The sequence below is a fragment of the Polypterus senegalus genome, chromosome 10 (assembly GCF_016835505.1).
Source record: "Polypterus senegalus isolate Bchr_013 chromosome 10, ASM1683550v1, whole genome shotgun sequence".
NCBI classification, from domain to species: domain Eukaryota; kingdom Metazoa; phylum Chordata; class Cladistia; order Polypteriformes; family Polypteridae; genus Polypterus; species Polypterus senegalus.
In genome coordinates this window covers 42,134,703-42,278,881 of record NC_053163.1, presented here as the reverse complement: position 1 = coordinate 42,278,881, position 144,179 = coordinate 42,134,703, and the positions used below count along the sequence as shown (strand labels likewise).

General features: G+C 38.2%; 1 protein-coding gene across 1 annotated transcript; it reads right to left on the bottom strand.

Annotated features, from left to right (window-relative positions):
• Window positions 1-26,008: 26,008 nt before the first annotated feature.
• On the bottom strand, window positions 26,009-142,792 carry tmlhe (trimethyllysine hydroxylase, epsilon). Its single transcript, XM_039765767.1, has 8 exons — window positions 142,531-142,792; window positions 110,453-110,585; window positions 88,633-88,809; window positions 84,491-84,770; window positions 60,719-60,838; window positions 51,130-51,366; window positions 40,801-40,939; window positions 26,009-27,025 (listed from the first exon to the last, which is right to left on the bottom strand). The coding sequence occupies exons 2-8, from the start codon at window positions 110,577-110,579 to the stop codon at window positions 26,894-26,896; spliced, it is 1,212 nt and encodes a 403-aa protein (XP_039621701.1). The 5' UTR covers window positions 110,580-110,585; window positions 142,531-142,792; the 3' UTR covers window positions 26,009-26,893.
• Window positions 142,793-144,179: the final 1,387 nt, after the last annotated feature.

The following is a 144,179-nucleotide window of genomic DNA, read 5'->3' as shown; positions in this document are numbered from 1 at the left end:
TGCCTTTCAAGGCAAAAAAAGTGGAATATTCTTCAAAGGCCAAGTTAATCAACTGACTTCAACCCACTCAAGACATGCATTTCACTTGCTGAAGACAAAACTGAAGGCAGAAAGTCCAACGACCAAGCACCAGCCCAACAAATGTTCAGAAGCAATGTATCTATGACCAAACAATAAACTTTGTGAGATGGAATGTCAAAGGTCTAAATCATGAACTAAAGAGCAAGAAAGTATTCTTTAACTAACAGGTCTAAATGCCAAGACAGTGCTATTACAGTAGACCCACTTATTAAGGAAGGATCAATTTCGGTTGCAAAGAGACTGGACTGGCCAAACATTCCACGGCAGCTATACAAAGAAAACTAGAGGTGTGGGAATCTTAATTCACAGAACAATTTCATTTGTGGTATCAGATGTAGTATCTGATCCTGAAGGGTGATATGTGATGATTATGGGTAATTTTATTTAATTGTAATGTGATTTTGATACATATCTACGCACCCAACGTGAATGATAGAGATTTCATCAAAAATGTATTTGCATCCATTCCCAACTTGAGCACTCATAAAATTATAATGGCCGGAGACTTTAATTGTATTTTACATGTGGCAACAGGGGTGACAACATCTGCAAAAATAATTACACAGTTTTTAATTGATCATAACTTATCAGACCCATTGAGATTTCTAAATCTATACTTAAGAGCATATTCCTTCTTCTCACCAGTACATCATTATTACTCAAGAACTGATTATAGCATTAAAGACATCAATTTCTTGCCCACAATCAAATTTAGCAAATATGATGCTATTGTTGTCTCTCACCATGCCCCTCTGATCATGGAGTTCACATCACCATTCCCAACATACTCATCTCACAGGTGGCATCATAACACCCTGTCATTAGCTGACGAGAACTGTACAGAATTTATATCCAAGCAAATTGATTTTTTTAGAGACAAATGCATCCTCTGAGGTTTCTGCAGGAATACTCTGGGGAAACCCTAAAGGCTTTTGCAAGAGGACAGATTATCTCATATCTTTCCCACAAAAATAAATTGGAAACCATGAAGGCATCAGCGTTAATTAATAAAATTACCAGAACAGAACAAGAACATGCCAGATCTCCAAGTGAGGCACTAATTAGGAAAAGACAGTCTTTGCAATCAGAACTCAGCCTCTTGACAACAAAAGAAACAGAACAACTAATTTTTAAATCGTGACAACATTACTATGAACATGGAGAGAAGGCAAACAAGATCTTAGCACAACAAATCTACGAAGTTCACAATGCAATTTCAGTAATCACCAAAACAGACAGACATATAATCTTTGGCCATGAAAATATAATGTACACATTTAGAGACTACTATAACGTCCTATATTATGTTCATTTTAAAGAACACACGATGCGATCTAATGCATATTTTGATATATTATGGATAGCACAGCTAGATATTCTAAGGGCAGAGGAATTGGATAAACCTCTGACATTATCAGAATTACTAGATGCTATAAACTCAGTTCAGAGTGGGAAAGCAGCATGTCCTGATGGCTACTGTGCTGAATTTTATAAAAAAAATTAATTTAAGATAGCTCCCCTCTTATTAGCAACATTCACAGATACTAAGGACAAACAAATTCTACCTCAAACTTTTTGCCAAGCAGTAATTACCATTTTTTCCTAAGAAAAATAAGGACTTATTACAATGTGCATCATACAGACCAATTTCACTTCTGAATAATGATGTTAAGATACTCTCCAAAGCCCTAATTAGAAGGATTGAGAAAGTGCTCCCCTCATAACAAGACCAAACCGGATTTATTAAAGAAACATTTAGCTTCCAATCTTCAACACCTATTTAATGTAATATATTCACCCACGAAGTCTAACCCTCCAGAGATCATGTTATCTTTGGGTGCAGAAAAAGCATTTGATATGGTTAAATACTAGTTCACCACTTTGCATAAATTTGGGTTTGGCCCAAACACATGTGCATGGATCAAATTACTGTATACCAGTCCAGAAGCTTCAGTTTGTATTAACATTATTTCAGACTAGTTCAAACTAGAACATCCTAGACAAGGATGCCCCTTCTCAACACTGCTATTTGCAATCACCATTGAGCCATTAGCTGTTTGCTTTTGAAAAGCATCAGAGATAAAGGGGATTTTCAGAGAAGGACTTGAACAGAAAATTTCATTATAGACAGATGATATGGTACTGTATATATTAGACCCACAAAAATCTGTGCCTACAGCCCTAACTGAATTTCAAAAGATATCTGGACTTAAAATTACAGTGGAACCTCGGTTTGTGAGTAACTTGGTTTACGAGTGTTTTGCAAGACAAGCTAAATTTTTTAATAAATTTTGACTTGATAAACGAGCGATGTCTTGCAATACGAGTAGTATGGATACACTTTGTCTGCTGAGCGTTATGTGATCACAACTGAGCAGATTGTTCTTCTCTCTCGTGCCAGCGTCTCTCTCTCTTTCTCTCTCTCCTTATCTCTCTCGTTCGCTGCGCACATCTCTCTCTCTCTCTCTCGGGCAATCATCTCCTATTCTCTGTCTGAGTCTGTGTGCCTCACTCTTATAGTCAATAGCCATACGAGCGTATACTCTTTACTACAGCATTGTGACTGTGTGTGTGTGTGCTGTGAAGTGCGAGTCCCCATCTTGCACCCCAAAACACGAAGCTGAGTGTTATTACTTTAACAACACCAGCTTTATTCAGCTTGAAACAGCAACAGAGCGGTTATTTATTGTAGCGGGATCTTTATAATGTTCCTTGTATCACCCATCGACGACAGGCGCTCACAGCATGTCTGCGATCTTTTTGGATACGCTTATACGGCGAACTGCTACAGTGCTGGGAGACTGCGATTGCTTTGGGACACTCTTCCGGTGTCGTTCCATTGGGTGGAATCCCACAAGAGTATAGAAACTCACTCACACCAGCCATGATTCTTTTTAAAGGTAAAGTGCAGGTTAATTTCCTTTATGTATTTTTACTTTATCTTTTGTATTAATCATTTTTATATGAATAGTTTTGGGTCGTGGAACGAATCATCTGAGTTTCCATTATTTCTTATGGGGAAATTCACTTTGATATGCAAGTGCTTTGGACTGCAAACACATTTCCTGAACGAATTATGCTCGCAAACCGAGGTTCCACTGTAATTTGAACAAATGTGTGCTCTTTCCAGTGAATTCTCTAGAAAACAACATTAGATTGTACACCTTCCCTTTTATCATTGCAGATCAGTTAAATACCTAGGGGTCACTATTAGGGAATCCATTCCCGGACGGGTTTACCCATTCCCTGGAATTCGGGAATCCCGCATGTCATTGCCGGGCTTCCCAGGATCACACAGTGCACGGGCATCTCACATGTGAACGGTTTTAGAACAACCAACAATTATTTTTAATAATACTACTGCAGTATGTTGACACCAATAAAAGACTAACCTTATCTACAAGCAGTTCATGCTATCATATAATTTTATATATAACAGGATTTTTTTTTCTCACAATGTCACAATCGAAGTGTGTTTGTCTGATCTGTCAATCTATCATTGCTATTCCAAAGAAGGAAAATGTGGAAAGGCACTTTCGAACTGTTCATAAAAACTACAAAACTGACTTCCTTCTGAAAAGCGATCTGAGAAAGAGAAAAGAGAGGGAACTAAAATCACAGTTAATGGGACAGCCGTCATTTTTCACTCGGCTGAATTCAAATGCTCTTTGACTGCATTATTCAGCTCTACTTATCTATGCGAGTCTTTTCCCACATGAAGATTATTAAATCCAAATACTGTAGTGACCATAAATGTATTTAATTGTTATTGTGCCATAAAGGTTATTCAGTTATGCAAGGTACGACAACATATATTTTATGTATAAAGTATACTCGTTGTGTGTATATATATATATGTATATATAGATGTATTTATATATGTATGTATATGTATATTTATATGTGTGTATAATTTTACTGTCAAATAATGCAGAGTATGCGACATGTGTTTCGCCCTAATTCTGGGCTCATCAGACGTACACACTCACTGCACCCCCTCTCGGGAATTGAACCTCGGACGTCAGCACTAGAGGCGAATATATATACTTTTTAATGAAGGCCTAGGTAGATCATTTCGACCTGGTTATTTTAAAAGTAGCTTGCAAGCCGAAAAACCGTGGCCACCCCTGATTTAGTTAGTTGCGGTAATAACAGCATAGAAAGCATAACTTGTCCAGCATGCGGTCGTCCAGGCGACAGCGTATGAGTACTTCGTGCAGAGTACACCAGCTGCTGAGAAAGCACGCTTTGCCTCCACTGAAGTAGGCAGCACAGTCATCAGATACAGATACAGATACACTTGTTCTAAACAGCGCCCGTGCTTGCCGTTACTGTGAAACACCGCCATTTCAGCTGTTACTGATGCATCCAGTTCCTTGTCATTATTCTGTGATGGCGAGTTTCTTGGCACAGATAATGCGGATGCAACAGACTGACGCATTGCAATTTCAAGTTGCTGTTCAAAGCTGTTGTCTGACAGACGTCATTGAAGTCTTTAGTTTTCAACTATAACTCTGTTATTTCTTGATTGATTTTTACACTTTTACACACTATATATGCGAAATTGGCCGTTTCCGGTTTCCCTAGTCAACATCACAAGTAAATAAACTCTTTTTCAACAAATTTTTGACATTTGCATGGATAAAATTAAACAAAATGTGCATAGATGGTCTACCCTCCATCTTACTTTAGAAAGAAAAATTAACATTGTGAAGATGAATATTTCCCTAAGCTTCGGTTCCTATTTCAAAACATCCCCATATACATTAACAAATCTTTTTTTAAGAAATTAGATTCAATCATAACCTCATTTATTTGGAATTCGAAAAATCCACGCATTCAAAACGTGACCCTACAATGACCTAAATCAGAAGGTTGCATGGCTTTAGCTAATTTTCAGATTTATTACTGGGTAGCAAACATACAAGCTATAAAAACCTGTACATTGCCACAAATAGATGAACACACACTAGCTTGGTCTGCAACAGAAATAAAATCCTGCTATTCTTTGCTTTGTACACCAGTAAATACAAGGTATCATCAATATACTGTACTAACAACCTAATTGTCCTTCATTCACTCAGAATATGGAACCAATGTAGGAAGCACTTTAAGCTGCACCTCCACATGATAACCACCTTTTTCCACCCTCTCGAACTTACACAGTTTTAAATGTTTGGAATACATATGGGATTAAATAATTTAGAGATTTCTATATAAATCTTTGCATGAACAATTATACTCCAAACTTAATCTCCTAGCAACACAATGTTTCCACTATCTTCAAATTAGAAACTTTGCTAAATGGAATCTGTCCAGTTTTCCTCACCTCCCACCTATTTCTGTCCCAGAAGAGATATTGATCAGTCTTGGGGACTCAGACAGCATTTCTATAATACATAAACAAATTTTAAAGTCCCTTCCTTTTAAAGATCCCAGAGTACAGTGGGAAAAGAATCTCTTACTCAACATTTCAGAAAAAGAGTGGAAGGCAGCCACACACAGAATTCACTCTTGCTCCATATGTGCAAAACATTCAATTCTTCTTCTTCTTTCAGCTGCTCCTGTTAGGGTTGCCACAGCAGATCATCTTGTTCCATATCTTCTTGTTCTGTCCTCTATTAAAATGTGTTCATAGGGGACCTCTAGTGGCTAAATTAGGTATTGTTTTATACTGCTATTAAGACTATTTTGAAGCAAGCAGCACATGGAGAAGCAGGTGGCAGACATCCATTTCCATCCGCTGTTTATTTGCCTATGTAAAGGCATAATCTGTAGGAATTTTGTTTCTTTATTAGTATATACATTGTTTTGAGTTTTAGTTGTTCCTTTTACTATTTTGCAAATGTTTAGTGTGTACGTAAATGTATACAGTTATGTATATGATTGTTCAAGCCTACTTTTATGCATTTGAATATGAAGTGGCAGGATGTCTTTAAACTAAAGAATCTGTTTTGTAATATTTATGCCATTTCATAAGGAAATAATAACAAAGTAGTTTGTATTAAGTTTGAAGGTATTTTTAAGGAAAAATGTATATTTTGAATTTCCCCTTAAAATTAATAAAGTATATATCTATATTAAATTCACATATTCTGATAGATATTTCTTTTTACTTTACAGTTTCACACCATTTTCATTAAATGCCTGAATATCATCAGTGCCTTGGGTGTTTGTTGAAAGAGTGTTTAGCTCGCTGCATAACTACGTAGGCAAACGCATGGTGAGGGCAGAAGACTTCCTGTCCTATACATCTTGTTCTGTCACACCCATCACCTGCATGTCTTCTCTCACCACATCGATAAACCTTCTCTTAGGCATTCCTCTTTTCCTCTTGCCTGGCAGCTCTTTTCTTAGCATCTTTTCCCCAATGTGCCCAGCATCTCTCCTCTGCACTTGTCTAAACCAAACCAATCTCGCCTCTCTGACTTTATCTCCCAACCTTCCAACCTGAGCTGACAAAACATATAACAAAACTGGTCTCACTACCTCCCTGTTGACCTTTCCTTTCACTCTTGCTGATAACCGTCTGTTACAAATTACTCCTGACACTCTTCTCCACCCATTCCACCCTGTCTGCACTCTTTGTTTACCTCTTTAGCACAATCCCCATTACTCTGTACTGTTGATCCCAGTATTTAAACTAATCCATCTTTGCCAGCTCTACTCCCTGCATCCTCACCATTCCACTGACTTACCTCTCATTTACACAATGTATTCTGTCTTGTTCCTACTGACCTTAATTCCTCTCCTCTCTGGAGCATATTTCCACCTCTCCAGGATCTCCTCAACCTGCTCCCTACTCTCACTACAGATCACAATGTCATCAGCAAACATCATAGTCCACGGGGACTCCTGTCTAATCTCATCTGTCATCCTGCCCATCACCATTGCAAATAAGAAAGAGCTAAGAGCCTAACCCTGATGTAATCCCACCTCTATCTTGAATGCATCCGTCACTCCTACCGCTGACCTCGCCATGGTCACACTTCCCTCGTACATATTCATAACTCTTATGTACTTCTCTGCCACTCCCGACTTCCTCATACAATACAACAGCTCCTCTCAAGGCACCCTGTCATATGCTTTCTCCAGGTCCACAAAGACACAATGGATCTATACTTCTACATGAACACCCTCAGAGCAAAAATTGTATCTGTGGTGCACTTTCTTGGCATGAAACCATACTGCTGCTCACTAATCATCACCTCACTTCTTAACATAGCTTCCAGTACTCTTTCCCATAATTTTATGCTTTGGCTCATAAATTTTATCCCCCTGTATTTACTACAGCTCTGCACATCCCTATTCTTTTCTCCACTCCTCTTGCATCCTCTCATTTTCTAAGATTCAATTAAACAATCTGGTTAAAAATCCCACTGCCATTTCTTCTAAACACCTCCATGCTTCCACAGGTATGTCATCTGAAGCACTTCCCCATTCCACCACCAGGTTTCTTTTTCCTCCTTTCTCTGTCCACCACACCCATCTTGCTGTCACCCTTACTTCATCTGCTGTAGTTTCTCAGCTGTCTGGTAATTCTTCACTGCCACCCACTGCCTGTCTTACCTCATCGCTAAACTCAACCTTACAGTTTTCCTTTTTCAACTTTCACCATTTGATCCTTGGCTCTGCCCTCACTCTCCTCCTCTTCTTCTTGATCTCCAAGGTCATTTCTACAGACCACCATCCTATGCTGCTTAACTACACTTTCCTCTTCCCCCACTTTGCAGTCTTCAATCTCCTTCAGATTGACTCTTCTACATAGGATGTAATCTACCTGTGTGCATCTTCCTCCACTCTTGTGCGTAACCCTATGTTCCTTCCTCTTCTTAAAATACGTATTCACCACAGCCATGTCCATCCTTTTGGCAAAATTCACTATCCTCTGACCTTCTTCATTCTTTTCCTTGACACCATACCTACCCATCAGCTCCTCAGTTCCCTTCACCAAAATGTCCATTGAAATATGCTCTAATCAGGATTTTCTGTCCCTTGTGTACACTGTCCATCACTTCATCCAACTCACTCCAAAAATCTTCTTTCTCATCCATTGCACACCCAACTTGCGGTGCATATACACTAATAACATTCATCATCACACCTCCAATGTCCAGCTTCATAATCATTACTCTGTCTGACATTCTTTTCACTTCCAAAACTCTCTTGACATACTGTTCCTTCAGAATAACCCCAACTCCATTTCTCCTATGGGATAGATGCGCCACACCATGATAGAACAATTTGAATCCATCTCCGATCCACCTGGCCTTACTCCCCTTCCATTTAGTCTCTTGCACGCACAATATATAAACCTTCCTTCTCTCCATTATATCGGCTAACTCTCTCCCCTTACCAGTCATACTGCCAACATTCAAAGTTCCTACCCTCAGTTCCACTTTCTCTACCTTCCTCCTCTCCATTTTCCTCCGGACACGTGTCCCCCCTCTTCTTCTCCTTCAGCCAACAGTAGCCCAATTTCCGCCACCAGTACTGGTGGTGGCCGTTGTTAATCCGGGGCTCAACCAATCTGGTATGGAAATCTGTATTGTTGTCCGCATGTTGATGTGGCAAAATTTTACACGGGATGTCCTTCCTGACTTAAGCCTCTCCATTTATCTGGGCTTGGAACTAGCATGAAGAAACAAACTGGTTTGTGCATCCCCTGTGGCTGGGTTGTGCAAACATTCAATTATTCAACTTAAAATCTTTTACCAAGCACATCTGTGTCATTTGAAATTGTCCAAGATGTTTCCAGGGCACGATCCAACTTGCAAATGTTGCAATCGAGCCCCAGCTTCACTGGGCCACATGTTTTGGGTGAATACCAAATTAACATTATTCTAGATTAAAATGTTTAAATGCCTCTCAGACAGCCTTGGCGTCACAGTCCCTCCTAATCCACTAACAGCTGTGTTTGGTGTTCCTCCAGATGGGCTTAAAGTGGAGAGGACAAGCAAACTGTAATTGTCTTTACTTCACTATTGGCATGTAGACTTATCTTACTCAACTAGAAGTATCCTAACCCACCTCTTAAGTCCATGGGTAACTGATGTTATATACAATTTGACATTGAAAGAAATCAAGAGGATCTGTTCAAAACCTTTTTAAAACTTAGCAGGACCTAATCAATAACATTTTAGAATAAGCATTTATATTGGGAGAAAATACTCCTTTCTCTCTTTACTAATCTTAACACAGTTTTGCTCTTGTTGTTGGCCTTCCTTTCTTTCTTATGGGGTGTATATTTGATTTCAGTTTTATTAAGTTTGATTTTATTGTATGGAGTGTTATATGCTTTTAGTAATTTTTTTTTTAAATTTTATTAATTTTATTGCAATCATTTCATACATATACAAATCAATCAATTTTTACAAAAAGCAGGATTGAGAACAAGTCGACCCCCACCCCTGAGAGAGAGAGCAAGGCCCACGGAGTAAAACTTAAGGATTGTAAACATACCTAAATTGATAAGTTTGATAAGCCAATAGAGATGAATGGAGAAGAAAAAGAAATGTGGAAATAATTGCTTCCTAGGTGCTTTAAGAGCTTATTCTAAAATATTATTGATTAGGATGTTTTGAAAAAAATCTGTACAGATCCTCTAACTGAGTATTTGATTTTTTCCAATTTCAAATAGTATAAAAGAGGAGAGTTAGGATTCTTCCAGCTTAGCAAAATAAGTGTGCATGCCAAAAGTGTAGTGAATGCAATCACAGTTTGTTTGTCCTTCTCCACTTTAAACCCATCTGGAAGAATACCAAACACAGCTGTTAGTGGATTAGGAGGGATTGTGAGACCAATGCTGTCTGAAAGGTAATTACAAATTTTCATCTAGAATGATGTTAATTTGGTACACACCCAAAAAACCCAACAAATTTTGGTCCAGAATGATGTTAATTTGGTGCAGGCCCAAAACACGTGAACCAGTGAGGCTGGGACTTGATTGCAGCGTTCGCAGGTTGGATCTTGCCCTGGAAACATTTTGGAGAGTTTTAGTCGAGACAGATGTGCTCGATATATAATTTTGAGTTGAATAATTGCATGCTTTGCACATATGGAGCTCGAGTGAATTCTCTGCATTGCTATTTTCCACTCCTTTTCTGATATATTAATTGAGAGATCTTTTTCCCAGTGTCCTCTTGGATTTTTGAAAGGGAGGTACTGTAAAATAATTTTATACATTGCAGAGATGGTGTCTGAGTCCTGAGTCAACTTGTATAAGAAAAAGGAAAAACAAGGACTCTTTATAAAATAAAGGATTTATTCTCACAAAAAATGCTCAGTAGCACACAAAGCTCTGAGGAGCACAAAAGACCCAGATTGAGTTGTCTTCCAAAATGATCAATCCAAAGGTAAACAATTCCCAAAAATACAAACCCAAAGACAGAGATCAAAACAGCATAGAGGTCAAAAATCCAGTGATACAATGAAAAGTACAGCAAAAATTGAAGAGGACTCACCAACACCCAGTGCATGCAATGTACCGCAAGGAACTGATTGTTTCTCAGCCTTTAGAGGGTCAACACTCACAAAATGTAAGGAACACAGAAGAAGGATTGACACACAGAAATTAACCAATACACAAAAAGGATACAGAATAATGCAAATAATATACATACAGTACATACCTTTTATATTAATATTTAACACAAAAGAATAAAAATCAAGAATAAAAAAAGAATCTGAACACAAGTCAGCAAATGAACCATGACAGTTTCTTTCTCTAAGATTAGATTGTAAATGTGGTGAAACCCACTGCCCTTGCGTTTCAAATCCCTGATGCCAGTATGAACTCCTCTCCCCTGTTAAGTTTTCCCAGTTTGCGTTCATGTTGCCTGTCATCTGGATGCTTTCGGGAAGCAGGATATTTCCTGCACTCTACACTCTTTGTGCTGCTAAACTGAGTCTAGAATCAACTTTTAAAGCACTTCTGACACCATGTTTCAGATTAATATGATGACAATTAAATGTGTGTAACTTGGAAGACATATTGTTTAAAATGGCCTAAAAAGACAGGTTGACAGGACAATCTTAACTGGTAAACTAGAACAATTACCAGACTTATCACACTAACTTGTTTAAGGATATGTCCAACCTTTCAGGACATGTCCTATTCTGACAGACTCAGCAAATTAAACTTGTTAAGTGCCATGCAGAAGAGATTGCATGTGGAGGTAAGTCTTGAAAATTCTCAAAGGAATCAATAAAGTAGAACCTGCTGAACTCTTTTCACTAAATTGTGAACTCAAGAATGCCAGTGGAAATTACGGGGAAGTACATTTCAGGCTGAAGCCAGAGAACACTTCTTTACTCAAAGAGATTTGGGAACCTAGAACAATCTAAACTACAGAATTGTCTCTTCTCGTTTGTCAAGTCTGTTATACTTATCTTGTGGCCATCCATTATATTCCACCCTCCAAACATCTGCATGGTACATCAGCCCAAGAAAGACATAACAGCCCTCACCACTGAGATCACCTCAGTTGTCCACTGTGTTCATCTCTGTCAATTTTTACCAAAGGTCTCCTGGCCAAGGCTAAATGTGGATTTGTATGCTTGAATACAATGTAAGTGTATAATTATAATTTGTGTCGTGATTGGTGTTTGTTGTTGTTGTGGGCATTTTTTCCATCACTGTGGCTTTGAAGTGATACTGTTAAGTACAGCAACATTTCCATGGTGTTATTCTCAACATTAAACAAGGTACATTGGTGGAGCTAACGCTCCCTGCTGGACACAATGTCACACTCCTGTTCCTCATCTGGTGCCTGTGTCCAGTCTGAATGTTTATAATCGTCTGATTCATCACTGTGCCATACATCCAGTGTGTAGTGTGCATTTAATTGTCTCACTTGGGACCAGTTTGCTTTGGGAAGAACTACCAGGAACTTGTGCTCCTGACAACACCACGATAATGTCGGTGATTCACTGAAAAGAGTTGTTCAAAAAGAGTCAGCTGTTCATGTGACTATAAAATGTAATGCTGCACCATCTGAAATGTAGTGGAGTAGAAAATCAAAATATTTGCTGTAAAATGTAGTGGTATAAAAGTCCAAAGTTATACACAGCTTAGTGTGCTTAAGATAGACATAGGAATAATGTACTTACAGTAAATATAATAACAAAGTAATTGTACTTCATCACTTTCCACCCCGGCTGTAAAGCAGACAGTGAGTGTGAGTAGGAGAGGAACATACAAAAACATTCAAAGGGTCAAAACTGGAGAGATTAGAAAAAGCTGTGTGACAAGCCAAAACGAACGACTATCTCAAAAACGTCAAAAAGTGATAGCCAAAGTTGGAACACAAGAAGCTTAAAATGTACAAAGAATCTTCTGTAGTATGATTTGAAAGGGATTTTATCCACAGCTTGGATCGAATAGGATCGCCCTACCCTGGAAGACCTTCTATGGCATCATGGCAAAATCAGGGTCATGGCCTTCAAAGACACGCCTATGAAAACTATGTACATTCTAACGATGGGTGCCCAGAATGAGGGCAAACATATGTGACCGTAAATAATTGTCAAAATGGACCAAAAATATTAAACTATTGCACATATCAACATAAAATGTCTGAACATTTACCAGAAGTAATGTAAGAAACTCCTAACAGTGTATTTATGCCATTTAATTGTTTTCCTTGTGGGAGAAATCCAAAGAGGCCTTTTAATGCTGAAGTGTACTGTATGTATGTCTCTCAGAAGTTCATTGACAGATTTATGAGTCTCATTATCTGTGAGTGTGGTTGCTGGATTTTTTCTGGTAATAGAATTTCCTGCTTTGGTCTTTATGGCATCTGATTACAGATTGATTTTATTAGACGTGGGTTGTCTATTTTATCCCTTTTCGCCTATTTGTTCTCCCTGCTTGTGAGACTGATCATTGAGGTCCTGGCTGGGGTTTTGTATTTTGACGTCTGTTCACCCTGTTTTTGCCATTTTGTTTGCTGCTGTATCAGAAACTCATAAATTTGTGGAAGAGTCTATAGCTGCTGCCCAGTATCCCTTTCTCCTAGTCAACCTCCTTCTTGTGTTTTTAAGTATTTGTTATCCAGACCCGATATACTCTATCAGTGTACTTGGTGTCTCTCTCAAAGTCTTAATATTTAATTTAAATTTAACTTAATCTGAAGGAGCCATTTGTTAGTTAGCAAGGTTATGTTAAACTGATAGAAGTATATTCTTAGTTATGTTTGTCTAAAAATATCAAATCATAGACAATAGGATGTTCTATTATAACCTCCACAAGCTAAACTATAAACGGAATATTCTAATTATTCTGACTACAGATTAGTCCCACTTTATGATCTGCCTTGCAGTTGGTAAGACATGGGGGGCGAACAGTTTCAATGTGAATTTCCTCTTGGGATTAAAAAAGTAAGTATCTATCTATCTATCTATCTATCTATCTATCTATCTATCTATCTATATCGTACTGAATGTATTAAGTAAAGCATATGTAAGTTTGCCCTATATAAATAATGCAACCATTAAGTATGGAAAGTAACTGAAGTTTAACAAGAAAAAGCTAACTCTGTACAAGAAATTATGTTTTCCTTATTTGCCTTTTATTCTGTGTGTGTAATAACTTTTTTTCTGAATTTTTGTGATTTGTTTCTTTTTTAAAATTTCACTAAACTTTTAAAACATACTATATTGGACTGAGAAGTTTCATTTGTTATGTACTTGACTCATGCTGGATCCTACCTTGCCAATGCGGTAGCTGCTCGATTTTGGGAACCTGGAACAGATGCAGCCATAATTTAAATAAAATTTTCTTTGTCAGTATCTTTTATGACCTGCCAAACATTTCAAACATTTTTAATTTATTTAACTCTATGAATTTGCTTCACGGTACAAAATCATTTGAAGGACACTACAAATTTTGTAAAAAACAACTATTACAATTAAAAAAAAAAATTAATCCATGCTATCTGCCTATGGAAACCCAGCCACAGGGGATGCACAAATCAGTGTGTTCCTTCATGCCGGTCCCTAGCCAAGATAAATGGGGAGGGTTATGTCAGGAAGGGCATCCAGTGTAAAATTTTGCCAAATCAATATATCAATATTTCCATACCAGATCGGTCGAGCCCCGGGTTAACAACGAACGCCACCAGTACTGTTAGCCAACAGGGTGCTGGCGGAAATTGGGCTACTGTTGGCCAAAGAAGAAGAAGGAGAAGAAGAGGGTGGAGACGTGTCTGGAGGCAGGAGGAGAGGAGGAAAGTAAAGAGAGTGGAACTGAGTGTAGGAACTTTGAATGTTGACATTATGACTGGTAAGGGGAGAGAGTTAGCAGATATGATGGAGAGAAGGAAAGTTGATATATTGTGTGTGCAAGAGACTAAATGGAAGGGGATTAAGGCCAGGTGGATTCAAATTGTTCTATCATGGTGTGGATAGGAGGAGAAATGGAGTAGGGGTTATTCTGAAGGAACAGTACGTCAAGAGTGTTTTGAAGGTGAAAAGTATGTCAGAGTAATGATTATGAAGCTGGAAATTGGTGGTGTGATGATGAATGTTGTTAGTGCATATGCACCACAAGTTGGGTGTGCAATGGGTGAGAAAGAAGATTTTTGGAGTGAGTTGGATGAAGTGATGAACAGTGTACCCAAGGGACAGAAAGTGGTGTTTGGAGCGGATTTCAATGGACATTAATAATGAAGGGAACAGAAGAGATGAGGAGGTGATGGGTAGGTATGGTGTCAAGGAGAGGAATGAAGAAGGTCAGAGGATAGTGGATTTTGCCAAAGGATCAACATGGCTGTGGTGAATACGTATTTTAAGAAAAGGGAGGAACATAGGGATACGTACAAGAGTGGAGGAAGATGCACACAGGTAGATTACATCCCATGCAAAGAGTTGATCTGAAGGAGATTGAAGACTGCAAAGTGGTGGCAGGGGAAAGTGTAGTTAAGCAGCATAGGATGGTGGTCTTTAGGATGATGTTGGAGATCAAGAAGAGGAAGAGAGTGAGGGCACAGCCAAGGATCAAATGGTGGAAGCTGAAAAAGGAAGACTGCAAGGTTGAGTTTAGGGAGGAGGTGAGACAGGCAGTGGGTGGTAGTGAAGAATTACCAGACAGTTGGGAAACTACAGCAGATGTAGTAAGGGTGACAGCAAGAAGGGTGCTTGGTGTGACATCTGGACAGAGGAAGGAGGAAAAGGAAACCTGGTGGTGGAATGGGGAAGTACAGGAGAGTATACGGAGGAAGAGAATGTCAAAGAAGAAGTGGGATAGTCAGAGAGATGAAGAAAGTAGACAAGAGTACAAGGAGATAAGGCACAAGATGAAGAGAGAGGTGGCGAAAACTAAAGAAAAGGCGTATGATGAGTTGTATGAGAGGCTGGACACTAAGGAGGGAGAAAAGGACCTGTACTGATTGGCTAGACAGAGGGACCAAGTTGGGAAAGATGTGCAGCAGGTTAGGGTGATAAAGGATAAAGATGTAAACGTACTCACAAGCGAAGAGAGTGTGTTGAGCAGATGGAAAGAGTACTTTGAGAGGCTGATGAATGAAGAGAACAAGAAAGCGAAGAGGTTGGATGATGTGGAGATAGTGAATCAGGAAGTGCAACGGATCAGCAAGGAGTAAAAACAGCTATGAGGAGGATGAAGAATGGAAAAGCCGTTGGTCCAGATGACATACCTGTGGAAGCATGGAGGTGTTTAGGAGAGATGGCAGTGGAGTTTTTAACCAGATTGTTTAATGGAATCTTGGAAAGTGAGAGGATGCCTGAGGAGTGGAGAAGAAGTGTACTGGTGCCGATATTTAAGAATAAGGGGGATGTGCAGGACTGTAGTAACTACAGGGGAATAAAATTGATGAGCCACAGCATGAAGTTATGGGAGATAGTAGTGGAAGCTCGGTTAAGAAGTGAGATGATGATTAGTGAGCAGCAGTATGGTTTCATGCCAAGTAGAGCCCCACAAATGCAATGTTTGCTCTGAGAATGTTGATGGAGAAGTACAGAGAAGGCCAGAAGGAGTTGCATTGCATCTTTGTGGACCTGGAGAAAGTATATGACAGGGTGCCTCGAGAGGAGTTGTGGTATTGTATGAGGAAGTCGGGAGTGGCAGAGAAGTATGTAAGAATTGTACAGGATATGTACGAGGGAAGTGTGACTGTGGTGAGGTCTGCAGTAGGAGTGACGGATGCATTCAAGGTGGAGATGGATTACATCAGGGATTGGCTCTAAGCCCTTTCTTATTTGCAATGGTGATGGACAGGATGACAGATGAGATTAGACAGGAGTCCCCGTAGAGTATGATGTTTGCTGATGACATTGTGATCTGTAGCAGGTTGAGGAGACCCTGGAGAGGTGGAGATATGCTCTAGACAGGAGAAGAATGAAGGTCAGTAGGAACAAGGCAAAATGCATGCGTGTGAATGAGAGGGAGGTCAGTGGAATGGTGAGGATGCAAGTAGCAGAATTGGTGAAGGTGGATGAGTTTAAATACTTGGGATCAACAGAACAGAGTAATGAGGATTGTGGAAGAGAGGTGAAAAAGAGAGTGCAGGCAGGGTGGAATGGGTGAAGAAGAGTGTCAGGAGTGATTTGTGACAGACGGATATCAGCAAGAGTGAAAGGGAAGGTCTACAGGACGGTAGTGAGACCAGCTATGTTATATGGGTTGGAGACGGTGGCACTGACCAGAAAGCAGGAGACAGAGCGGGAGGTGGCAGAGTTAAAGATGTTAAGATTTGCATTAAGTGTGACGAGGATGGACAGGATTAGAAATGAGGACATTAGAGGGTCAGCTCAAGTTGGACGGTTGGGAGACAAAGTCAGAGAGGCAAGATTGCGTTGGTTTGGACATGTGCAGAGGAGAGATGCTGGGTATATTGGGAGAAGGATGCTAAGGATAGAGCTGCCAGGCAAGAGAAAAAGAGGAAGGCCTAAGTGAAGGCTTATGAATGTGGTGAGAGAGGACATGGAGGTGATGGGTGTAACAGAACAAGATTCAGAGGACAGAAAGATATGGAAGAAGATGATCCGCTGTGGCAACCCCAAACGGGAGCAGCCAAAAGAAGAAGAAGAAGAAGCAGCAGCTATCTGCTTAAGTATATACAGTACATGTAATTTTCAGTATATCATCCTGATTAATGTTGGCGAGTGTTGCGCTGACCTCTGTTGTGGATACAAGTGTGATTTAGTGGCTCCTAGTGCGGTTTGTTCTTTTACCTGATTATTCTCTATTAATCCCCATTAAATAATAAAGTTTGACTTGTTAAATACTATAAACAATCACCCCACAATTGAAAGATCTCATCTTCCTCTCGGGGAGTGCAGCATGAATCCTCCAGCCTGGCAATGAAATTTCCATGCTCAGAGCATGATGCGTTTATAAAAGTTGGAGCAGGAGTCCTTCTTTAAAAACATAAAGTCCTTCATTACTGAGCAATTTGATGTAATTTGGGAGTTACTTCAACTGAGTTTTAATTAGGACTTGGCTCTACTTCATGGAGACTTGGCAATGGTGAAGGGTGACCACACCAAACTCTCACACAAACTTGGTAAGCTGATGAATTCCTTGGGCTAACAAAGGAAGAAGATCTAATCTTTAGAAGGCCATATTTCAAAATTAAACACAAAACTATTTGAACTGAAAGACAGAAACAGCCACAATAATGCAACTATTATCAAGATCAAAGGAAATATGAAGGGCAGCAGTACATCTGAACTTTTGAAAAGCTATGGTCAACAGTATTTCACCACACTGGTATTTTTCCATTATTGTTGCCCACATTTCAGGGGCCTTGGACTGCTGCCTTGCTATACAAGTTGTCTACTTGCATTAAATAGTATACACAGTCTGCTACACTACACAATAGCAAAACTCACAATATAAAAACAGAGAAGCCATCAACATCTATTTAATATAAGCAGAAGGTGGAAGACAGAATTGCTAAGCAAATTTAAGCAATCAAATATGAATAAAGAACCATAAAAAAGCAGTGCTTAGAGAATTTGTCGGGCTCAAAAAAATCAACAAAGACAAATTTAGAAATAGAAGTGTACAAGAAAAAAAAACTAGATTTTTGATAGATAGATACTTTATTAATCTCAAGGGGAAATTCACATAATCCAGCAGTAGTATACTGATATAAAAAAACAATATTAAATTAAATAGTAATAAAAATGCATGTAAAAGCAGACAATAACTTTGAGTAATGTTAGCATTTACTCCCCGGGGTGGAATTAAAGAGTCGCATAGCGTGGGGGAGGAACAATCTCCTCAGTCTGTCAGTGGAGCAGGACAGTGACAAAAGTCTGTCTCTGAAGTTACACCTCTGCCTGGAGATGACACTGTTAACACTAGAATTACCAGAGCCTACGAAAAAACTCGTAATTCCGTCCCACCTTAAACTGCTTCTTAAATCCCTTCACACCTCTCCGCCAGCGCCCTTTGTCTTCTAAATGTGCTGATAAAGAGGAAGCTCGGAGCAGCCGGCTATTCCATCCCCCCACCAATTTAGAACGTGCACGAACTTCTCTCAGCTCATGCCTTGATTGAGTATCTGGGAGTGAAGTGGAGTTTTAGAGTGGAAATAATAGATCGTTGTTTGGAACACACGCATTTCATGTCTGTTCCGTTTCTACAGTAATCTGTGTCAACACATTGTTAAAACAGAAACGTTTTTTTATATTCTAGTAGTAGATGACAAAATGTAGGCATAAACTATATAATGTATGAAGCCTGAAGTCCAAATAGCAAAGAAACATTTTCACAAGAATAACACAATTGCGCTTTTATTCAAAAATATAACTGCAGAAACAAAAAGCCGCCTTAACATGCGACATTGACACCAGTTTACTGTAACTACCTCCGTGGTTCAATAGACTCATCCCCGCTTGGGAATCAAGAGGTCACGAGTTCGATCCTGTGCCCCTCCGTTTTGAGAAGTAAACTGCTCTTAGTCTTACTGTTTTAGAATAAAAGCATACATTTGATTTCAGTCTGTAACAGCCGGTGCAATTTATGATCCTTGTAAAGGTTAGCTTTTTTTTATTCACTTTTCATTCTCTCAGTCGTTCAGAATCAATCCATACAACCCCATCTGACACGGCTGTTTTCACTAAAGACGCGCTATAGCTCTGCAGTGTACCACGATGCATACTAACGCCAACTGACCCACCAACCAGGTTCTGACACACAAACGCTAGCGAAGCTGCCTTCTTCGATCTCACCGTCACTTGCTTTTCTTTTATTCAGTTTTATTGAGTGTTCCTGCCAGTCCCCGCATGTTGCTGTATGCTGTTTCTTTTGTACTCCAGGACATGCAGAGGAAAGAATGGTAAAGACCAGTAACTTCGGCGCTATATGCAATCATCAGACACTCCCCATCTGCCCGTGTCGCTCAAACACAGGAACATATATTGGTGTAAAAGTATAACAAAAGTGCACTTTTATTCAAGTGCACTTTTTCCATCGCCTTTTCCTGTAAGAAGCAATGTCTCTCTATGCTGTGGTTTCTATTACACACCTGAAAGAAAGAGACAATATATGTGAAAATATAATCGCACTAATGCAATATTATTTGAAAACGAACAGCGTCAGATCGGGTGTGAATTTATGCAGGAACTGGAAATTCTCTGATGGGACCTTCCCCCAGGGAAGAAAGTACAGTGTCAGGTGCTCATTCAGTGTAATAGAAACCATAGCACAGAGAGGTGTGTACACGGCAACAAGTACACGTGTCGTAAATGTAGGAAGGACGGTCCTTGGGTGTGTGGGAACTGTTAATATTTGAATGTGATGATTTTATATAGCACGGAATGAAAATCTGCACTTCTTAGCATTGCACCATGCAAGCTGTCGTATCAATCGCCTACTGTAACTTGCTTTCTTTTTTCTTCGGTTATACAGGTAGTTTTGAATAAAAGTGCACTTGTTTTGTTTGCGAAATGAAGTGTCTGCGTGCACTTTTCGTGGCATTACACGTGTATTTTTTGAGCATGCCCGTTTGAGCAGTATAAAAGTATTGAAAAGTATAACAAAACAACGGGCAGATGGGGAGTGTCTGATGATTGCATATAGCGCCGAACTTACTGCTCTTTACTATTCTCTCCTCTGCGTGCCCTGGAGTACAAAAGAAACAGAATACAGCGCTATAGCTCTGTGCTGTACCACGATGCATACTAACGCCCCCACCCGGTTCTGACACACAGGCGCTGGCGAAGCTGCCTTCTTCAGTATCTCACCGTCACTTGATTTTCTTTTATTCAGTTTTATTGAGTGTTCCTGCCAGTCCCGCATGTTGCTGTATGCTGGATATGTTCACATGTATTGTCTCTTTCTTTCAGGTGTGTAATAGAAACCACAGCACAGAGAAGTACATTGCTTCTTACAGGAAAAGGTGATGGAAAAAGTGCACTTGAATAAAAGTGCACTTTTGTTATACTTTTACACCAATATATGTTCCTGTGTTTGAACGACACGGGCAGATGGGGAGTGTCTGATGATTGCATATAGCGCCGAAGTTACTGGTCTTTACCATTCTTTCCTCTGCATGTCCTGGAGTACAAAAGAAAAAGCATACAGCAACATGCGGGACTGGCAGGAACACTCAATAAAACTGAATAAAAAGAAAAGCAAGTGACGGTGAGATACGAAGAAGGCAGCTTCGCCAGCGCTTGGGGGTTCTTGGGGGCGTTAGTATGCATCGTGGTACACTGCAGAGCTATAGCGTCTTTAGTGAAAACAGCCGTATCAGATGGGGTTGTATGGATTGATTCTGAACTCGACTGAGAGAATGAAAAGTGAATAAAAAAAAAGCTAACCTTTACAAGGATCATAAATTGCACCAGCTGTTACAGACTGAAATCAAATGTATGCTTTTATTCTAAAACAGTAATAATAAGAGCAGTTTACTTCTCAAAACGGAAAGGCGCAGGACCGAACTCGTGACCTCTTGATTCCCAAGCGGGGGATGAGTCTATTGAACCACGGAGGCAGTCACAATAAACTAGTGTCAATGTCGCATGTTAAGGCGGCTTTTGTTTCTGCAGTTATATTTTTGAATAAAAGCGCAACTGTGTTATTCTTGTGAAAATGTTTCTTTGCTATTTGGACTTCAGGCTTCATACATTATATAGTTTATGCCTACATTTTGTCATCTACTAGTAGAATATAAAAAAACGTTTCTGTTTTAACAATGTGTTGACACAGATTACTGTAGAAACGGAACAGACATGAAATGCGTGTGTTCCAAACAACGATCTATTATTTCCACTCTAAAACTCCACTTCACTCCCAGATACTCAATCAAGGCATGAGCTGAGAGAAGTTCGTGCACGTTCTAAATTGGTGGGGGGATGGAATAGCCGGCTGCTCCGAGCTTCCTCTTTATCAGCACATTTAGAAGACAAAGGGTGCTGGCGGAGAGGTGTGAAGGGATTTAAGAAGCAGTTTAAGGTGGGACGGAATTACGAGTTTTTTCGTAGGCTCTGGTAATTCTAGTGCTAAGTGGATGCAGTGGATTCTTCATGATTGACAGGAGTTTGCTTAGTGCCCGTTGCTCTGCCACAGATGTTAAACTGTCCAACTTTACTCCTACAATAGAGCCTGCCTTCCTAACAAGTTTGTCCAGGCATGAGGCGTCCTTCATCTTTATGCTGCCTCCCCAGCACACCACCACATAGAAGAGGGCACTCGCCACAACCGCCTGGTAGAACATCTGCAGCATATTATTGCAGATGTTGAAGGATGCCAACCTTCTAAGAAAGTACAGTCGGCTCTGTCCTTTCTTATACAGAGCATCAGTATTGGCAGTCCAGTCCAATTTGTCATCCAGCTGCACTCCCAGATATTTATAGGTCTGCACCCTCTGCACACAGTCACCTCTAATGATCACGGGGTCCATGAGGGGCCTGGGCCTCCTAAAATCCACCACCGGTTCCTTTGTCTTACTGGTGTTCAGGTGTAAGTGGTCTGAGTCGCACCATTTAACAAAGTCCTTGATTAGCTTCCTGTACTCCTCCTTCCCACACCTGATGCAGCCCACAATAGCAGTGTCATCAGTGAACTTTTGCACATGGCAGGACTCCGAGTCGTATTGGAAGTCTGATTTATATAGGCTGAACAGGACTGGAGAAAGTACAGGCCCCTGTGGCGCTCCTGTGTTGCTGATCACAATGTCAGACCTACAGTTCCCAAGATGCACATATTGAGGTCTGTCTGTAAGATAGTCCACAATCCATGCCACCAGGTGTGAGTCTACTCCCATCTCAGTCAGCTTGTCACAAAGGAGCAGAGGTTGGATGGTGTTGAAGGCGCTAGAGAAGTCCAAAAACATAATTCTTACAGCACCACTGCCTCTGTCCAGGTGGGAGAGGGATCGGTGTAGCATATAGATAATGGCATCCTCCGCTCCCACCTTCTCCTGGTATGCGAACTGCAGAGGGTCGAGGGCGTGGCGGACCTGTGGCCTCAGGTGGTGAAGCAGCAGGCGCTCCATGGTCTTCATCACATGTGACGTCAAAGCAACAGGCCAGAAGTCATTCAGCTCACTAGGACTTGATATCTTTGGGACTGGGGTGATACAAGATGTTTTCCAAAGCCTCGGGACTCTCCCCTGTTCCAGGCTTAGGTTGAAGATGCGCTGTAGAGGACTCCCCAGTTCCAATGCACAGGCCTTCAGCAGTTGTGGCAATACACCATCTGGACCTGCTGCTTTGCTGGCACGAAGTCTCCTCAGCTCTCTGCTCACCTGTTCTGCTGTAATTGTGGGTGGGTATGTCTCACCTATGCTGGTATCAGCAGAAGGATGGTTGGAGGATGCAGTACTCCGAGTTGAGAGTGAGTTAGGGTGGTCAAACCTATTAAAGAAGTTGTTAATTTGGTTTGCTCTCTCCACGTCTGTCTCGATGGTGGGACCCCGCTTTGAGCTGCAGCCAGTGATAATCTTCATCCCATCCCACACTTCCTTCATGCTGTTATTCTGCAACTTTTGCTCCAGCTTTCTCCTGTACTGCTCCTTTGCGCCCTGAGCTGGACTTGGAGTTCCTTCTGCACGCGCTTGAGCTCATGCTGATCACCACCTTTAAAAGCCCTTTTCTTCTGGTTCAAAAGGCCCTTGATGTCACTTGTAACCCATGGCTTGTTGTTAGCATAGCAGCGTACTGTTCTTACTGGAACTACAATGTCCATACAGAAGTTGATGTAATCAGTTGTGCAGTCAACTGCCTCTTCAATATTCTCACTATGTGACCCCAGCAGGATATCCCAGTCTTTAGTTCCCAAGCAGTCTCTCAGAGCCTGCTCTGCCTCAGGGGACCACTTCCTGAATGATTGTGTAGGTAGCGCCCTCACTCTTGGTTTGTATTGAGGCTGAAGCAGAACCAGGTTATGATCTGCTTTCCCAAGCGCAGGCAGCGAGGTGGCGCTGTATGCGTCTTTAATGTTTGCATACAGTAGGTCGATAGTCCTGTTTCCCTGGATGTTACAGTCCACATACTGGGAGAAGGCAGGTAATGTTTTATCCAGTGTTACATGGTTAAAGTCTCCAGCGATTAGCACAAGTGCCTCAGGGTGCTGCGTTTGTAACTTAGCAACTGTGAAATGGATGATGTCACTCGCTATCTCTGCGTTCGCTTGAGGGGGGATGTAAACAATAACAACAATCACGTGTCCAAACTCTCTGGGCAAGTAATAGGGACGCAGACTTACGGCCAACAGTTCTATGTCCTTGCAGCAAGTGGAGATTTTAACGTTTACATGTCCTGAGTTGTACCACCTTGTATTGACATAGAGAGCGAGTCCTCCTCCTTTCTTCTTCCCGTATTTGCATTTGCAGGTATTTGCATTTCTGTCCACTCTAACTGTGCTAAACCCAGGTAGCCCCACGTTAGCATCTGGGATGGTAGTTGTTAAACACGTTTCACTAAAACACAGCATTCTGCATTCTCTGTAGGTTCTGACATTTTTCACCAGCACAGCCAGTTCGTCGATCTTATCTGGTAGTGAGTTCACATTTCCCAGGATCACAGAAGGAACCGAATGTTTATATCTCCAATTTCTCTCAAGCCGCTTGGCTTTTATCTTTAAGCCGGCTTGGCTGCCCCGATATCGTCTTCTTACCTTGTCAGGTAAATAGGGAACCACACCGGTGTGGGCATTTCTTCTTAGTGCTTTAAGTTGACTATTTGAATAGGCGAGTCTCGGCTTGTAAAAATCTATGTCAAGTAGTAAAAATAGTAAAAAGTGTGCAGGGAGCGATTCCAGATAAAAGAAAGTGATAGAAGTTATCAGTGAAATAGAGAAAAATAGAAAAAAAAGGTAAAAGGATAAAGTCATACACGGAGCTGTTGGAATGGCTGCCACTCGCGGCAGCGCCGGAAATAATCTTTATTAATTAATTAATTCTACTTTATTTGTCCCATGGGGAAAATGTAGTTTTTTTTTTTTTACAGAAGCTCAATAAATAAACAATACAATGAAACAACAGCCCCCTCTGATACACACTAGAATTACTAAAAAGAAATAAAGCCTTTTGACTTGGCTGTCACACTCTCAAGCATATTGCTGTTGGTATAAAGGAGCCCCCATATTGTTTCTTGAAACATGTCTGCTGAATAATCCATTGCCTAAAAGTCCTCAGAGTTAGTGTGTCAGAGAAAGGAGGTGCAGCATTGTTCATAATGGCACTCAGTTTTGTTTTCATTCTGTCTTTCACTAGTACTTGTGAGAGCAGCACGCAAATTATAATTGTAATTGATTAACTTGGTCTGTGAGTGTTTTGCAAGACAAGCAAAATATTTAATAAATTTTGACTTGATGAACGAGCGAGGTCTTGCAATATGAGTAGCATGCATATGCTTCATCTGCCAAGCCTCATGTGATCACAACTTCTCTCTCTCACTCACTGCGGGATTGTGGCTAACTCATATAAGCAACATCCGTGCTAGCTTGTACTGTTAGGGTGTATGCAAAAATGGCCCCCATGAAGAAAAAGGTTGAAAAGGAAGGTGGTCAGAAGAATGAGATAATTACAGTGGAAGTTAAGAAGGAAATCATTGAGAAGCACAAACGAGGTATGTGAGTGGCCAACATTGCAAGATTTTTATAACAAGTCTACATCGACGATTTGCACAATATTAATGAAGAGAGAAGAAATAAGAGGGCTAGATGCAGCAAAAGGAGTCATGAGAGTATTAAAGCAACAGCCATGTATTCTGGAAGATGTAGAAAAGTTGTTTCTCGTGTGATTTCAGGAGTTGTAGTGAAAGTCATCCTACACAATAATTTTCCTCCTTTCCCCCTCACACCAGCCACGATTCTTTTCAAAGGTAAAGTGCAGGTTATTTTATTTGATGTATTTTTACTTCATATTTTGAATTAATCATTTTTATATAAATATTTGTGGGTTGTGAAATGAATTAACTGAGTTTTGATTATTTCTTATGAGGAAATTCGTTTTAATATATGAGTGCTTTGGATTACAAGCACGTTTCCGGAAAGAATTATGCTCGCAATCCAAGGTTCCACTGTATATATAATATGCTTGTCTGGGGCGACTAGAAATTCTAAACCGCATCTACATGACTGTAAAAGTGAATGGGCCCTGTAAGGAATCTGGGTATGGCATCCATACTGAACAGAATTACATGACCTGGAAACTGTCCCAGTAAACTCTGCAAGTTACAGTATGCCTTTAGCCACTGCAACTTCATTCATTACAATTGTTTAAACTTCAGTTGCACAGAATATTTTTAGAGTTTCAGTGCATTACCAATACAATACACTGCCTATTGAAAAAGACCTGCAGAATAATACACACTCCAAAAATACATGGAATTCTAACAGGTTACAGGAGCTTTAACTTCTATGAAACTCTTTGTCAACAGGTCAAAATTTCAAAGCCTGACAAAAAAAAATCGAAGAAATTCTTGTACAGGTGAAGAGAAACAGTCCGGACAAATTTCAGTAAAATTTAATGGCCATCTTTCATTTGCTCTTATTGAAGAAATTAAACCATACATAATTAAACATATTAATCTTTTTCACACAATTTTATCATCCGTTAAATTTGTGCAGGCTTTCTTCTTCTTTCGACTGCTCCCGTTAGGGGTTGCCACAGTGGAATCCATTACATTTTTGCAGGATAAATAACTAAATTCATAAGGCTTTAAATGGATGCATTCTGAAAATAGTCAGCTTCACTAATACTTCACATAGCACACAAACAGCTGGCTTCACAGCCTGTCATTTAAAATGCTTAAGGAAGAATAATACATGATCAAAGAATACACTGTTGATAATTTTTAATTTGTTACTTAAGATGTGTAACATTAAAGTTCAACAGATAAAGCCAGCTTTAGAGTATAAAATCCATACTTCACATGCAAACGACTTTAAAGAAGACTGCATTAATAGAATCAGAGTACATAATGTGTGATACAAGGTGAGCTACAAGAACTCCAGCATTTCAATGACAACCTGCTAATGAAGCACTTGCTTTCAATCTCTGCCATTAAAATCAATATTATCCTGTAATACAAAACTTTAGATATATATGATCAAACAAAGTACTCCATTTTTACATGTAGGACATTTATTTGTGCCCTACCCATACTTAAGTATATACTGTTCATCTGACTTTTTCATCAGTACCAAGTTACTACAAAGTTATTATTAAGTATATCATTGTCACTAATCTATAAAAACTAAAAGGATTAAATCACATTTCTCTTTCTGTTTAAAATTTACATGTTAAAATATAATTTGTTTTCTTCATAATAGAAATGTATTCACACAATTTAGTTTCATTCAGGTAATACATAAAAGCACATTGTGTGTATTTCAGGCCTTCAACCCAAGAAATCTTGCTGTGTTTAGTACATCATCCCTAGTAAGGTAACAGCCACAAAGCTGGCGAAGCCCAGTAAATGACTCTCGTCCATGAAGCACTCTCCAGTTGTCAATGAACAGTACCTGTATACAAAAAAAAAAAAAATGCAGTACAAAACTGTTAAGAATCAGATTTGTTATAGGAAGATGTACCAAACTGTTATTAGGGTTAGTGTTAGGGAGTACTGTAGATACCCAGCTGGTGAAGAGTAAACAGAATCTGTACAGACTGGAATTTGGTTTTTACATACTCAGTTGCTATCTTGGGTCATTTGCACTGAAAGGGGGAGTCCTTGTGGTGTCTTAACCCCCCAATATAATGATAAGAAGTTCAGATATGAAAAATAACACATTTACCTCTTTAAACACACAAAAGAGAGAAAAGAAAGTTTTAAAGTTAGAGCAAAGACAAAATCTGCAGTCCCTGAACCTCGCTGCATGGACAGATAAATGTGCGCCCAACACTTTTCATATTGATAAACATTAATCAATATGTATTAATAAACAATAATGGTATTAATAAACAATTAAATTTCAGGTAACAGGTTAAAGTCCTTTGACTAATGTCTTAACTCGGGAGGTACACATAGTCTCTGACCCTAAAAACGATTCCAAAATTTGACACTCGCTGGTTTAAAGCCTTTTCATTCTGAGGCATTACTGAGTTGATAATATTAAGAAAAAATTGGGGTGAAGTTACACTGGCAGAGGGTAGAGGACATGATTGTAGGAAAGCAAGTGACCTGGGAAGTGAGAAAGAAGTGCTTTTGTGTAATAATTAATCCAAACTATCGATTTACATAAAGTGTTAGCATCAGCATTAGTAAAAAGCAGCAAGGATACTTGGCCTATAGTTTTAGAAAAAATGTGGACATGAGCATCAGTAGGCTTTGCGCCCTGGGAACCACGTTATCCAAGCTATTCTATAACATTTCAGTAATTATTTACCACTCTGCTCAAGCTGCTGCCCCCACGACCCGATCTTGGATAAGCGGAAGAGAATGGATGGATGGATGGATTTACCACTCCGATGCTGGTCTTTCCGATCATAAAATAGGTCATTACGATAGTAAATGACAAGAAGAATTCATAATTAATTGCAGAATTACAGTATTTGGGGGTTCCTCTAGAGTGTCTCTTTCTCTTGCACGATTTGGCTCAAAAACTAATCAGCACATTGTCAGCTCATAACAGACTTAAGAACTGTGACACACAGCCATCATCAAGATATTGATGTTTTCGGGATCAGGGGACCCTAAAACGTTGACATCCATCGAAAACCGGAGATCAAAATTTTTGACAAATCGACTGTAAAGCTTTCACTCCTCCCCCACAGATGACAAGTTAGGGTGGGGTAGGGTGCAAAGCAGAAAGTGCTTGGCTGACAGGAAAGAAAAGAAATGGCAATGATCCTGATGTCTGCATTGTTTTATCATTGATTTTAATTGACTATTTACTGCTGATATTAACCCACAAAGAACACTGAATTTTATTTAGATTATTTATTTATTAAGAAAGACTGAACTTTGTTTGAAATAAAAGCACATTTGCATTTTGCACCTTACTCTAGCTGATTGTGTGTCCTTATTGTCCTGGCTCATGTAGGTACATGACTATCGATAGTTATGGGTTGACAACAAGAGTGACAAGGATACTCCAGCCAACCCAGACCATCAACAGTATTGTTGTGCTGGGTTTTCTGTTTTTTTAATTAGCTTTCACTCTTTATTAAGGAATCTGATTGCTGGAGTGTGATTTGGACTTTGTTTGGTACCTAATGCATTTTATTCAAATCATTTTGTGCTATTTATGTTGTTTTGAGCCTTTCTGTATGTTTTTTTGCTAATAAATCATTCATTTATAAAGATACTTTGTTTGCCCTTTACATACAAATCAAAGGTTAACAATCTTTCATTTCCTTATGAGGCTTTCGCTTATTTTTGAGACTATTATAGTTGTTTTCGCCAGCATGACATTTTTGGGGCTGTGCCAGCTAAAGCTACCAGGTAACTTGACTGGACTGGCTAAAGTCACGGTTGCCTATGTTGGGTAGACCAGGTAGGTTTCTGGCTTTCTCACTGGCTTCTTTTGGAGGCATCACCTACTTTGCTCTAAAGGAAACTCCATTCATAAAATTATATTAGGATGCTGGAATACAAAGTAATTCAAATGCCTATATCTTTAAAATTTCTACTTTCTGCTTCACAAATAACACACATTAGCTGTGCTCAGAGGTGGACTTAGCCATTAGGCAAGTGCCTAGGGCCCCATGGAAAAATACATTTAGAATTTTTTCTTTTAATTTATACCAAAACTTGAAACACACCAAACTTGCTACTATAGCTGTTATTTATAATGGCCTTTTATTAACATTGGCTCCATATTCAGTCGAGGCTATAATGGACTATTCCATATACAGTCATTGCCGAAATTATCGGCACCCCTGGAATTTTCCCAGAAAATGAACCATTTCTCCCAGAAAATTGTTGCAATTACAAATGTTTTGGTATCCATCCATTTTTCAACCTGTTGAATCTGAACACAGGATCACGGGGGTCTGCTGGAGCCAATCCCAGCCAACACAGGGCACAAGGCAGGAACCAATCCTAGGCAGGGTGCCAACCAACTGCAGGACACACACACCCACACACCAAGCACATACTAGAGACAATTTAGAATCACCAGTCCACCTAACCAGCATGTCTTTGGACTGTGGGAGGAAACCCACACAGACACAGGGAGAACATGCAAACTCCATACAGGGAGGACCCGGGAAGCAAACCCTGGTCTCCTAACTGCGAGGCAGCAGCGCTACCACTGCGCCACCGTGCCACCCATGTGCATTGGAACAACCCAAAAAAATAGAGACAAAAAAGCCAAATCTGACATCATTTCACACAAATCTCAAAAACCGGGCTGGACAAAAATTATTGGCACCCTCATCTTAATATTTGGTTGCAGGTCCTTTGGAAAAAATAACTGAAATAAAGCGCTTCCTATAACCATCAAAAAGCTTGTTACACCTCGCAACTGGAATTTCCGACCACTCTTCTTTTGCAAACTGCTCAAGGTCTCTGAGATTTGAAGGGCGCCTTGTCCCAAATAGCAATTTTGAGATCTCTCCATAAGTGTTCAATCGGATTTAGATCCGGACTCATTGCTGGCCACTTCACAACTCTCCAGTGCTCTGTCTTCAACTATTTCTGGGTGCTTTTAGAGGTATGTTTGGGGTCATTGTCCTGCTGGAACACCCATGACCTCTGACGCAGACCCAGCTTTCTGACACTGGGCCCTACATTGTGCCCCAATATCTTCTGGTAGTCTTCTGATTTCATGATGCTTTGCACACAGTCAAGGCATCCACTGCCAGAGGCAGCAAAACATCCCCAAAACATCTTCGAACCTCCACCATGTTTGACTTTAGGTACTCTGTTCTTTTCTTCTTAGGCCTCATTCCATTTTCTGTAAACAGTAGAATGATGAGCTTTACCAAAAAGCTTTACCTTGGTCTCATCTGTCCACAAGACGTTTGCCCAGAAGGATTTTGGCTTTCTCAAGTACATTTTGGCAAACTCCAGTCTGGCTTTTTTATGTTTCTGTGTCAGCAGTGGGGTCCTCCTGGCTCTCCTGCCATAGTTTTTAATTTCGTTCAGATGTCGACGGATAGTTCGAGCTGACACTGTTGCACCCTGAGTCTGCAGAACAGCTTGAATATGTTTTGAAGTTGATTGGGGCTGTTTATCCACCATTCGGACTATCCTTCGTTGCAGTCTTTTATCAATTTTTCTCATCCGTCCAAGTCCAGAGAGAGTAGCTACAGTGCCATGTGTTGTGAACTTCTTGATTATGTTGCGCACAGTGGACAAAGAAACATGAAGATCTCTGGAGATGGACTTGTAGCCTTGAGATTGTTGATATTTTTCCACAAGTTTTGTTCTCAAGTCCTCAGACAATTCTCTGCTCTTACTTTTGTTCTCCATGCTTAGTGTGGCACACTCAGACACACAAAAGAAAGGTTGAGTCAACTTTTCTCCATTTTAACTGGCTTCAGGTGTGACTGCTATATTTCTTGTCAGAGGTGAGTTCAAATGAGCATCATATGCTTGAAATGAAATGATTTACCCACAATTTTGAAAAGGTGACAATAATTTTGTCTGGTCCATTTTTGGAGTTCTGTGTGACATGATGTCAGATTTGACTTTTTTTCTCTGTTTTTTTGTGTTGTTCCAATGCACATAAAGGAAATAAACATGTGTATACCAAAACATTTGGAATTGCAACAATTGTTTGGGAGAAATGGTGCATTTTCTGGGAAAATTCCAGGGGTGCCGATAATTTCAGCCATGACTGTAACTGCCACACTACTGTGTAGTTGGAAGTGAAGCCTCAAAGAGTATTGCAAAATGGCTAAGAAAAGAAGCCCAGTAGCACAGTAGGGTCAATTATGTACCAGTATCTACTACAAAACACAAGTTAATGACTAAAAAATGAAACAAACTTACCCAAAAGGGGGCAGAAAAACAAAAAGTAAGAAAGAAAAAAGTTTGTTGCAAAGCTCCCAAAAGTAATTTATTTTTTCTTGAAATATCCTACAGCTTGATAATAAGTAATTTCTTTAGAGTCCTTTGTAAAATTTTGCAATAAACACAACAGCCAAACAGAATAAATGTTCTGTCACTGTCAGAGTATTAAACACCCAACACCACGTCATACACTTGTCATGCTAATGATGAAAGCACCATCAATTATAATCAGGGGTGGGCAAATTATGGCCTGTGGCACAGGTGCAAACATCATGTGGGCTACTTGTAGAAGTATCTTAATATTTATCCCTCATGAGGTGCTCTTAATAAAATGATGATGCAGTTTGTGGAGTAAAAATCCAAAGAAACCGAGATTTTACCACAGGAACAGGGATAGTCTGCATAAGGATAATTGTCTTTGATTTTTAGCTGGTTGCTTGTCTTTGTCTTATATGCTTATTTTTAAATATTATGAGTTTGCACATAGATTTTCTTGGCAGCAGCATCCTCAGGCGTCACTCCGGCTCTGTGCATAAAGCAGCACAAAGAGTGGTGTTTACAAATGTGAAAGATGTAGGTTAAAAGCGAATCTATAAAAATGGATTATTTCTGTACTTGCCAGAGAGCTCATATTGGCATCCATTACCATGAATTTGAATTTCAGATTTTGAGTGCTGCAAGAAAATGTTTTCAATTTTGCTATTAATGTGAACAATGTGACAGACATTTTACAGCTGGAAGTAACTGCACCCTGGAACACAGAGCAAATTCAAAATAAATTTACCAAATTTCCTTTCATGATTTCTACAGCGTGCACATTGCTTAGGTTTTTCCAAACCTATGCAAATCTACGCACATGGAATTATTATGTGGCATCAACTTCAACAATAAGCAGGCCTTTTAAGAAATGAAATTACTAAAAGCATACAGTGCATCCGGAAAGTATTCACATCGCATCACTTTTTCCACATTTTGTTATGTTACAGCCTAATTCCAAAATGGCTTAAATTCATTTTTTTCCTCAGAATTCTACACACAACACCCCATAATGACAACATGAAAAAAGTTTACTTGAGGTTTTTGCAAATTTATTAAAAATAAAAAAACTGAGAAATCACATTTAAATAAGTATTCACAGCCTTTGCTAAATACTTTGTCGATGCACCTTTGGCAGCAACTACAGCCTCAAGTCTTTTTGAATATGATGCTACAAGCTTGGCACACCTATCCTTGGCCAGTTTCGCCCATTCCTCTTTGCAGCACCTCTCAAGCTCCATCAGGTTGGATGGGAAGCGTCGGTGCACAGCCATTTTAAGATCTCTCTAGAGATGTCCAATCAGATTCAAGTCTGGGCTCTGGCTGGGCCACTCAAGGACATTCACAGAGTTGTCCTGAAGCCACTCTTTTGATATCTTGGCTGTGTGCTTAGGGTCGTTGTCCTGCTGAAAGATGAACCATCACCCCAGTCTGAGGTCAAGAGCGCTCTGGAGCAGGTTTTCATCCAGGATGTCTCTGTACATTGCTGCAGTCATCTTTCCCTTTATCCTGACTAGTCTCCCAGTTCCTGTCGCTGAAAAACATCCCCACAGCATGATGATGCCACCACCATGCTTCACTGTAGGGATGGTATTGGCCTGGAGATGAGCTGTGCCTGGTTTTCTCCAAACGTGACATCTGGCTTTCACACCAAAGAGTTCAATCTTTGTGTCATCAGGCCAGAGAATTTTGTTTCTCATGGTCTGAGAGTCCTTCAGGTACCTTTTGGCAAACTCCAGGTGGGCTGCCATGTGCCTTTTACTAAGGAGTGGCTTCCGTCTGGCCACTCTACCATACAGGCCTGATTGGTGGGTTGCTGCAGAGATGGCTGTCCTTCTGGAAGGTTCTCCTCTGTCCACAGAGGACCTCTGGAGCTCTGACAGAGTGACCATCGGGTTCTTGGTCACCTCCCTGACTAAGGCCCTACTCCCCTGATCGCTCAGTTTAGGTGGCCGGCCAGCTCTAGGAAGAGTCCTGGTGGTTTCAAACTTCTTCCACTTATGGATGATGGAGGCCACTGTGCTCATTGGGACCTTCAAAGCAGCAGAAATTTTTCTGTAACTTTCCCCAGATTTGTGCCTCAAGACAATCCTGTCTCGGAGGTCTACAGACAATTCCTTTGACTTCATGCTTGGTTTGTGCTCTGACATGAACTGTCAACTATGGGACCTTATATAGACAGGTGTATGCCTTTCCAAATCAAGTCCAATCAACTGAATTTACCACAGGTGGACTCCAATTAAGCTGCAGAAACATCTCAAGGATTATCGGGGGAAACAGGATGCACCTGAGCTCAATTTTGAGCTTCATGGCAAAGGCTGTGAATACTTATGTACATGTGCTTTTGTCAATTTTTTTTATTTTTAATAAATTTGCAAAAACCTCAAGTAAACTTTTTTTACGTTGTCATTATGGGGTGTTGTGTGTAGAGTTCTGAGTAAAAAAATGAATTTAATCCATTGTGGAATAAGGCTGTAACAAAAAGTGATTGTGACGATGCGGGTTCGGCTCCACGCTCCCATCTGCTATTCGGGGGCCCTTGAACCCAACACCGTCGGTAATGTCACCGATTAGCTAGACAGTTGAGGCAATAAACAATTGAGCAAGGAGGTGGTTTAAAAAGTGCAAAAGAGCTTTTATTTAAAGCCCAACAAATCAAAGACAGTGTTTAATAAATAGTGCTGTGCAGTTCCAAAGTTCAATAAATAATCCATAAAAGAAAACGTGGAGGTTAAAAATAGCAAAAAAACAATCCTTTTAAAACGAGGTTAAAATGTTCATTCAGGAAGCAGTCTTTAAAATCATGCCAAGCCCAGTGCTTCTTTTTAACTAATGTTAGCGTCTCACCTGCTTCTCCCATACGGGCCCTTCAACAGGCGAGACGCTCTCTCTGCAGCTGCCCCTTTTCCCATTCACTAACTCAGGTCTGGAGACCTCCCGATCCTGGCTTCGGTCTGGCATTCATCCCAGACCAGAGACTTGGACTCCTTGGTCTCCAGGACGCCCATACCAAGGACTGCAGCTCCAAGCCTCGCGACTCCCGCTGCCTTTCCGGCCTTCCGCGGCCAGTCGCCTTTCCCTGGTCACTCCCGCTACCTGCTCACTCAGCGGGAGCACCTTCCAACTCCAACGCCTGGTGTCGGCCTAACATCCAGATTCCTTGCAACTGCCCACGAGCACTCGTTCGCTTGCCCACACGCTCTGCGTTTCTGTCTCTCTCTTGCACCGACCTGCTTCCGCTCTCACTCTCTGTCACCTCTGTCCTTTTCATTTCGATTTTCATTTTCATCGATCTGTTTGTCCTCCCCTCCCAACCGACTCACACTTCTTTTAAACAGCGAGGGGCCATAGCAGCTGCAGCACATTAGCCACGGGAACAATCACGGATGTGGGCAGTCCCTCACCTGTGCACTCGGTGAGAAACGCCCACACCGCAGATCGTCCCGTGGCTTGCTATGGACACCACGCCCCCACATGAAGCCGTAAGTGCGGTATTATTTATTTAAAAAACGGCCTTTGCTCAACGAGCTGTGGACCCATAACACCACAGTGATGCGCTGTGAATACTTTCCGGATGCACTGTATATAGAAGCATACTAACAGATACCCATCTTTGCAATAAATAAATTTGATAGTAACCATTTATGCAGAAGCTATTCGCTTCATGTTCACCACTAGAACCATGGCATAAAATTATTGGTACTGATTAGAGTTTGAGCACTGTTTGTGATTGGTTTTGTAACATCTATTTTAGTTACTGTTTGAGTTTAACACATATGCTAATTTGTCCGAGTTTAGGCACACCTTGATTTTATACAATCCACTGAATAAGTCATTATTGATAACTTGGCCTGCTTCCAAACAATTTTGCCCACCCCTGGCTTTAGACTAAGAAGTATTGAAAAGGGTGATTAGTGGGATTTATGTGTACCCCATTCCTATTTTTGTCTTAGGCCCACACATCACTAAATCTTCTCCTGTTGTGTTGTGTCTTTTTATTTTCTATCTGTACAATTTATTACACAGTCACAGGGTCAAGGGTATCAGCTACCATGTAAAACTAAACTTTGGACAAGATGTCAGTTTATTACAGAACACACACACACCTGAAGTCAATTTAGCATACCAGTTAGCCTACCATTACTGTGTATAGGGCATGGAAAGAGATCACTATAATGAATAACAGCACAAAAACTAAAAAAAAAAAAACCAAAACAATAATTATTAAAGGGCTGCAATCAGTAAACAGATGGAATAGCTTGTAAGCTTTAATAAATGTTAAGAGGTTTTTTTTTACTGTAGCTGTGTATTCCTGGTTATGTTACTCATAGAAAACTGGCTTAAAAAGAAGCAATCTTTCCAGTGCAGAGGGCTTTGATTGTGTACATAATATATATTCTGAAATAATTAAATGGAATGAAGAAGTAAATGGACCATTGGGAAATAAAACTGGTTTTCACCCACCTAGACATTCCAAAGAGGAGTTGAAAAGTGAAATAGCACATTCTTAAAGAACTCGGGAAGTAGTTTACAACAGTTAGCTTAGCAAGAATTAGCAGTACGCATAAAGTCAGATACTGTAATGAGTCGGCCATGGCTGGATGTGTACCAGGAGCAGTAATTTACATATGAGTGTTTTAGATTCAGGTGAGGAGTGTCAGTTAATGTGCCAAAGCCTGAGGGGAATGCAAATTAAGGAAGCTCTAAGCTACAGGTTGTAGAGCCTTTAATATCCAAATCATCCAGTCAAGTAGAGTCAAGAAATGGCAGGCTGATTTCAGCAAATTATGGTGATGAAAGGTCTAAGAGGAAGGCATCTTCCCCCAGAAAGCCTAGAAGGACCTGACACTGAAGCAGTGTTTGGCTGTACATGAGTATGTGGTTATGGAGGTCCGAAATGTAGGCACATCTCTGAAAGGCAACCCTCATAAAGAGGTTGTGAAACTCAGTATTAGCAGAGTCCTGATGGAAAGTCATAAGATGCACAAGGTGACCCTGCTAATAGGAGTACTCTTTGGTTAGTCAATATTAAGACAGTATTTTTCAAAGGCTGGAACATCAGAAGGGTTGAAACAATGACAGTATAATCTAGGGCCACAACACTACAGCACAAGTAAGACAGTGTCTACAAGGGTATGAACACCAGAAAAATGAATGTGGGTAATGATGTACTTTTGGGCCACATCACCGGATTTAGAGAATGTAGTCTTTCACTGCAATAACAGAGGGAGAGCATATATAACAAACATTATTGTGGATGTGTATGTGTGTATCAGGGTGGAAAACATTATGCTATTTACAATTTGTTAAGTAAAACACATGAAATTTAATTTATGTGGATATTAGGATTATTTTATGATTATTTAGAAAAGATGCAATTAATAAATGGTGTAAACAAGACTGTATTGTAAAATGTTTTAAAGGAAAGCTAGCATTGTTTTTGATTGTGTATTTAAACAGTTTAACAGGCAAGTGCGGACCTGGGCATTGTACAGGCCATGTTTTGTTCGGTCTGGCCCGTGAGACAAATCACACACCAATCTAGAAAATAAAGTAAAATTTTGTAAAGTGTGTGACTTTTTCCTATTTACGTATATTGATGCTGATGGCAAGTACCTGCCTGGGCTTCTCAGCCTGCATCACAGTGAGATGTGACCATGCAGACACAGAGAAGCAGTAAAAGAAAATGAAAAGTTGACGTGGAAAGCAGATCATTCAACAAATCCTGGACTTCTAGGTATTTTTTCACAGATGTTAGAGGTTTTTTTGGTATATAAAGAGCACATCGCTGCATTCAAAGACTATAACTTTCACTCTGGGGTGAAACACAGCAAAAAATACAGAAACTTATCTGAAGAGAAAAAAAGTGAGGATGGCAGAAGAATTGTTAGCTAAATTGTGAAAGCAGCAAGAACTCTTTACCTAGCTTCAAACAGCAAAATAAGGAACAGTAAAAATCAGCTATATATCAGCTGATAAAATTACCAAAAGAAGCCAATCATTTTCTGATGGGGAATGTGTGTGACTACTGGAGCCAGTGGCAATCCTCTGACCAGAGAAGAAGGATGCGCTTGAACATTTGTTCCTCTCACACAGAACAGTTACAAGACTGATTGAGGAAACTAAGGGGAATCTGGAACTATAGCTGAAGAGTACGGTGGAAACTTTCAACTTCTCATTGACGTTGGATGAGACCTGTGATGTTTATAACATGACACAGGTGCTGATTTTCATGAAAGTAATAATTAAATACTTGAAAATGACAAGAGGAAACAGCTACTATGCAAAAGTTAGGACTACAGTAGGAAAGGTTAGTTGGTGTGACAAGTTATGGTTCTCTTAATTTGATAGGTAAACATTTTAGACTTTAAAAAAGGATGCAGGATGACAGATTAACCTAGCCCAAAAAATCACATTTTTACATTGTATTATTCACCAAGAAGTGCTATGTAAATCAGTGCTGAAAACTAATCATGTGGTTGATGATTTAACAAATGCTGTAAATGTCATCAGGACTGGGGCATTAAATCACAGTTTATTACACTGCTGGAGGAGCATGAGACTGATTACACTGATCTGAGCTACCACACAACTGTCAGGTGGTTCATTCTGAGCAAAGCGCTCAAACAGGTCTGGGATCTGAAATCAGAGATTCAGAAGATTTGTTAAATGAAAGGAAACCAATCCCTTAACTAAGCTGCACTGAGTGGCTACCTGATTTAGCATTTGCAGTTGATGTAAATGCAGTCATGAATGAACCAATATAAAACTGCAAGGCAAAGGTCTCCTTGCACATGATATGCATAGCCTATGCAAGGCCTTCATGAGGAAGATGCTGTTTCTCTCTCTCAACAAATAGAGAGGAATACATTGACACACCTACCACACTGAAAGAGAGAAATCTATCTGATGATCAGCTTAACAGATATGTAGCTATGTTCCTATGCAACTATGGAGGGAATGACGCTGATCGCAACAATATTTTGTTATCATTTAACTCAGTTGGAATCATTAATTTTACTGAATCAGCCTGCAATCTAGGAGTATCTTTGACTAGCATGTCATTTAAAGCGCACATTACAAAGTTGTCCAAATCATGTTTCTTCCATCTTAAAAATGTTGGGAAATTAAGGCGCTTTCTAAATAAGCAGGATTCTGAGAAATTAATTCATGCATTTATTTCCAGTAGGAATGACTGCTGCAATGCGGTGCTCACTGGATGCTCTGACTGTTCTTTAAACAGCTTCCAGTTAATCTAAAATGCTGCTACAAGAATTATTACAAGAACAAGAAAATATGAACACATAACTCCAGTTCTTAAATCCTTACACTGGCTCCCGGTTAAGTTTAGGGCAGATTTCAAAATCCTCCTTTTAACATATAAAGCCTTAAATGGCCGAGGTCTGGCTTACTTATCTGTGCTTATCATGACTTACAAACCAGAGCGCACGTTAAGATCTCAAGATGCCGGTCAGCTTATGATTCCAAGGATTAATAAAATAACAGCAGAAGGTCGAGCTTTTAGTTACAGGACCCCTAAACTATGGAATGGTCTGTCTGCTACAATAAGAGATGCCCCTTCGGTCTCAGCTTTCAAATCCCGGCTGAAGACTCACTACTTCAGTTTAGCATATCCTGACTAAAGATGCTGATTAACAGTACAAACTGCATCTTTGTTGTTGGTCATTAGCACTAAAACATAAGTAATATGATAGTTATAATTTGTTACTAACCCTCACCTATTCTGTTTCACTTCTCAGTACTCAAATGTGGTACTTGGTGCCACTGCCTACCTGCCAAGTTCTTTTGCCTGCCTAAGGTAAAGTCATCTCTGATGGAGGATTGCAGAAATCATTGGGTAGAGGGGTCCTTTCATCAGATTGGCTGGCCCAGCTCTGTTTCAGCTGTGGAATGGCCAATAGGGGGAGGCAGCGTGATGGCAGAGGTCTCCAGGACTCAAATTCAAATTCTATAATGTGATATCATCTACTGTTAAATTCTGCTCTGTACTTGTAAAAATTTTATTTTACCTTTATATTGTATTGAGGATTACTTGTGTTCTATTCTGTGTACTGTATTGTCCCCGTTCTTTTTGACACCCACTGCACACCCAACCTACCTGGAAAGGGGACTATCCTTTAACTTCCTTTCCCAAGGTTTCTTCCATTTTTTCCCTACTGGGTTTTTTTTTTGGGAGTTTTTCCTTGTCTTCTTAGAGAGTCAAGGCTCAGGGGGCTTTCAAGAAGCACGACCTGTTAATACCCATTAAGGCACTTCTTGTGTGCTTTTGGGCTAAACAAAAATAAATTGTATTGTATTGTATTACATTACCAATCACAAGCTTCTGTGTGATAGGCCATCAGTTTGAGGTTGTGGAATTACTACAAGCAACTCTTTTCCATTACTTATGACTAGTTTTATATGACTACTTTTGGACCATTTTTGTGTTTTGGAAAAAATAAAAAATCACACTATTGGCATGAACAGCCACTAACCTGTGAAGCCCTTAAAATGCACTACAGTCATCCCTCACCTATCGCGGGGGTTACGTTTAAGAAAGTGAAAGGTGAAAATCTGCGAAGTAAAAACCATATGTTTATATGGTTATTTTTATATATTTTAAGCCCTTATAAACTCTCCCACACTCTTATAAACATTTCCCGCACAGTTATACAGCATAAGCCCTTTGTATTCTCTTAGATATTAGGTAAGATTCGTTGAAATTATAACACCTAAATATTATAGATAAGATATCGAGTGTCTCCGATATCACATATGTTACATGTTATGTTACAGCCATTACGATAGACAGGACACCAGCAATAAATACGTACAATGCAAGAAAATGCACAAAAGTTAACTCTTTACACAGCGAAACACATTGATGCTGAATGAGCGAGACGAGACTTCCTGGTTAACGCAGCAGAATCGAATTTGGCGCTCCGTCGCTGAGCCAATCAGCACACAGAAACTTAACTGCGTGCTCTGATTGGGTAACTTCTCAGCTATCCACCAATAGCATCCCTTGTATGAAATCAACTGGGCAAACCAACTGAGGAAGCATGTACCAGAAGTAAAAAAACCCATCGCCCAAGCGAAAAATCTGCATTATATATTTAGATATGCTTACATATAAAATCTGTGATAAGAGTGAAGCTGCGAAAGTCGAAGCGCGATATAGCGAGGGATTACTGTACTTAACAATTACATTTTGGTTAATTCATTCTTCTGCCAAAAATGAAAAAAATGGGTATACTATTTAAAGTAAGAAACTAGAGATTTTCACTTTATATAATATACCTTTCCTGGCTTGAGTTTCACCCAGACCTCATTTTCTGGTTTTCGCAGTTCAGCAGTCAGAGTCCGGTGTGCAGCATACCATTTCTCAACAAATTCATAGGAAACTGTATTAATAACAGCCCTGTCATAGTTATTATACCTGTAAGACAGGAAACAAAAAACACATTTTTGGTGTAAAGTATTAGTAGTAGTATTACTTTTATACATCTCATTATGTTCTATTTAGAAGGTGCAAGCAAACTTGAGGGTTCATGGATAATAACCATACAAAAAGCCACAGAAATGTAGAACAAGTAAGCAATTACAAGTCAAGACAGGACTGTCACCTGGATATTCTTCCTTACCTTCCATATCCAGTTTACAGTTCAATAGTTCCTTTTAATTACTTATGTGCTTTGTACCTTAATTGAAAATGCAAGAGTCCATAAAATAAATTGTCATCTAAAATAATCTAAGATAGCATGATATTCCTTGACTTTTTGTTTTAAACCTACTCTAGTTTTGTTTAAAAAAGTTAAGTATGAGATTTTAAAAACCTTAAAATACAACCAAATTCAACCAGAACACTTCAATACATATGCAGGTTGCAGGTCTTTCCAGATTTCAAGAAAACAATTATGCAGTCAGTGTGGAGCAGTGACTAAGATATCACATTTTATATCCAAGGGTTGATGGTTCAATCAAATGCTATGATGCATTATGCAACTCTGAGAAAGTCACTTAATCTGCCAGTGCTTCGAGTATAAAATATATACTGTATATATACTGTACAAACAGTGCCCTCCACTATTACTGTCACCCCTTGTAAAATTAGTAAAAAGGGTTTGAAAAAAATCACTATTTGCTGAAGAACAGTCATCACGCACTGAAAAAATGAGAAACATCTGACTTTTAATTGAAACAAGTTCATTCAAAGAAAAACAAAGCCCTCATCAAGAAAATTATTAAGAAAAAAAAAAAAACACATGTGCCTCTTGGAAATTAATGTGAAAGAATGTAACTGAAGTATGTTTACCATTTAAATTGGAAATTGTTAAGTTGATTGGAGAGTATAGGAACTTTCCAACTGAAATCAATGACTTCCTGATTAGCTGGGATACAAATGTAAGAAGACACAGAACATAAATTTCCTTAGGACCATGGATGATCTAGAGAGATCATGTAACAAAGAATGGTCTCAGATGCCATGCTCTGTATTCTCCAACCTTATAAAAGGTCACAAGAGAAGACTCCATGCTGTTATATTAGCAAATGGAGGTTGTACAAAGTTTAAATGAAGAGGCACATTCTGGGCAGATTGGGTGTGTGATGGGTGTCAAAAATGGGGTACATGCAACACACAAAATGAAACAGAAGTAATCCTCTTCACAGAGCTAGATGGTCAATCTATCACTGCCACCTCAGAAATACAATACAATGGTACAAACTACACTGTTCTTGCACAGTGCTCCGTACCAAGTGTAGGTGCAGAGTGCTGTGACAACTCTCAATGTAAAATGATTCAGGGAGTGGATGTAAAGGTGGTCCACTCCTACAAGTACTTGAAGGTGTGCATTAATGACAGGTTGGACTGGTCTCAGAACTCATAGGATCTATATAAGTCATTCTGGTGTGTGTTCAGACCATAGTGTGTGTGTGTATATATCTATCTAAAGAGCTTCTGTAAAAAGCCAAATTTCCCCATGGGGACAAATAAAGTGTGTTCTTTCTATCTATCTATCTATCTATCTATCTATCTATCTATCTATCTATCTATCTATCTATCTATCTATCTATCTATCTATCTATCTATCTATCTATCTATCTATCTATCTATCTATCTATCTATCTATCTATCTATCTATCTATCTATCTATCTATCTATCTATCTATCTATCTATCTATCTATCCTTTCTAATCTGATGCAGGAGAGTTATTCTACTTTCCAGCTCAGCACTTTTTCCCAATAAATGGGCACAGTTTCTGCAGGTGGTCAGGGAGTCAGTTGAAAAGCAGAATGGAGACATGTAAGTATTAAAAAAGTACCTGCTTAATAATTCCACAAAAGTGTTGGAACTATGCTTTCAAAGTGTAGTGCAAGTCCTTCTAACTTAGTTGTTGTGAGATTTGCTCAAGTTAAAATGTGTGTTTCAGTATAAATGTTTAAAATCTAAATTTTCTTAATTGTAATAGAAAAATTCAGATGTAACATCATATTTGCAATCACTAACCTTGAAGTTGTCTAAAACCATACCCACATGCTTATGTTTTAAATTTGTAATTTTTGACCTTCTTGGGAGTGGCTCTTAGAGGGCTAGAACCATCAGTAAAATATCAAAAATATTATAATTCATGATCCCCAATCTCGAAATTGAACGTCACTCCACATGTCTGAATTACCAATCCCCTTTTTTCAGTTTTTTTTAAAAAGAAGTTTGAACCCTCGTATCTTATTAAGGGGATTAAGGGGTCAACCCCATGGGGATGATGTAGCATCCACAACTTCAAGTACTTCTGATCATTTTTGCTGAAAACACCTAACTGTTTACTCTTTATCATAAGAGTGCAATTTTCTGCACAAAGTATGGTGCAAAAAATGGCCTAAAAAGTAGGGTGTTTTGGATCTACAAAACCAAAAATAGGGGAGGAACACCAAAAAAACGCAACATCTTGCCTAACTAGACATTAAAGACGAGTCAAGTGTTATATAATATGTGTGGAAAAACAGTAATTTCAAAGCGTACATAAATAAGTCTGATTGCATAAGCAGTCATCCTTTTCAAGGGATGCTCCCACCACCATGCTTTACATCAGGGATAGAGTGTTTCTGATAGCTTACACCAAACATGACGTTTACTCCAATGGCCAAAAAAGCTCCATTTTGGTTTCATCACACCATAGAATTTTCTTCCAATTGACTTTGCAATCTTCCATGTAACTTCTAGCAAATACTAGCTGAGATGTCACATACACACACTCATATATATATATATATATATATATATATATATATATATATATATATATATATATATATATATATATATATATATATATAGAGAATTTATTTATTTATTTTTAAACACTGGCTTTCTGTTTGCTGCTTTCTCATAATGCTATGACTGGTGAATCACCTGGGCAACAGCTGTCATTTGCACAGTCTTTAAAATATTATTTATTTATTATAAATTTGCACAGTTGATTCGCAGAATTACATAGCAGTCTCAACAACTGTAAAGTCACTCAAGGCCCTTTGTAACGGTAAATTATACCATTCTCATGACTACTGCCACTCTTAACACTAGAATTCCTGAAGCCTACAAAAAAAGTCTAGTCCGTTCGCACCTCTAATCCCTTTGCACCTCTCCATCAGCGTCTTTTGTCTTGTAAATGTTTCAATCAGCAAAAACAGCAAGCAGTCTGCTATCCCATCCCCCCACCAACACAGAAAGGGCAAAAAGTTCTCTCAGCTCAAGTCTGTTTACCTGCGTGTGAGTTGCCTGGAGTTGTAGAGGGTAAATAATATATTGTTATTTGGAATACATGCATTTCATGTGTGTTGCGTGTTTACAACAATCTATGTAAACACATTGTTAAAATAGAAACGTTTTTAATGTTTTAGTAATAATTGACAAAATGTAGACATGAAGTGTATAATGTGTGAAGCCTGAAGTCCAAATATCAAATAAACACTTTGTAGCAAATTCCTCTTAAAGTAGGATGAGGAGCCCGGCACACACGCAAATCTCCTACTCTTAGAAAAAACTAATTCTACTGGGAACGGAACCGGACAGAACCTTAGCCCCAATTTGATCCCTTCAGCTGGAGATGTCCTTTATGAATTTACAAAAGGAAATAACCACCCACACAATTAAGTTAATTAAACAAACAAGAATATATATTATAAACAACCAAACAAAACTATAAACACCCTTCAAGCAATCCTACCCAAATCCAGAACAACTAAAGAAATACTAATTAATATGACCACCCCCTTGGCCCTTCTATAATGCACTCCCCAGAAAATGGCGAAAAAAGATCAAATAAACACTTTCATAAAAGGTTCTTAGTGGTAAGATTTGGTGACTTGTAATGAAGAGTCCCCGGTTCGATCCCGAGTGCCTCCTGTATTTACCGTTTTCAGTAGTGAGCTGCTCTTATTGTTAATATTATACAGTACACACATACATTTGGTTTGAGTCTGTAACAGACAGTGTACATTTATAGGACTTGTAAAAGTTACCGTTTTTTTCACTTTTATTCTATCAGTCACGATCACGATACATACTACCGCCCAAAGGGATCTGATGCTGTTAGTTTTTATTTGAAACTGGGAGTAACTGTAGATGTGAGTGGTGTTTTGAGGCAATGGAACTGGACATTCTCAGATCCTGAGGGATAAAAGCTAACACACAAACGCTGGTGAATCTGCCTTCTTCGTATCTCACCGTCACTTGATTTTTTTTATTCAGTTATTTCAGTTCAGCTTCGGCTAGTTGTATAATATTAATCACTACTCAAAATGGTAAATCTGCCGGGGAGCCGGTTTCGAATTCACGACTTCTCGATTATAAGCCAGTGGATCTTACCGCTCCACTATGGAAGCTGGTGTATTGTACTTGCACCTTTTGTGAAAATGTTTATTTGATATTTGGCCATCAGCCTTCACACATTTTACAGTTCATGTTTACATTTTGTTATTTATTACTAAAACATGAAAAACGTTTCTGTTTTAATGATGTGTTTACACAGATTGTTGTAGACACAAAACACACATCAAATTATTTCCTCTTACAATTCCAGGTAGCTCACTCCCAGTTAATCAATCAAAGAAGAAACTGAGAGAACTTCTTGCCTGTTCTGAGGCTTGCGCATTGGGTTGGGATGGTACAGCAGTCTGCTGCTTGGGCTTATCAACACATTTAGAAGACAAAAGACGCTGACGGAGAGGTGCGAAGTGATTTAAGGTGGGCTGGATTTACAAGTTTTTCGTAGGCTCTGGTAATTCTAGTGTTAAAATGGAACAGATCTTCCCTGCCTTTGCATTGGGCAAGGCAAACAGTTCCACACATTTAGAGTAGTAATCTACCACTACCAACAGTACAGTCTTCTTGTTTTTGGACCTAGGGAATGGTCCCATCACATACACCCCCACCATTTCTCCTGGTTCATTCACCACTGTGGACTGACACAATCCAGCCGGTTTTCCTGGGGGAAATCTTGTACTGTTGGCATATCCTACAGTTTTTAACATGGACCCAGACATCCTTACGGATTGTGGGTCACCAGGCTACCTCCAGGATTCTCAACATGGTCTTGGTCTTCCCCAGGTGCCCCCCAAAAGGACTATCATGGAAGAACTGGAGAAACTCTGTAAAGAGCTCTTGGGTAACCACTAGCTGATATTTGTGGTCCCCATATCTTGACAGTATCACCTGGTACAGCACCCCTTGGAGTTCCTCATAGCTAATATGCCCAGGTCTACCCCGTGACCCTTCCCTGCACCCCTGACAAACAGAACAAACTGTCTGAGTTTGAGCGATTACCTGCAAGTCCAGGGGCAGTTCATATACAGAGGGTTTGACCACAGCCACAAGCGCCTCTAGGGGCTCTTCTTGGATCCTGGACAATGCTCAATCCGGAAATCTTAAAGTCTAAGCACCCATCTTGTGAGCCCAAGGGATGAATATCCTTCCTAAGCTTCGTTTTTATTTCAAAACATTCCAATATACCTCAAGAAATAATTTTTTAAGAAATTAAATTCAACCATAACCTCATTTGTTTGGAATTCAAAACATCCACATATTCAAAAGATGACCCTATAAAAACCTAAGGTGGAAGGTGGCATGGCTCTACCTAACTTTCAATTTTATCACTGGGCAGCAAATATACAAGTTATAAAAACCTAGAAATGGACACAAATAGATGAACATACACAGGCTTGGTCCACAACAGAAATAAAATCTTGCAGTACTTCTTTATATTCTTTGCTTTGTACCCCAATAAATACAAGATATCGCCAATACACTAACAACCTCTTTGCATCCTACAAACAATTACACTCCAAATTTAACTTTCCAGAAAAACATTTCTTTCACTACCTTTCGAATTAGAAACTTTGTTAAACAGAACCTGCCCAATTTTCCTCATCTCCCACCTTACCTCTAAGCCATAAAAAATATTGATCAGTCTTGAGGACTCAGTAATATATAAAACCATTTTACAGTCCCTCCCTTTCAAAGATTCAAGAGCACAGTGGGAAAAGGATCTCTCACTCAACATCTCAGAAAAGGAGTGGAAGGTAGCAATGCAAAGAATTCACGCAAGCTCCATATGTGCAAAGCATACAATTATTCAACTCAAAATTATACATCTTATATATTATGTCTTGCTTGAAATTGTCCAAAATGATTCCAGGGCAAGATCCAACCTGCAAATGTTGCAATCAAGTTTCAGCTTCACTGGGCCACATGTTTTAGGTGTGCACCAAAATCTTTAAAGGACTTTCAGACAGCCTTGGAGTCACAATCCCACCTAACCCATTAACAGCTGTGTTTGGTGTACTTCCAGATGGGCTTAAAGTTTACTACATTATTGACACGTAGACTTATCTTGCTCAACTGGAAGAATCATAACTCTCCAATTTTAAGTCAGTAGGTAACTGATGTTATACTGTATATTATTTGAAATTGACCTGTATAAAACTTTTTCAAAACCTGGCAGAATCTAATCAATAACATTTTAGAATAAGCATTTAAATTGAGGAAGCAGCTTCTCTCCCCTTTTTTTCTTTACTCTATCTTTATTCATTTATTAATTGATCTATTTACTTATTTTTACTAGATTAAAGTTTTACTCTGCTGGCCTAGGTCTCTTTCTCATGGGTAGGGGTTAATTTGATTTGTACCTAACCTAATTTTGTAAAACGTGACTTATTTGTATGGAATGTTTAATAAAATCAATAAAATAAAAAAAAAAAATTAGCCGGGGGATGTGTGTGGATTTCTCAGAAGAGACAATCTAATAATAAAGAAAAAACTTTACCTCCTTCTTTACCATACCAGAAACAATTTATATGTAAATAGTAACATACATACTTTAATGCATTTCATCATGAAATCGATATCAAGTGTAAATCTAAGGATTCTAAATGTGCAGAGAGCTGGAATATCATAAATTTAATGTGTTCTGTGTGGTGATCTATTGCTGCTTGCCGCTGCTGTCAGTTGAGGATGAAGCCCCAGAAGCATGTAGAAATTAACAACTGGGTCAGTTTTAAGATGACGTTTACAACAGTCTACTTTCAATGATAAAACAGACTACAAGGTTGAAGTGGATATTTCGAGATTAAAGTTGAAATTTCCACTTTAAGCACAACAGACCTTTTCCCTGTGTTCTTATTTTTTTTCTCAGTGGCTCAAACATACTGCCTACATTCGGATGATGTTGTTAAGGTGCAAAAAAAAAAAAAAAGAAACAGCAAATTTATGGTACGTGTAAAAGTTAGCTTTTTTCCTCAGTTTTATTCTCCCAGTCACGTTTACGCTCTCCCTCCCCACCACCTCCTGATCTGACCCTAACTAACAGAGTCAGCATAAATTCACAAATAATATTGCATTAGTGCGATGATGCTTTCTGATTTGTATTATTCAGTTCATAAAATGATTTCTTCAAAATGTCACATAAATTTGTCTCTTTCTTTTTTCCCCAGTGCTGTGATGACACCATGCAACAGAAGGTGTGAGCTTATTCAGTGTGAACAGGAACATGCAGGTGGCCGGTTGCTGTCTGCTACAACATGGTTGACCTGGCGGTGATAAACGGACATGTACTGTGTAAGGTATTCACGGGGTCCACTGAGAAAAGAAGCGAGTTCTTGGCTCACCTTGTAGAGGAACTTCATCGTCGGCTTCTTACAGGAAAAGGCGATGGAAAAAGAAAAAGAGGATGCAACATCGACAAGCTTCTGTTCCAAGACCAACTGCTTCCTCCAGGAAAGCAAACTCAGTGTCATGTGCTCCTGCAATGTAATAGGAACCACAGCATAGAGAGGTGTGTACATTGCAACAGGTGCACATGTCGTAAATGAAGGAAGGAATGTTCCTTAGGTGTGTGGGAACTGTTAACATTTTAAATTGATGATTATGTATAGTGCAGAACTGACCTCTTTGTACTATTCTTTCCTCTGCATGTCCTGGAGTACAAAAGAAACAACACCATGCACCAAAATGTGGAGACAGGGCAAGATCAGGTGGGAAAATGAATGAATATGAATAATATGAATAATGTTGCATCAGTGCCACAATGTTTTTTGAAATATTCTATACAGGTCATAAAATGAATTATTCTAAATATCATATATATCTATGTCTCTGTTTTTTTGTCAGTAAGGCTTTCACATTATGGACCATAAGGTGTATACTAATTCAGTGTGAGCAGGAACACTCAATAAAACTGAATAAAAAAGATTCAGGTGACAATGAGATACCAAGAAGGCAGATTCACCAATGTTTGTGTATCAGCTTTTATCCCTCCAGATCAGAGAATTTCCAGTTCCCTTGCCTCAAACACCACTCACATCCACATTTATTCCCAGTATTAAATAAAAACTAACAGAGTCAGAACTGGGGTGGTGGTGGTGAAAATAGTTGTATTGTGATCGTCACTGAGAGAATAAAAGTGGAAAAAATACCTGCTAACCTTTACAAGTACTATAAATTTATACCGGCTGTTACAGACGCAAATCAAATGTATGTTTTTTTTTGTATAATATTAACCATAACAGCAGCACACTACTCAAAACGGAGGCATCCAGGACTCAAAATGGCAAATTTGCGAGGCAGCCAGGATCAAACCAGCGACCTCTTGATTACAAGTCAGCAGTTTTTACTGTTGCACCATGGAAGCCGTCATATTATACTTGTATCTTTTGTGAAAGTTTTTATTTGATAATGTATTTGGACTTCAGGCTTCACAGATTATACAGTTCATGTCTACATTTTGTCATTTATAACTAAAACATAAAAAATGTTTCTGTTTTAATGATGTGTTTACATACATTGTTGTTGACACGGAACACACATGAAACGTATGTATTCCAAATGATATATTATTTACAACTCCAGGCAATTCACTCCAAGATAAACACTGAGCACTGAGAACTTTCTTTGCGAATTGAACTGCGACGGTGGGTGTTGGGATGGGATGAGCAGACTGTTTGCAACTTGTGTTGACTGACACATTTACAACACAAATGTTGTCTGATGGAGAGGTGCGAATGGATTTAAGGTGGGCCAGGATTACGAGTTTTTCGTAGGCTTTGATAATTCTAGTGTTAAAAGTATATTACAAACAGTTTTGTAAAATGTCATTCCAAAACTTTAGAAGCTTTTAGAAATGTAAAAGTAATCTGCAATCTGTATGAATAATGGGTTAAGGAAGGAAGAAAAATCATGTTTGAGATAAACCATTTTATTACTTTCATAGGTCTTATAAGCAAATAACAGCAACAGTTAAAAGAGATATAAGGAAAGCTAAAAGGCATTAAGAGAGAAATAATGCAGCAAATTGAAAAGTTGGTTTAAAGAATCTGTTCTCACTAATTTAGCAGTAAAAGAATGGTAAAGAAGGAGGTGAATTTTTGTCTTGATATTATTAGATTGTCTCTGCTGAAAAATCCACACTGGTGAACCTGGCTAAATTTTCCCTGTCATCTGCTAACCTTTCTGATTCCTAACCAGCCATCTCATCAAACAGCTCAGTTAGGTCACAGCTCCTAACTTGAAAAGCTATGCTTTCATGTGTACGCAAAGGTAAACTTTTTCTCTTCTCTCTCCATTTATATGTGCTCTTTGCCTTTTATACTTACACTCCACCACACAGCCTTATAATCTCAATTTGTTTAAACAATATGTCACCCCATTCTTCAGATGCGGCAGCTCCTGTGCTGCCCCAGCACATGTATGTGCATGTAATTACGTAGGCTGGATGTGCCTCAGACTCTTGCCCTATGTGCGGATAATTACACTTGCTCCCCCACCCAGAGAAAATCTATTTGTCTCTGATGGGGAATCTGCTCTGTGGTGTTGCTGGCTAAACACTGCCTATCAGCTGCAAACAGTAGGCCTTTGGATTACTAGCTAGCCATTTCATCCAACTTAGTTAAAAGGCAATGCCTTCCTTGCCTAGTGGCACCTGTGTGTGTGCAACAGGAGACCTCCTCTCTCTATGCCTCCATCCATGCACACTTGTCTATTGAAAAGATAAAAATATATGTTACACTTGTTTATTACTCTAATAAAAATATTTACTCTGATGAAACAGTAAAAAAAAAGATTAATATTTGCTCACCTTATCATATAAAGTTCATTATTCCATGGATAAACATTGAGGACAGGTCCAATTCCAATCATGTGATTTTGATAGCCACCAACGTTCTCAATATATTCATGTTTTATGGGTACTTTGCACAGAAGGTCAAAATCTTCAGGAGCTTCCTTACGAATTTTTTCAGCTGAATGGAAACCATCTACTAGGAGAGTTCTTCCACCAGTGCCTTCGTGTCTCAGACAATGGAATATCTGAATTCTGTAATGTGTAAAATGTGAAAATTATAATATGATAAGCTAAATCAAAAAAGCAAAAAAGATAGAAAAAATAATTAGTAACAGTTATGTTGTGAAAAATGTAATTAGTTTCTTCATTATTCATTTCACTATGATTTACAACAGGAGTGCCCACACTTTTTTGGCTTGCGAGCTACTTTTAAAATGACCAGGTCATTTTACCAGGTCACCAGCAACTGGAACAGTCTGGTTTTATGCCTAAAAAGTCTACCTTTGACCGCATCCTGGCACCGAGGGTTCTCATAGAGCGCAAACGAGAATATCAGCAGAGTTTCTTTGCAGCCTTTGTCGATTTTCGTAGACCGTTCAACTCAGTTGATTGAGCTGCCCTGTGGGACATCCTGAGGGTTTGTGAGATCTCCTCAAGGTTGCTGGATACCATGGCCAGCCTGTACACTGGTACTGTGAGTGCTGTACAGAGTGGAAGCAGAACCTCTGTGTTTTTACCCACTTGATTCTGGGGTTTGTCAGGGGGGTGTTCTTGCTCCTACTCTGTTCAATGCTTGTATGGACTGGGTGTTGGACAAGGTTGTGGGGTCCAGCGACTGTTGGTATCTGTTGGTGCAGACAGATTCATGGATCTTGACTTTGCTGACGCTGCAATGATTTTTGCAGAGAGTCAATGGAGACTCTGATGAGGGCGCTCGAGTGACTGAGTGAGAAGTCTGAGGGTCTGGGCTTGCGAATGTCCTGGATAAAAACCAAGATCCAGGCCTTTAATGACCTCTTGGGCACAGCCATTAGCAGTGTATCAGTTTGCAGAGAGAGTGTCGACCTTGTCGAGAGGTTTACTTACCTTGGCAGCGACATTCATGTCTCTGGTGACTCTTCCTATGAAGTCAGTAGACGGATTGGGAAAACATGGGGGGTCATGAGGTCGCTGGAAAGGGGTGCGTGGCGATCTTGATATTTATGCAAACGGACGACGGTCCAAGTCTTTAGAGTCCTGGTGCTTCCTGTCTTGCTATATGGTTGCGAGACATGGACACTATCCAGTGACCGGAGACAAAGACTGGACTCCTTTGGTACTGTGTCTCTCCGGAAAATCCTGTTGGTTTGACTTTGTGTCGAATGAGCGGTTGCTCATGGAGTCCCGAATGAGGCACATTGTCTGCATTGTAAAGGAGCGTCAGTTACGGCACTATGGCAATATTGCGTGTTTCCCCGAGGGTGATCCAGCTCGTAAGATCCTCATTGTTGGGGACCCGAGTGACTGTATAAGGCCAAGAGTTTGCCCACATAACACCTGGCTGCGGCTGATAGAGGGTCATTACCGGAGGGTGAGACTGGACCGCGTGTCTGCCTGGGGGGTTGCCAACCGGGATCCCGAGTTGTGTCATCGTGTAGTGAGTGCGGCAACACACTGTAGCAGTGCATGCTCCCCAACTTGACTTGACTTTCAGTACATTTTGTTGTTCACTAAACCCATATGTGATTTCCGACGTATTAACTCTTTATGATATTTCTTTAAGATGAATGCTCTGTTACCCTAAAATTACTCTTCAACACCACCTGCAGAACAACAGATGCCCAGCCGTTCCTGTTAACATAAAACCGATACCTGTCACTTGTTACATGAATATGTGAGCCGTTGATTGCACCATACACCGGAGGTATTTTGTGTGTCTCATAATTGTGCTGCAAAATTTTTGCTGTGCCTTTTTCACATCAAGTAGAGTGACGTATTGCATCAGTAGTTTGGAGCATATGGCCTGACACACCTCTGCATAGAGTCGACCCATGAAAGGCTACAGGGCTGGATAGCATAACTGGTTGTGTATTAAGAGAATGTGATGACCAATTTGGAACATGTAGTTACATACATCTTTAACACCTCTCTAAACCATGCTGCTGTTCTATCATTTTTCAAAGTCACCTCTATTGTACCAGTGCTAAAGTCAACTGTTGCATGTCCCAGTGACTACCACACCACAGCACCCACTCCTATTATAGTGAAGTGCTTTGAAAGACTGGTTAAGGCCCACATAAAATTCAAATTCTCCCCTGCACTGGATTCACTTCAATTTGCTTATTGTTTTAATTGCTCTAGTGATAACACCTTAGCAACTGCACTGCCTTTAACACCTAGAAGGTCAAAACACCAATGTGGAGATGCTATTCTTAAACTTCAGCTCCACATTCAGTACAATTATATTTCAGCACCTTGTAGACTAGCTTGTTCATCTAAGCCTGGAAAGTCTCCTCCACAAGTGGATAGTAGACTTCCTGACAGACAGATCCCAATCTGTCCGAGTTCAAATTATTCATCAAATAACATACTTCTGAGCACTGGTGTCCTCCAAAGCTGCATCTTGAGTCCTCTGTTCTTACCCACATGATCCATAACTGTTGCACTATGAACAGCAGGAACCACACCATTAAGTTTGTAGGTGACACAACAGTGATAGGCCTAATCAGTGGTGATGTCAAGATAGCTTACAGAAAGGACATCAGACAAATCCTGGACTAGTGTAAGAAAAATAACCTGATACTGAATGTCGATAAAACAAATGAGATTCAGGAAATTCCACCCACCTTTCCTTTGTCTATCAATGGCTCCACTGTGGAGTCAGTCAGGAGCAGAAAGTTCCTGGGAGTGGAGACAACATTTGGCATCTCCTGGACCCAACACACTAGTCAAGACAGAACAGAAGCAATTGCACTTCCTGCAGCACATGAGAAGAGCTTGCCTCCTCCCACCAACCCTCATCTCTTTCTATGGAGGTAGCATAAGAGTATATTAAAGACCTGCATCTCTGATCGTTATTGATACTGCAATGCCTCAGACCAAATTTCCCTGTAGAGACTGATGCAAGCAGCTGAGAAAATCAACAGGACATATTTCCCTCCCATAAAGGAACTCCACAGCAAAAGCTGCCAAAACAGAGCCACCAACATCATCATAGACCTCACTTACCCCAACAACAGACTGTCCTTCTGCCCGATAGCAAGTGGTAACCAAGTATACGGCGCAGAACTGACAGATTTTGTAGAAGTTTCACCTCAAAAGCCATCAGACTTTTAAACAATGATCAATCTGATAAATCAGATAGATAGATAGATAGATAGATAGATAGATAGATAGATAGATAGATAGATAGATAGATAGATAGATAGATAGATAGAGGGTTAGATTATTAATAAAACGCAATATACCGTATAACTAATCTGTGTAATATGTTAGTGATTATCTGTTGCTTAATCTCATTATTCTATTTGTTATTTTTGTTCATTTTATTGTCTATTCTTCCACATAACCAGGGCGGGTGATACGATTTTGTTCTGCTGGGCATTACTGTGCTTGTTTTTGAATGACATGTAAAGTTAACCTTGAAATTTAATCTTAAAACCTTGAGAAACTCTGACCCTCCACTCAGGACATCAAACCATCTGACTTAGTTCCATTTCAGTCCAAATGCACCTCTGCGCTTTACATTTCTGAGCAATAAGTCCATTTTCTCTTTTGGATATAAACATGTTACAAAGCTCCTGATGGAAACAACGCTTCTAAGAAACTGTTCTGATCAGTTAGCACCTATATTTATAGAAAGTTTCACTCAGTCTTTGGCTCAATGCAAAGTCCCTGCCTGTTTCAGAGAATCCACAAATGTACTAACAGTATGTCTAAGACGCAAAAAGGCCAGATGATTACAGAATACTGGCTATGATCACTGTAAAAATTAAGTCATTTCAACATCTATTTCTACAGCATCTCAAATCTGTCACAGATTCTCTCCTTGACCCACTATGGTTTGCTTACCATGCCAACAGCTCAGCCGAAGATAAAGAAAACATGGCTTTCCACTACATCTTGATGTACAGTATTTAGACTCTTATTTGTGGATTTCAGTTCTGCATTTGACACAATCATACCTTCTCCACAGTCCGCAATCATAGCTTCAACATAGTAACTTCAACATATCACTCAACCATGAGTTTGCTTTAAAGTCAATTTACAAAAGGTTTACATAGAACAATAAAAACCCAAAATCAAGGATAATGCACACAGATAAGATATTTTATGCACATATACGTAACATTTTCATGGGGGAATTTCTTCATAATTACCCAGGTTTTTCTATTAACTCTCTTATGCAAGCACGCTACAAGTTCAAGCTAACTGCTTTTTGTGTCTGTTAGTCAGTCAGATTGATAGAGATTACTGAATGCTATTGCGCCAGGGAGAGGATGTGCATAACTGTTTATAATTACATTTTTTTTATTTTCATTCTCTCCTTCGCTACTACTTCCAGGGTTCGAGAGAGGAAACCATAATTGAATTTAACTTCTTTGTTAACATTAAATCACTCAATTTCAACAGAATTCATATAATATAGAAGTTATTAGCTGTAATCTTAAAAATTAACCATATTTGATCTGTTTTTACCTAGTGATCATTTATCTTCATAAAGTTTTTAACATATTTTCATGTTTGTTGTGTTTAAGTTATTAAGTTACTGTTATGAAATCTGTGGGCACGCAGCATTAGATATGTCTGTAAACCTGCAGTTCATATGTTTAGTCAAAAAAAAAAACCAACATTTCAGGTATGTTCAGTTGTGTAGCGGATGCCACTGCATAGCTGTGTTCCAATAGTAGGATTTCATGTATTGTGTGCCATCAGCATAGATTCTCACACATTAGCATTGAAAGAAGCATTTTCCCTTTCAAAAGCTGATTTTATTATCAGTAGGACATCAGAGTTGTTCTAGCTAAAAAGGCCCAGAATAGCTTCAATATTAAAACAGCTCATAAACTTTAAGTACTTAACAGATTTCATTTACATGCCGGCTATGAACACACATGCTGCAATGAGTATGATAGTATTTGGTCCTTTACCTCTTGACTACTTGGATCAGTTTTCTTCTTTGTGATTAATCTGTGGGAAAACTGGTTAAACTCAGGCAGGGATGTTTTTGCTCAGAATTTGAACACAGACAGACACTACAGAAGCTCTTTTTTTGTGATTCAGCCTTTGTTTTGGATATCCAGAGGAGTGTTTACCCCTTCAGTATGCGTTCTGGTTTAAAAAAAAAATGAGTGTGAAAGGGCTAATCTGTAGGCCTCAAAATGGAAGCAACAGTGAATAATTCTTTTAACTGCTGAAACCTGTGTCTTGACCATACACCCAAACCTTTGAGATACCTTTTCATTAAGAAATGTTGGAACAAATATATCTTATAAATCTTCAATATCAAAAACACCGGGGGAAGACAGGGATTTTCATTCTTGGATGGCTCTCAGTTAAGTACCAGGTGTTTGGTTTTACAGCCTGACAAAATGACTGATCCATCTGATTTATAAAATTCACAGCTATTAAATTTTACAAATTAAATTATTTTGGCACAAATGGGAAAGAACTTTGCAGACTTCCCTGATATGAGTTTCAATATTCAGAGAAACAAAAATTGTATCTCCTTAATATAAACCAAGTGTAAACATCTAGAATATCCCTAAAAAGTATAATTTAAAAAGGACTGGAATACTTCAGGTACATCCGCCCAACTATAGGGCATAACTAAGCACCTCTGGAGGTGTGAAACCCAATTCCTCCAATGGTCAATCTCCCATATCCAAATTAAATTGTATGTGCCACTTAAATCCTGGTTTGTGCAAATTGTGTAAGTTTCTTGAGGACCAATTAATAGAAAGAGAGTGGCTCTGAAGCTAAGGGAACACTTACTTTTGTTTCAGATCTTTATAATATACAGGGGAATCTCTTCTCCTCTGAGTGAAGGCACACTGACAGATTTTGAAACGGAACGACCCCTACAACTGAAACTCTTATCAATACATGTGACATACAATTCCACTTTTAATTGGATCTGGGGATTTTAAAGACATTGCACAAGATGTATAACTAATAAAATTCTCACCTATGACTGTGTCAGCTAATGCCAGTAAATGTAAATTCTCCTGGACTGACAAAAATAAACATTTTACAAAAAGTCTGACTGTTAGGGCCTGTGTCAAAATGCCTAAATAAAAAAGAAAACAGCAAAACTGAGAAACAACAATAAAAACACAGTCCTTCTTATGTTAGAAGAAAAACTTTTAGATTAGAAAAATGGAGCTCCAAAATCATAAATTATTATCAAATATTGAAAGTCAAAATACTCAATCCCTAATCTATGTTCTTTCTTGGTTACAAAAAAAGTGAGAACAAAAAGTTAAAGTTAACTTTGATACAATACATGGATAAAAGGTAAACATACCACCAACTTTTAAAAGTAAACAGGCTGGTGGTAATGTGACTGGCAAAGAAACCTTGTTACTACCAAAAACATGGGAGCAAATGGAAACAATAAGGGCAAAGACATTTAACACAAAAAACTCTAACAGAAAAAAAGTAAAATCACACTTACAGACAAAACTATAAATACAATATATATACCCATTTCAACATTGTTTTTAAGTTGCTTTGTTACCGTAATTACTGTAAAAAAATTTTTTTCTTTTTAACTGATGAGGCCACCTTCAGTGAGCGACTAGTACTGCGCCAACTGCAGCAATTTTTTCAGCTATCTGATGAACCTAGTGTGACTGGTGAAGTACCCATATTCCTTCAGCATTTTGAAAATGTTTCTCTTCCATTTGTTATTCTTAGCTGGCACATAGCTCTTATTAACTAAGATTTGGACTTCTCAGATAGTGAGCTAGGGTCCTCATCTGCACTTATTTCAATAAAAGCAATTTTCATGTATAAATAAAATAAATTTATAAGAAAGGGTAATGCACCAGTTCTTGTTGAACTTTGTCGGCCTCTCTTTGTCCAATTATTTGCAAGTGTTTTAGACCTTTCCAAACCTTAATTTGCTTTAATGTCAGTTTGCAAAAGGTTTACATAAAACAATAAAAACCCCAAATTAAGGATAATGCACACAGATAAATATTGTATGTACATACAGTGGTGTGAAAAACTATTTGCCCCCTTCCTGATTTCTTATTCTTTTGCAAGTTTGTCACACAAAATGTTTCTGATCATCAAACACATTTAACCATTAGTCAAATATAACACAAGTAAACACAAAATGCAGTTTTTAAATGATGGTTTTATTATTTAGGGAGAAAAAAAAAATCCAAACCTACATGGCCCTGTGTGAAAAAGTAATTGCCCCCTGAACCTAATAACTGGTTGGGCCACCCTTAGCAGCAATAACTGCAATCAAGCGTTTGCGATAACTTGCAATGAGTATTTTACAGCGCTCTGGAGGAATTTTGGCCCACTCATCTTTGCAGAATTGTTGTAATTCAGCTTTATTTGAGGGTTTTCTAGCATGAACCGCCTTTTTAAGGTCATGCCATATCATCTCAATTGGATTCAGGTCAGGACTTTGACTAGGCCACTCCAAAGTCTTCATTTTGTTTTTCTTCAGCCATTCAGAGGTGGATTTGCTGGTGTGTTTTGGGTCGTTGTCCTGTTGCAGCACCCAAGATCGCTTCAGCTTGAGTTGACGAACAGATGGCCGGACATTCTCCTTCAGGATTTCTTGGTAGACAGTAGAATTCATGGTTCCATTTATCACAGCAAGCCTTCCAGGTCCTGAAGCAGCAAAACAACCCCAGACCATCACACTATCACCACCATATTTTACTGTTGGTATGATGTTCTTTTTCTGAAATGCTGTGTTCCTTTTAAGCCAGATGTAACGGGACATTTGCCTTCCAAAAAGTTCAACTTTTGTCTCATCAGTCCACAAGGTATTTTCCCAAAAGTCTTGGCAATCATTGAGATGTTTCTTAGCAAAATTGAGACGAGCCCTAATGTTCTTTTTGCTTAACAGTGGTTTGCGTCTTGGAAATCTGCCATGAAGGCCTTTTTTGCCCAGTCTCTTTCTTATGGTGGAGTCGTGAACACTTACCTTAATTGAGGCAAGTGAGGCCTGCAGTTCTTTAGTCGTTGTCCTGGGGTCTTTTGTGACCCTTTCGGATGAGTCGTCTCTGCGCTCTTGGGGTAATTTTGGTCAGCCGGCCACTCCTGGGAAGGTTCACCACTGTTCCATGTTTTTGCCATTTGTGGATAATGGCTCTCACTGTGGTTCGCTGGAGTCCCAAAGGGCTTATAACCTTTACCAGACTGATAGATCTCAATTACTTCTGTTCTCATTTGTTCCTGAATTTCTTTGGATCTTGGCATGATGTCTAGCTTTTGAGGTGCTTTTGGTCTACTTCTCTGTGTCAGGCAGCTCCTATTTAAGTGATTTCTTGATTAAAACAGGTGTGGCAGTAATCAGGCCTGGGGTGGCTATGGAAATTGAACTCAGGTGTGATACACCACAGTTAGGTTATTTTTTAACAAGGGGGCAATTACTTTTCACACATGGCCATGTAGGTTTGGATTTTTTTCTCCCTAAATAATAAAAACCATCATTTAAAAACTGCATTTTGTGTTTACTTGTGTTATATTTCACTAATGGTTAAATGTGTTTGATGATCAGAAACATTTTGTGTGACAAACATGCAAAAGAATAAGAATAAGAAATCAGGAAGGGGCAAATAGTTTTTCACACCACTGTAACTTTGGACCACTCAGCAGCAGTCCAGTCGAGATGCTTCTGATGCTGTCTCTTGTTCAAGAGTGGCTTGACACAAGGAATGCGACAGTTGAAACCCATGTCTTGCATACGTCTGTGTGTTGTGGTTCTTAAAGCACTGACTCCAGCTGCAGTCCACTCTTTGTGAATCTCCCCCACAGTTTTGAATGGGTTTTGTTTCACAATCCTCTCCAGAGTGCAGTTATCCCTATTGCTTGTACACTTTTTTCTACCACATCTTGTGCTTCCCTTCGCCTCTCTATTAATGTGCTTGGACACAGAGCTCTGTGAACAGCCAGCCTCTTTAGAAATGACCTTTTGTGTCTTGCCCTCCTTGTGCAAGGTGTCAATGGTCGTCTTTTGGACAACTGTCAAGTCAGCAGTCTTCCCCCTGATCGTGTAGCCTACAGAACTAGACTGAGAGATCATTTAAAGACTTTTGCAGGTGTTTTGAGTTAATTAGCTGATTACAGTGTGGCACCAGGTGTCTTCAATATTGAACCTTTTCACAATATTCTAATTTTCCGAGATACTGAATTTGCGACTTTCATTAGTTGTCAATTATAATCATCAAAATTAAAAGAAATAAACATTTGAAATACATCAGTCTGTGTGTAATGAATGAATCTAATATACAAGTTTCACTTTTTGAATGGAATTACTGAAATAAATCAGCTTTGTCATGATATTCTAATTTTATGACCGGCAACTGTATTCTCTTCACATGCCTTACACGTTCTTTTTTTTTTTTTTTAAATAAATATAAGTAAGAAAACATACCCACATGGTTCCTGGAAGTAGGTTGTGTCAGTGTGACAATCCAGAGCATGTTTTGTGTAAGCTGTGTCACCTCGAGAAAAATCAGATGTAAAATTCCACATTCTTCCGTACATGGTTTCCCTAAAGAAAAAGACATTAAAAATTATTTGTACTCTGAGCAGCAGAGTTCTAAATGCTTTCTACACATGTAGTTTTTTTTAATCAAAAATCCTCAAATCTAAAATTCTCCAGGCAAAAAACAAATCCAATTTCAATAAATGTTACCGCATGAAATGTACAAACACACTAACTTGCCTGTGAAGAATTTTTGCCATGGTTTGATGACTCATTTCCTGGATTTCCAACCACCGCAACCAGGTTTTTGTATGTTTTTTTCCTCTTTTCACTAAACAGTTTTTGATTTGTTTTCATCTTTTTTGTATAGATTGCAATTTTATAATAAAGGTGCAACAATTTTTGACAATATTTACCTTGGTTTCAATTTTTTTTATCACACAAATCTGTGATTTTTGGCATGGGTGTGTAGAGTTTTTATATCCACTCTATAGTGCTGGTTAATTAGACTGTTGAACATGCTACATGAAGTGCTTGGTGGTGTTGGTGTGAAATACATTGCAGCAAAACTCTGCATTAAAGGATGTTACCAAATTAGGATAATCTGTAGTGTTACAAAGGTGATTTAATGTTGATTTATTCAAAGCTAAAAACTGCCAAAAATCTTGACTCGACATTAGAATCAAAGTGTAAAATTAGTATTGCTCAAGTATAAGGTAGGTTTGAATAAATGTCTATCAACAAAAAAGCAAAAGTTACTAATTATTTTTACTCACTCAAAAGTACCATCTTGTTCTATTCTTATCACATTATGAAAAACAGCATTTCTACCAGCTACAGAAAAAAATTACGCTTCATTCTGCTAAGTCGTGTCTTGGCTTCACAGTTAATACTATATGTGAGGTGTATTTTTTTTCCTCTTTTTCTTTTCTTACTTTAATTAACTTCAAAATGCACTGATCATTGATTGGTATTGAGAACTTAAGGATGATATGCTGTTAAACAACAGTGTTGGCTTTAAAAAAAACAAAACAAAAACAAACACAAAGCTATGCACTGATAAACCAATTACATTACGTGTTTTTATATCTCTGATTTATTGTCACATATGGTGGACACAGTAAAATGAAGTGTGTGTATGGACATTATGTCACCACTGTCAAAGGTTGCATGAATCTTACATCATAGATTTTGTCAAATATAACATCATAACAGGTAATGATAAGCAAAACAGATGACTTCCTTTTGAAAAGATTATGCTTCGCATGTAAGTTTGCAATAGCTATTTGTACTCGAGAGCTATTGAAGTTTTTTGGGGATAGGGTGAAGAAAGACAGCTAGCTCTTTAAGAGTTGAGCAACACTGCATACACTAGTTTTGGCAACACATTTTTCAGAAAAGGGTTTGGATTAAAATAAACAGTGGGAAAGTGTCTTTTTTCAAATAAAACGTCTAAACACAAGACAAGATGAGACAAAAAATGTACTGTATAAGATGGACTGAAATCCAATGAGACAATGAACTCAGTAGCAGTTAATATTTTTGATGACATTCTGTGTTTGTCAATGTCCGTATTTAAATTTTGTGAGTACTGATGAAAATCTCTGCAGCAGCACACTGTCAGATTGGAATTGGAGGCCCCAGGTTGGCATTTTCCTCGAGGTTGCAGATAAGAGGGAGTAATATATATTAAATACCATTCTTACTGAATCATTTGGCAAAATTGACTATAATCACAGCCACAGTGCCTGAAAAGTAGTTGATCTTTATAGCTCTTGCTAAATGTGTCTTCTTTGAACTTCACCAGAATTTGCTACTTTCTCTTTCCTTTGCAGACAGCCTTCAATTGCATAAACTAACAAGGTATTCAGCAGCTCTACTAAGGATATGATAAATTGAAGTAGTGAGTTTTCAACCAGATTTTAAAAGCCAAGAGTGAAGGGGACCCCTTTTATAGTAGCAGGCAGACCATTCCACAGCTTTGTGGTACTGTAACTAAAGGCTTGACCTCCCACTGTTATTTTATTAATCCTTGGAATCATAAGCAGACCAGAATCTTCAGATCTTAACGTGTGCTCTGGTTTGTAAGTAATGATAAGTTCAGATAAGTAAGCAGAACCTTGGCTATTTAAGGTTTTATATTAAATGAAGGATTTTGAAAACTGCCCTAAACTTAACTGGAAGCCAGTGTAAGGACTTAAGAACTAGAGTTATGAGTTCATATTTTCTTGTTCTTGTAATAATTCTTGCAGCAGCATTTTGAATATAACTGAAAGCTGTATAAAGAACAATTTGAACAGCCAGTGAACACCACACTGCAATAGTCAATTAGACTAGTAATAAATGCATTAAATTGTTTCTTAGTATCCTGCATATTTAGAAAATGCCTTAACATCCCATGATATTTAACATGGAAGAACATGTTTTTGATAGTTCTGAAATGTATGCTTTAAATGACATGCTAGTTTCTAAATAACACCTAGATTGTGGGCTGATTTGGTAAAACTAATGATGATTCGGAGTTAAATAATGACAAAATATTTTCATGATTAGCGTCATTCCCTCTAATAATTAACATTTCTGTTTTATCTGTATTCAAAGAGAAGTACTGTAGTTCTCATCTATCCACTCATTTAACTAACTAACACATCTAATTAAGGACAACATCGGAAAAATGTAATTTGGGTTAGTGTTAATTTTGACAATACATTCTGATTTAGTTTTAGTCAGACTTTTGACTAACTTGCATTTTAGTTTTAGTCTCATTTTACTCATTTAATTATTATTAGTTTTAGCCTAGGGCGGCGTGGTGGTGCAGTGGTAGTGCTGCTGCCTCGCAGTTAGGAGACCCGGGTTCGCACGTTTGCGGGTTTGCATGTTCTCCCCGTGTCTGTGTGGGTTTCCTCCAGGTACTCCAGTTTCCTCCCACAGTCCAAAGACATGCAGGTTAGGTGGATGGGCGATTCTAAATTGTCCTGTGGGTGTCCTGCGATGGGTTAGTGCCCTGCTCGGGATTGGTTCCTGCCTTGCGCCCTGTGTTGGCTGGGATTGACTCCAGCAGACCCCTGTGACCCTGTGTTCGGATTCAACGGGTTGGAAAATGGATGGATGGGTAGTTTTAGTCTAGTTTTATATGACAAAAAATAATTCAATTTTAGTTGATAAAAAGTAAATCAATCTATACTAATAAAAGGCAAAGCCCTCACTCACTCACTCACTCACTCACTCATCACTAATTCTCCAACTTCCCGTGTAGGTAGAAGGCTGAAATTTGGCAGGCTCATTCCTTACAGCTTACTTACAAAAGTTGGACAGGTTTCATTTCGAAATTCTACGCCTAATGGTCATAACTGGAAGGTATTTTTCTCCATTAACTGTAATGGAGTAGAGCTGCAAAGACGTGGGGGGCGGAGTTTCGTGTGACATCATCACACCTCCCACGTAATCACGTGAACTAACTGTCAACGCAGTACGTAGAAAACCAGGAAGACCTCCAAAAAGCGCTTAAGAAAACATGCATTATACAATTGAGAAGGCAGCGAAACAATAAGAAGCGAGCGAGTGGCATATACTACCATATTCATGAGTGCTGATACCTCGGAAAGAAAGCAAGGTGTAAACCTAAACTTTAAATTAAGTTCATAGACAGGCTACCGCTGGCGGTTCACATGCCCACAGGTAATGCGGGATACAAGTTTAATGAGAGGGCGAGGATATAAACGAGAGTTTTGATCACTTTGTAACTAAGTTAAAATTGTGGGTGAAGGGGTGTAATTATGCAAATTCCAAGAGACTGTGTTTGTGGGGGATTGACAGTTAAGGCGGGTGGGGGAGTCACGTCATCATCTCCCCTCCCACCTCATTTCGCTCTGAGCTGAGCTCCAGCTAACGCCGTCATCCGAAGCAACTTCGTCAGACTGCCACCAAAGACTCACAGAAAAATCCACAAGTTGATACACACGCTGTCTCTAGAGTTTCAACACACTGAATCCTCCAGGCACTACTTACAAAAGGTCACATTGACAATCGTGTTACGCTATTTTTAAAATCTTTCCTTTTCTTAGCACAAGCACAGCTGAGAAGCTTGATGCATGTGCTCCATAACGTTGAAAAATAATGCATTGAAGCACACTTTGCATTACAAGCAAAGTGGAGCTTTTGTCAATGCATGATTTCCTGGTACACCGATTACATTGATCAGCGCATCCCGATTCATTTTACCCTCGCACCACCTTAGTTTGAGAAGAAGTATGAAAAAATATGAGGTTAACACAGAAAAACAGATTACCAATTCAAGCTTTATGAATAATCAATTCGCCATCAATAATTGTTTTGGTAAAGCCATCCTCCTTCCATTTTATAATTTTTCCGCCACTAGCCATGATTAAATGAACGGTAAAAAGTAAGAGCGAGGGTGATTTATTTAGGCAGGAATATATATGATAGCAACACTCATGACAATGTCAATCATGTTACGTTATTATTAAAATGTTTCCTTTTCTTTTTCATTACTTCTTTAACACACTACTTCTCCGCTAGGCGCGGGTATTTTGCTATATATATAATATATGAATGACCTCCAAAGAGCGCTGAGACTTTTGATATCATGAAGCGTGTCTGCAAAACTGGGGTCTCCTGCCCAGCAAAAGTCGAGCGCCAGCGCGTGCATAGTTGTGCCGGCCTTTGAGACGCTGACTGCGCTTCTGCCTTAAGTCAAAGTGAGCACTTTTAATTTTTTCATCCTCCCCTGCGCTATAGCCCAGACAAGTGCAAACACGGACCCCTTTTCTACACCACGGCAAAATAATATTAAGGCGATTCACACTTTCTTTTGCACGATACGATTATCAGGTCCTCAGCTCGGATTATGAACACACGCATACGAGTGGAGGACTCACAGTGCCATCACAGCCGATTAATGGCGGGACGTCTCACCAGTCTACACAAGACCCACGCGACTGTCCCCAAAAGGCGATCATAACGTCAGCGAACACATCTCTCTATACTATATAAAAGAAAAGGCAACTTTCCTTTCTTTACACCTTTTTCCTTTTATCCCAAACCAAAGCCTTTCTCTCTTAACACGCAGAGGACACAAAATAATTTTCTTTAATTGCCGGTAAGGCACATTACCAGAGGCACAAATTTGAACGTTCACATAGAAAATGTAATTTCTATACCACAGCCGTCGTGTAGCGCCTTTCAAAAAGGATCTACTACCGAGAGATGATCCATATACATTTTAGCTGCTGTTAGTTACTTACCTGTTTTGTTACACAGTCTTTAAAATGTAGTTTACCCGCAACCACTCCAGTAGTGACCAGTGTACCTGTACTTCTTAAAACGTTAATGTTTTACTGTTTAATAACTTATAGACTATATTTCATTATTTTTCCCTTGCACTCAGTGACCAAAGCTATACACACACATATAGACACATACAAACATACACACAAGTATATGTATGTGTATATATATATATATATATATATATATACACACACACACATACATACATACACACATATATATAATTTGTGTGTGTAGATATGTATATATGAAGATATGTATGTGTATATATATATATGTATATTATATATATATGTATGTATGTGTGTGTGTGTGTGTGTGTGTGTGTATATATATATGACAGCAGCAATCCAAGCTGTGAGAAAACAGTAAAAAGGAGGCATGTCAGACGTCGTGGTACATTTTCTGATGCAGCTAGACGAAAACAACTTTGTGACGCTGCCACCAAATACACAAAACAATTACTTTGACAATCATGTTACATTATTTTTAAAATGTTTCCTTTTCTTTTTCATAACTTCTTTAACACATGACATCGCTGGCTGGTATTTTGCTATATATATATATCACAGCGACACTCATAACAGTGACAAAACAATTACATTGACAATCATGTTACGTTATTTTCAAAATGTTTCCTTTTCTTTCTCTTTCCTTCTTTAACACACTACTTCTCCGCTGCCAAGCGTGGGTATTATATATATATATATATATATATATATATATATATATATATATATATATATATATATATATATATATATATATATATATATATATATATAGATAGATAGATAGATAGATAGATAGATAGATAGATAGATAGATAGAGATATATATAGATAGATAGATAGAGATATATACAGTATATAGATAGATAGATAGAGATATATATATAGATAGATATGAGAACAACATAGATAGATAGATAGATAGATAGATAGATAGATAGATAGATAGATAGATAGATAGATAGATAGATAGATAGATATGAGAACAACACTCATATCAATGACAAAACAATTACATTAACAATCATGTTACGTTATTTTTCAAATTTTTCCTTTTCTTTTTCGTACCTTCTTTAAAACACTACTTCTCCGCTGCGAAGCGCGGGTATTCTGCTAGTTTTAGTTAACTAAAAGTAAATTAGTCAAAATCAGATGGATATCTTTTTTAACATATGAATATGCACATAATACCTCTAAACTATTATACTAACATGTACACTAAAGAGCCCAACGACATTTAGTGATTATTGAACATAAAATAAAGAGTAGGTATAGAAAGGATTTGCTGTACTCAAAGTTCTTGGTCAGATAATGGCAGCTCTGGTCTGTCATCAAAGTTTTATGGCCTTCAACATGCCTTATTTATGCTGTTGTAAGACTTTACCAAAAAAGGCTGGACCAAGTAACACACAGTTAATTTCAGCACAGGGTTTAGAAAGATTGAGATCATCATGGACTATTGGATTTACCTGACCATGTGCTCATTTTAAATTTATTCTCTGATAGTTTTTCATGAGCACCTGAAAATGACTGATTAAATTCACACTTAAAAATTCAACAGTACAGATATAACAATGTTTGGATTTGTGAATTCCAAAATAATGTAGGTAATTTACATTTAAAAAAACCCTTAAAAGATGTTTTTTGTAACAAAATAATTTATATTTACATTATAAAACTTACTACAGAATAACATTTAATGGATGAGTCCATTTTTTACATGAATCCAATATATCTGAACTCTTGTAAAACAGCCTTGCTGCGCTGCTTCCAAAGTGTGTCACATTAGTGATTAGACTTTGTTATTGATCAGCCTGTATACAAATCCGGTATTATAAAAGTTACCTGTAGTCAATTAAGTGCCACTGAGAGAATGCATTATATTCACTAACATACCATTCTAATATATGACATAAGTGTCTTTGACACACTTTTCACATTTAGGGGTTATGCTCATGAACATTAGTTTACCCTCAAAAACCAAATGAATAACAAAAATGTAGTGTTTCCACATTCATGTTCAGGAATGAAGCAGTGCTGTTTTGCTGTAGTGTACATGTACACATTGTATTAATTGGGAGATGCACTTCGGGCATTGAAATCCTAAATACATTATCTGCTAATATTAACAAGTGGAACGTCTTATTTCATCGATGATGCAGACAAGCCAAATAGCCACATCATTTGAAACTTACTTTGATGTTTAATTGCTACAACTATTTTGGCATTGCCAATGTGCCCGTATGTGTAAGTGGATGCATGCAAAGTGGTTTCAGTTGCAACCCTGAACTGCATACACCAGTTACAACATGAATGGATGCGCAGTATGTATAGATGTGATCATTACAATCAAAGAATGAATGCAAAGCTTCCGTTCCTTTATCTTAATTGTGTAGGACACCGTATTAAAAAAAATTAATCCACCCGTCATTTCAGCTGTTGTAACAGATGCGTGACACTACAAGTTAAACAGTTAAAACTCACATCGGAGGATGAGTGCATCTGATTGCATCTTTCAAAGCTGTCTAAATCTGTTTCTTAAGCAACTCATAAAGAGATAAAACTGGCAATAAAAAAATCCTGTGTTTATCTGTGTACCGGCTTTTTTTTGTTTTCTGTTTAATAAGCAAGTTTTCCTCAGTTGCACTTGATGCATTAGTATTAGCTGGATGAACAAACGCTGGATGTAACAGTACTGACACTGGGCAAGTCACCACCTACATAATATTACATACCTTGGCATGAAAATCAGGATGGCATGCCTCTGGAAGCCTCTCATGTTTGTGGTGTTCTTTCCTGTGAGATTCATTCCAAATGACTTACACTGGGTTTTATTTTTGTCAGAGTAAAGCTGGTCCATATGTCTGACCACTTCACTTGTGAATTATGTTGGCCTGCATAGCGGGGAGGAGCAGGATTCTGTCTGACATGATGATTTCCTGATGGCGCACAAACTAGCAGTATCCAATTACAAGCATTTTTATTTATTTTCTTTAAATTTCACCACTGCATTCATGTTCGTTATTTGTCGGTGGACGGTGTCATGTTTGACAGAGATGTGTATAAAGCTTCATAACGCTCATTGTCCAGTTGTCTTTTTCTAACATTTTCGTTTTTTTTTCATTTTAGTTTACATCATTAAAGGCACACTTTTATTTAGCTTTTGTTAAATTTTGCTCACATAAAAAAATGTCGATGTTTTGTCTTAGTTTTTATCAAAAAAATTAACAATGAACTAACTGGGTGTCATATGCGTACGAGGGAAAATTCATGTTATTTTTTCTAATAACAGTTCCCTGTGGAAGCATGTAAAGTAAAAACAGTAAACTTCCCAAGTACAGAGCCCTGTGCTGTGTATACAGAGTACGGTCTACAGACATTTTTACGTACATACTGGAATCAAATTGATAAATAAGAACTAAATCAGGCAAGGAGAGTATAAGCCCAATGTCATTTTGCAGCCTGTGTTGTAAAATATGATGGTCAATGGTATCAAACACGGCGCCTGAATCTAACAACATAATTACAGTGGAATTTCTTTTATGAAAAGAAATCAGAATGTCATTTACAACAAGTGTTAGTGCCGCTTCTGTACTATGACCGGTGTGGAAGCCAGACTAGAATTTCCCAAATGAACTGTGATGTGTAAGTTGAGACTGAAGCTGATCGACAACTAGTTTTTCTTAGAAAGAAAGTGTAAATTTGAAACAGGTCAATAATTATTTTATATTAAGGTCTAAGTCTGACTTTTTAAGTAATGGTTTGATGACTGACACTTTTAGTGCATCAGGTACTGTGCCATGCAGTAATTAAATATTGATAATGCTAAGAATAGGTGCCAGAAGAACACCCATTGTGATTTTTACTAGTTTTTGGCACTGTATCTAGGGAACAAGTAGTAGGTTTTATTTTAGAAATTAAAGACTTCCTATTCTGTTATAAGTTTAAAATCTCTAAAGTGCTGAATGCAAGGTGAGACCGGGTTTGCCAAGTTAGTATAAGGTTTGTACTGTGATGCTGAGATCTGGGATCTTATATTTTTCATTTTCTCATTAAAGAAGTTCATAAAATCTGTACTACTAATGTCTGTTGGTATTCTGCACTGTAGTTCTGAATTGTTAAATTATCCACTGTTATAAACAGTACACAAGGATAATTATTATTGTTATCTATCATTTTAGAATAGCAGTCTAAGCAAGTTTAAAGAGAACTTTTTTATATTTTTAACAAACTTTCTCTATGCAATTCAAAAGGACCTGCAGCTTTATTGTTCTCCATCAACACATCCAATTTTTGACACTTTAAGAGCTTGAGTGCTCTTATTAAACCAGACTGAGTTTCTATATGCTTTGATCACTTTTGTTTTAAGCGGAGTCACTGCGTCTCTCAAGGTCATTGTAATAATTTGATGTTAAATTATTTTTCACGATTACTCTTGCCTTACTTAAAGAATCTATACATTTTGAAACAGAATTACAATCTAGATGTCGTACTATCTTTGCTTATTTTTGTGAATGTATTGGTAGGAGTAGTACCAAATCAAACATAATTAGTGATTAGAAATAACTTCATTTAACTTTAAATTTACAACTTTCAAACCTAATGCATGGTTATGGTTATGAGTTGGACCACTGACAATCTGACAAAATCCTACTGAATTTAACAAATAAGTACAGTTTCTAAAAGTGCCCATTTCCACATCAATGTCTACATTAAAATTCCCCATCAACACTACACAACTGTAATTGCAGTTGCGTCTTTACCAGCTTCCCAAAATCGAGCTGCTACTGAGCTGGAAAAACAGGGTCCAGCATGAGTCAAATGAGTAAGAAAAGAAATTTTTCAGTCCAATGAAGTTCATATTAAAAAGGTTTATTGAAAATTCAAAGCAAAACAGTTCACATAAAAATAGAGCAAAAAGTTATTACACATGCAGGATAAAAGACAAAAAAGAAAAATTATTTATTTTACAAGCTTAGCTTTTTCTTGTTAAACTTGTTACTTTCTATACTTAAATTTTCTATTTTTTCTCTATAGCAAACTTACATGTGCTTTACTTATTACATTCAATATCTTCTATATGTATGGCACATTCAATACGCTCAAATACAATGTTTCGGTATATGGTTTGAAAACTGTTAGTCCTCCATGCCTTACCAATTGCAAGGCAGATCATAATCTAGGATTAGTCTGTAGTTAGAGTGACAAGAAATAAAAAGAATATTCCATTTCAGTTTAGCTTTTATATATATATATATGTATATATATATATACATATTATTACAATCAAAGAGCATTCCATACAAGTAACTAAAGTTTTACAAAGAAAGGTTCAAAACAAATCAACCCCCACCCCTGAGAAAGAGAGCCAGGTCAGCTGAGTAAAACTTAAAGCTAGTAAAAATACGTAAATAGATAAATTAATAAAGGCAAATGGAGTATAAGAGGGGAGAGAACCTGCTTTCTCAATTTAAATGCTTATTCGAAAATTATATTGATTAGATCCTGCCAGTTTATGAAAAAGATTTGTACAGATCCTCTAAGTGCGAATTTGATTTTTTTCCAGTTTCAAATAGTATATAACATCAGTTACCCATTGATTTAGAATAATAGGATTAGAACACATCATTAAAACAGAAATGATTTTCATGTTTTAGTAATAAATGACAAAATGTAGACATAAACTGTATAATGTGTGAAGGCTGAAGTCCAAATATCAAATAAACACTTTCACAAAAGGTGCAAGCATAATATGACAGCTTCTGTGGTGCAGCGGCAAGGACTGCTGACTTGTAATCAAGAGACCGCAAGTTCAATCCTGGGTGTCTCACAAATTTACCATTTTGAGTAGTGAGCTGGGCGTGTTCTCCCCGTGTCTGCGTGGGTTTCCTCCGGGTACTCTGGTTTCCTCCCACAGTCCAAAGACACGCAGGGTAGGTGGATTGGCAATTCAAAATTGTCCCTAGTATGTGCTTGGTGTGTGTGTGTGTGTGTGTGTGTGTGCGTCCCACGGTGGGCTGGCGCCCTGCCTGGGGTTTTTTTCCTGCCTTGCACCCTGTGTTCACTGGGATTGGCTCCAGCAGACCCGCATGACACTGTAGTTAGGATATAACGGGTTGGATAATGGATGGATGGAGTAGTGAGCTTGTCTTATTGTTGATATTATAGAATAAAACCATACATTTGATTTACGTCTGTAACAGCTGGTGTAAATTTATTGTACTTGTAAAAAAATATATTTTTTTCCACTTTTATTCTCGCAGTCATGATCACAATACAACCCCACCCCCAGATCTGATGCTGTTAGTTTTTATTTGAAACTGGGAATAACTGTAGATGTGAGTGGTGTTTTGAGACAATGGAACTGGAAATTCTCAGATCTGGAGGGATAAAAGCTGACACACAAATGCTGGTGAATCATGTCTTCTTCGTATCTCATTGTCACTTGAATTTTTTTAATTCAGTTTTATTGAATGTTCCTAATCATGCTGAATTAGCATGCACTAATGCAATATTATTTGAAAACGAACAGCATCAGATTGAGTGTAAATTTATGGTACAGTCACTTTCACGCCTCCCCCCTTCTAATCTGATCCTAACTAACAGAGTCAGCATAAATTTACACCTGATCTGATGCTGTTTGTTTTCAAATAATATTGCATTAGTGTGATGATGTTTTCTGACTGGTAATATTCTAGTGTTCATTTGGTGCAGGCCCAAAACATGTGGCCCAGTGAGGCTAGAACTTCATTGCAGCATTCGCAGGTTGGATCTTGCCCTAGAAACATTTTGGACAATTTTAAACAAGAGAGATGCGCTCGATATATAATTTTAAATTGAATAATTCTATGCTTCATGCATATGGAGCTTGAGTGAATTCTGTGCATTTCTACTTTCCATTCTCTTTCTGAGATGTTGAGTGAGAGATCTTTTTACCACTGTACTCTTAGATCTTTGAAAGGGAGGGACTGTACAATGGTTTTATATACTATGGACATGCTGTCCGAGTCCTGAGACTGATCGGTAGGTGGGAGGTGAGGAAAACTGGTCAGGTTCTGTTTAACAAAGTTTCTAATTTAAAAGTAGTGAAAGAAATGTGTTGCTAGAAAGTTAAATTTGGAGTGTAATTGTTCGTAGGATGAAAAGACGCTGTCACTGATAAGACATGAAGGCAGTCAAAGGTTAGAGAAGAAGTGGGGTAAAAATATTATGACTCCTTAGAAAGTGAACAGCAAGTACTTAATAACTACCATAATTTCATCAAACTATTATTAAATTTCTTAATTAAAAAAAAAAATTCAGTTCACAGTTCAGACTTAGAAAATTGGGCACTTTATGGAACAGATGGCAGATATTACAGAGGGTCTTGGATATCATACAAGCTTGAGTTAATCTGCGAAGAGAAAGTAAAAATGTTGAATTTGAATATATAGTGGGAGGTCTGAAACTTAAAATACTGCACATCTCTAGGTGACCAAAAATTCAACGGCTACATTGTGTGAGTTATAATGAGAGAGTAAAATGAGAGATTAAAGCAGTTGAACCTTTTCAGTTTATGTAAATGAAGACTACAGTGTTTAAAAGTGCATAAAAGGAATTAGTTCAGTTAATCAAGGCTGCTATTTTAAAATGAGTTCAACAAAAACACAGAGGCATAAGTTGTAAACTTGTTCAGGGTAAATGTTGCATAAACATCAAGAAGTTTTTTCTTCACAGAGAACATTTGACACATAGAATAAGTTACAAAGTTGTGTGGTAGACAGTAGGTCTTTAGGGACATTAGAAACTCAACTAGATGTAATTTTGAAGGAATTAGGTGGATAGGACTATCAAGCTTTGATGGGCAGAATGGCCTTTTCTCATCAAAATGTTCTAATGTGAGCAGCGAAGCCAAGAAGTGTTGAAACTAGGGAATGGAGCTGGGAGTAACGCAGGCTACTGGCCAAATATAAAGAACCAATCCTGGGCAGGGTGCCAACCCACCGCAGGCCCACAATTAGTAACTTAAACTAAATATTAACACCACTTTAAAAATTGCAGCCTTAACTCAATTAAAGGAATCTGTATAGCATTCTTCACTAAGGGAAGCATGGTGGTAGCTCTACTACCTTGCAAGGAGTTTGTATGTTCTCCCTGCATCTGCCAGGGGTTTCTGCCAAGTGCTCTGGCTTCCCCCGACAGTCAAGAGACATGCACATTAGGTAGACTGGAAGTGCAAAAGAGGCCCCCTGTTGTGTGTGTGTGTGTAGATATGTTTGCACTGTGATAGGCTGGCACACTATATGGGTATTGTTCCTACCTTGCACATAATACTTGTTGGGGTATGCTCCAGCTAACTATTCAACTAGCTATGCACCCCTTTTTGTCATATGACTTGAATCGAGTTGGATGCAAATTATAATTTTAGTGACTTGTGACTTGCTTAACCATATTAAAAAAAAAAAAGGCTCAACTTAGACCTGCTTATTGATGACCTGCATCTTGACATGGACTTACAAAGTCTCACATTGCCACAGCTCTTCTTCAAATTAAATTCCTTTAACATACTTTTCAAACCCCATACCTGTATCAGGACTAACAGTCAACCTTATTTCACACTACTACTCTCTAATCATGATCCATGCTCTCCTGCATTATTTGAATTCACCCAATCTCCACATTTGGTTTAAGTGTGATGGACAGTGGTTTATCCTATCTCTGTGAACTGCTAATCCAAGTGAGGACCTGTACTGCACAAAGGCACACAAATAAAGCTGCAGAAAGCATTGCAAGTGATTTATTGTACAGTAAATGATGACCCATTTTTTTCTAAATGCTATAAAAGGCTGCTGTTATTGCCAACGTTGTAACCTTTTTCTGTATCTCACAGATTTTTCCACAAGGGCAAAGACGTTAAAGTATGTTACATGACTTGCAAATAATGTGTATTTGATAATGTTCAGAGGACTAAGTGATATCAGTGTTAAATTGTCTAACTCTTTAACTCATTGCCTTCCTGTCACTGTGGAAAGCTCACATTCATAACACTTGTGCTGTTTGGTTGTAACAAGGCAACTTTGATTTGTTTTATGTTAGATGAGAAAATATCGCCTACTAAAAACAAGCATTACACAAGCCAAACACTGCCAAAGTTATATATCCAGTAAAGCCTACAGCAGTCATGCCACTACATGTCACTGCTTGTTCCTAGACAGAGGTTAGAAACTTTATTGTCCTTATAATGGTTACAGTCTAATGTAGCACATTGCACCCAGTTGCTTCAAAGGCTGATCAAAGCATTACCTTTTCTTCTCTTTCATAGATTTTTGGAAATTAAGTTATCAAGATGACATAGTGGTGAACAAAAAAAGGACACTGATTAGCACTGAAGCATTTGAATCCCAAAAACAGTTGTTGTCTCTGTGAAGTCTGTATGTTTTCAGTGTGCAAAGTGTGTTTTACTTTGTCTTCCTCAAAGACATGCAATATGTATTAATTTAAAGGATTTTTAGTGTCTGCGTTCTCTGTTACTGTAAATGCTTTTTTTTAAGTTTAATTTCTTTCCAATTCTGACCTTTATTGCAGTTTTAATTAAAGTTGTGCTATATGGTTAAAAGGATACTTTTTGTCCCATGTAATCTTGTGCTGGACTTACATGGCTTCAAAAGATGGACGAGTGAGTAATAAAAATGATAGGCTACAACTAACAATAAAAAAAAATCCAAAACTCTAAAAAAGCCCACAAATTATGCCCACAAAGGCATAATATAAGAAACACAGAGACAACAAAATTAAAATAAAAAAAATCAAAATGGCAAAATGACTGCAAATGTAGGCTAATTTAGCTAAAACCAACTAAAGGCTGTTTAATCCAAAGTATCTATCAAATGGGCCTGCATTAAAACTCACAAATATTGTCCTCTCTTGTTCTCCCCCACCTATCATTGACTGATTACACTCTTCACATTTACACTTGGCACACTAAAAGAGTTCCCCATAACCAGTCTCTCTCTTGATAATTTCTTATATTGTGCATTGATTGGACATGAGGTTGTCATCTTTGTATACTTACGAGAGAATACGATAAACAGGAATCATGGATAAATGTTTAATGCTAAGCATTATATGCCAGTTTCATTAATTTGTATAATTAAGCCAGTCAGCTTGTTACAAAGACTTACATTTATGTGTGCAAAAATAAATATATAAATAAAGCCTGCCTTTACAACCCAACTGACTAATATTTTGAAATGTCACTTCTGAAGAAAGTATTTTTCAGAGTCTGGCAGAGTAGTACCTGTCTCATGTCCACAGGTTTTTATGTATGAATCCAGCAGTGATGGTTCAGTACAGCCAGGTGGAGCCCAAACAATGGTCACAGCACAGTCTTTTCCCATGTCTGTGAAGTGATATTACTGGCACTCTGAAGTGAATGGTATCTAGAAAAACCCCAACCTCCATTTCCATCCCTTAAAATACAGTAATTGTAACCTACTTAGCACACAGACCCATGTACACGTTCAGAGCTGAATAATCCTATAGCACTTAATCCAATCAACAATCTGACTGGACTGAGTTTATCTCAGCTGCATTGAACAGAAAGTGGACTGATAGAAATAATATTTTAAACATATGCAGTTTTTAATGCCTGGAAAATATTTAAGAGTGGAAAGTAGCAATGCACAGAATTCACTCACACTCCATTTGTGCAAAGCATAGAATCATTCAACTTAAAATTATATACAGTGCGCATCTCTCTTGTTTAAAATTGTCCAAAATGTTTCCAGGGCAAGATCCAACCTGTGAACGTTGCAATCAAGCTCTGGCCTAGCTGGGTCACATGTTTTGGGCCTGCACCAAATTAACATCGTTTTGGACCAAAACCTTTAAATGCCTTTCAGACAGCTTAGATGTCACAGCCCCTCCTAATCCACTAACAGCTGTGTTTGGTGTACTTCCAGATGGGCTTAAAGTGGAGAAGGACAAACAAACTGTAATTGCCTTTACTACATTATTGGCATGTAGACTTATCTTGCTCAATTGGAAAAATCCTAATTCACCTATTCTAAATCAATTGGTAACTGATGTTATATACTATTTGAAACTGGAAAAATCTAATTCGCACTTAGAGGATCTGTACAAAACTGTACAAAACCCATTAACAGCTGTGTTTGGTGTACTTCCAGATGGGCTTAAAGTTTACTACATTATTGACACGTAGACTTATCTTGCTCAACTGGAAGAATCATAACTCTCCAATTTTAAGTCAGTAGGTAACTGATGTTATATATTATTTGAAATTTACCTGTATAAAACTTTTTCAAAACCTGGCAGGATCTAATCAATAACATTTTAGAATAAGCATTTAAATTGAGGAACTTTATACTTTCTGCTATTTCTGATTTCAGATTTGAACTTAACTATAATCTAGTTTAAACTAAATGAATCTGACTTATTTTAGTTAATTTTAATTAATTTTAGTTTATTATCTTTTCTTGATTTTATTATTATTCTATTGTGTGTTTGCTTTTGTTTAACACAATTATGGAGTAGTCCGTTTCATTTCACTGCATGGTATACCTGCACAACTCTGTGAGTGTGATTAATAAAACTCTTGAATCTCAGCGTCAAATGTTTTTAAACAATGTTAACTGACAATGTTCTCTCAATACAGATGTCTTCAATGTTGACAACAAAACCTAAAGCATACCCTTAATGTTATTAACTTTAGAGTGTAGCCTAAGTAACTATAAAAAGGATATGCTGTGTGTTATACCAGGGGTCTCCAACCCCCGGGTCCATGGCCCGAGAGAACTTCCGGCAACGGAGACTCACTCAGTGAAGGGCTACAGCAAAATGGCTGCCCCCTTTATTGAGGACATTTTCAGAACGCTAGGCGGGTGGGCTTTGCAGTGGTGCAGAAATGCAGAAAGAGGAGAGAGACTGAGCTGAGAGAGTATTACAACAAAGTATTTTTTTTTTGTCCCGACGGTTTCCCCATATGACACGAGTCTATGGAAATGTCATTACTACGAAGTACATTCAGCAGATACTTTCATTACAACAAACTGACCTAAAAATGCCTGAATGAATCATCCACAGAGCAGTTAGTTCTGTACAATGATTCCTAAACAGAAACACTGCAAAAAAAAAAATGTTCTTTCTTCGAACTTTCCTTGTTTTTTTTTTTTTTTTGCTGTTTTTGTTTTCGGTGGCTTTCAGTGATACCTTTTGCTTATTGCTCGTCAACATTTGAAAAACATCCACTGCAATTTAACTCATTGTCACCCTCCTATAGAAACGGCAGACAAGAAAAAACGATAACAGTGTTAATGTTTGTGATATGCAATTTGTTGGAATGACAAATGCAATGGATATGTCTTTGTTATATGCAAAAAAAAAGAAGAAAAATCTTGGGTTGCAAACGTATGTGAACTGCTGCATTTGAAGATGCCTAAAAAGCCGTTTTTATGTGGTTCAGTGATGCTCATTCAAGAAACATTCCTATTAATGCGGTACTCATTCAAGAAAATTTGAGGTTTCTAAACTCTCTTGGGACCTCCTCCAACTGGACCACAAGAGAAGAGCGTCCCGAAGTGCGATCACCGCGTCTGTGGAAGACTGTTTATATGTTGCTGGGGCAACAGCAAGCTCACAGCTCTGCTGCGTCTCTCTGCCAAAATAAAGAGAAAAGATCTCGATGGGTGATGCAAGGAACATTGTAAATGCAGGTAACAGGTTTACTTGGCCACTAACCTTGTAACAACCCTATCTGACTGCTGTGTCTGTGTATATAGGACATTACCAGATCCTGCTACAATAAATACCTGTGCTGTACCTGTTTCAAGCTGAATAAAGCTGGTTTTGCTAAAGTACTGAGACTCAGCATCATGATTTGGGGTGTAAGACAGGGAATTATAGTGCGCCCACAATCTTTTAGGATTTGCTTCTGTGGCATTTCCCTGCAGCACTGTAAGCCTGCTGTTGCCCTGCACCGGCAACGGACAAACAATGTTCCACAGACGTGAAAGAAAGCACTATAATGACAAATACAGAATCTCATTACAATAAAATATTTTTAGGTCCCTGGTAGTTCGTTGTAATGGAATTTTACCTGTATTTGCAAAACAGGCATACAGGCACTATTGTGCACCCCACCTTTACCCACTCTAGAGACTCAGTATCCAGCCAGCCTGGAGGAGCCTGAGGAGGAAAATCTGAGGCAGCGGTGGAACAGCAGCTTGTGGGGCAGAGGCAGAAGATACCTTTTGTTCAAGTTGGCAGAGAAAGTGGCTGCATTCAAAGCCAAACTTGATTTATGGGGCCGACGAGTGAACATTGGGATTTTTGATATGTTTCAAATGTTAGCAGTGGTTGTTAAAGATACCAAGCCAGGGCCTTCTTTCTCCCAGCTGGTGTATTATCACCTATTTCAGCTTTCAAAAGAGTTTGGGCATTTTTCCCAACCACAAAAGACCCCCGAAATGGGAAGGAATGGATCCGTGACCCATTTGTGAATAAGCCAGGTGAATCAACTTTGTGTGTGCTTGAAGAGGATCAACTGCTTGAGGTTGCAAATGATAGTGGCCTTAACAGTACGTTTGAGACAACTTCAAATCTCCATATGTTTTGGATTAAAGTCAAGGCGGAATATCCTGAGGTTGTCACAAAAGCACTAAAAAGTCTGCTTCCATTTCCAACATCCTGTCTTTGTGAGGCAGCGTTTTCTGCAGTGACAGCAACCAAAACGAGATTATGGAGTAGACTGAACATAAGCAACACACTGTCTTCCATTGTCCCCAGATGGGATCGTCTGGTTGCAGGAAAATAAACTCAGGGCTCCCACTGATTTTGCATTATGGTAAGTTGTATAATTTCTATTATGATATTATAACTTAATAATAATAGAAATGTAATGTAAATTGTGTATAAAACTGCCCTACGAACACGCCCCGAATCCTGGCCATCCATGGCCCATCCCAACCCATGATTCCTTTATTTTATCATACAGCAGTGTGGGAGGCAGCCCAGTTAATGGTATGTGTGAGTTGGCTTCTTGGTAAGTAAGCCTAATTGACAGGACTGCAATTAAGTATAGTGGATTACCAATAAATTATATAATCTTTCTTTCAAGTGATAGTGGATACACCACAAGAGGGGAGATATAATGAAAGGTGATAGAACCAATATACACATTACAAATTATTAAATATACATAAAACTTGCTTTGTAAGTCGCCTAGGATAAAGGTGCCTGCTAAAAAAAAATTAAAAGGTAGATGTCAGTGTTTGGACTCATAGGTCAGCACATTGCTATACAGACCCATAAAAGTTTGCTGTATTGTGATGGCTTGTTTAGCACTGTACAACACATCACAGAAACATAGACTACGAGATAGGCCAAAAGGAGAACATGGATGACCCAAACCCTTTCCCTCAGCATATCAATATTAGGATGTTGTACATCAAGCGTAAAAAGACTTGTATTTATTGCAACACTGACATTCACTTGGCAAAAAAATTAATTTCTTTTTAACCTTTTTTGATATTTTTGAAATTCTTTATAAGTTTGACTAAAATGTTCTTACATTCTCACAGTTCAGGACAAATAGCCCACGTGTACGCACTGCATGAAAGAACATTACTATTGCTCGTGCCTCTCAGCTCCTCCCACTCACAAGGTTCCCTTTAATGTTTTGTACGGATGAATGAATGTAAACACATGGGTTAGTACTTAACAATTATGAACAACGTTTTCAATTCCCCTTTGAATTTTCATCGACGCAAAGCACCAACACATGAACAACAAGCAGTTTTTCCAATAAAAAACTGAGTCCAGTGTAGCACTAACACACGGACAATGAGTGTGGGGGTACCACATGAAGTATAGAGGACCATGAATCACCGATGTATGAATGACTGGCTGGTGGTCCAGGAGCTAAACATTTTAAGGATTAAGATAATAGTAGGAGGTTGAGCTTTTAGTTACAAGGCCCACAATTTATGGAACAATTTGTCTGGATGTATTAGAGATTTCCCTTCAGTCTCAGCTTTTAAATCGAGGTTGAAGACTCACTACTTTAGTCTAGTAAACCTTGACAACGGCTGATAATTAGTTATGCATATTGCATGTCTGTTTGTTAGTCATTTGTACAATAGTATAGCTGTCAGCTTTGTTGCTATGCTAGAGGAGTCCGTCATTCCAACAAAATCAATCTGGTGTTTCCCCAGTCAGAAGCAGTGGGTGGACAAAAAAAATCCAGGATGCAGTGAATGTAGACATTGCAGCTTACAATGCAGGATTGTGGACTGGAGACTACAGTGAGTACAAGACAGCCTGCTACTCTCGTCTAAGGAGAGTTGTAAAAAAGAAAGCAAAGAAGTGGTACAAGGAAAAAGTGAAGTCTACTGTCATCTAGGGGACAGCAGACAAATGTGGCAGGGATTACAAACCATTACGAACTTTAGAAGTAAACCCACTGTGTGTTGACTCTTTGCTGTCTAATGACTTGAAAGCTTTGGAAGTGTGGTTTAACACTAATGGAGCTAGTGCTAACTTGTAGGATAGCGAGGATGATAGAGCTAACATTAGCCCCGCTCAGAGCAGTAGAGCTGCGATCTCTGATTCAGAGCAAATGTTCTTCATGCTCTGTGGCAAGTGCACCACTGGAAAGCACAAGTTCCAGATGGAATCTCCAAGCACATACTTAAATCATGCGACGATCAGCTAGCTGGAGTGTTGAGAGTTTTTATTCTCAATAAAACTCTTTAGCACAGGCTGTGGTTCCAACCCATTTTTTAAAAACTCTGTTATTGTATCCATACAGAAGAACAACAAACCCACCTGCCTTACTGATTACCACCCTGTAGTACTCATGTATCTCGTCATGAAGTGCTTCAAGAGGATTATTAAAGTCTCCATTGGCTCCTTCCTTCCAAGGAAGTTTGATCCACTCCATTTTGCAAACCATGGAAACAGGTCTAAAAATGATGCTGTCTGGCACTTCTTTGTCCCACATTGACAGCAACAAAGGGAATTATGTAAGATTGTTGTTTATAGAGTACAGCTTGGCCTTTAACATCATTGTCTCCCACATTGGCCAAAATGCTTAAAGACCTGGGACTGAACATTCCCCTCTGTGACTGGGTGCTAGATTTCTTAACAGGCAGGCCTCAGGTGGTGACAGCAGGTAACTTTTTCCAAAACTATCATTGTCAACATAGGAGTTCCACAGGGCTATGAACACAGTTCGCTACTGTACTCCCTTTACACACGATTGTGTGGCCAAGTACAACTCCAACATCACTGTTAAATTTACTGATGACATAGTGGTCTTAGACCTCATTTCCTACAATGACGAGGAGGCCTATCTGGATGAGGTAGAGAACCAGGCAGTATGGTGCTAGGCTCATAACCTTTCACGGAATGTCAGCAGAACCAAGGTGCTAGTGGTGGACTTCAGGCAGAAGCAGCAGTATATCTATAGGCCAATCAGAATAAATGGACTTCCTGTCGAGAGGGTGAGCAGCTTCTGGTACCTGGGTGTGCACATCACTGAGGACCTGACATGGACCCTGCACACACAATTCCAGGTCACAAAGGCATAAATAGAACCTTTATCACCTGAGAAAGCTGAGGAAATTCAAGGTCTCCCCATCAATTTTGAAAACTTTTTACACCAGCGCCATAGAGAGCATCCCAACATTGAGCTGCACATCATAGTTTGGGAATGGTGCGTTCAGCAGGACACATCTTAAGGTCAGCACTGCCCTCTCTGCAGGGTATCTACACTAAGTGCTGTAGGACCAGGGCAATTAAAATAATTATGGACTCTACCCACCCTAGTAAAAGACTGTCCTGTCTGCACAACTCAGGGAAGTGGCTGTGCAGGTTAACAGCAAGGACTGAGAGACTCAAAAGGAGGTTTTACCCTCAAGCCATCAGAATCCTGAACTTTGACATGCCAACAAACATTCAAACATAAAACTCACTGCACACTCACTTTAACTTACGTCACTGTCACTTTATACTTTTTACTGTTTCAGATTTTAAGTTAAATTTAATCTATTTTAACTTAATTTAGTTAATTTTATTTAGTTAATTATTTTTCTTAATTTTATTATGTATTCTATTGCATGTTTGCTTTTGTCTTGAAGTAGGCTTGAAGTAGGCTAGCTTTTCATTTCACTGCACATTGCTCAGTGTGTGTGTGATGAATAAACTTGAAATTTTAATATCATTAATACAATATTTATGTATGAACTTTTACTAACCTTGCTCTTTACTGTTTCTCTTATCTGTGTCCTGTTGTGGAACTTAGTGCAATTGAATCAAAGAGCATTGCAGTCAAAGGATGTAAAGATCCTGTTTTCAGATTAAATGGCCCAGAAACTGGTTTAGAAATTTCACATTTTATACTTTGTACTACAGAATACCTGAGGTAGACTGGCGGCCTGCCTGGGGTTTGTTTCCTGCCTTGCGCCCTGTGTTGGCTGGGATCGGCTCCAGCAGACCCCCATGATCCTGTAATTAGGATATAGCAGGTTGGATAATGGATGGATGGACTACAGAATACCCAAGTGGGGTCTGGTGGCCAATTGGCTGAGGTATCTAGGACTGTGACTGTGTTGGACTTTCAGTTTAACTTTCTTTAACTTTCACTGTTACAATTGACCAACTATTGTAAGGAATATTTGGCCAATTATCTTTTTATTCAGATGCATGAAGAAAACTAACAGGACGTATGTACCAAAGCTAAAGGTCTGGAAATTGAAGGTGGAAGGTGTTAGCTATATATTTACTACAAAAACTAGCCAAAAGTGCAAACAAGTTTTGAATGATACATGGGAAATGATGTAGAGTGTGAAAACAGCAGAATAACTCTGCCTTTAGACAAAAAGACTGCTTATTATATAGCAGACTCTTAACCAAGATCACACGAGTGAAAAATGTGTGAATTTCCATGACTTGATAGTCTTTGGTAAAAGAGGGAGACACTATTAGTCAGGTATGCTCATGTAAACATTACAGAAGTCTGCACACATATAGGAAAATTCTGTTATGGCTGCACCAGAATTTTCATGGCAAAAACAGCACTGCACCTGACTAAAGGCCCAATTCATAAATCAAACGTAAGTTTCAAAATGTGATACTGGAAAGATCTAAATGGTACACTTTGTTAGATACCAAAAGTATTTATTAAATTCAAAGTTGCAAACAAGATCTTGCACCATTAGCGGATGGTACAATAGAAGTCAAAAACCAATACAATAACAATGTAATTGAAAATATGCACTTGGTTATTCTCTTATTTTTTAAAAGTGGACTAAGGATGACCTTCCTGAGAACTGAATATGACAACCAATAAATTCAATTATAAAATAACTAGGAGCACTGCAACATCAGTTAAAATACTCACCTGATAAGACTGATCCTTTGAGCAACAGTTTCAGTGGCATCTATTGTTGGTGGAACATCTTCAACAAATGCTATACCATAAAGCAAAAAATTTTTCAAGAATGTTTTAAGTTCTTCATCACATTCCATGAAGTCTTTTCGTTTAACAGCTGGAAGTTTGGCATTCCTGTAAGTTTCTGAGTTCCAAAGAATACGAGGTTGGACTGCATTCTGCTTCTGACCTTCATAACTGTTTTCCACCAACCACGATAAGCGGTACTGTGTCACATGTTGATCTGGCCCTAAAAAATTAGAAAAATAACTTTCACTTTGTTTATAAGATGGAAATGTATTATTACTCAGGAGCTAAAAGTTGAACACAACTTTAAAAGGAGCCATGAGTTTAGGAAAACATGATCTACCAAATAAGTACAGTCACAAGATGAGTACATGGATTTAGTTTATTTTGAATTCAATTATGTTAATTTTTGTATTGTGCTCTTCACTGAGTGTAATGTTATTTACAACAAGGGAATGGTGTCAAGGATTGTTCCTGCCTCATGCCATAGGATTGGTGGGACAAGCGTCAGCTTCCCCACAACCCTTTTCAGGATGACGTGAGTTTAGAAAATGAATAAATGAATAATAGTGCTATTTCTGTACTGGTGTGGAAGCCAGACTGCAATTTCTCAAATAAATTGTGATTTGTAAGGGGAGACTAAAGCTGTGTGGTAATCATTTTTTCACGTGTTTTAGAAAGAAAGGGTATATCTTCATTAAGACTATAATTGTTAAGAATATTTCAGTGTTGTTTTTTCCTTAACAGAAATATAACTGTCAGTTTTAGTAAATCAGTAATTGTGCCAGTTAAAAACATAATTATAATGATAATGTTAAGAATGAGCACTGCCAGAAGAGTGAATTAAGATTTTCAGTAGTTTTAATGGTACAAGATCTTAAGAACAGGTCATAGGTTTCATTTTAGAAATTGAAATTATAACTTACCATTCTGTTTAAACGTTTAGATGAAAGTTCAATTGTGAAATAGATCTATAATCATTAAATTTATGAATATTTCAGATTTTTTCAGCAACAGTCTGATAACTGACACTTCTAGTGAATAAGAAACTATGCCAGTTAGTAATGAACTATTGATAATGCCAAGAATGGGTTCCAACTGGAACAGTCATTGAGCTTTTCTCTAGTTTTGTTGGGGCTAGATAGCAGATTAGATTTTAGAAATTATATTTACAACTTCCATTTCAAGTTAAAATTGCTAAAGTGGTCATCTTAAAAAGAGGTAGGATTTGACACTGGACTAATTAGTTTGTGAGGTGACACTAAAATCTGGGATATTATCTTGTCAATTTTAAATTAAAGAAGTCCATGAAATTTGCACTACTAATGTCTATACGTGTTTTGTATTAAAGTTCAGAATTCCAATTTGTCAGATAAGCAACTACACTAAATAGTACACAAGGATAATTTCTGTTCTCATCTATTAATCTAGAATATTAGTCAGAGGGACCATAAAGAAAGCACTTCTTTTTATACTTTTATCACCGTCTAACCATTAGCTTTGTTGCTCTCCATCTATACTTCAGTTTTCAGCTCTCTAATTTAACAGATCAAGTACTCTGTTTACACATGGTGAGTTTCAATGTGTTTTAATCACTTGTGTTTTAAAGGGAACTACTGTAATCCAATGCCTCTTTCTAAGTGATGTAATTAGATATGAGGTGATACAAATTATTTTCCATGATTATGTTTGACTTTCTCAAAATATCTACCAATTCTGATGCAGAATTACTGTCCAGATGTTGTACTGTCCTTACATTAATCTGTAATAATATTGGTAAGGGCAAAAAAAATTCAAGCATTATTAAGTAGCAATAAGAAATAACTATTTAATGGAGTATTACTGTAAGTAATAATTAAATTGAATGTGTGATTACGACAATGAGTTGCCCATTGACAATCAGACAAATACATTCTGGTATTTAACAGATGAGTTAAATGTCTGCTGAAAGGGTTAGTTTCTACGTCTTTGTGGAAAAATCTCCCATCCAAACTAAATGATCATAATTTAGAGCTAAATCAAATAAAACATCTGCCATATTTAGTTATAAACAATGAGTATTGCACTAGAATCTTCTTTAATATCCGAATGCCTCAAAAAGAGTAAATTTGCTTAATTCTTTAGAAGCGGTTTGCAGTTCATCACAGAGAATTATCCCAAGGTCACCTCCCAAGCCAGGCTCTCTTGATTTATGAAACAATGTATAACCATTTGATCATGCCTCAGCTAAAGGAATGGCGTCAGTTTTACTAAACCAGGCTTCAGTAAGAACACACAAATTAGATTTTGTAGTCAATATCATCTACCAAATTATCTCTGTCTCCCAAGAGTATGCATGTTTAGCGAACAGAATTGTAATCTGCAAAGATGTTTTTCAGCTGGTGTTAAACTATGTTTTAATTCAAGTTAACTTACTAATACAGGTACTCTTGGAGGTAGATCTAATTTTAATTCTTGCTCTAATTATGTTTTTTATCCTTTGGAAATTAATTGATTTAGATTTTACTTCATTCCTAAATTTCTAAGATTTCCTACATTAACAGAGAACATTAAATTCTAAGATGTATCAGGAAACTATGCAACAGTACAATGGGGTATGTCTGTGATCTAATGTTAAAGTCACGGAACATCTATCATGACAATGACCTCTAAATGTAGGCATACAGTAGTTCAAAATGGCAGCGGCTCAAACAGAATTTCCACATAATAAAAACAAGCACGCCAGTGTCTTAACTTCAACTCTACAAAAATGTTGTTGCAAGATAAGAAGCATTCATACAAGACATCTCAGAAGTATAAATAGACTGTGTCAGTTTTATATAGAGAAAAGAGATCGAATATCACATGTATGTAAAATGTACAGCCATACTCAGGGCATTAAGGATGAGTAAAACATTGAGGTGTGATTATAAATGACTACTGATTAATGTTATGAACTGTGCTCACAGCTGGCAGTAGCCAAGCGGATGTTTTTTAAATTAACTTTTTCGTGCTGATCTTCACTTCAGTGCCCTCACATATATAATGTATCTGCTTGTACAGAATTTGCTCTATGTGAGTACATACATTGGCTACATGATGCAAGATGCAATGTGAATAATACACAAATGGGAGTATTAAATAAGCACATAGAACATACTGTATGTAGTATCTAACTGATGCAGAGTTACCAAAAATACTTAATTACTGACTCTGTAAAATTCTTGCATAAAGGAACTTATTTTTCTTTTTACTTATGTTTGCATCACCGGCAACTTCTGAGTTTGGCTCAGCAGCACCCTCCAGAGACGAGAACTGGCATAGGTTGTATCTGAGTAATACAGAGTTGCCAGACATACTAAATTTACCAACCGAGTAAAAAACATCACTTAAAGAAATACATGGATAAGTTTATTTCCTGTGACTTACCTTAAATGCTGTTGAGATCTGATCAGCAACTACATTAAGGTTTTGGTTGATATTACTCCTGTTAAAAAGGTTCTGTGATATTACTAAATCAAAGGCCACACACACTATTTCCATCTGTGACCTTGAACATTTAAATAATATGAATGTGCAATAAAGACATACAAAAGTAGGATGTTGTTTTTATTTCTTATTATTATTAATGTGATAACCTAGATAAAAATGAAAATAACCTCAGATTATGGTAGTTAGTCATGCAAGAATACAGAAAACAACAAAGGGTTCATAACATTTTTCACAATTGTATTAATATTTTTATTATGTTCTTATAGCTAAAAATGCAAGTTTCTCTCCTGTTACATATCATAATTTACATGGGTGTTAGACGTTGGCTCAAAGGTAGAGGAATGTGGGACAGAACACTAATCAAAGTAAATGACCCCCCATCACATTAACTTTTAAGCTAAAATGCATCCAAGATTTGCCTACAAATGTAATTTAGTTGGTTCAACAGATAAATGTTTTTTCTAGTTATAAAAACATTCAAATAGTTTTCAATTATCTGTAACAAAAAATGTCACTTAAATTCTAAAATTTCCAGCAATACAGTTTAACAAGATTTAACAAAAATATTCTGCAAAAATAGAAATAATATTAGATAGATTCTTGGTTTCACTTACAGGTAATGAACAGAGTTTCATTATCCATTCGTATGTCTGAAGGTCTGATATTCAGATTAATTTTTGTAGTGTCCAGGCTTCGTTGATTTGTTTTTCTGTTGTAGCATGATGCAGAACGACAGTGATCCCGTAGCCATACGTAATCAAAACGCATTACCAAGCCATCATAGTGCAGTTCTAAAAAATAAACATATTTATCTAGAATCAGGCTTTTTTTTTATTAATCACAGAAATTTAAATTCAATTTGCTTTTTAAAGTGCGCTTAACTGAAGAAAGGGTCCAAGGACGTAAGCAATTTTGAACACATTAAACTGTAAAACATCAACATTATATAAAATGAGTGTAAGAGCCAATCTTAGAAAGTTGAAGTTTTTAGTTAATTTCATGTTAATGTTTGCTTAATTTGAATAGAACATAAATTTATTTCATAGTCATAACTTATGGTATAGTCTTTTCCCCTTACAAGTTAACAAGAGATAGAACCTTCTTATTATAACTGAGAAAGTGTGATAATAAGCTCAGTTGCTGTTTAGAACAGGTCCCAGTACATAGGGACTTAAAAGACTCATTTTAAACTTAGAAATGAGATAAGCATACAGTTTTCTGACTGTTTTGAAATGGTTCAGAAATGTAAACAGTAACGATTTGAGATGTAACAAGTTTTAGCTTAGAACTGAAATTTTCTTAACATTAATTTTATCCTTTTTTGCTATTTTAATTTTTTTTGTGTGTGTGAACTGTTTTACTTTAAAACTTAACTAATCTTTCAAAAACTAAGATATTTTGTCTGTGGAATCATTTCTGCGCATCAGGCTTTTGTTGAATCCCACTTTTTGAGTTGAAGTTGCTGAATTTTGGTAATTTTGGGAAAACGCAGCTACAATGAGCATACATATCAACACACATATATTTATGGTAAATGTACAGTAAAACCTAATATCAAACTCTAATAAATGGCAATGCACCAGAGTTCGGACCATTCATGAATTGAATTGGGAATACATGGTCAATTCCAATTCACTTTCTGGAATGTGAAGTGGAATTGACATTGCACACAGCCTAAGAAGAAAAGAATTGTAACTGAATCAGAATGAAAGAAAACATAATTCCAGTAAATTCCACAAATTTTAACTTCTAGGATAATTTGTCTTAATTTTTTAAATCTATACTAATAAAAGGCAAAGCACTCACTCACTCACTCACTCACTCACTCACTGACTCATCACTAATTATCCAACTTCCCGTGTGGGTGGAAGGCTGAAATTTGGCAGGTTCATTCCTTACAGCTTCCTTACAAAAGTTGGGCAGGTTTCATTTCGAAATTCTACGCGTAATGGTCATAACTGGAAGCTGTTTTCTCCATTTACTGTAATGGAGATGAGCCTGAACGCCGTGGGGGCGGAGTTTCGTGTGACATCATCACGCCTCCCACGTAATCACGCAGTACATAGAAAACCAGGAAGATCTCCAAAAAGCGCTGAAGAAAACATGCATTATATAATTGAGAAGGCAGCGAAACAATAAGAAGCGAGCGAGTGACATATACAACCATATTCATGAGTTCTGCTACTGAAACAAAGCACGATGTAAACCTACACTTTAAATTAAGTTCATAGACAGGCTGCGCTGGCGTTTGTAATTTAGTGCCTGCCCATATAAGGCCGTCCGTCAGCGGCAATCCAATAGCAAACTCCCACTAAATATTCACGGGTTAAGGACTGTGCTTATGCAGAGGAAGATGAGATGGTCAGGGTGGTGTTTGGCACAAACTCAGCGAAACTGTGAGAGAAAGTTTTAAGTGCCAGGACTAAGGTAACATTAAATACAGCTATGGACATAGCACGAGATGGCACCAGCACAGCTGGGAACCTTCGATGCATGTACACCGAGGCTCACGTGAACTGGCGCAGTGCACAGATAAAAGCAACAGTTCCAAAGAGCGCTGAACAAAAACCGAATTACACAATTGAAAAGGCAGCAAAAAAATATGAAGCGTCTGATACATACAAGCATATTCATAAATCCAGCTACTGCGGAAACAAAGCACACGGTGGAAAAAGTCAATGTCCCGCTAAAGGAAGACAGTGTAAAAAACCCGTGCATGCAGTGTGTCAGGTCTCAGATAAAGAAGAAGACGAGCTGTTTATTGATGCAGTAAGAAACGAATCGATGAATGAAACCTGTCATCTTTACAGCGATTGACAAACACGGAATGTAACTTGAACACAACACATCCTACAAATACGAACCTGATTGAAAGAAATAATGATAATCAAATCCTTGATGACAGCAACACTCACAAAACAAATACTGTATATTGACAGTCATGTTACGTTATTTTTAAAATGTTCCCTTTTCTTTTCTAGCTTTTTAACACACTACTTCTATGCTGCGATCGCGGGTATATATATATGTATATATATATCCCGATCTACATACTCGAATAATGGATACTTTATTAGCCATCAATGATTGTTTTGGTAAAGCCATACTCAGTGTATTCATTAGATGAGCGGTAAAAAGTAAGAGCGAGGAGGATGACTTATTGAGGCATGCAGGCTGTAGTCGCGTCAACTCTATCTGAATTGCGATCACATTTGAAAAATATATCTTTTCAAGTTCTATTTAGTCCATATGTGTCAAACTCAAGGGCGCGGGCCACATCCGCCCAGCGTAATTATATCCGCCCGAGATCATTTTATATACTGTATTATTGTTATTAATGGCCGGGTATATGAAGCGCTGGTAACACAATAAACTACAGATCCCATAATGCAGCGCTTCAGCTGCCTTGCCAACACTTACGCGTTAATCAAGTCTAGCTTATGATGCTGCAAGTTATTGCGAAGCTAGCTCACACGATGCTGAAGAGAAAAGTTGATTCTGAAAATAGAGCCTTTAAAACCGATGGGAGGCTGAGTATATGTTTACTGAACCCGTGTGTCTCATTTGTGGAGCTAATGTGGCTGTAATTACAGAATTTAATCTAAGACGGCACTATGAGACAAAACATCAGGGTAACCTGAAAGACCTGAATGCAATGCAGAAGATACAGAAAGCAGAAGAATTAAATAAGAATCTGACACTTCAGCGGACGTTTTACCCGTGCACAATCACAAAGTGATTTCAAGTGAAGCTGCTTTTATGGGAGACACAAATGCACCAGTGCACTTGCCCCACTTTCCCTGTTGCCAAGTAATGTTAAACCAAGTCGTCACTACGGTGTTCCCAAATCGCACTTTGCTGATAAACTGAGCGCACTGAGTTTGCACGGCGCTTTGGTGACTTTGAAGAACAAAAAGTCCGTCTACATGCGGCTCGAACCTTGTGCATGTTTGGTAGCACATATCTGTGTGAGAAGCTCTTCTCAGTGATAAAGACTAACAAAACAGCACACAGGAGTCGCCTCACTGATGAGCACCTGCAATCCATCCTGAGAATCTCCACAACACAGAACCTCACACCAAACATAAACGAACTTGTTGCCAAAAAGATGCCAGGCGTCCAGCTCTAAAATGACATATGAGCAAAGACAACTGAATGATTTGATTTGTTATTGCTGAAAGGAACACATTTTATTTATATTTCCAGGTTTTGTTATGCAGCATGTTCATATTTGAATTTGTATAATTTTGACAGGATATATTTTTATGGAGAGCAAAATCTTTTGGGATATTTAAAATCTAAGTTTATTTTTTAAATAAAATTACATAAGAGTAAAGAAATTTGAATGTTTGTTCTTTTAACGTTTACTTTATTTCTAACTTGTATAATTTAGACAGGATATATTTTTATGCAGAAAAATATTATAAGTTGTTTAAGGTTTGAGTTGATTTATTCAGGAATAATATTCCTGTCTGTTTTACCATTCCTACCAAAGATATTTCTGTCGACTAAATAAAAATTCCTTCTATTTAAAATTTAAATAGAACTTGAACAAATCGATAGTTCATAATATCCACGCAGACTTGCACGTAGAGCGGAGTTATCCGTTTTAACAAGCAGCGTATTGCACTGATACGAAATAGCTGTGTGTGTATATATGTAGATATGTATGTATATGTATATATATGTTTATATATGTGTATATGTATAGATATGTATATATATATGTTTATGTGTGTGTGTGTGTGTATATATATATATATATATATATATATATATATATATATATATGACAGCAACACTCATCACTCACAACAGTGACAAAACAATTACATTGACAATCATGTTACGTTATTTTCAAAATGTTTCCTTTTCTTTTTCATTGCTTCTTTAACACACTACTTCTCCTCTGCGAAGCGCGGGTATTTTGCTAGTATTATACATAAATGTTATGAGTCACATAAAATACAAATACATCAAATACATTCAAGTACAGTAAAACCTTGATTATCTGTCAGGGACCAAGGCCGCGACGGATAAGAGATAACACGGATAACAGAATAGCTACTTTAAAAATGATATGAAGGAGATTAGTTTATCAAATAGTCATTTATTAATAAAACATAACCATATTAATAAAACATAATATTGTACCACTGCCACTTGAGAACAGCTAAGCCCAGCGCTGCCGAACAATCAGAATACCACTAGAGTAATAGCAGTACTTTAGAGAAATCTTTCAGGGTTATATGACCGATGCTTGTCCTATTTGACCCAATTACCACATGCCCCAGATCAGCATATAATAAAAAAGCATTAAAGCAATGAAAGAAAAAAAAAATTATTTACATGTTAACAGACAAAGCAGTTTAAACATACTTCCCCAAACAACAAGTACAGAACAAAAATTAAAGACAAAATTTATTTTATTGTATTGTTCAAAAAGACAGTGAAATGTCGAAAGCCCGATGGAGTACACCCGGAACCGATGCCAATAATATAAATATTCTGTCCTACAGGTCCAACGGTCAATTCTCTCCAGTGAAATTACAAAAAAAAAAAAAAAAAGTTTGTCTTCAGAGATGTGCCTCCCTTGCAAACACTGTAAAAAAAGTGTAAAAAAAACCTTCCAGCAGGAGGCTCTCAAGTGGATTCTCAGCACACTACTCCTCACTTCACCACTCGATGTCTCTCTGTTCCCTTCCAGGTTAAATCGTCTTTAGCCTAACCGTTCTGTCCACACAATATCTTACCCTTAAAGGTGTAGTTCCCCATTTTTGGTAAACCCTCAGCAACCCATTTCCTGAGGTACTGTACTCCTAAAGGAAATGCACACTAACACAGGGACATTAGCACATGTGGGACCCGCTACATACTCCCCACCCCCGACCAAGTGAAGAGCCAAAATTGGGCTTAATGTTGATTACATGCACTGTATCCATTTTTGCCCCTGTGTCAGTTGCCCATTGGACGTGGTAATTAACAGGACCTAATTTGCTAAGTACTGTAGCTAGACCATACCATTTTGGAGCCAGCTTTGCAGCAAATGTGGTTGATGCCTTACAGAGGGGTGCACCTTCAACCAAACCTGGTCACCCACTGAATAGAGAACTACTTTTCTCCATTTATTATAGTGCCTTGCCTGTTTGGCCTAGGACTTCACCACACATTCCCTAATTTGTTTTATCAGAAGTTCTAATGCTTGTAATTGTTATTGTATTTGCTAATATGGTATAGTTCAGGGTCAAGCGTAGTAATTAATGACGTCTTAATGACAGTTCCCAACATAGGAGGCAAGCATGGTTTTCAAATTGCGGTTCACTCTTTCTGAGTGGTTAACTTAAGGATGGTAGGCTGTAGTCTTCTTGTGATGAACACCCCAACCCTCCATATAGCTGTCCATCTCTGAACTTGTGAATTGTGGACCACTATCAGTAATCACAAATCTAGGAACTCTCCAGTGAGTGAAATTTTCACTTTTTAGGATAAAGCAAATGCGAGATGTTTTAGTGTCATGCAAGGCAAACAGCTCTACCCATTTAGTAAAATAGCCCACTGTCACCATTAAAGAAGTTTTTTTTTGTTTTACTGACTGGGAGTGGTCCCATTAGATCGACCCCCCCAAGCTTCTCCAGAATCTTTCACTGTTGTGGTTCTTGTGGGTTCCCAGGTGGGTTCTTGTACTGCTGATAGATAATACAAGTCTATGTGTTTTCAAACATCCTTTCTAACCGTTGGCCACCAGGCCACCCCTAATATCCTTTTTAGTATCTTCAGCCAACCTAAATAACCACCAAAAGGGCTGTCATGGAAACAGTGAAAGAACTCAGGAAAATGTGATTCAGGGACAATCAGCTGACATTTGTGTCCTCCCTATTTTGATGAAATGCAGCGATCTAACACAACCTGAAGTTTCTGAAAAGTAATGTGACCCTGTTGCTTCTCAGTGTTATTCCATCCTTCCTATAAACAGGACTGACTGACTGCACTCAAATTATGTCCTAAAGGTCCAGAGGCAGGTCTGCACATTGAGTTGATACAAGGGCCACAGCAAAAGTTACTGGTGGTTCCAGAACCCAGGAAAGCACATCTGGTACCACATTTCCACAACCCTTCCGGTAAAACACTCCAAAAGTAAATTGCTGAAGACGTAAAATCCACCGGGTTAATCTGGATAAGGTCTTGGGGCAGTTAAAAGCTCATGCCAGGGCACGGTGGTCAGTATATACTCAAACAGAACTCCCTCAAGAAAATGTTCCCACTTCTCAATAGCCCATATGACCGGCAGACATTCTTTTTCAGAGGCTGAATAATTAAGCTCTGGGCCACGTAGGGAATGGGAAGCGTATGCAATCACCCATTCTTCTTCCTCCTTGGTTTAAATGAGCACAGCCCCAAGCCCTAAGTCACTGGCATCCATTTGAACCTGAAAGGAAAGGCGCAGATCAGGTTGAGCTAGGACAGGCAGTTCCAAAAGTGCCCTTTTGAGGTTCTTAAAAGCACCTTCACATTTCGGTGTCCATTCCCATGGCACTCCCTTCCCGGTTAACTGATGTAAAGGGGTGGCAGTGTCAGCTAATTTAGGGATGAATTTATGGAACCAGCCTACAATCCCCAAAAAGCGTTGCAATGCTTTGATGTTGGCAGGAGGAGGGTAGTCCACAATATCAACAATCTTGTCCAGGTCCACTTTTATGCCTTTGGCTAACGCCACGTGCCCCAGGAAAGTGAGGTGGGACTGTAAGAAACAGCACATCTTCATGTTCAAAGTCAGCTGAGCCTGTATGAGCTGGCAGAAGACGTCATTAGGTGCAGGAGATGTTGTTACAAGCAAGGGTGTGATGGACGGCCGGCAGCTTATCCCAGTCGACACATCCAAGACGCTAGCTGGTGTCCTCCCTGCAATGTGGAGGTGCCCAGGATTCCCACAGGGCACCATGGAGGATGGAGTTCAGTGGGATGCTGCAGGGAGACGCGGGGATTTCTATTTTCTCAGCAGCCCAGAAGTACTCCTCAGTCACGAGGACGGAGAAAGAGAAGTACTTCCAGGCTGAAGAAAAACACAAATCTTCGTCTGACCCAGAAGTGCTATGGAATCACATGGACAGAAGAACAGGAGCACTTCTGGGTCAAGGACTATATAAAGGATTGTGGAAAACCCAGCAAGCTGAGCCGGAATAGGGAGGGAGTGTGACAGAGCTGCTGTGGGGAGAGAAGGATTTAGTATTTGTGATTATTGATTTATTAATTGTGGTGAGTGTGGTGCTTGGTGCACTGTATTTAAGAAAATAATTAAAAATCAACTTCTGGGTGATTTTACCCTGTGTCCTGCGTACTGTCTGTTGGGAAAAAAAGAGGGCAATAGCGCCACCAAGCGTTCACGTTTTTAAGCCCAAAAAGCATTAACCTTAAATGAAACCAGTCCTCCACAGCCAAAACGGTGGTCTTCTCTATACTATCTTCTCCCATACACACTTGTCAATAGCCAGATTGAAGATTCAGAGTGCTAAAAACAGCTGCATCACCCAAAGATTCCAACATTTCATGTACCAAGGGGATAGAATAGACGTCATGATAGGTTTTGGCATTCAGACCCCTGTAATCAACAAAGAATCAAAAAGTGCCATTTGATTTCCAGACCAATACCACTGGAGCCGCCCAAGCCGAAGATGAAGGTTCAAGTATACCTTATTCCAACTTGTGGTCAACCCACTCTTTAATAAGTCTTCTCTTCATCGGGGACACACTGTAAGGCCCTAAACCGGACAGAGACCTCATCAACAGGGTGTATGTGATGAGTAACTACTGCCGTACATCCCAGTTTGTCTGTCCTAACCATAGGCCATATTCTCAGCAGAGGCTGTACCGCCCAGGGCAGAGTACTTATGCTAGCTTCAATAGGACCCAGCTCCATAACTGGTTGCACCAGATAGTAAAAAAATATTGGACCACCATAGTTTTTCCCAAGATCTTACTCCAAACCTGAACACCTCTAATCCGGGCAGTGTGTAATCCCCAGTCTGCAGACACAAAATCACGCGTGCCTCAATGATGGAGTCCAAACCAAGCAGCAACCGCATGTTCAAGTAGGCATCCTCCAAGACATATATGTCCAACTCCCAGGAAACACTGTGCAATGCAAACTTTGCCACTCTCACCGTACGCCCTTCCATCTGCCAAGAACCACCTCATTGTACCACCCACCTTGGGCAGCTTGTGGGTTTTTTAAAATCTTTATACATAAGCTGTGCTTCATTAAGGTAAGGGTGCTCCGGTGTCTACTATCGAATCCCCAGTGATGTCCTTCACCTTTACTAGTATGACTAATGGGGCAACTGGGTCCACACAGTGGTAAGCTCAGCCCCGGCAGATCAGTTCTCATTGACCCTGGCCACAGGGCAAATTACTGCCTGAAGAGTCCTTATTTTTTTTGCTTATGCCCCCACATAGCTGCGCAGTCTTTCTCAATCAAGGTACTAATTTTCACTTGTGATAGTACCAAACCCACAATATCACTTAAAACCACAGCCAGTTATGGGTTACAAGCACCAACAATGTTGTTTTCTGACAATACTGGGATTCCATTTCAAGCACAGCACATGGTATTCGTATGCAAAGTCCCTAATGGGCTGCAGAGGCTTTTGACAGATGTTCATTAGCTGCTCTTCTACCTCAGCCTGATAACCCACCAGTAAGAATGCTTCTGAAAATGCAGAGTGGAAGGAAGGCTGGACTGTTGTTAAAACAGCATCGTATTCTTAGTGCTTCTTGGCTGTGGCTTTAAGGGGTATTGTGGGCTCAGTAATCAGTGAGTTTTAACAAAATTATTTAATTCATATAATATTGTAACGACCAGCATAATAAGCAAATAGAAAACCCCAGTACCTGAGTTGTATGTTTTACTTGGGAGTATTTGTTCTGTAACAAATGGTCCTCTGTCTTATACGCTGTTATCTGGGTTATACAGCACACCTTCAAAACAATAAAAGAAAGCTTATTCTACCAATCTATATCTTACCACTTACTTTCTTTTTCTTCTATATCACAAACACTCCTGCTTATTGTCTCCTGACTACCTACTCAAAACTTCTTTACACCGCACCTTCCCTTTTCTCATAACTTCTCCTCTCACTCATCTCCTAAGAGGATTGTCCACCCCTTATAGAACAAAAGCCCTTCAAGACTGTTAGTGGGAGCCGCCCTTTACTTTTTGCAGACCTGGAAGATGACCCTCTGGCATACACGTGTTACATCATCACATGTAAAAAAAAAAATAAATTAAAAAAAATTAAAAAAAGCTGATCAAAGGATCCATTTTGTTATATTTTAGTAGTCCATGTTATATTAATATAAAAGCATATAGTAATCTGTTGGTGTTTGAAGAAAAAAGAAAAATGGGCATACATGGAGTTTATTTATAATAAAGGCTCCAGACTTCTCTTTATTTACCAAGTATTTTCCACAAGAGTTTGGTGCTGAAACCATTCACTCATCTCATTGCAATCCCAGCATTGTCCCTAGTTTGAGGATTTTACTCACTAGTGTGTTGGACTGATAAGGAAATAACCTCCTGGTTATTACTAACTCGGCTAGCTAGTAGGGAGCTTCCAAATGACAGACTGTTCTGATGACATGTTGGACAGAATGGTTGAATATTTCAGAAATAGTTTTAAAATTGTATTTAAAAGGTTACATTTTGCTTTTGTGGATTTCACAGCTGTAGTCCAGTACCAGAGATAGGGCTTAGATAGGGAACTACATTGGGGTAGTCCTCAACTTCTTCCCCCAAGTGAGGGTTACAGTACCTAATCTGTTGAACACAACATAGGTAAACTCTATGTGAGGTCTCTTGTCTGACTAAAACCAAGATTACCACCATCTCATGGGGTCACTGGGAAGAATCGGGAATTTTCCAGTGGGTACGAATATTGTTAAGTGGTTCTACCTTTAGTGTAGCCAGAACTTCAATTTCCACCCTGGGGAGTTAGCCCTACCCGTATGCTGCTCATACCTAAGATTAATGTCCACGATGTCTTCTAAACCTATATACCAACACTAATTAAATACAACGCTTTTACCCAAGTCACCAGGAACATTGGTGGCAGAGATGATTGTCGGAGACACCGCCATTACTGAAGCTAAGGACTCACTGGCTATTAGGCACTAGGAGGTTAAACAATAAAATGAGGTCCTCTGTGGCAGATGCCACTTGCTGGAAAGTGAGCATTCTAGACCTGTTTGGTTTTAAAGAAAAGGCCTCAGTAGTAAGCAAGTAGAACACATTCCTAATCATAACATAGTCAGTACATTATCTAAATAGTAACAAAACAGAAAAAAACAAATAAAAAAAAAAAAAAGAGGGTGTACTATCAAGGTTTCCGTTCCTGATAGAGGATTCCCTAACAAAGACAAAACAATCTGCAAATAAAACTAATACGAGAAACAAGTTTAATTCCATTTTGCACCTTCTGTAGAGATGTCAGTGTAACTCTGATTTACACTTTGTGATTAGATGAAGTCCAGGCAGATTCTGGTAAAAGCTGGAGTTCAGTCACTTAGTTTGGATTGCAAGTGGGGTTTTTCTGCAGCTGGATGCCTGCATCGCTGTTAAATCTACTTTCTTTTTAACTGAATTATATTAAAGGGTAGGCACTCCAATGTACAGAGGAAAACAACAGTGTAACATTACATATTACATAATCACACAATAATGATCTTATCTCTATTAATCAATGTTACCCAAAATATTAATTAAAGGGAATGTTAATACCGGTACATCAAAGTTACATAGAACAGTGAATCGTAAACTAAAATAGAAAACTCTTCATTAGATAGATAGATCGATAGACAGACTATTAACATCTAAAGTTATAGTAGCAAAGGAAAAACTAAAGAAAAAAGAGGGATAGCCTCACCTCTTTAAATCCATCAAACACTTGTTAATATGTGCAATCATAAAGTTTAGTCTACAGTACCTAATTAAAGTAACACCATACCAGTATAACCAATCCTTTTTATATTTAAGGAAGGTATCATTTTTAATTGCACTCATTTTTTCAAAAGTAGCACAAAGGTCTATTTCTTCCAAGACATCAGATATTTTTTAGGCAATTGATGATTTCCAGTGTCGCGCTATAACCAGTCTTGCTGAAAATAACTCTTAAAAAATTAAAGTGTGACAGTTTGGTTGATAGTTGTCTATCCTCAATCCAAGCAAAGCCAACTGAGGAGTTAATTTAACATTCAATTTTAAAGATTAGGAGAGAAATTTCTGAAGTGCCAGCCAGTAACGATAAATTGATTTATAGGGACACCACATATGCATAAGAGTACCATTTTTGCTACACGTCCTGCAGCATGAAGTGGAACAGTTTGAATAAGCTTTAGCTAATTTCACAGGAGTGAGATGCCTATGATTACCTTCAAGTTAAGTTCTATATGTTTAATGTTAAATGTTAATATAGCCAAGGACAAGAGCCACTGCTCATCAGAAAAAGCATAGTTCAGATCTCTTTCCCATTTAAAGATAGATGTGTATTTTGAAAATTGATTTCTGTTACCTAGTAATGAATAAAGCATTTTAAATCCTTTAGCTTTGGAAGAAGGATCTGTCATTTTGGATGGCGCCAGTGTGTGTAGCATGTCGTCTACCGCTCTCTATTTTGCTTATGTTTTTGTGTGTGTCATGCAAAATGTCAACTCACTACTGGTGTAAGATTGCCAAACACTTCTGGAGCTTCATTTGTCTGCTGTAACACTTGTACAGTTTGACAACGGAGGACTTGATTTTCCTCCTCCCCAGCTCCTATCTGGAATACTGGCATTCCTCTACCTTGCTCCAGGTTCACCTCGCTGGAGGAAGCGTCACAGACAGTGAGGTAAACACGGCGGGTGGTTGGTGAAGTTAAAGGCCTGTTTGGCTCAGTTTTTCTGGCTCAACATAGATCGACTCCTCATTTTTTTGCGTCACGGTGCGCCCAGGAACCTGTGAACTCCTTCCTGGCTGGTACCTGTTTTTGGCTCGGATCAAGCGATTCCATCTTTGCTCCCCTGCCCAATTCAACTGCGCTGGCAAGGAGCTAATCTCCAGAATTTGTGGCCTCTGGCGCACACTCTACTTATTATTGTGGCTTCGAACCCAGCTCCCATCAGGATGGGTCTAGTGAATGCTAGACCTGTAATGAATAAAACGTTTACCTTAAAGGATATCTTCGCTTCTCATGGATTGGATTATCTCTGTATAACTGAAACCTGGTTGTCCCCCAGCGAGTCCAACGCCTTCTCTGAATTGTTGCTGTGTGGCTGCTCGTATTTTAATTCCCAGTCGATCTCAGGTCATGGTGGTTTAGTGACTGTCTTCAAATCCAACTTCGATTGTAAACAACTCTTTCTAGCTGTTTCTGTCTCCAGCTTTGAACTAAGTCTTTCTCAGTTGGGTCTTTCTCCTGTGCTGCTCTGCGCAGTGGTTTATCGTCCATCAAAGTTTAATAAGGATTTTATAAGTGACTTTTCTGATTTCTTGGCTGAATTTAAGCCAAAATATGACCAAGTTTTAATTGTTGGGGATTTTAATATTCATGTTTGTTGTATGGAGAAGCCTTTGGTGAAGGAATTTTTGGACTTAATGGACTCTTCTAGTCTAATTTAGTCTGTAAATGGTCCCACTCAGGAACGTGGGCATACATTGGATCTTGTCTAGTCTCGCAGTGTATCTGCTCTTAATCTGAAAATTGGTGATGCAGTGTTTTCAGACTATATGCCTGTTTTATTTGATTTTGTTCCTCTCCATCAATTTGCTAAACCGTACGCACATGTTCTGCGCTGCCGTGCTCTTAAATCTTTTACTGTTGCTCAGTTTTCTGCTGTTTTTAATTATTAAGAGACCTCACAGCCCTCGGTATCTTCCAATACTGAGGAGCTAACAGCTCAATTTAATTCTGCTTGCCAAACTGCTCTGGACTCTGTGGCACCATTGAAAAGCAAGCAACTAAAGCCCTGCTCAGAGCCATGGTTAAATGCTAATACCTGTGCCTATAGACGGGAGTGCAGGAGAGCTGAACGAAGGTGGAAAAAGTACAGGTTGCAGGCTTCTTTTGAAATTTCAAGAGAAAGTTGGTTGTATTATCAGAAAGTTTTGAAAGCTGCTTGATCAATTTTTTTTTCTGAAGTTATTGGCTCTCTCACAACCCCCGTGCACTTTTTAACACATTGAATTCTGTTCTTAATGCTCATGAACTTGTCTATCTGGAAGCTTTAAGGGAAACTTGTGACAAATTTCTTTATATTTTTTTTTTTTGAAGACGGTTGGAAGAACTTGGGCCCTAATTTCACCACCTTCTCATGATCCATCCATTTTAATACCCTGTTTGGCTGTGTTTGACCACTTTGGGCCTGTCACTCTCCCCCTATTAAAGCAGCTGGTTTCCAGTATGAAGCTGTCTGGCTCCCCTCCTTGATGCTGTCCCTCTTTGAGTTCTTAAGGAGATCTTTTCTACCTTGGGCCCTTCTATTCTTAATATTATTAATAGCAGTTTAACCTCTAGTGTGGTGCCTAAAAATTTTAAACCTGCTGTTGTGCAACCTCTGCTGAAAAAAACGGGTCAAGGCCACTCTGGTATGTCTAACTTTAGGCTTATTTCGAAGCTATCCTTTTTGTCCAAACTCTTGGAAAAAGTAATCTACACCCAAATGAAGTCCTTCCTGGACGAACCTGCAATACTGGAAGTGTTCCAGTCTGGGTTTAAAACTCACCACAGCACTGAGTCGTCTCTGTTAAGAGTTTTTAATGATATTATTTTAACAGTGGACTCTGGTGACTGTGTACTACTTATGCTTCTGGATTTAACAGCTGCCTTTGACACGCTAGACCATGAGATCCTCATCTCCAGGATACAGCAGTGGGCGGGCATCACAGGTTCAGCTCTCCAATGGTTTAGGTCCTATCTCTCAGATATAAGTCTTTGTGTCAGTATTGATGATTTTACTTCCACCTCTGTTGCCCTCCCCTTGGGGGTACCACAGGGCTAAATACTGGACCTCTTCTGTTCTCCTTGTATGCAGACGACTGTCAGGTTTATTTCTCTTTGAAGCGCCCTGGTCCATGTTCTGTCTAGCCCCTGCTTGATTGTCTTATTGACATAAGGAGTTGGATGGCATTAAATTTTCTAAATGTTAATGAGAACAAGACAGAAGTCATGCTATTTAGACCCATTGGCACCAGCGGGTCCCCCTGCATTGACCTTTCCACTGTGGCTCAATTTGAGAAATCCATAATCACAAATTTAGGTGTGAAAATGGATTCCACTTTAAAGCTTGATAGCCATATGAACGCAGTGGTAAAATCTTGCTTTTTTCAGTTGAGGTGGGTGTCAAAAATCAAGCCTGTTTTGTCTAAACGCAACCTTGAAACAGTGATACCTGCTTTTATAACCTCTTGTCTAGATTACTGCAATGCGCTTCTTTTTGGAATTAGCCAGGCCTCTACTGTTCACCTCCAGCTGGTGCAAAATGCTACTGCTTGATTTTTAACTGGCAGAAGAAAGCATGAGCATGTTACCCTGATTTTGGCTCCATTCACAGGCTTACGGTTCGTTTCTGAATCCATTTTAAGATCCTTGCATTTGTCGGAACTGCTGCACCCTTATGTACCATCTCACTCTTTTAGGTCAGCAGACCAGATGCTTTTACGTGTTCCCAAGGCACGATGCAAACTCCAAGGTGATCGGACTTTTTCAGTTGCAGCTCCAAAGCTCTGGAAGGATTTTCCGTTGCATGTTAGGTAGGCTCCTTAACTCGCTGTCTTTAAAAATGCACATTTACTCCCTGGCCTTTAACCCAGTATGATATGTTGACTTATCTGTGTACTTTTTATTATGAATCTCTTCAGCACTTATGTGTTTCTGTTTCTTTTACCCTTTGGTTATTGTTTGTCTGATATCTTGGGTTTTTATTGTACAGCACTATGGTTAGCCTTGATGTTTTTTTTTTTTTAAAGTGCTTTATAAATAAATAAATAAAATAAACCATCACACAAAAGAGGTAGAACTTTCAATAGGTTCAGCGGGAGATAGTACAGCTGTGTACTTGAAGAGATATCCTTATATGAGATATTAAGAGTGTTCATGGAGATACTGAAAGGAGTGAAGGCTGTTGCTGGAAAAAAGGTAGGCAAATGTGTTAAGTCCATTTTGCTTCCATGTGCATACATTTAAATCTGGGCTTAAATGTTGAAATATTGTTAAAGGAAGCATTGCAAGAGGAAGAGAAAATTCTTTATTTTTATGTTTACAATATTTCCAAACACTGCTGAAGAAAATGAAGTTAATAAAAAGGAAGGCAAATTACATCCAAGTTGAACAAGCCAAAGCAAATCTACCAAATCCAGATATCCACTTATCTACTCCTCTATTTGAACCCAATGTTTAGAACTGTCAAGAGACCATTGTCTCAGCTGATTTACTATTGCTGCTCTATGTTAGTCATGCAGGTCTGGGATTGCCATACCTCCCCCATGGGACTGAGTCTTGTCAGAATAGATGTATTTATTCTGGGCGTAGTGCCTTTCCAAATACATTTAAATATATATTTTTGCAAGGTTTCTATAACTTTACTATGAAATAAAAAAAGGAATGGTGCGAAAATGATATAAGACATTTGAAAGTACAATCATTTTGTTCTTAAAATTTTATCTATCCATGATAATGACAATGAGTTAAGACACTTAAAATCTTTATTAATGTCATTTGATAAAGTTAGAAAATTAATATTTATTAGTTCTTTTGAAGAATTTGTTAATGACATACCCAAATATGATATTGAAGAAATTTCCCAAATGCATTTAAATTTGGTTTTCATTGTTGAAAGTGAAGGGGCAGAGATAGCTATACTAAGGGCCTGACATTTTGTGTCATTAATTTTTTAACAGGAACAAGCTGTAAACCTAGTTATAACTTTCTGAAACAATTCCAGGGAATTAAAAAAGATCTGTTAATGCAATTAGAACATCATCTGCATACAGTCCAATTTTATATACGTAACTCGTACTGCAGGTCCAATATGAAAACCCTGAATCCCCTGATTAGAATGTATGTGCTCAGCAAAGGGCTCCATAACAAGAGCAAATATTAAAGGTGAGAGAGGGCAATCTTGTCCAACTAAAGGTTTCAAATATAATTTCAGAAGAGCCTTACAGATGGGTCCTTTAAGATCAGAACCTCAAATAAATATAGCCAATGAGCATGATCAAATGTTTTTTTTTGCATCAAGAGCAAACAAAATAGTGGGGATAGATTTAGATACAACATATTCAATAATATCAATGAAACGTCTTATGCTGTCTGGTTCTGGTCTCCCAGGTATAAAACCAACTTGATCAATATTAATTATAGAGGGTATAATTAAAGCTAATCTTGATGCAATAATTTTAGCATATATTTTCACATCAGAATTTAGAAAAGAAATAGGAAGAAATTTTTCAGGAGATGAAGGTGGTTTGCCCAGTTTGGGGAGAGTAACCACAATTGCTTCAAGCATTTCTTTACGAAACTGTGCACTTGAAATAGCTTTGTTAAAAGTATCACAAAGGTGAGGAATATGCTGAGCTTATGTTTTAGAGATTTCACAGCTGCATCAACCTCTTTTTGAGAGATATTTTAGAGAGAAATTCCTTAATAACTGAAGGATTAGTTTGAGGGATTTGGGAATCCTTATTAAATTATATAATTTAATATGGTATGATCTAAAGTTGCCTGCAATATATTGGGGTTCACAATCGTGTTTCCATCTTTCCAAATAATAAAGGAATTTAAGCTTTAGCCATAAGTATTTTAACCTTATTAGCCAACATTTTTATTAGGTCTTTCACTTTGTGCATAATATTTAAGTCTAAGTTTCTTCATAGCTAATTCATATTTATTGAGTCGAGGCTCAATGAGCTGTCTCCTAATCTGATTTATTCGATTTACCAAAGTAGATGAAAAGGACTGTTTATTCGGAAGTTCTAGATTATGTAAACAAGCAAGTATATTATGCCTTCTTTCAGTCTGCTTTTCTTTTTTCCTTTACAGGCCAGATAAATAACAACCCCTCTAGTATATGCCTTATATGCACACCATAATGTGGCACTGCTTGAAACTTAAACCATCATTAGTGTGAAAGAATTCTTTAACAGACTGTTCAATCTGTGAAGAAGTCATATTATATTTAAGTAGTTAAGTTAGTTATTAAGTCTCCAAGGCCTATTATTAGGTAAACCAGAGGTCTACACCAACTCTAGCAGAATGGGAGAATGATCAGACCAGGTTATGGTGCCAATAGTAGAGGATTTCACTTTCTGTAAGGTCCATTTATCAACCAAGCACATATCGATACAAGAATAAGAAGCATGGAACTTTGAATAAAAGGTAAAGTCTTTTTCTCCTGAATGCAAACACTTCTAAATGTATGCATCATATAATGATTCATTAAGTAAAAATTAAGTCAGAGGGTTTTCTTGATCTCACACCTGTGAAGTCTTGTGTATAATGAATGCACTACTATATTAAAATCACCACAGCAAATTAAAGATCCCACCTTAACCAATTCAATCTGCTTCCAAAGTTTAGACAGAAATTTAAGTTGATTAGAATTAGGAGCATATGTGTTAACAATAATCGCAGACAGTATTATCAATTGATGCAACCACAATACTAAAATGACCCAGAGGATCAATCAATGTTGTCTGAATTTATACAGATAAGGAGCTCTTAAATGCTATCAAAACCCCTCCTTTTTACACTCAGCTAAAGAACAGAGAAGATTATTAAACCTTTTATTATTTGGTTTAACATAACTGTCTGGAAAAATGAGTTTTTTGGATGCATAAAATATTACAATTACTTAATAATGCCTCCTTCCACATAAGTGACCTTTTGAAAGGGGAATTAATCCCCCTAACATTAAAAGAAAGTACATTTGGGACCATATTGATCAAAATATTTGTAGTAAATGAAGAACATTTTACAACCCATATGCAATTGAAAATAGGTGGGCCTGTACAATAGTAATTACACATAAAATTAATAAACATCAAAAGTATTATAACCAATAAAAACAAAAGAATAAATATTTAAAAAAAGTAAGTGCCTGTCAAAAGTTTGATGAGTAAATTCTTGTGCAAACTTCAAATGAGTATGTATATTGACAAAACAGTCAAAAGCACAAACACGTAGCCTTCAAAACCTTACAGACATGCCTTTTTTGTTTTTGTGTGACCAGCATGCTAAATTGTTAGTACAGTGACAGAATAAATGATAACTCTGGTGCAGCTGCATATTTACTTGAAGGTTTTAAAATTTACATCCTAGCTTTCTTTATAATGGACTCGAGCCCTGTCCCAGTCTGGTTCCTGCTTTTTACTCAGCGACCCTGAATTTGAATAAGCACATATGAGAATACTGTGTTATGTTAACCTTTGCAGTTGAACAGATCTTCAAACCCAAATTTTACTTTTAGGCTATTATTTTCATTGTCAAGTCTATGCTAAGTAATTTAGTTTAATAAAATACAGTAGCAATAAGTCACAGTGTCTTATTTTCTTTCTTGTTACAAACACCCATCATGTACAATACATGCAACCCAATTGGTTTAGCGGGCATTGCAGCAGCAAAGTTACCACGAAACAAGGAAAAGAATTGCAGCAAGATTCTGCTCTAGTGATTTCTGCAAGGAGCTGCAATACTTTTTTCTGAAAAGTATAACTTTACTGTTTATGTAATAAGAATGTTTGCCTCAGTGTTATTTACTGTATCTACAATAAAATTAAATTAAGTAACATTTTCAATTTTTCACAAAGTTAAAACAGTGGAAATGAATTGGTGTACAACATTGGCTTTGGCTACAGGCCTCACATTACAATTGGTAAGTTTAGGCAATATTTAATCTACCATATTGTTTTAATTATAATACAAATCCTAATATTGTTTTTATTCAAATGGTATCCATAACTTTTTAAATTTTTATGCACTTTTATGCCTTATACTAAATTAGACTGTAATGTGAAAGCATATATAACTAATTAACTTAGAACTACCACAAATGTTAAATGATATTCTTAATGTTCAGTGTATACTTATTATTATACAAATAAAATTTACATTTAAATATCATGTACTTATTATTTTATAAGGGTTTCTTTACATTACATTCCATCTGCTGGAAAAAAATTTAAAAGATTGTGAAAGCACCAAGAGGCCTGCAAGAAAATAGTAAGCCACCTTTCCCACTGCTGGAAAAAAAAGTGAAAGATTCACAAAAAGAACTCAACCTACCACAGCATATACTCACAACCAACTGTCCAACAATATGGGGCTCAAGTCAAAAATTGAGAAGTGTACTACAACAACAGAACGCTTCGTCAAATGTTTTCTTTCTTTCATGGCAGTACAAACAAAACCTGCATCTATTAACAAGACACTAGACCAGCTACAGGAGTTCACTGATGTCCCTCTTTCTGATGAAAACTGTCAGTATATCCCACCTGAAGCCAGTTTCTTTGTCTACTAAAAACATCTGTGCTGCTGGCAGCTGAGGGAGATGGCACCACATTGACATATTCAATTAAAGCAAAAATTCTGAACTACCTCAATAACAAATATGACAACAGTGTTGACCAGCTGGACATGACTATTTTCTGGATATAAGATTCCAGAAACAATACACCTATGCAGAGAAGATCCAAATCCTAAAGGGAAAAGTGATTTATGAGATAATGAAAATAACTTAAAAAGTAAATGCTGTAAAGCGTATGCATGCAATATTTTCATGTAATTATTTGTGTTAAAATTGTGTGTAATACAAACCTGTGAAAATCAGTAGTTTTATTTTCTTTTAGGAAAATCAGAAACCACATGAATCACAAAGCACAACACATACACATTACAGAAAATTTGGTCCTTCTTTGGTTATGGCCGTTACATAATTTATATTTGTTTGTCATTTGAAAAAGTTTTAAGTTGATTAATAAATAATGGCAGCTATCATCTTAGTGTGATCAATTATGCCACCAATTACTGTTAGCCTTGAAGCTGCAATACAAAATGGTGAACTTTAATACTTGTACGTCGCAGTTTAAATCACAACTGAAATATATGCCAAAATAATTGTAATGTGATTTTCTGATTAAATCATGCAGTCCTAATATATGACAGACTAGACAAGTAATACTAAGACCTTGGGTCATTGAAGAAAGGTGATGCATGCACCTTTCATGAAACACAGCACCAGAGGTCACTCTACAGAGGTTGATAAAATATCCTTCACTGCCAACTGAGGTCACCACAGCTCTTTTCCTGACAGATACGGACCCAAGCCCACTAATCTGAACCTCCAAATCTTTGCTTGTGTATCACTTTATGTTGGCCTGTGCAATGTACCTTATTGTCACAGTGGTGGGCACTGCTGTCATTTTCTCTGTCAGCAGAGCGGGTTGTCCAGACCCAAAACCTACATCTCCAATTCTTTGGTCGTGTTGGACTTTTAACTGGCTTGTGCAAAGTGTTTCACTGTCACATATCCATGGCATTGCTTGCCATGAGGCTGTGACCACATTGTTACCTGTCATGAGAAGGACCCAAAGCTCTCACTATGCTGTCCTTATCAGTGTCACACGTCCACAGTTATGCTTAACAAGAGGCATATGTCTGCATTACTGCCTGCCACTATAAGGACCTGAAGCTGAATTTAATCACAGAGGTAGCTTGCATGTCTAATTCTTTGATCATATTGTGTGGATCATAGCATAAGTGGTTGACTGAAACCAAGATCAAGACTGAAGGCTCAAGATTTCGTGAGCTTCTGCACGACAGACAGATGACCCTTGGAAAAACAAATACATTCAATGTACTAATTTACTTTGATGAATAAAAATCCCTGTTAAAATTTTATTCTTAACATAAAACAATGTCAAGTAAAAAATACACAATGTTTTAGTTCCAGTCGTTTTAAATAAGAAAATCCCGCCACTGGTACTGTGTGACCATGAACAAGTCATTTCATCTGCCTGCGCTCCAACTGGAAAAACAAAGAAATGTATACAATTGTTATCTTAAACGTTGTAAAAAAGTACATCTGAAGGTAATGTAAAGAAGTGTAGGGCTTGTTAAATGAGAGAACTGGTCAAAAAATTGCTTGGTATTTAACTTTTGAGCACTATGCTCATGACTAAAGCACATCCAGTTTTAATTTGCTTGATTGTAATGAGGCTTCAGTTTATTAATATTATATTTGTGTTTTTATGATCAAGTTAATTGAAGCATCATATTTTAACTATTATATTTATATGGGCAATCTAATGTTTCCAACTTACATATATACTATATACACTTTAATATATACACCTTTTGCTGCATCCAAGAATTACAAATGTTGATGTAATAAATTTACAACAGGAATTCTTACCAAAACATTTTTCATGTAGTTTCCACAAGTTCTTCATAGACTGGGATGCAGTGTGTTGCCATCGAAAAGAAGTTCTCTTCAACAAAAGCCACATGTGAGCATTCATGGAAAATAAATGGGCATACATCCTGATCTAAAAAAAAACAAAAAAAAAAAAAACAAGCACATTTCTAATGAAATACAACAGAATAACATTTAATTAAGGTCAGTAAATAAAGTAAGTCTGATCAAAGGGATTACCCGACGCATTTCCATGTTTTATAAAGATATCAATTATTTATCGATACCAACATTCCTCCATTTTTTAAAATTTCAGATAACCCTAATTTCAGCATTTCAAAATATATAATATAAAAACCAAAACATAGATAAAATTTCCTTCACTGAAGAAGCAGACACTATTCATTTGTTGTAGTTGTTATTTTTAGTTCTCTTCAATGCACTGCCAGATTCCTCAAAAGCAGTTCAAGGGTACTTTGGCTTGAAATTTATGTGGGACAAAGTTGAATGCAAGGCAGGAATCATCCCTGCATAAGGTTGGTCCATTGTAGGGTACACTCACTCAGAAAAAAGGCAGAATTTGCCAGCTACATTAACAGGCATACATTTGAGATGTGCGATGGAAACGTACCTAAAGTACCTATAGAAAAAGTTATTTAAACACTACATTCAAAATCCACACAAAAAGCAAATCAACTGGAATTTGAATGCAAAACTGGAGCAGCCAGACCTCTGCCTACTCAAAAAATAGCGCTGTTAAATTAGAACACTGAAAATGGGAATCTAAATGAAGAACAGTGTATTTGCAAGTATACCACTATGCATGGACCAGGGACATTCAATAATTCAATTTATGAAGTGCCTCGTTTAGAGTACTGCTCCAAAATAACAGATGAAAGTATTTACTGTAATAGTTTAGAAGTTTTATTTAGAACAATAGATGAACAGTTAAATTAGAATCTGGCATTGTCCCCTACTACAGTGCCATAATACTTAGCAACACTGCTTCACAGGTTAAAGATAAACGTGCACTAAACACAATTCCTCCCCATGTCTAACTGGGCTTTCCATAGCTATTCAGGTTTCCATCCAGTACAGATTAGTTTAACTGGTATCTCACAGGTGGCTCTGTTCAGGTTACATGTATTAAAGGTGTACGAGTATGATCTGTCAAGAGCTGTTTACAGCCTTGAGCATAATGTATAGTGGAACAGGCTTGTCTCCCTGCTCACCTAAAATTGTAATATGGAAGGATGGGTAGATGGATGGATAAACGGATGGCACAACTTCACCTCAGATTAGGTTCCAAAAGTTTAAAGAGGTCTTTAGTAATAAACCAGATAGCAAAAACTGGGCATGTTTCCAGATTTGGAACATTAAAACATTACACTCCTTCCACAGGACATTTTAGAGTAGTGGTTCCCAAACTCAGTCATTGAGACCCACTTTGGCTGCAGGTTTTTGTTCCCACGAAAATCACAATCAGTGATAAAAACTGATCTAATTTAATTATCTGGTCTTTTTTCTCTTCCTGTATTGTGACTTCAGAAAAGCAAATTGGTACATTTATAAGACATTTTCATTTTGGCTTTGAAATTCTTAACTCTTTGGTTGTTTTCCTATTATTTCACCCATTTTATGTGGTTTCCTCCCTTCACTGTATCCTAATAATTACTATTAAAAACAAGCAGAGCAGATACCCAGCAAAACAACACTGAATGATGAAAGACGACAAACACTTCAGCGTCAGACCCACTAATTTGTAAATAATGGATTAAATAACCACTTGATGTTAAAAAGTATAAAGAAAAAAAAAACAATATCCCCCATATACTGTAACTGCTTAGTACATTTTAATAAAAACAAAATACCAAACTTAGTTTTGTAATTTCTACATCTCACTTAAATAAACTAGGACTCAAATTAAAAACAGAATTTGGTTGAAACAAAAACTTGCAATCACAGTGGGTCCCTAGGACCAAGTTTCAGAATCATTGCTTTGGAGAATTTAAACTACATTTAAGGTAGAACATGAAATTAGAACTTTGACTTGTAAAATGAATCCCATCACCCATCTCCTTAAATCGGTTTCAACAACTTTAAGAAATGTATTGTAATCCTTGTTTAGTCAATGTGTAATATAATATTTAACATTCATTATTATTAGAACTTTATTAAGAAATCATGTTAACTCAGTTTCATAATTTTTTTATTGTTTTAGAGAAAATTATAAATTGTTTCTGAACTTTTATGCAAAATTTGAGTCAAACATTCACCATGGTCAGTATACTAAAACATCTCAAGTTTTGCAAAGTCCTATTCGGTAGAATAATAAGAAATCATGCACTGTTTTTGATACTATTGACTACATGTATATCACAACAAAACAAAGACTTGTGTCTTTAATGGTTTAAACTGTTTAAAAAAATCACCTTTCAATATCTGCAAAAGTCTAATGATCATAAACTATCTTAACGGTCAACAGTTGCAAATATTATGTTTAAGCTATATTGAGCTGGGACTATTTTTTTTTTTTTTTTGCAATTTACTGTCATAAGAATAGATTTGGAAATGTATTAAATATAAATCATATGTAGACTGACCTCAATGACATCAAGAAATAATAATAAATCATACTAATTCTTCATTAGTAATTAATTCTTTCAACATGGTTGAACAGTGACGTGTCATGCTTCAATTAAGTAAAATCTTTCAGGAAGTCAAAATTCTGCAAATATGGCACCATTTGTTAAATATTCCTAAAAATAAAGAATTCCAAATATCCAATAACACTCTTATTTTCCTTCAATTATCTATTTCTTATTAATAAAAGAAAGGAAAAACGCAGGAAACCCCAGTTAAATGTGACAAAAAGAAATAATTAACAAACCACTAACTGGCTAAAAATCACAAATCTAAAAATGAGAAACCCTAAATACCAAATGTTAAACTGTAAACAGCTATGGGACAGCAATAAAGATGGACTGGTAGAGCATGGGGGGGGGGATCTGAGGTCACTGGAAAGGGGGGGCAATATCTTTAAAGACTTGGCCCTTTGTTATTTTACAGAGTCCTGGGGCTTCCTATTTTGCTAAATGTTTGCGAGACATGGACACTATCCAGAGACCTGAGACTCCTTCAGTATTGTGTCTCTTCTGTATCAAATCGCTGGTATGACTTTGTGTCAAATGAGCGGTTGTTCATGGAGTCACGAATGAGGCACATTACCTGCACTGTGTGTCAGTTATGGCACTATGGATATGTGGCACAATTCCCCAAGGGTAATCCAGCTCGCAGGACCCTCATTTTTGAGGACCCAAGCAGCTGGACCTGGCCAAGGGGATACCCACATAACGCCTGGCTGTGGAAGATGGATGGTCATTTCTGAAGGGTGGGACTGGACTGTGTTTCTGACTGGGGGGTTGTCAAGCAGGATCCCGAGCTGTTTCATCATGTGGCAGGTGCGGCAGGGTGCTTTACCAGTACATGCTTCACAACCTGACCTGACACCATATTTTGTGAATGATCTTGGATCAACAGTTGTAGTAATAACAGATTTTAAACAATTGTCCTACACCCTGAAAATGACTTACTTTAAGCATCCAACACATCAAGCACTAGTTGGCTTCATTTTAGCATTTAACAGCCATGCTTCTGATATTTCTTTCCTTATTACAACAGCTTAAAAATCAGGATGTTAAAGTAATGATTTTTGTATTTATTACTTAACCCTTTGTTGTTTCTAGTGATGGACGAAAAAAACATTTCAATAATGTTGTCATGCAGAATGAAAATAAAAAAATCCAGACATTATAAACTTAAAAGGGGACTATTTAATAAAGATAGAAATCCAAATAACATGAACTGCTTAAAATAAAAACCTACACCCACCTTGACCCTCATTGGATGGAGCCGACTAGCTAGGATTTAATAGTTTCCTAATAAACAAATTCACGTAACACATTTTTTATAAGATGTTTTAAATAAAGGTATATAACGTGTTTGATTAATCACACATTGTTTTTCACTCAGATATACCTCCGCTTTGATTATATGATTTGGATTTTGCAGGAAACCCCAATTTTGTGACGTTGCATGTTTTCCACGTATCACATTGACTTGAAAGTTGCAGTTTCCATCTGTGTGTTAAGTAACACAATTCTTATGAAAACTTTATGTTTAATAGAAGTGAGGAAAAGGAAAAATTATAATAAAGCATTACCCACAGTACAAGCTAGAACATTTAACCTACAATTAAATATTAGAATATGTACTTATTTTAATATGAATATCGAAATGTAAATTTTTGGGTAATTTGAGATTCCTACCCCTAGGTCATTAAATTTTAACTTGCATGCATTCATTTGCTCAAACAGTGGCCACCATTCAATTCTACAAGCACCTTTGTTTCCAACCAGTTTATACTACTGATTCAGTGTTGCCAACCATTCAGTAAGCTTTATTACTTGAATGACTGGTTGGTACTTGCTCTCAGTTTATATCAGATATTTGTATTTTAATTTTGATTATTTTGTAGACTTATGGATATTTATTGCTGCTGTTTACTGCCAATGAATTGTTTAGCAACTTGCGTCTGGTGCAATATATCAATGCACCATTGGAGCTTTACTTTACTGAGGTATTGAGCATGTCTTGTATGCTGGCTTCTACCCTGCCAGTGTATTGTACTTTGTGTTGTTGTGGTCTGTCTGTGTGTGAAACTTGATTAAAACACAGTGCTCCTAAAACTTCATTTTTTGTCAACAGAAAAGGACCATGTAGATATTTTTCTGTTTTTTTTATCCTTTAGAAGTGTTGTTTTTTTCATTTGCTCAGGAGTAAAGGCAAATGAAAATGTGTTTGGGGTGTCAAGTCTCAGTAGTAAGTAAGTAAATAATTACCACATAGCTTTGTATATGTTAATAGTAAGTAAGCAAGTGGGTGTACCAGTAAAGAAGAAAGTAAAAGATTATAAGTTAACCCGGGTACATTAAGGGCAAGCATGCACTATGGTGCTAGAAAGAAGGGCAAACAGCACAATTAAAAAAAAAAAAGAGAGAGAGATTAAACACTTATAATATTTACACTTCTGTCAGTTAAGAAAACAAAAAGTGACAAATACAGTTTCTTAGTGAAATTAGTCTTATGGGGTCAGACATGATTCTTAAATGACATTACACATTTGGGGACAACCCCATGTAATTACATTACCCACGTAATGAATAGCGGCAAAGGGATTCCCCACAGGGCTTCTTCCTATAAAACCTGCCCGTAATATCTTCAGTCTGTGTCAACCACATGGGTTTCAAGGAGATTGCAAAAGACAATGAATAAAAGACTTAATGCCAAGCAAAAATAAAAAGTTAAAATTTCTGTTATCCATTCAGGTGATCAGTAGCACAAGGTAACTTAAGCTTAAAAGTTATTTTTCATGTTGTAATGAGCACTGTGACAGTGGAGACAGACAGACAGACACACACACACACATACATACATACAGGTAAATCACCAGAGCTACTGGGCTCCACACGTTTGAGAAGTGCCACCATAGACTCCATATGATTGACACCATATCATATGCAGTGCATCTGGAAAGTATTCACAGCGCATCACTTTTTCCACATTTTGTTATATTACAGCCTTATTCCAAAATGGATTAAATTCATTTTTTCCCCTCAGAATTCTACACACAACACCTCATAATGACGTGAAAAAAGTTCACTCGAGATTTTTGCAAATTTATTACAAATAAAAAAACTGAGAAGTCACATGTACATAAGTATTCACAGCCTTTGCCATGAAGCTCAAAATTGAGCTCAGGTGCATCCTGTTTCCCCTGATCATCCTTGAGATGTTTCTGCAGCTTAACTGGAGTCCACCTGTGGTAAATTCAGTTGATTGGACATGATTTAGAAAGGCACACACCTGTCTATATAAGGTCCCACAGTTGACAGTTCATGTCAGAGCACAAACAAAGCATGAAGTCAAAGGAATTGTCTGTAGACCTCCGAGACAGGATTGTCTGGAGGCACAAATCTGGGGATGGTTAAAGAAAAATTTCTGCTGCTTTGAAGGTCCCAATGAGCACAGTGACCTCCATCATCTGTAAGTGGAAGAAGGTCGAAACCACCAGGACTCTTCCTAGAGCTGGCCAGCTGTCTAAACTGAGCGATCAGGGGAGAAGGGCCTTAGTCAGGAAGGTGACCAAGAACCCGATGGTCACTCTGTCAGAGCTCCAGAGGTCCTCTGTGGAGAGAGGAGAACCTTCCAGAAGGACAACCATCTCTGCATCTGCATCAATCCACCAATCAGGCTTGTATGGTAAAGTGGCCAGATGGAAGCCACTCCTTAGTGAAAGGCACATGGCAGCCCGCCTGGAGTTTACCAAAAGGCACCTGAAGGACTCTAAGACCACGAGAAACAAAATTCTCTGGTCTGATGAGACAAAAATTGAACTCTTTGGTGTGAATGCCAGGCGTCAAGTTTGGAGGAAACCAGGCACCACTCATCACCAGGCCAATACCATCCCTACAGTGAAGCATGGTGGTGGCAGCATCATGCTGTGGGGATGTTTTTCAGCGGCAGGAACTGGGAGACTAGTCATGATAAAAGGAAAGATGACTGCAGCAATGTACAGAGACATCCTGGATGAAAACCTGCTCCAGAGCTTTCTTGACCTTAGACTGGGGCGACGGTTCATCTTTCAGCAGGACAACGACCTTAAGCACACAGCCAAGATATCAAAGGAGTTGCTTCAGGACAACTCTGTGAATGTCCTTAAGTGGCCCAGCCAGAGCCCAGACTTGAATCCGATTGAACATCTCTGAAGAGATCTTAAAATGGCTGTGCACCGACGCTTCCCATCCAACCTGATGGAGGTTGAGAGGTGCTGCAAAAAGGAATGGGTGAAACTGGCCAAGGATAGGTGTGCCAAGCTTGTGGAATCATATTCAAAAAGACTTGAGGCTTTAATTGCTGCCAAAGGTGCATCGACAAAGTATTGAGCAAAGGCTGTGAATACTTATGTACATGTGATTTCTCAGTTTTTTTTATTTTTAATTTGCAGAAACCTCAAGTAAACTTTTTTCACATCATTGTGGGGTATTGTGTGTAGAATTCTGAGGAAAAAAAATGAATTTAATCCATTTTGGAATAAGGCTGTAACATAACAAAATGTGGAAAAAGTGATGCACTATGAATACTTTCCGGATGCACTGTAAGTAAAAACAGTTGAGTCACCACAAAACCAGTCTCCAGAAAGACAGAAGCAGAGATAGTGGGAAACTAAATCATTAGGGGGACTGAGATGTAGGTTTGCTCCAGAGACAGAGAGTCTCATGCTGTGTGTGGTATTCCGGGTGCACTGATAGGAGAAGTCCCTGGGAGGGTGGATAGGCACTTGGCCGGAATGGAGGTAGATGTGGATTACACTGTCCATGTTGCATCAAATGACATTCACAAGGGCAGGCACTTAGATAAGCAACGTAATTGTAAAGGGTTGGGTGCCAAACTGAGATGCAGAAATAACAAGGAGGTCTACCCTGAAGTTTTCTGCCTGTGCCACTTGATAGTCTAACTACGACTAAGGGAATCAGAAAGCTTAATATATGGCTTAAATCTTGTTGTAGAATGCAAATACATAGGTTTATGGGGCACTGGGACTAGGGATGCACCCAAATGAAATTCTTGGCCGAAGCCGAATAATAATGAAATGCTTGGCCGAAGGCCGAATACCGAACTCGGTGTTTCGCATTTTTTTTCATTTATTTTGCCAATTTTTTCACCATTACAATAATTAAATAGTAAAAATTTGCTTTTTACTATTTTGTGTTGCTTTTCAGAGAAATAAATCAAATAACAAAAATCCAATTTCAAAATATTTATTTAACACTGAACATTTTTTTTTAACATTCCAGCAGATATTATACAAACAAAGCACAATATAACTTAAAATAAATAAATTAGTAAAATAAAAAAATATTTTTATTTGGCCATCTTTGAAGCCCCCCTTCTTGAATAGCCTATGTTAGGCCTATAACTGACTGCTGAAAGAATGTAACTCTGTATGTCTACAACAACAAATGTGCATTGAATAGTGCAAAAAATGTGGATGAACCCACAACAAATGAATAACTGTCCTAGACATAAGCCTACTTCTTCAGGAAAAGTGGCAGGTTCTTCTTTATGAAAAGTAGCTTCTCTGCTTTCTCACATGAAAGTCGGTTCCTCTTCTCATCGATGACATGAGATGCAGCACTAAACAGTCTCTCGCTGTCGGTGCTTGTGCATGGAGCAGACAAGTACCCGCAGAATAGTTGAAATTTTTATTGCAGTTTTCTGACAGTTGCTCATTTCAAAACGAACAATGTCTTCAAGATAATGAAATGGTTGAAACCCAGTGTAGGCCTACTATTTTACTACACTGAAAATAGTTACATTTTCACAAAATACATAATATAAAATATAGGTAGTAACACTTTACAATGTTTCCTTTTGTTAACATTATTGCATTAACTAACAATGAGCAATACATTTGTTATGGTATTTATTAATCTTCGTTAATGTAAGATAATAAAAAATATTTAGTTCATGTTAGTATAAGTGCATTAACAATTTTAACAAATAGGCCTACCACTTTTGATACTTTTAATTAAAAATTACTGTAAATAATACTGTATTAGTAAATGTTAACATTAAGATTAATAAATGCTTTTAATAAGGGTTTTTCATTGTTAGTTAATGTTAAAAATAGAAACTACTTATAAAGTGTTACCATAATCCAAAATATAAATAAAATCTTAAATTAATTTCCCATAGCCTACCTGCGTGCCATCTTCACCAGGTCGGGAAAGCGGCCTTGATTGGTCCTCCAAAATTTGAGAGGGTTATTGCTCCTGGGGATGGGGACTTCTGAGAGATGACCATCTAACTGTTGAGCGGTTGAGCTTGTCCTCTGTCTTGCAAATGGGTTATTCTCTTGGAGGATCTCATCGAACATGTCAGACAGCGAGACTGTCGCGCTCATCTGTAGTACGAGCCCGTTTACTCTCTGCGCTGTTTTCATCTCCTGCGCTGTGCATCACCTGACCGTCTCCATCACCTAGCGGCTTTCCCAAATCCAACTCGGCCTGGATCATTTCTCGTGTGCGCAGCTTTTTCCCCACATCCAAGTAATGATCTTTATATCGTGGATCAAGCACAGTCGGGATGCAGTACAGGGGTTCTGAGTCCGCCTGACTAAATCGTGTGCTGACAGCTTCCAAGAGGCGCACTTTTAGTTGTTTTAACTCTGTGGTCTGTTTCAGCCTCTTTGTTTAAAAGACGTTTTAGTGCTGCAAGTAAAGGTATGACGTCTGCCACAGATGCATCAGATGAGCTTATCTCTTTTGTTATCTGCTCAAAGGGGGCGAGAAGAGAGAGAACGTTCTCAATTAACACCCACTGGTATGCGGTGAATGTCGCGGGGAGGTTATGATCTGCTATGTATGTAGCCAAGACTCGCTTTTGCGCAAAAAGGCTTTCCAGCATATAATATGTACTGTTCCACCTTGTGCTCACATCTTTTTGGAAACGATTTTGTGGCGTTTCCGAACTGTTCTTGGATAGATTGTAGGCGTGCATAGGCAAGCGGTGAATGTTTAAAATGGCCAACAATTTTCCTGCCTATCACTATCACATCTGCTATACTGCGCTGACTCAACAATGCCTCATTGACCGCCAGTTGAATTGTGTGTGCCATACACTGTATGCCTTTCAGATCACTATCTTCCATGGCTTTAGCCATATTTCTTGCGTTGTCACTGACTACCGCATGCACTTTAGATCGGTCGATACGCCGTCAAACATGTTGGCGAATGCCTTGGATATGGCTACAGCTGTATGGGACCCTCTAAACTCTTGTGAGTAAAGCACAATCTTTTGTAGCTTGAAATCTGTGTCGATCCACTGCGCAGTTAAACTCAGCATACTGGTGGGGCTCACATCTGAGCTCCAAATATCAGTCGTGAAGCTGAGGGCTGCAATATCTGTAGCCAAGAGCTCATGGACGTGAGTTAAAATGACGTTATACATCTCAGGTAAGCACACGTCTGAGAAATGCCATCTACTAGGCATGGTGTAACGGGGCTCAATATGGTCTATAAACCTCCGAAATCCAACATCCTCTACAACAGAGAATGGTTGATCATCCAATGCGATGAATTCCATTATCCTTTTAGTAATACCTTTAGCTTTGGCACGGTCATTGGCAAACTTTTTTGCCTTTTCTAAGAAGTCAGCCACAGATGGAGTGGTTGTCTTCGGACTGGGAGTAGCTACTTTCCTTTTCGCTGCTGCTGTTGCCGTAGCCGCCGCCGTTCTTTCTCGTACTCTGCATGATGTTCGGGGTGTCTTGATTTTAAGTGATAAATTAAACTTGAAGTGCTGTATGCGTTTTGCAGATGTACCCCCTCTGGACAATTCAGCAGAACAGTGTCTGCAAACGGCCGTTTTTGCCTCTTTCTCTGACGTTTTAAAGTGCTTCCACACTGCTGACATTTTTGCTGCATAAAGCGCGCGCCTCTCACTCTACACGGGTTACTATTTGATCGCGTCATTAAAAACGTCATTGTTTGGCAAAATTTATTCGGCCTTTTTACTTATTCGGCTGAACACCGAAAGTGTGCATCCCTAATTGGGACTTCTAGAATATTTCTATATCCTTCTATAGCATTTGGTCCTGTTCCATTGTGGTGGGTTACATTTGAACAGTTACAGGGTTACAAATTTATTTGAAGATTGCTTAAAGTAGTGAATGGATGGGGAAAGGAGTTTAACACCGGCCAGGTTTAAAACTTTACATGAAGGTACAAATAGCAGTGCAAGATCCAATACACACAGTAACATAATACCTAGCCCAAACATAAGGTATCATAGTAGATAAGTAATCCATTAACAATTGCTTGCCTTAATGCTAAGAGTGTTAAGAATAAAACAATTAGTTGTAATTATATACTGTACAGCTGCACAAAAGTTAGATATAAGAAAACCAACAGAAACCCGGCTAAACCACAGAGATATGCAGGAGTGAAACATTGATAGACACATACGATGAAGGAAAGAGAAGCAAAACCAAAAAAAGTGTCAGTCACTATTTATGTAAAACAGAATTTAACTGCAAGGTTTCTTCATTTAGAGAGTAAGCCACAGGTTAGTTGAGGATGTTTGGATTTGACTGGGCTAGAGAATCAAAGCCAATAATTAATTGCGCAAGTTGGGAGAGGGAAATTATAGTGATGGGGACTTTATATCATATATTAACTGAGCTAGCATTACAAACAGCTGAGCACATGAATAGTATTTTTTGTAAGAAATCAATGATTGCTTTTTGACACAGTATGTTAAAACACCCAACAACAGGGGGAGGCCTGTCTAGATTTAGTGTTCTGTAATAATCATGATAAACCTGAACAGGTAAAGGCGATTGAAACATTACTATCTAGTGACCATAATATACTAGATTCCACAGTGAATATTAAAATTTAACTGTTTTTGTTTTATATTTCAGTAAAGCAAACTTTGAACAGATGCAGTAAAGCCTAAGTTAGAATATAGGTGCCGGTCATAAAATTAGAATATCATGACAAAGCTGATTTATTTCAGTAATTCCATTTAAAAAGTGAAACTTGTATATTAAATTCATTCATTACACACAGACTGATGTATTTCAAATGTTTATTTCTTTTAATTTTGATGATTATACCTGACAACTAATGAAAGTCCCAAATTCAGTATCTCGGAAAATTAGAATATCAATTAAGACCAATGCAAAAAAGGATTTTTTAGAAATGTTGGCCAACTGAAAGGTATGAACATGAAAAGTATGAGTATGTACAGCACTCAATATTTAGTTGGGGCTCCTTTGGCCTGGATTACTGCAGCAATGTGGTGTGGCATGGAGTCGGTCAGTCTTTGGCACTGCTCAGGTGTTATGAGAGCCCATGTTGCTCTTCACAATACCCCATAGATTTTCTATGGGGTTAAGGTCAGGCGAGTTTGCTGGCCAATCAAGAACAAGGATACCATGGTCCTTAAACCAGGTACTGGTAGTTTTGGCACTTTGTGCAGGTGCCAGGTCCTGTTGGAAAATGAAATCTGCATCTCCATAAAGTTAGTCAGCAGCAGGAAGCATGATGTGCTCTAAAACTTCCTGGTAGACGGCTGCGTTGGCCTTGGACCTCAGAAAACACAATGCACTAACACCAGCAGATGACATGGCACCCTAAACCATCACTGACTGTGGAAACTTTACAATGGACCTTAAGCAACATGGATTCTGTGCCTCTCCTCTCTTCCTCCAGACTCTGGGATATTGATTTCCAAAGAAAATGCAAAATCTACTTTCATCAGAGAGCATAACTTTGGACCACTCAGCAGCAGTCCAGTCGAGATGCTTTTGACGCGGTCTCTTTTTCAAGAGTGGCTTGACACAAGGAATGCGACAGCTGAAACCCATGTCTTACATACGTCTGTGTGTGGTGGTGGTTGACGCACTGACTCCAGCTGCAGTCCACTCTTTGTGAATCTCCCCCCACAGTTTTGAATGGGTTTTGTTTCACAATCCTTTCCAGGGTGCGGTTATCCCTATTGCTTGTACACTTTTTTCTACCACATCTTGTCCTTCCCTTCACTTCTCTATTAATGTGCTTGGACACAGAGCTCTGTGAACAGTCAGCCTCTTTAGCAATGACCTTTTGTGTCTTGCCCTCCTTGTGCAAGGAGTCAATGGTTGTCTTTTGGACAAGTGTCAAGTCAGCAGTCTTCCCAGATTGTGTAGCCTACAGAACTAGACAGAGAGACCATTTAAAGGCTTTTGCAGGTGTTTTGAGTTAATTAGCTGATTAGAGTGTGGCACCAGATGTCTTCAAAATGTTTTCACAATATTCAAATTTTCCGAGATACTGAATTTGGGACTTTCATTAGTTGTCAGTTATAATCATCAAAATTAAAAGAAATAAACATGTTAAATACATCAGTCTGTGTGTAATGAATGAATCTAATATACAAGTTTCACTTTTTGAATGGAATTACTGAAATAAATCAACTTTGTCATGATATTCTAATTTTATGACCGGCACCTGTAAACTGGGAAAAGCTTTTAAGTGTGGAGTCAGTTGAGAAGATACAGGACAGGCTTAAAAGTGCTTAGACTAATGCATGACAAATTCATCCCAAAATTTAGAAGCAGCAAGAAAAAAAAGAAAACTCAGGATTGGACGGTTATTGTGCTACTGCTGTATGAGAGTTAATTAAAATACTACTTTTGCTGCTACAAACTTTGTTTATTGGTTGCTCCTAAAGAGCCGTACATAACTTTCTAAATATTTATTTCCCCCCATTAGAATGTTTTTTTTTTTGCTTGGCAAAAATTATGCCATTATATAAAAAGGGTTATCGGGCAGATCTAAATAACTATAGACCAGTAAGCTTAAAGTGCATCACAGGAAAATTAATGGAAGGAATTATGAAGGATAAGATTGCATAGCAGCTGGCAAGGACAGGAGTTAATCTGAACAGTCAGCATGGGTTCAGAAGAGGGAGGTTGTGTTTTACTAACATGCTGGAATTCTATGAGGAGGCAACAAAAAGATATGATCAAAGTGAAGCATATGATATTATTTATCATGAATTTCAGAAAGCATTTGATAAGGTGCCACATGGGAGGTTGGGCATCAAACGAAAAGAAGTGGGAGTTCAGAGTGATGTTTTAAGATGGGTGCAGAATTGCCTAAGACACAGGAAGCAGAGGGTGATGGTGCAACAGACCTCATCAGAATTGGCCAATGTTAAGAGTGGTGTTCCACAGGGGTCAGTTCTAGGGCCACTGCTATTTTTAATAAACAGTGGCACCTTGAGATACGAGTGCCCCAACATACGAGTTTTTTGAGATACGAGCAGTCACTAGGTCGATTTTTTGCCTTGAATTATGAGCCAAAATTCAAAATACGAGCCATGAAAGAGCTAACAATTGACTTTATTGAAAGGAAACCCTGTAAAAGTTGCAACTGATCGTGCAGCGGCACTATTTAATGACACTTGACTAACTCATTTCAGAAACATTCTAAAGGGGAGGACTAAACAAAGCTTCATGGACAGGTTTCTATTGAAACGGCCTGAGAATGAAAGTGACGAAAGCGTGGCAAAAAAGAAAAAAAACTAGAGAAGAAGAAAATTAAGTTAAGCAAAAGTGGAGTGAAAGTAAAAAAAACATTACAATACACTAATAGGCTCTGCCAACATCTGTTTATTTCTTTAGATTCTCTTTTATGTATTAGGTTTTATTTTGTTTGTATACAATATTTGTTCATTATAAATTCATTTTTCTTATGTTGAAAACATTTACCGGTAACAAAAAATTGAAGTTTTTTTTGGGGGGCTGGCACGAATTAATCTTATTTCAATTAATTTCAATGGGAAAAACTGATTTGAGATACAAGCATTTTGACTTACGAGCTCAGTCACGGAACGAATTAAACTCGTATCTCAAGGTATCACTGTACACAAATGATCTATACTAATAAAAGGCAAAGCCCTCACTGACTCACTGACTGACTGACTCACTCATCAATAATTCTCCAACTTCTCGTGTAGGTAGAAGGCTGAAATTTGGCAGGCTCATTCCTTACAGCTTACTTACAAAAGTTGGGCAGGTTTCATTCTGAAATTCTACGCGTAATGGTCATAACTGGAACCTATTTTTCTCCATATACTGCAATGGACGTTAGCTCGATGGCCGTGGGGGGCATAGCTGCGTATGACATCATCACGCCTCCCACGTAATCACGTGAACTGACTGTGACCGCAGTATGTAGAAAAGAAGGAAGAGCTCCCAAAGAGCGCTGAATAAAAACGCCAAATACTTTATTCACAAGATACAAGTTTAATGAGAAGACACGAGGTATAAACGACACTTTGGATCACTTTGTAACAGAGTTAAAATTGCTGTAGCAAGAAACTTTTAAGTGCCGGGTCTTAGCTAACATTAAATAAAGTCGTGGACATCGTGAGATAGCACGAGATAGCACAGGAACAGCTCAGATGCTTCGATGTATGTACTCCAAGCGGCTCACGTGAACTGACTATGAACGCAGTAAGCAGAGAAAGCAAGACCTCTAAAGAGCGCGGAGACTTTTGATCACGTGAACGTGTCTGCAAAAAGTGGCGTTTCCTGCACTTCAAAAATACTACAAAAGTCGGGCAGCCGGCGCGCGTGCGTGCGTAGCTGTGCCGGCCTTTGAGACGCTGACTGCGCTTCTGCCTTAAGTGAAAGTAAACACTTAATTTTTTTCCTCCTTCCCATGAGCTATAGCTTAGACAACTGCAAACACGGGATCCCATTTCTAGACCGCGGCAAACTAATATTAAGGCGCTTCGCACTTTCTTTACGTATACGATTATGAGGTCGTCAGGTCGGATTATGAAGACACGCACAGGAGTGGAGGACCGACAGTGCCATCCCGGCCAGTTAATGGCAGGGCCGTCTCTCCAGTCTACACGAGACCCACCGCGACGCTCATATCGTCAGCGAAGACCTCTCTCTACACTATATAAAAGAAAAAGGCAAGTTTCCTTTCTTTACACCTTTTTTCCTTTTATCCCAAACCAAAGCCTTTCTCTCTTAACACTGCAGAGGACACAAAAATGATTTTCTTTTAATTGCTGGTAATGACGGTAAGGCACATTACCACAGGCAGAAATTTGGACGTTCACATAGAAAATGTAATTTCTATACCACAGCCGTCGTGTAGCGCCTTTCAAAAGGGATAAACTACCAAGAGATGATCCATATACATTTTAGCTGCTGTTAGTACTACTTACCTGTTATACCGGCTTTAAAATGTAGCTTACCCGCAACCACTCCAGTAGTGCTCAATGTACCTGTACTTTTTAAAACGTTAATGTTTTACTGTTTAATAACTTATAGACTACATTTTATTTTTTTCCCTTGCACGAGTGCAATGGGTGATCAGTTATATATATGTATGAATGACCTCCAAAAAGCGCGGGGACTTTTGATCACGTGAACGTGTCTGCAAAAAGTGGCGTCTCCTGCCCTGCAAAAGTCGAGCAGCTGGCGCGTGCGCGCGCATAGCTGTGCCGGCCTTTGAGACGCTGACTGCGCTTCTGCCTTAAGTCAAAGTGAGCACTTTTCATTTTTTTCCTCTTTTCCCTGAGCTATAGCCCAGACAACTGCAAACACGGGATCCCTTTTCTAGACTGCGGCAAACTAATATTAAGGTGCTTCGCACTTTCTTCTGCACGTATACTATTATGAGGTCGCAGAGAACACGCACAGGAGTGGAGGACCGACAGTGCCATCCCAGCTAGTTAATGGCAGGGACATCTCACCAGTCTACACAAGATCCACCGTGACGGTCCCCAAAAGGCGCTCATATCGTCAGCGAAGACATCTCTCTACACTATATAAAAGAAAAAGGCAACTTTCCTTTCTTTACACCTTTTTTCCTTTTATCCCAAACCAAAGCCTTTCTCTCATAACACTGCAGAGGACACAAAACTAATTTTCTTTAATTGCTGGTAATGCCGGTAAGGCACATTACCAGAGGCAAAAATTTGGACGTTCACACAGAAAATGTAATTTGTATACCACAGCCGTCGTGTAGCGCCTTTCGAAAGGGATCTACTACCGAGAGATGATCCATATACATTTTAGCCGCTGTTAGTACTACTTACCTGTTGTGTTACACAGTCTTTAAAATGTAGTTTACCCGAAACCACTCCAGTAGTGCTCAATGTAGCTTTACTTCTTAAAATGTTAATGTTTTACTGTTTAATAACTTATAGACTACATGTTATTTTTTTTTCCCTTGCACTCAGTGACCAAAGCTATACACACACATATAGACATATTATATATATATATATATATATATATATATATATATATATATATATATATATATATATATATTTTTTATATATATATACACACATATATACACACACAGTGGGTACGGAAAGTATTCAGACCCCCTTCAATTTTTCACTCTTTGTTATATTGCAGCCATTTGCTAAAATCATTTAAATTAATTTTTTTCCTCATTAATGTACACAGCACCTCATATTGACAGGCAAAAAAAAAGAATTTTTGAAATTGTTGCAGATTTATTAAAAAAGAAAAACGGAAATATCACATGGCCCTAAGTATTCAGACCCTTTGCTCAGTATTTAGTAGAAGCACCCTTTTGAGCTAATACAGCCATGAGTTTTCTTGGGAAAGATGCAACAAGTTTTTCACACCTGGATTTGGGGATACTCTGCCATTCCTCCTTGCAGATCCTCTCCAGTTCTGTCAGGTTGGATGGTAAACATTGGTGGACAGCCATTTTTAGGTCTCTCCAGAGATGCTCAATTGGGTGTAAGTCAGGGCTCTGGCTGGGCCAACAACAGTCACAGAGTTGTTGTGAAGCCATTCCTTCGTTATTTTAGCTGTGTGCTTAAGGTCATTGTCTTGTTGGAAGGTAAACCTTCGGCCCAGTCTGAGGTCAGCACTCTGGAGAAGGTTTTTGTCCAGGATATCCCTGTACTTGGCCGCATTCATCTTTCCCTCGATTGCAACCAGTCGTCCTGTCCCTGCAGCTGAAAAACACGACAACAGCATGATGCTGCAACCGCCATGCTTCACTGTGGGGACTGTATTGGACAAGTGATGATCTGTGCCTGGTTGTCTCCACACATACAACTTAGAATTAAGGCCAAAAAGTTCTATCTTGGTCTCATCAGACCAGAGAATCTTATTTCTCACCATCTCAGAGTCCTTCAGGTGTCTTTTAGCAAACTCCATGCAGGCTGTCATGTGTCTTGCCTCTCCTCAGTGTGTGGAGACAACCAGGCACTGCTCATCACTTGTCCAATACAGTCCCCACAGCGATTTAAGGTGGGACGGATCTACAAGTTTTTTTGTAGGCTCTGTTAATTCTAGTGTTAAGGGTAAATTTCACACAAACATTAGGAAGTTTTTCTTTACACAAAGAGCAATAGACACTTGGAATAAACTACTAAGTAGTGTGGTAGACAGTTAGACGTTAGGGACTTTCAAAACTCGACTTGATGTTTTTTTGGAAGAAATGAGTGGATAGAATTGGCGAGCTTTGCTGGGCTGAATGGCCTGTTCTTGTCTCGATTGTTCTAATGTGTACAGCAGAAGTCAAAGGAAGTTATGCTGAAGCTTTACAACACACTGGTAAGGCCTTATTTAGAGTACCTTGTGCAGTTTAGGTCTTCAGGCTACAAAAAGGACATTGAAGCTCTAGGAAAAGTCCAGAGAAGAGTGACTAGGCGGATTGCAGAATTGCAAGTGATAAGTTATGAGGACAGATTAAATAAGTTGAGCCTTTTCAATTTATGCAATAGGAAAAGAAGAGGTGATATTTTGGAAGTGTTCAAAATTATAAGAGGATTCAGTAGACTGCATCAAGATTATTACTTTAGATCAACAACAACACAGGGACACAGTTGGAAACTTAAGGGTAAATTTCGCACAGACATTATGAAGTTTTTCTTCACACAGAGAACTACAGACACATGAAATGTTACCAAGTAGTAAGGTAGACAGTAGGCCTTTAGAGACTTTTGAAACTTGACCTGATATTATTTTGGAGGATTTAACACTAGAATCTCTAAAGCCTACCAAAAAAAAACCTCACAATCCCAGGCCACCTTAAATTCCTTTGCACTGCTCCTCATCAGTATCTTTTGTTTTGTAAATGTGCCGATCAGCACAGGCAGCATGCTATCCCATCCCCACCCCTCAACAGAGCCCAGTTCTGGAAAAATGTTCTCCCAGCTCAAAACTCCTGATCTGGGAGTGAGGTTCCTGGAGTTGAAACATGAAAAAAGTTTCTGTTTCAGTAATGTGTTCAACATTTCTTCCTCACATTTCCAATCATCTTACATTTACCCAGATCTTTGTAGACATGACACACATATGAATTCCAAATAATGATATATTATTTACCCTATACAACTCCAGGCACCTCACGCCCAGATAAACATACTTGAGCTGGAAGAATTTCAGCTGTGTCAATGGGTGAATGGGATAGCAGGCTGCTGATTGACACATTTGCAAAGCAAATACGCTGATGATGAGATGTGAATGAATTTAACGTGGCCCACCATTATGACATTTTTCGTAGACTTCAGGGATTCTAGTGTTAAGAAACCCTTCCCCGGTGCCAAAATAGTAAAATAATATATGAGTGAAGTGATAACAAACTATGCTTAAAGGAAAAAAGGACGAAATGACAGCAAAAAATAAGTCAAACACCTTGTTCAAAATGCAGGGTAACATTATGTACTGAAATACTGAACAGTTTATATTAGCCACTTAAATAAACCATTAAAAAGGGAAAATTACTTTCACTAGGTGTGGAGGAATAAATGGACATCACAGATAACACACTATTGATTGTCTTTATTAGATTTTATGATGAAGAAAAGGCAGAGATTTGTAAGGATGTCTTAAGTCTGAAAGCTCTTCATGGCCACATGAGTAGGGAAGACCCTTATGAACCAATAATGCAGATGCTGATTGACAGAAAGGTTGACCTGAAACATGTGGGTCAAAAGCTACTAGTGGAACATCATTCATGACAGGAAGAAAGAAGGGATTGGTGAAAAGCTTGAAGGATTATATCCCAGACCCGATATTCTACCACTTAACCATCCAACAGGCAGTTTTGTGTACCAGTCTACAAGAAATGTACACAGATGTTATGACATCAATGATTAAACTTGTCAGTTACCCGAAAGCATCATCTGCACTGCAGCACTGTTTAAAGTGCATATTCCTGACAGAAGTTGGAAAAGCATTTGATGATTTACTCCTTCAAAATAATGTTCATGTCTCAGCAGAGGCTGGGTATTGAACATTTCTGGGTCACTCAAACAGAACTGCTACATTTTCTGTCTCAACAAAACAATGCAACAGTTAACCAGTTTATTTCATGTAGAAAGAAAAGACAACGAAAGCCATTGCTTTCTGGACCATTAGAAAACCCCACTTCACTGACCTAAATGTCAGGCTCTAGGGTATATAAACTAATGCCAGCAGTGTGTTCTTTCCAGAGAAAACTGGAGGTGTTTAATATACAGGAAGGCACAGTTCCTGCCAGAAAACATTTGGCACAGACAAAATAAAAACATCACCATCAGAATTAAGCTGAATTTCTGGAAAAATTGACAGAAAATTTTAAAACTTGTTTGAAGATTTCAGCCTGGGAAAACAAGCCCTACTGTTCATTGAAAACATATTTGCAGTAGAAAGTGTTACAGAATTCTCCATGGAAACACAGAAAGTCTGTCAATGGGTCAAGTGCTGCTTCGTTGCAAATGGAGTTATTTGATCTCAAAGAAAACTTTCCTCTGAAAGAAGCTCACTGTGACTCTGTCACTTCCTGGACAAAGATTATTTACTGCAGCAAATGTCCCTTCAGATCCTCACCATGTTTGCATTGACGTACTGATATGAATTATCAACTATGAACCTGCTGTAAAACAAATACCACAATAGATTTGCTAATGACCACTTCCATGAGTCTGTTTGGTTGACTATCATAACTTTGTGCCAAGTTTTAAAGGCTTGATTAAAAAGCAGAAGGCATGATTTTTCTTATTAAAACTGCAATGCTTACTTTGCACATAGTTCTTAAAGTTTTGCAACACTGTTTTGGAGATAGTTCTGTTCTGTGTTTATTTGCTCATTGGATTGCAATTCTCTGGATCTTTGACTCAGGGCAAAATCTGGTAAGTGGATCTTTAATATTTGTACTGCTCATATAAACTGTTAGAGACAGACTCGGACAGCATACAGGCTGCGGTAGATTTATGACAGATTAAATTTATGCAAGCAAATGTAAACTATTATATGTAGGAATTAAACAGTTTCTGTTTAAGCAAAAAGAGGTTAAGAGGGAGCATTAAGTGTTAAAAATGAACACAGTAGATACCAGTTGTTACTTACATAGGGACATGGCTGGAAACTTGCAAGGGGCACATTTTGCACAAATTTTATAAAGAATATATTCACAAAAAAACTGTAGTCAGATGGAATAAAGTACTGTGACGGAGAGCAGGGGCGTCATGCATAATTGTGTGTTTAGAATTCACACTAAAACATGGCGTACGGACAAAAGTCAAAATATGTATGCACACAAAAAAATTCAGATGAAGAAAATCGCGTGTAAGCCAACTTCCACACACTTCCGCTACATAAATCCCGGTCAGCGTGAAATAGAACGCTCGTGCACACACCTGCCACCCCACCCAGACTCATCCCAGAATTAAGCCTCTTTGAATATGCAAATCAATATACATATAGCGAAAAGACAATGGCAAAAGCACAGGGAAAAAGATGAATATAAGCGAATGCCAAGTGGAGACAAGGAAAAACATACTATTTGTTGGTTTAAGCAGTGTATAAACAACAAAAGGAAGTTGATCAAAAGTTCATGTTCAGAAATAAAAAAAAGTTTTCAGATATCGTATTCGCCGTGAAAAGGCAAGTTGTAGCCCACCATCTGAGTGTCATATGGAAGCTTATTAGAGTACAGAGAAAAGAAAAAACAGTGGGGGGAAAAAAAACCTTGAAATCTCAACTTTAATCATGTAGTTTATTTTGTCATTAAAGTAGAATGTCATAAACTTAATCTTAAAATCTTTTAATTTACTAGTTTCTCAAATCCAATCGTAACTAAAGTATCACGTTAAATGCTTCATATTCTATGTTTTCTTTGCTTTGTGTGTGTGAATCACTACTTGCTTCTTAAACGGGCTTTCTCTTCCTCCGGACAGGACACAGAATTCAATACATTTGTGATACTACAGCTCTCTGAACAATTTAAATACTAAGATGTATACTTGATATCATTGTCATGATGAAATGAATTAAAGCATGTATTAAACATGGGGCCACAGTGGCGCAATGGTAGCAACGAGCTGGCACCCCATCCAGAGATTGTTCCTGCCTCCTGCAAGATGCTTGCTGCGCTGTGAGCGTCCCTCGATGAAATAATTTATTTTAGCAGTACTATCTCTTTCAAGCATACTAACCCCGAATTCCTGTCCTTCCTTTTCTTTCTCCAAGTAATCACTCACCACACAATCATCTTTTTAATAAAAGTCAAGCCATCTGTAAGCTTAGAACGCTGACTCTTCAAAAGGAACCTGAAATATCTTCGTAGTACATGTTTAATTATTACATCCATCTATTCTTCCAGAGTTGAACCAATCCCAGGAAGCATACAGCGCGAGTCAGGAACAATCCCTGAACGGGGCACCAGTTCATTGCTACAGCTGTCCACCGTTCCCACACGTTTAATAAAAGTATACATTTTTAACTTCATTTAAATAATGTATCGGTATAATATATATATATATATATATATATATATATATATATATATATATATATATATATATATACTCACCTAAAGGATTATTAGGAACACCTGTTCAATTTCTCATTAATGCAATTATCTAATCAACCAATCACATGGCAGTTGCTTCAATGCATTTAGGGGTGTGGTCCTGGTCAAGACAATCTCCTGAACTCCAAACTGAATGTCAGAATGGGAAAGAAAGGTGATTTAAGCAATTTTGAGCGTGGCATGGTTGTTGGTGCCAGACGGGCCGGTCTGAGTATTTCACAATCTGCTCAGTTACTGGGATTTTCACGCACAACCATTTCTAGGGTTTACAAAGAATGGTGTGAAAAGGGAAAAAACATCTAGTATGCGGCAGTCCTGTGGGCAAAAATGCCTTGTTGATGCTAGAGGTCAGAGGAGAATGGGCCGACTGATTCAATCTGATAGAAGAGCAACTTTGACTGAAATAACCACTCGTTACAACCGAGGTATGCAGCAAAGCATTTGTGAAGCCACAACACGCACAACCTTGAGGCGGATGGGCTACAACAGCAGAAGACCCCACCGGGTACCACTAATCTCCACTACTATTAGGAAAAAGAGGCTACAATTTGCACAAGCTCACCAAAATTGGAAAGTTGAAGACTGGAAAAATGTTGCCTGGTCTGATGAGTCTCGATTTCTGTTGAGACATTCAAATGGTAGAGTCAGAATTTGGCGTAAATAGAATGAGAACATGGATCCATCATGCCTTGTTACCACTGTGCAGGCTGGTGGTGGTGGTGTAATGGTGTGGGGGATGTTTTCTTGGCACACTTTAGGCCCCTTAGTGCCAATTGGGCATCGTTTAAATGCCACAGGCTACCTGAGCATTGTTTCTGACCATGTCCATCCCTTCATGACCACCATGTACCCATCCTCTGATGGCTACTTCCAGCAGGATAATGCACCATGTCACAAAGCTCGAATCATTTCAAATTGGTTTCTTGAACATGACAATGAGTTCACTGTACTAAAATGGCCCCCACAGTCACCAGATCTCAACCTAATAGAGCATCATTGGGATGTGGTGGAACAGGAGCTTCGTGCCCTGGATGTACATCCCACAAATCTCCATCAACTGCAAGATGCTATCCTATCAATATGGGCCAACACATTTCAGGACCTTGTTGAATCAATGCCATGTAGAATTAAGGCAGTTCTGAAGGCGAAAGGGGGTCAAACACCATATTAGTATGGTGTTCCTAATAATCCTTTAGGTGAGTGTATATATAGTTTACTGCATTTCATCAGAAAGAAATTATATCAAGAGCTCCAAGAAGATAGCGCCTAGAAATCTAAATTGACTTAGAATCCAGTCGTCATTATCTGTAAATATGTGCTCTCTTCTATTGAATTGAATTCCTTTATTGTTATTGTATGGTACAATGAGATTCAATATGCAAATCCTCCATAAGCTTATTTTCCTATAAAATAGTAAAATAACAACAACAAAAACAATAATAATATGATAAAAAACAATGAAAAATATACAATAGGAAAGCATAAGTGGCTCAGGTTGTGTAATATTACAACTGTAATGCAAGTTTACAGCGAGGTAATTGTACTTATAAGTACAAAAAGTTCTACCGGGAGCACTTGCAGGACTAATAGAGTGCGTTTAGAGCTCTCGGGATTAAACGGTTTCTGAACTGCGAGGATCATGCAGGAAAGGACCCGAAGTGTTTGTCAAATGGGAGTAGTTCAAATAGAGTGTGCACAAGGCTGAGGCAGCATGTACTAGAAGCTGTACCCCAATAAATTATCTCTGCTCTTGACACAATCTGCTGTAGAGCTTTCCTGTCAGCTACTGTAGAGCTGTACTTCCACACTCAGGTACAGTGGATTAAAATACTAAGTTGTGCACTGAGAGAAACAACGCTAAAGCAGCTATAGTATTTGGAATAGTTTGGCCATTCCGTGCACCATTATATGGTTACAGGTTGATTACAATCAGATGCTTTAAACTAAAAAAATGATATGCATTTACTGTCAGTGTATTTACAGTATAAAGCCGCATAAAAGATGTGAATCCAAACAATAAAGGGAAGCCACCCAGGAACAGTAGCACTGCTTTGACCCTGGGTGACCCCAGTTTGCAAAACCAAACTGAAAACTTCTGTACGCTATGGTTTGAGCTGGCGTGAGAATGTGAGCGGCTTTACGCCAAGTTTACTGTTTATACATCGCGATGTGAGCGTGGAAATGGGCGTATGCAATATCTTTCTACGAACGTACTGTTTATACATGAGGCCCCAGGACTGTGGGGACATTAATATCTGGATATTAGGTTGGACAATCTAGGTGAATGGGACAGACAAACTTGTTGGGATAAATTATCTGCTTTTGTCACATTGTTTCCCTAATGTTTCAATGTTGTAATGATGCAATGCAAATTACCTTCACGTGTTTCTTTTGTGGAACATGCGCAGGCTCACAATAGCTCATCTGAATAAAAAAAATACAGGCAGTTACAGTTATTCTGACCTCCAAGAGCAAAAAGATGTATAGCTGGCAAAAATAATATTAAAGTATTTGAAAAGCTACAGGTGATTTTCTCAGTGTGTCTTATATGGGTTACCAGCAGGGAGACATGTCACTGGCTCGGCTTTCTTTCTGATTTTGTCACTTTGTGTACACTCAGAAGTACATTTTTGTGAAGGGTTATGCTTGAGTATCTCATTCGTTTATGTCTTATAGGCAACAGTGCATAATTCATAAGCACGAAATGCTTTACAAATAAACCATGAGAACAAATACAAATATTAATGACGATAATGTAAATATAAAAAAAAGAACAACACTGCAGAGGAGGAAAAATGGAAACAGAGTTGACTTCAGTCCCATCTGTTATTTATGCATGCCTAACCTGATAATACTAAAATGGTGTAATTGTGCTGAGAAGTTGGTTTGTATCCCACACAGCTTTTTTACTGAAGAACAGTTGCATTTTTTTATTACGTTTAACATCATTAAGCATTCAAGAGCAATTTTATCTGCACTTATTTGTTTCTGATTTGCACTATCTTTGATCTCATTACTTGGCGTCAGCCGATAATCCTAATTTTGTCAAAGGCTGCATTTTCAAGGGTCACATTCACTCAGAGGCTGTAGTTTTTCCTTTCTTATTTTAAACAACCATATCATAAACATGTTAATAAGCAATATAAAAAGCATATGCTCAAATGTATATGCAACACACAGAATATTTAAGCTGCATTCACACACATTTGAGTATATTCTTTTTTAAAATCTGAATACTCAAACCCTAATTTTTGGGTAATTTAACAGCCCTAGAATACAGTCATAAACTTCTTTTTCTTCTCATTTTGCATACAGATTAACATACTATTAGTGGACTGTAGACTACTGTATTTACTGTCACTATGCAGTGTCAGGAGCTTGAGAACTTGAGAGAGATCAATAAAATAATAAGCCTCTCACCAGTCGTGTTTTTCATCATTCAGTTGGCATTGCAAGATCATTTCCATACGCAGTACAGACAAAATAGTGAGAAGAAAAATATTGAATATATACACCACCACATGCATCTCGTTTACTTGTCTTTCTGCTTAACCTTTCTTTTTCCAGGAACAAACCGAATAATTTGTCTTTTGTGGGTGGATAGGTTATTTTAACTTCAGCATTTTATATTTTTTTTTTTTTTTTGCTGCTTGTTACTTTTATTCATTCTTGCCTGCTGAGCAACTTTAGGAGCTGGGTTAGGAAATAAAAACAGAATACCTGCTCAGGTAACATTATCTTTTAGAAAAGATACACATTTTTTGATAGCCAGGTTGAAGTGGTGTTATATGATTCATATCAATTTTTGAACCTTAATAGTAAACAGGTTAGCCCAGTTGGCAACTCTTCTATGGGACTCCTTTGACTCCTCTTTCTGTTACAGTACATAGCTGCTTGCTTTCTTTACACAGAATGTTAAATCAATGTATATAATTAAAGTGTTTGCTTAAATTTTTGTTGCTACACACAGATACTTTTAAGAAAAAAATGTTTGATAGTTTCAATTACCAAGCAAGCAGGTATTTCTGTTAAAATCAGAGAAATACAATTAAGATGGGGATGATATGTACACCTGCAGCTACACTGGATTTATAGAATTTCATTTTAGAGAAAACTGCACTAGGATGATGTTTTTAGTCAGGAACCTTGTGGCGATTCCTCAGAAGATTTAAAAATGACTTGTGGAAAATGGCAAAAGTGGTCTTGGCTGAAATGGAGAGAAGAAACAATAAGTTCACAATGTATTAGAGGACTGAGCGAATGAGAGCAAGTTGATAGCAATGCTATGAGAGAGACAGAGCGCGCAGCTAAGTGAAATGACTATGGATAAATAGGAGAGCAGATCAGGAAAGAAAAAAGCAACTAAACCTTTTTTTTAATATAAAAAAACATGTTACATCTAAATATATAACATTCTTTTTACGTTTGAAATGGAAATTACGTATGATCACAGAACATATTATAATATACTATGTGTGTATGACCGGAAACAGTGTAACTAGCACTTACATTTTATATAAAAACGGTGTAGGTACTGGGAACTAATCACTTCGTTTGTGGATGCCAGTTTTTATATCGTCTTTACAAATTGTTATTATTTGTGTGAGAGTTATTTTACTGATATTGAAAAGAAGTAAACACCTATTTGGCAAGTAATTATTTAATGATATTTTAATAAATGTCTGTATCTGTGATATGTTATTATATGCACTACTATGTATGTGTCAATTGTTTATAGAAGATCTGTCAAAACACGGAAATTACATATGACCACAGAACATATTATAATACACCAATCTTGACAAATGCCGGTAGAGGGAATAGTGTTTTCATACCACGTATCCCGCTCATCCCTGGGGACATGCCATTTGACTTCAAAAGGCTACAATTTCTGGTCCGCCTTGCATTTGCAATTACAATAAATACAGCACAAGGCCAATCACTTAAAGTTGTAGGAATCAATTTAGAAAATCCATGCTTCTCCCACAGTCAGTTATAGGTAGCGTGTTCTCGGGTGGGTACACCAAAAAATGTATACATTTATGCACCTAATGGGCAAACAAAAACTGTAGTTTACCCAAAAGCACTGCAGTAGTACTCAATGTATCTTTACTTCTTAAATGTTAATGTTTTACTGTTTAATAATTTATACGCTTCTTATATGTCATTCAAATTCTCTTATCAAAATGTTTTACTGTTTAATTATTTATATTTATATGCAATGTGCTTCTTATATATTACTTCATATTCTCATATGATAATGATGTTAATAATGTTGTTTATGTTGATTTCTTTGTTACTGTAAATGCTCTTTATTTGTTGAAAAATAAAATTGGTAATTAAACTTATTTTATAAATACTGCATTTTATTTTTTTCCGTTGCACTCAGTGAGCGAAGCCACTGGGTAATCAGCTAGTATTATTATATGTGTTCCGCATATTAAATGCTTTGGATACTTACTCATTGAATTCTACTTTTTAGTTTGACACTATTTTCTCCCAGCGTTAACCAATATACTGCAACTTGACAGATGCTGCTCAGTCATTTCTTTAATAATTACTTACATTACTTTACCCGTGATATATGCTAAGCTTACAGGTTTATAGTTATTAGAACTGGTGCAATCACTTTTTTAAGTAATAGTACTACATTTAGTAGTCTTCGTAGACATAATACTGGGTGGCTGCTGGCTGTTTCATGTGAAAAAAATTCAGAAAAAGGTGACAAATACTATAAAGAATTTGTCATTTTATTTTTGTATGACTAATTTTGCCCTTAATGTTCATAATACAGTAGACCCTGCGAAGTTGCGGTTCAGGGTTCACGGATTTTTTCTTAGAAACCAACTATTAATTGTTAGTGGAAAGTGCAAATATCCTCCGCAATTTTTTATGGCTTTTTTTGTGGCAATACTTTTGCAGTGGACAGAACAGGAAACAACCGCTGAGGGAAACGTGGTTTGGGTTGGTGAAAGTAGCCAATCCGAGAGCATTATTCATTTCTCCTTGCTGCTGATTGATTGCTGCCATGTGCCGCGTCTCCAGGTGAGGGGGTTTACCACTGCGGTTTGGGATGGTGAAAGTAGCCAATCCGAAAGCGTTATTCATTTCTCCTTGCTGATGATTGACTGCTGCTTTGTGACGCATCTCCAGGTGAGTGTCCTCGTGTTTTCCACATTTTTATTGTTTTGTTATTCATAAACGCACACGATGTTGTCGAATCGTCGTGCACCTGCTAAGGAACTGAGCCTAAGTGCCAGAAGAAGTTTAAAACACTCCAGGGGAAGGTTGAACTACTGGATTTGCTTCGGGAACTAAAAAGTTATGCTGCAGTAGCACTCCACTATGACATTAATGAAAACACTGTATGCTACATAAAGAACAAAGCAACGATCTGGAGTACCGTATCTATAAGTTTCAGTGATAGTGCCAAAATGGTAACGACCGTAAGGAATAAAAATATCATCAGGATGGAATCAGCCTTGGCACTGTGGATCACTGACTGCAGGAAGAACATCCCATTGGACGGTAACATCATCTGTGAGAGAGCACAGAAATTGTACCAGCAGTTCGCTACAGGAGACAATGTAGCAACTTCCTATCACAATGTTCCTGAAACCTATAAAGAAAAGCCAGCACGAAACCCCACCAGAAGAAGACCCATACAAAGATACGACTCCTCCTGAAGCACCTGAAGAAGAAGCGCCACCCGAGGAGTTTTAAATCCTCTGCATCATACTGGACAGCTACTTCATCATCATCAACAATATCATTCATGATTGGCGAGTACCCGTACATTTTACTGTATTTTAATTAAATGAAATTATTATGTATTTACTCTACTTATAACAAAGAAAACGCTCATGCATGAATTATAGTACATATAGCGGTAACATCGGTATTTTACATTCTTCACCGCGGTAGACATAGCAGAGCAATACAGTACTGTACAATATACGGGTGTACATTCTGTTTTAGGTAATGTATCAAGGTAATTTTTTAGGTAATGTATTAATGTATTAAGCTGAGGTTGCAACGAAATTAAAGTGCTTTGGGGGCATACTGTATTTAGGGTCAAAACTATAAAAACAGGCATTTAAAAGGCATTTTTTAACCACATCCAAAAGTAGTGGTTTTTCACAATTCACGGGTGCTCTAGGAACGCAACTCCCGTGAATTTTGGGTGTGTACTGTACATTTGACAAAGAAATAAATATATGTGTAAGTTCACCTACAGTATTAGTTCAAAATACTGTATATTAGTTAAAAAAATACAAACATACTAAAATTATATGTATATATACACATGCAAACACATACACACACACACTCTCTAGTGGGCCCCGTGGAGCTCGATTCGCATTTGCCAAAGAATACCAGAATTGACAGGTCCACCACTGCCGCCCTGTGCTTTTCACAGAAGAGAGCAGGTTCACCCTGAGCACATGTGACAGACATGAAAGGGTCTGGAGAAGCCATGGAGAATGTTTTGCTGCCTGTAACATTGTTCTGCATGACTGGTTTTGTGGTGGGTCAGTGATGGTCTGGGGAGGTACATACAGACCTCTACAGGCTGGACAACAGCACCTTGACTGCCATTAGGTATTAGGATGAAATCCTTGGACCCATTGTCAGACCCTGTGCTGGTGCAGTTGGTCCTGGGTTCCTCCTGGTGCACAACAATGCCCGGCCTCATGTGGCGAGAGTATGCAGGCTGTTCCTGGAGGATGAAGGAATTGATACCATTGACTGGCCTTCACACTCACCTGACCTAAATCCAATGGAACACCTCTGGGACATTGTTTCGGTCCATCTGACGCCACCAGGTTGCACCTCAGACTGTCCAGAAGCTCAGTGATGCCCTGGTCCAGATCTGGGAGGAGATCCGCCAGGACACCCCCCCGTCTTTGTCAGGCATGCATACAAGCACGTGGGGGCCATACAAATTACTGTGTAGGATTTTGAGTTGCTGCAATGAAATTTGGGCAAACTGGACTAGTCTGCCACATCATTTTTTTTTACTTTGATTTTTGGGGCGTCTTTGAATTCAGCCCTCTGTAGGTTGATAAAATTCATTTCCATCAAATGATGTGGCATCCTTTGTTCCTAACAATTTACCCAGTCCGTATCAGTATAGATATCCAGTAATATTTTTCCCCATTGAGATCTGATGCATTTTCAAAGTGTTTCATTAATTTTTTGAGCAGTTTATTATATATACACACACACACACACACACAATCACATATATATTGATTACCAAAGTTTAGCGTCTCAAATTTATTTTGCCATGGCTCAAAAAATGTTGTGAATATTGTACACATTTTTACATCAAAGTTTGTGTAGGGGTCACATTCTTTTATTCTGTTTTTATACTTTATGCTGCCTCTGTTACTAATTATCTATCTGCTACTTATTATTTATGTTTATCTTTATGCGTTGGCTTTATTTGGTGTGGAGAGCAAAGAAAGAATTTCATTGTACAGGGAAACGTGTCTCCTTGCTGGGCACATGACAATAAACTTGAACTTGAACATTTTATTTTCAAAGTTCAAATCTTTGAGCTACTCATTTATAAAACACTTTCTTTTCTTTCATTAATTAACAAATAGCTCAGACCTATGCCTCCTCATCCGGTTATGCTCAGACCATGCTCATTGTTGCCTTTCCCTACTCCTACCATTAAAAAAAAAAAATTCAAAAGTTTTGCTGTTGCATTTCATGACTATATAATATGAATTTTAGAACCTGCTTTATGCAATATGTTTACACTGTACAGACGCTGTTTCACATCATAGTGAAAAATATTATCTGTAACAATAAGTAAACTGAAATTGGATCACTACTTGAAAATTTACCAGTGAGTAGGTCACTTCCTTATGGGACAGAATAAAATCCATTGGAGTGTTTCCTCAGCATCAGACTGAGTTACAATATATGACATAAAAGTAAGTGTTTTCTCTGTACAAACAGCTCAGTCTTTGGGGGGAAAAAGACAAAGCCGACAAGTAGAAGAGAATGCAGTATTTGAATGACCATAAACGATCAAACAGCTGGTAATGTATTTGATTTGCCGAGACAACAAAGTCTTCATTATACTAAAAACGCATTGCGATTTCTATGTACCGTAAAATCTAGTAACAATCGTGCAGCAGCTTGAAACGTTAAAAAAACGATAATAAAACTTGCAATACCCGACATGAAATTCCAACTCATGAGTTTGAAGTGAGGAGTCCTTTAATATCGATCTTTACAGAGAAATTTTGTTCCATAACTACAAGCTATACTACATATCTTATTGTGAGCGTTTATTAGCAACATTTTATACATTTGACTACACCCTTTTTGTACCCAATATAAATACAGTCTGGTTCTAACCTTTTAGTACTAGCTTAACATTTCTAACTGTTCAGAGTCGTACACAAGTGGCTGACTACAGTTTTGTAACAAAATAAAATAATTCGCCGTAAAAGAAATGCCTAATTGAAAGACACATACAGAAAAAAAGAAATTATCATTACAGCACGGGCACACGTTAATAGACAAAAAGTATGGTATAGTGTATAAGCAAAAAAAAAAGTTTAACCAACAAACCTGTTGTACTTCTTCAAAGCCAGAGCTACAGCCTTTTCGAAAAATGATTCCGAAGGTCGTGTTCGGAATTATGCTGGATCATACATTGCTATGTACATAAGACTAACACTTCTGCCTTATGCGCTCATTAACTAATTAAACGTTTGACATCACAAATGGATACAAAGTACATTTGAGTTGCTAACATATGAATACTGCGAACTACACTAGGAAATGAGTGACGTGACATGCGATCGCATCCGCATTTGCGCAGATAAGCATAAGCAAACAAATACTGCTACGCAGATACAGCGCGGAGTAAAATGGGCGCGTGTGGTAACCTAGTCAAACTTTAACCAATCATATGTTATATTTTTCCGTCACTCACTTCTTCCGCCAATCATATATTAGAATAGTACTGTCCGTCACGTGATCATTCAGCAAATTACCAACTAGGGTTAGCGGTCAATCATTTTTGTACTTAAGCCAATTGCCTATCCGATATTTAAAAAAGAAGGCGGGAGTCAAGGAGAAACTTTGAATGTGTCGTACACTTTGTAGTTTTATTGAGCAATTACACGCGAGACGGGGTGCTATACACCTGCGACTGAAGCATACCCGTGCCAATATTTTACGGTATAGCACTTAATCGAGTGCATTATTGCGATTATACCGCTGTTTTACAACCCGTCGTTTATGATTAGCGGTTAAAAAAGATACAAAATCTGGAAAAGCGCTGGAGAGACGTGGGATTTTAATAAACACAAATACAGTTTTGTGTCAGCCCAGTTTCATTGAGTTCACTTAGACTTAAGTGTAGGCTTTACTGAATTGTGTTTGTCAAATTTATGAAAATATCTTAGGATGTTTGTTTAAAAATTCTAATGAAACAGCAGCCTACATTTGATAAGGCACACTATAGCCGGACAACAAAGAGACTACTGTTTTAAAATTTGCATACACTACCGAAGTTAAACCTTCAGTTCTAGGATACGCAAGTCTTAAGAATTATTGATATTAGTATGATTACTATTTACGTAACATTTATGTAATATACCTAATATTCAATTGCACCCCTTTCTGTATATTGAGCATTTCTGGTCCTTGTTTGCTAAGGTGTGTCAAATATTCTACAGCAGGGGTGCCCACACTTTTTCGGCTTGCGAGCTACTTTTAAAATGACCGGGTCGAAATGATCTACCTACATTAAAAATTATATATATATATATATATATACATATATATATATACTGTGTATATACATATAAATAAACTACTCCAAAAAATTGAAGGAACACTTTGAAAACACATCAGATCTCAATGGGAAAAAGAAATCCTCCTGGATATCTATACTGATATAGACTGGGTAATGTGCTAAGAATGAAAGGATGCCACATCGTTTGATGGAAATGAAAATGATCAACCTACAGAGCCCTGAATTCAAAGACGCCCCAAAAATCAGAGTGAAAAAATGATGTGGCAGGCTAGTCCATTTTGCCAAAATTGAATTGCAGCAACTCAAAATTATGCAGCACTTTGTATGGCCCCTGTGTTCTTGTATACATGCCTGACAACATCGGTGCATGCTTCTAATGAGATGACAGATGGTGTTGTGGGGATCTCCTCCCAGATCTGGACCAGGGCATCACTGAGCTCCTGGACAGTCTGAG

Coding starts and splice junctions, on each gene's coding strand:
- tmlhe (XM_039765767.1), bottom strand. CDS start 110,579: ATGTATGCCCATTTATTTTCCATGAATGCTCACATGTGGCTTTTGTTG. Junction 88,810..110,452: donor ACTACATGAAAAATGTTTTG/GTAAGAATTCCT, acceptor TTTATTTTTTAG/AACTGCACTATGATGGCTTG. Junction 51,367..60,718: donor TACTTCCAGGAACCATGTGG/GTATGTTTTCTT, acceptor TACACATTACAG/AATTCAGATATTCCATTGTC.